General features: G+C 44.2%; 2 long non-coding RNA genes across 7 annotated transcripts; one reads left to right on the top strand and one right to left on the bottom strand.

The window, feature by feature from the left end:
• Nucleotides 1-29,578: 29,578 nt before the first annotated feature.
• Nucleotides 29,579-59,089, bottom strand: LOC140454083 (uncharacterized). 6 transcript variants are annotated; one of them, XR_011952638.1, is made up of 8 exons: nt 51,423-51,496; nt 50,678-50,784; nt 47,850-47,932; nt 44,637-44,723; nt 40,887-40,991; nt 40,271-40,388; nt 31,462-31,580; nt 29,579-31,154 (listed from the first exon to the last, which is right to left on the bottom strand). It is a non-coding gene; the product is annotated as an uncharacterized lncRNA (long non-coding RNA). The 6 variants fall into 6 exon arrangements; XR_011952637.1 differs by lacking the exon at nt 40,271-40,388 and adding an exon at nt 35,981-36,044; XR_011952634.1 differs by lacking the exons at nt 40,271-40,388; nt 51,423-51,496 and adding an exon at nt 58,540-59,089 and having other exon boundaries at nt 29,580-31,154.
• Nucleotides 59,090-66,709: 7,620 nt separating this feature from the next.
• Nucleotides 66,710-137,413, top strand: LOC140454082 (uncharacterized). Its single transcript, XR_011952632.1, has 7 exons — nt 66,710-66,837; nt 67,815-67,930; nt 89,262-89,398; nt 103,239-103,510; nt 117,069-117,203; nt 130,101-130,282; nt 137,211-137,413. It is a non-coding gene; the product is annotated as an uncharacterized lncRNA (long non-coding RNA).
• Nucleotides 137,414-144,179: the final 6,766 nt, after the last annotated feature.

Here is a 144,179-nt window from a genome sequence, read left to right as displayed (position 1 = left end):
CACCTCCTTCAGGAATTTCATTTCCCTGGCCCTCAACACGCGATATTCACCATGGTCATCCAGTCCCTGTACAAATCCATCTGCAATGACAGAAGTCTGCAAGCCTTCCATTTCTTAATCTCACACCATCCCAACAGGTCCCCTTCCACCAACATCCTCACCCACTTGACTGAACTGGTCCTCACAATCAACAACTTCACTTTCCAAATCTCCCACTTCCTCCATCGACGCTGGTAGTCATGGGCACCCACATAGGACCTAGCTATGTCTGCGTGTTTGTCAGATAAGCGGAACTGTCCATCTTTCACAGTTACACAGGCACCATCCTACACCTATTCCTACGTTACATTGATGAATGTATTGGCGCCACTTGGTGCTCCAACGAAGAGGTTCAATAGCTCACCAGCTTTACCAAAACCTTCCACACCAACCTCAAATTTATCCGGATCATCTTGGCAACTTCCTTCGCCTTCCTCGACCTCTCCATCACCGTCTCTGGCGACTGACTAATTAAAGACATATACTGCAAGCCCACCGACTCCCAAAGGTATCTAGACGACATCTCCTCCAACTCTATCTCGTGTAAAAACGACATTCCTTATTCCCAATTCCTCCGCTTACACCACATCTGTTCCCCCGGATGACCAATTGCACCTCAGAAAGACCCAGTTGGTCTCCTTCCTCCACGGTCACAAATTGCCTTTCCACGTTAGTTGACAATGCCCTCCAGTGCATCACCTCCACTTCACGCACCACCACCCTTGAGCCCCATGCCTGTCAACGCAACAAGAAAAGAACTTCCTGGTGCTCACCTTCCACCCCACCAACCTCCGCATAAAACGCATCATATTCTGCCACTGATGCCACCTCCAAACAGACGCCACCACCCGAGATATATTTCGCTACCCAGCTCTGCCAGCACTCCAGAAAGACCACTCCCTCCACGACCCCCTCTTGAGGAAGACACTTCCCCCCACCAGCACATAACCTTCTCCTGGCACCTTTGACTGCCACCAAAGTGAGGGTGAAACTAGCACCCACACAACTCTCATCTCCAACCAACTCCCGAAGGGACCGTTCCACATCCATTGGAAATTCACCTGTACAAATACCAATGTCATCTACTGCATCCGTTGCACCCAGTGTGTTCTCCTCTACATCAGGGAGACAGGATACCTTCTTGCAGATCATTTCAGAGAACATCTCTGGGACACCCGCACCCACCAACTTCAGCGTCCCGTGGCTGAACACTTCAACTCCCCCTCCTCCCCAATCAAAGGCTCGCAGGTACTGGACCTCCGCCACGGATAAACCGTTACCCACCCAACGCCTGGAGGAGGAATGCCACACATTCCGGCTTGGGACCCTTACACCACGCGGGATAAATGTGAATTCGAACAGTTTCCTCATTTCCCCCAAGCATAAGCCTTCAACTCGCCACCGCCCTCTCGACCCATTCCATCACTGCCACTTCTGACCTCTTATATTCTCCGTTCTATTCATCCATCTATTGCTTTCCAGCTATTTCCCCTCAACCACACACCACTTCCATTTATCTCTCAGCCCCGACTCACAAGCCTTATTCCTGATGAAGGGCTTAAGCCTGAAACTTGAATTCTCCTGCTCCTCGGATGCTACCTGATCTGCTGTGCTTTTCCAGCATCACACTGATCTCCAGCATCAACTCTGATCTCCAGCATCTGCAGCCCTAACTTTATCCTTGGAATTATCAATTGACCTTGGAATGAGGATATCCTTCGATATCAGTGATCACACTGTAACTGATTTTTCCATTTATTTTGGGTGAGGGCAGGCTGGATCTGGGATGAGCACTTAACACCTAAACAACTGGAATAGTATCAGATAGCGAAGTTCGGGCGGGCTGAAATGAAGTGGAAAATTCTGCCAGAAAATGGGTCAGTACAACTGCATCACATCACCCAGATTGTAAAAGACTCGCACAAGGAGAAAATCAACTTCAGTGCAGGCACAATGACAGGTAAAGTGGAAAGGAGACAATACAACACACTGAGGTGCAGTGGAATTATTTATGTGAAAGGATTCGATATATAAGCTCCACCTTTACATATGGACAGCCCTCACATTGGAAAAAGGAATTCCCTGCAGTGTAACGGCGTCTTTTGCCTGTGACATCACAATGTTGAGAGATACTGACATAGTTTCTTCTGTAGCAGCATGGCCGAGTAAAAGCATGATCGTCCCATTAACCAGAACTCAATACTTCAAAGCTCTCCACTGCGCTATCCAACTTATTTGCTGCTCCTGTAGTCAGATCTCAATCGCTTCACTGTGTATCTTCTTCTGCTTCCAGCTTCACGGAAACACTTGAAACGTGAACAAATCCACTTTCCACTTTCACCAATCTTTTGCAACTCCCGAGATGGCACAGGTACGAGTGACCGATTGGCCTTCTCGAGCGTTCTCACTCTGGTATGATCTGAATGATAAAGTGGACTGTGTCTGATCGGCAGAATGTCCCCACCGAGACGGTGCTGTGTATGCCATCCTCCGGGACTGAGCTGTCTCTATTGGCAGAGTATTCAGCCATTTCCCTCCACTTGCAGGCATTATGAGGGGATGTAAAACGGATATGCTCTGAAGCTTCCTCTTACGGGCACAGCCAGGTGCAAGAGGGCCGCTGGAACCTAGCAACTTTGATTGCGATCTTTTTCCAAATGTCATTTATTTGAGAGAGAGAGAAAGGTGCTGAGCTGGAGGGAAAGACAGAAATGGGCTGTGGACTCTCTTCCCTCAGTAAAATTCAAATCAGTGCATTTTTGTGCGGCCCATTTGATGTTCAGAATCAATCTTCACAGAACAATCCAGCAGAAAGGCTTTTGTTTCACAGGAGTCGGTTTCTTTGCTGCAATCGGGCATCAGTTAACATCTGAGTCCCAACTGTCCCAGATGAAGTGACTCCGAATGAAACCCTCACTCACTGAGAACCATCCCCACAACCAGGAGCTGCGGGGCTGCAGACAGTCCAAAGCAGAAGGGAGGATTAAAAGCGAGCCATTATTTCACCCTCAGCCACTCTGTCAGAGCCAGACAGAGGGACGGCAGAGACGTGTGACGCCATTCACGTGCCGACAGAAGCCGTTCAGCCCATCGAGTCCACGGCAAATCTCTATCGCTTGCTTCTCTCTGAGGTTATTCATCATCAGTGATGCTTGTTCTAATAATAGGGAACTGTGTCTGTCTGGAAATGCTGTATCCAACATACTGAACCACATGTCATTCACGGCTGTTCATTTCACCGGAGAGCCCTGCTGTGTGACACAGCGTGGGGAAGAACTGCAAGGCGTCAGGGGCACGGTCCACACCACAACTGATTTCCCTCAACTTCGCCAGTGTATTCCCAGCTCAGGCAAGTGACTTTGCAAATCAGGTCATAACAGACCGACGGAGAACAGCAAAAAAATCTTTCATAACTTCAAACGTGTGTTTCCTTAAATGTATAAATGTGGCGGGTCTATCTATTTCAGATACCATTCAGTATAAGGACGCAAAAGGCACATCAATATGTAATACGAAGAACGGAGCACTGTTATAGCAAAATACTGGCAGTGGCAGTACACACACTGAAAGCTGGAATTGTAATCGAGCAGAGGATGCTTTTCATTCATTAATTTCTGGATTATGCGCCCACCACGATCCCTCTGGGCCGCTCTGTTATCGCTGACCACAGCAGTTTCACGCAGTCTTCAGGTTTTTGTAGCATGTCCCTTCGAGGATGACGTCAAAAGATCTTCACTGTTATTGTCTGATACGTTGTTTCACAGATGTGTCCCGGCTGCGTCAATATAACTACTGTGTAACTTCGCCAATGCTGCTGTTTTAATTGTAATTTCAATCAGGATCACAAAATGTGCCACACTGCAGACAGAGTCCTTGCAGCCCACCTTCGCTCTGCTGGCTCCACGCAATGAGGAAATGACTGTGTTTTGATTGATTGATTGTCACATGTACCTAAGTACAGTGGAAAGCGTTGTTTGCGAAAGGTAAAGGCGGATCAGAGTAATCAAGGACATGCAGATCACAGCGTGAGAAAAGCAAAATTTGACCAGACTCGGGAATTCAGGTTACTATGTATAATACGTGCGCTCAGCAAAATCCAAATTGGCAAGATCAGCATTACTTCAAGTTAGACAATTCATTTCTCAGAGCAGCACCGGCCGAGAAGAAACGGTTTTTGAACTTGCTTGTGTATGGTTTCAAGCTTTGGAATCTTTATCTGAACTCGATCTCATCGAAATCATATCTTCTCAGTCAAAAATGAAGTAGTGTGCAAAATTCCAAGGCTCATCTGCAAGGTGAACCCGAGACCTCTCACACCTATGTCACCTGACTGAGGCAATATCACACCCGAGACAAACAAGCGAGAACGGCGCCAGACGTGGTAATCATAAACCAGGTGAGTTTTTTGCTATTTCTGCTGTTTCAGAGTGAAAGAAGCACCGAGTTTTCATCACAGCTCCTTTCCATTCTGACTCGCTTCTCCCAGGAGGCTGTGCTAGCTGCTTTCGCGGAACAGGGCGGTCTTCATTGAGAACTGGACGAACTCATCTGCCATTGTCATGTAGTGTTGGTGGAGAGCAGCTTGAACGCGGTCTTCACCTCCCTCATTAAACACGGGTTTGTCCAGCGGAGTAGGGGTCAGCTGGGAGTGGGAAGTATGGAAATTCTGGAAAGGTGTAGAAAAGTGAGATCGTGCATGCACAAGAAATCATCTTCTTTTGGGAATCCTTGTCCAAATAATGCGATCTGAGACAGATAGAAAATGCAGAACTGTGAGCAAAGAGTGAATCTCTCCCCATTATTCAGGAACAGTGTCTGTGCTTCTCGAAGTCACGGGGAGGCTTCTGCTGTCTGAATTAGCATGGGATATTAATGCACCAAATCCTGTCGCTCACGCAGCTGATGTGATTTCCACGTTGCCTCCAGTTCAGATCATAGATTTCACAGCTCACATCATCCCAGAGTGACAGGAAAGAGAAGGACGCGATTTAGATCATCATCTTAACACAACCTGGGGATAAATTGGATGTGGGAGAGCGGACAGCCTCGACTGATTCCAGCATATACAATCCCACTGTTCACAAGATCTGACCACATGGAAAGAAATGACACAGTGACAAGATGTATTGAATCCGATTCCAAGCAAAACAGAAGCCGATGGAATGAAAAGAGCCATGAGAGCGGGAATGTAACATTATCTGTGAGGAAGTTGTTTTCCAGACTCGAGGAGAGTGCACAGTCCTGTTTCCAGGGGTCAATATTTGGATAAGTAGACTGAATCAGCATCGGAATTAGTGGTGCTGGAAGAGCACAGCAGTTCAGGCAGCATCCAAGTAGCTTCGAAATCGACGTTTCGGGCAAAAGCCCTTCATTCCTTTATTCCTGATGAAGGACTTTTGCCCGAAATGTCGATTTCGAAGCTACTTGGATGTTGCCTGAACTGCTGTGTTCTTCCAGCACCACTAATCCAGAATCTGGTTTCCAGCATCTGCAGTCATTGTTTTTACCTCGTTGAATCAGCATCGGCTATTCTTGTACTGCATCTTTTGTACAATATTGCAAAAGTACGGGCCTTTTGTATAGAGGGGACAACTTCAAAATCCTCAATGATGCAAAACACACAAATGAGGTGAACAACAAAGCAACCGCAGAAACTCGTGTTACGTCATGGGGTAAACACCCGGCTGAACTTTTGCTCAAATTCGCTCTCTGTCAAATTCCTGAGCCTGAGATTCGAATGGTCTATGTTAATAAAAACTGTTCGCATCTCACAGCTTCAGTATTTAATAGGCCACTACATGTATGTCTGACAACAGTAATTGATCCCTCACTGTGTTACTCAGCACACGTAGAGAAGAAATAAATATAAGAACAACAGTCATGTATCTGACTGGGATTTGACCCGATGCTGCTGCAGCCAATCGATTCAGCTGTAACTGAAATTACTTCCACCTTTCCTGTGTCGGTAATAAGATTGCACAGCTTAGTGGTGAGTTTTCATGCTTTGAATTGGACCCAGCATCCTTTCTCAGGTTGAAATTTACTGGGATATAAAGGCATGGTGAAAGACACGGTAGAGTTTACTGGAATATAAAGACGTTAGGAATGACACGGTCAGTGTTCACTTGATACAAAGTCGATAAAAAAGACAGACATGACGGTTTCTTTGAGATAACACCACTAGAAAAGGAAAGAGCAGATTTAATGGGAAGGTGGGACAGATAAAGAACCATGCGGGAGAAATCAGGAAAGACTTCGTTGTGTCTGAAGGGAGGTGATCCAGCTAATGTGACGTTGGTAAGAGTAAATCTGAGGGAACTTCCTTCGTTTAAGTGAGTGGAAACTAAAGGGTGGAGTTTCAAAACCAACGGGGAATGATGAAGATGGTTGGAGCAGATTTTTCTTTTTTATTCTGAGAATTATTGAAATCGGAGATGAATTTTCAGAAATAAAAACATTTTAGGAGCTGATTTCATTATAGTTCAAAGGTCGTGTGCAGACACACAAGGACTGAATTTAACAACGATAGGGATTCTGGGCTGCCTGGATGGCGAGGCAAAAGGGACATACTCTCGAAGTGGATAACATTCATCGGAAAGAAATTGCATAATACCTGCACTTGAAAATGCTACGTATAAGAAGAGCTGCTGGCGTTGATAGGTGTTGCAGTTTATTCTACATGAAATATTATATATTGTAAATACACTGAGCTGTTTGGTTTATCTCTGCATTGAATGGAAGTCTGTTAGCTCAGTCCACTGACTAACTAGTTATGTGAAAAGTGAGACCAACAGCTTGGGAGTAATTCTCTCACTGTCTCAGGTTTGCATAAGGATCATCATCTACTCTGCTCTCCTGATCTGTAATACTATGGTGCCTCTAGTGAGTAAGATTTGGCCTGTAGATGGAAAACATCATTATCATTGCCATTTGTTGCCTTGAACATTTGGTCACAATCACTCAAAAGGAGAGTGAGTCCATTTAATACTCACTTATCTCCGCTTAAAGACCCCGGTGACAAGACTCGACCTTATTCAAGTTTGCACCCTCAGCTTCTCCCAACAGCAAAACTACTTGTTATGCCTTTGTCAGAGTTACTGACAGCATTCAAACTCCCCAAAGAGATAAATCTAATACTTTCGATTGGATAATGAACTGTGCGTGTTTGCAGGAAATGGAATGATATGAAATGAGTTAAATAGACTTTCCCAGAATGTAATTCAGTGCAGGGTGAGCGATTTGAGAAAAGTCATTAAGCTAAACTTTCACCTCTGTTTCCCTATCCACAGATGGATATTCAACTGGGGAATATTTGTAGCTTTGCAGATAATAATTGACAGAAATGTGAAACTGGAGTTTTCAAATAAATGCTACTTTACTCAATATTGATTTCAACTGCGTATGATGCCCTAATAATCCCTTGTCAATGTCAGTAACAGCATCTTTAGATAAGCATTCAACTCACAACCGTTGCATTTTACGCACCTTTAAGTAGCAGGCGCTAAACAATTGCGTGACTGTAGCCGCAGACAAGCCAGCTGGTCACATGTCCTACTCATATCCTTAGGAACTTTAACTCAACTGCCCTACTTTTGCTGTGGTTCTGAAATTAAAGCTAACGCAGACAAGGTGAAACTGACATAGACCTGTGATTATTGAAGCATCAGGCTCAGGAAGTGGACACATAAAAATATGCAAAATAGACTTCATTGAAAAATGGGTTTCCGTTGGTTCCTGCGTTGTTTACAGACAATGTTACATTGCCGCTGTCGCCAGACCTTTCCTTCGATCGGCTTCAATTCGAATCGATAAAACTTCGCAACTTCCTTCTGAAAGTTCATACTGGTCACATGAAACACACTGCATTTAGCAATAATCTCCACCATTCCTACATCCATGAACACGTTTCACGGTTTCCTTGAATACCGAGGATGTAGGAGTGTGACGCAAGAATACATTCAATTCCAGTTTAAATTGTAAAGTCGGAAGAATGCACAGTAAGACTCAGAATGTCAGAAATTCATGTACGTCTCCGTGTCCAGAAGTGCAGCAAATCAGAGGGGTAATCTGTCCCTGAATCCCCACGTTTGCTTGCTCTATGTGTTCAGTGAAAAACCTGTGTGAAGGAGCATGCAGTCTGACAGAGCGCCTGGGAGAATCCTCGATTGTCTGATCTAAAGCAGCAATAGGAGCTCTCCATTCTGGCTGTGAGAGCGGTGGGGTAAATGGGAGGACCTTGATACTCCGTGGTGTAGATTCACATTTCAATATGTTATTGTTGAAAACCCTCTGTCAGAAACAGCACTGACAGAGAGGAACAGGAGGACGCTATTCCAAACACCGGTCCTACCCCACCATTTGACATTGTCATGACTAACCAAATACATCAATATCTTTCCCCGGTCCATCCAGAACAGCCTGTTGCCCAAAGGGAGAAAGACATTTAAGCAATCGATAATGCCTGTGAAACTATTGGACTGGAATATGCGTTTCGAGACAGTGGGTTTCTGCACGAATTTTGTAGGTTTCGTGGGTTAGCAGTTGATTCTGGTCTGATCATGCTTCAATTGATATGATTCCGTCGAAACTCACCAACAAGGAGGTCAGGAAATTTCTGTGGTAAACAGCAATTTCAAGAACCCCAGACGACGGGAATTAACGATGAATCAGCAGAATAATAATTGATTCAGCTGATATCTGAACGCCGATTCTGGTGAAACCCAAAACAACAAACTTTGTACAGCAATGTTAACAATGCTGTAGAAATCTAACGCGCTTTTCATTGCACCACCGAGCCGCGCTAGCCATAATTTTACTGTACACAAAGTTGTGGTTGTCGTGGAGAAAATGTAATAAATCTCCAGGAGATGCGGAGAGTTCTTCAAGGAGTAGATCTTTTATTAGCAGACAAAAAGCCGTGCCACACAGAAAGCAAATTCTTGAACGACCCCGAAACTCAGGATCCGTGGCTCTTTATACCCTTTCTTTAATTATATTTCTATTAGCTTACCAGGATGCCCAACTGTGTTAGTCAGAATTATTTCACTCCAGGTATACAATAAACCATTATCGCTCTACTTCTGCCAATAGGGTTTTTCTATTGTCACGATTATGTATTTTACTGCTACATCTGCTGCAGTGATCTTCCAGCCCAGACTAACCTGTCATGATTAGATTTTTAGCTACCCCATCTGCCACAATGTTTTCCTGTCCCAAGCTGATTAGATATTTAATGTCTTTTTTTCTGCTACAAAGGTTTCAAGCAGGCTGACGCAACTATCAATTAAATATTTAAAGTCAAGTCCTAAATATTTATTGTCACGACTTGTCCCAAACTGCAATGATGATATTTAGCTGGCAAGGTTGACGTTACTAATTGGTATGATCTCAGCCTGTCACAGTAACCGTTCAGCCCCAATCTGACTCTGCTAATTGGTGGAGGAGCATTCCACTCGCTTATCCCATCAAGCCACAGTGGCCCCATCCTACCACAGTGACCTTTTTGCTCGTGAAGCATTCCACAGACCCCTTGTAACAGATCGACAGTAGTATCCATGCTTTTACCCTTCCCATGCTTTCATGCTCCGTACTTTCCGTACGGTGTTCGGACATTTGATCAGATCGCTGTTCGTCTTCGTCCAACTTTCCAGTATCTGGTCCTTATCCATTTGTGCTCTAGCTTCTCAAGTATTCGGCTAAGTACTCCTGAAGTGTTTTGATGACTCATAGCTTTACCACTCGTTCAAATAGTGAGTTCCAATGATACAACACTCTCAGAATGAAAATGTTCGTCTTATATCTCCTCTGATTATCCTCCCCCTTGCGTTTAACATAGATCTATGTTTGTAAACACTTCCCATAACAAATTTATTCCTATAACACGTATCTATCCCCTTACTGTACACCTTCAGCCCTCCCTCAATCACTCTTCTCCGCTCTCAGATAAAGAGCCTGAGCTAAGCTAATTTATCTTCGCCATGACGAGATTGTCGTGCTACAAAAGTACAGCAGGTCAGGCAGCATCCGAGGAGCAGGAGAACCGACGCTTCTGGCATAAGCCTTTCATCAGGAATGAGACGTATAGGTGGGGGCAGAGAGATAAACGGGCGGCAGTTGGGGTTGGGGGGAAGGTAGCTGGGAAAGCGATAATTGGATGGAGGCGGGGGAGAAAGTGATAAGTCAGAGCGGGAAAAGATGAATAGTTTCGGAGGGTGGTGCTGAGTTGGATGCTTCGGACTGTGATAATGTGGGGGAAGGGGAATTGAAGATGATTTATCCCGTATTGTTACAGGGTCCCAAGGCAGAATATGAGGCGTTCCTCTTCCAGGCAGCGGGTGGTAACGGTTTGGCGATTGTCCTGTTCTGCAAACCACATTTCAGGGGAGATGTGAAATACCAAAGCCTAAAAAAAGGACAAAACTTATAGAATCAGAGTTGATGGAAACCATTTGGCCAATTGAGTCTGCTCTGTGCCGCCGAAGAGATTCACACTCCCCTGCCGATCTTTCTAAACCCGCATCATTGATCCAGCTACAAAGATAGAAATATTTTCAAAAGCTCAGCGGGTCAGGCAGCGTCGATGGAGAGAAATCAGAGTTAACATTGCAAATCAAAAACTGTTCCAAGGAATGTTGACCCCAAATGGTCATTCTGTTTTCCCTGAGCTGCAATTCCTACTTTTGACTTTGCCTTTGTCTTTGATTATACAGTCCATTCAGGTTTTGTTTGCCATCTACCTGAAGTGCACTCATTTGGACAGTGAGAAGGAATCGGACCAATCAGAGGAAACCCAGACGGAAGAGAGAGAAAAGGAGCGTGTAAATTCCACACAGTCAGTCACATCAGTCTGGAATCGAATGCGGGTTTCTGGCCTCTTAGCCCTCCCAATCTGTAAGCGCCCGTCCCGGATGCGAATTGAACCCAATCTCACGCAGTGACAGGCAGTGGTATTACCCTTGAGTTCTATGCAAAAAGAAGCCTATGTATCAGTACTGGAAATCAATAATCGATTAACTATCCGAACTCTGTTTTTAAATCACTTGACCGACAGCCTTGTAGGTCTTGTCATCAAAAATTCACATCTAAATACTTCTGAAAGTTATGAGGATTTCTGCCTCTCCAACCTTTGCATGCACTGAGTTCCTTTCAACCACTCGCCGTTTCAAAACGTTTGTCTGCGCATTCACTCAAATCTTCCCTCCTCTGTTCTTAAATCTATTACCCCGTGAGTGATCTCTCCATTATAAGGAAACTTTTATTTCAGTCCACGCCATCCGTATCCCTGATTATTTTTTATATCTCAATCATGTCTTCTCTCGATCTCTTCTGCTCTCAGTCTATCCAATCCCTCTTCATAACAGGAGCTCTTCTACCCAGACAACGTTCTGGCAAATCATCCCTGCATCATTTCCAGTGCTAATGTGATTGCAGAACTGCACGGAATAGTCTACATAGAGCCGATTGAGCAAGTGAAATAAATGATGTGGAAGTCTGCAGAAAAAGGTCTTTTTGGAAAAAAGTTTCTTTTCCTCAGAGCTGCCCTGTGTTCTTTTCCTGAGCCTGAAGTTCCAATAATATCTGATCCATGTCATTAAAAACTGTTACTTGACCATTGATCTCAAAACCACAGTATCGAAATGGATTGACTGGTCTGAAGGTCGCAATGGTATGATTGTGGCACGTTCATCCAGCAACAGCGAGCGCAGCAGCACAGACTGAACAGGGTTCAATGTGAAAATGATTGTAAGGGAAATAGGAGGGGGAGCGTAAAGGAGGTCAGTGATTGTGGGAGGGAGAGAAGTCTCCAAGAATGGGTGAGTCTGAATTCTGATATTTACCTCACAGAGATGTATGAGAGAAGGGATTGATGAAAAATCATTAATGTTAGAGAAAGTTTTCATGTAAAATCAATTAATTCATTTCTGTGTTTCGTTGGCATGTACCACAAGGAGTTAAAAAGGGGAGAAGGTTACATGCCGTAACTCGGATTCTAACGAGGTTACTGCGGCCACAACGCACAACACTGAACATTATACGATCACTGGGCCATGCAGAGATGCGTGTTTGAAAAGAGCAGTAACGACAGAAACATAGGACATGTTAGGAAGAATGGAGAGACACAACAGGACTATATGGCGAGCAATAATAGACATGTGGGAACTCAGAATTGGCTGTATATTCAAATTGGATGTTTCAAGAGGCTGAGGAAGATCCATCGAGTACTGCATATTGAAGACTGAGGTTGATAGATTTTGACATAACATCAAATTCTCAAGGGATACTGCAGGATATTGTTGAAATGTATGTTTCATCAGCAATGTGGTTTCACATTTGTTGCCTCACGAGCTTCCCCACAGAAGGAAGTACCCATTTCTGCAGTGGATCACATAATCGCAGTTCCTCCACCCAGAATCAATGGGCTGCAAAGATCAAACTGGAAATTGGCATGGAAATGAACACGTGAAGCTATCTATCACACCAGTAATGCGATCGGTGAGCACATTGTCCTTCTATGATGGTACAGAATGGCATGAAATTCCGAGACTGGGAGTTCTCCTGGTCAAAGTCGGGGAGGAAGGGCATATTTGTCTCCGGTTATTAGATTATTAAGATACAACAACAGCATTAACCCGCATTGCAGATTGGCTCAGCGGAAGCGTGCTGCAGCCTTAAGCGAGAGGTCGATGTATTGCAAGCATTCAGTGCAATTTTCCTTAACAATGTTGTGTTATTTTGACAGTAAGAACAGTTTTTTTGATCACATCATCCTCTTGCTCCCAGCAAACACTCCAGTACAGCGTACATCAGTTTCATTCCGACACAGCCACATGTCATATTCTCACTCCCTCTGAGATGATTGGAATTTCCAATGTCATTCTCTGAGATGGAGCAACGTAGCATTGAGATGGTAGTGTAGTGAACAAAGAAGAATAAAGAACACATAACATTTGTAGCCCAGGAACAGGCCCTTTGGACCTCCAAGCCTGAGCTGAACCAAATCAACTGTCTAAACCTATCACCCAATTCCTCAGCATCTGTTTCCGTCTGCTCCCCACTTACTCACGCATCTCTCAAGGCGCACCATGAATGAAACGACCGTGCCTGCCTCTACTCCCTCTGCTGGCAGGCACCTACCACCCTCTGTGCAAAATATTTTCTACACCTATCCTCCTTAAACGTTTCACCTCTCAACTTGAAGGCGTGACCTCTCATTATTGAATAACTCACCTGGGGAAAAAAGCATTTCTCTATTCACCCGGTCTGTACCCTGCAAGATTTTGTAGACCTCAATCAGGACCCCTCAATCTCGTTTTTTTCTACTGAAAACAATCATAAACTTCTTAATTTCTCTTCACAGCAAGCATCTTCCATACCAGCAACATCCTCGTTAACCTTCTCTGCACCCTCTCTGAAACGTCCACTTCCTTTTGGTAACTTTACCAGAACTGTGCGCAGTATTCTAAACGTGGCCGAACCAAAATCTTGTACAATTTTAGCATTACCTGCCAGCTCTTAGACTCAAAGCCCGGTCCTATGACGACAAGCATGCCATATGCTTTCTTGACCGCTCTATCTACCTGTGCCGCCATCGTCGTGGTACAAAGGACCTGAACTCCCAGATCATCAAATTTCTCCAAGGCTGTCCCGTTTACAGTGTAGTTGGTTCTAGAATTAGGCTTCCCAAAATGCATCACTTCACATTTGCCTCGATTGAACTCCATCTGCCACTTCTCCGCTCAACTCTCCTGTCTATCTATATTCTTCATTCTTTGACTGATCCCTATGCTTTCTGCTACTCACCAATCCTCGAGTCAAATGCAAATGTAGTGGCGATATCGTGGGCGAGCAACCCTTGGAGACTGGAACATGGCAGCTGCTGGTATTTACATCGATGAATAAAATCTGGAGTATTAACCCCGATCAGAGGAACAGAGGCAAAAAAATTTGATTTCCGAATACTCATTCATTCTTGTCCCTTTGAAAGGTGAATTTGCCGTCCTTAACGAGACGTGCCAACATATGACTCCAGACTGACAAAAGTGCGGTTCACCCATAGAATCACTCTGACTCAGTTCAAGGTGAATTAAGAATGAACAACAAATAATGTTCAGATCATGATGGCCACACTCCGTGGGAGAATATAGAAGAATAGAAAAATGGATGACGTGGAAAATTGGGAGTCATCTCTGTTTGGACTCAAATTCAACTGATTATCCAAGCTAAATAGACACATGGATACCCACACCGCCAAGAAGTCAGCTCCATAGGGCGACATCCGGAAAGGATTCAATTACCCGCTGAAGTGTAAACCTACGTGCCCAGGCACAATGTGGATAGGTCATTCACCACTCCCATATGTGAGAAGGGATCACTCAGGAGGCCAACTGGCAGAGTCACCATCAGGTTTACAAATGACATCAGGGGTCCGATTGTGCTGTTATTGCAGGTGTTCATCACATCCAGCAATGAAGCATGTTTGAACGCCTGTTTCCAGGGGAGTTCCATTGTTTCCTGATGTAGATCAACGATTCAGACATAGTTGTAGGAGTCATGATTTAGAAGTTTGCAAAGGATGCAACAATTGGTCGTGTATTTGACTATGATGAATAATGTCAGGGCCTGCAGAGATGTATCAATCAGGTGGAAAATAAAAGCGGCGAATGGAATTGAATCCAGACCAGTAAGTGTAATGAATTTGGGGAGTTGTAACAATAACAGTGAGGATTCTGAATGGTGAACGGAACAAACAGGAACAAAGAGATCTTGGAGTGGATATTCACTGATCACTGAAGATTTTTGGACAGGGAGCTCAGTTGGTCGAGAGTATCCTTGGATATTTTCTGTTGTTGATCTCAGACGGTGGATGATATTCGATCTTTAGCAACCACCAGTTTAGGAAACAACTAAAAGAATGAGCACAAGTCTGGTCAATGCAATCATCAACATTTTAAAAGATGTAAGATAAATGATGGAGGGCTGAAGTATACAACTTTGGCCATCAAGACCGCTTCATCACTCAGTGAATTTACCACTGATACATCTCCAAGTCATGCCTTTATGTGCCTTGGAGGGTAACTTGCAAATAGTAGCGCTTCAGTGCATCTTCAGCCTTGTCCTTCTCGTCGGTACAGTTTTTGAGCTTTGAATGTTCTGGAAACACAGCCTAGCTGACTTACTCTACCGCATCTTGTAGGTGGTGCACTCTACTGCAATTTTGCCTTAGCGGTGAGGGTAATAAACATTCAGGTATTGAACGTGGTACAGTTAAGTGACTGCGTTGTCGTGGAGGATGTCCAGTTCCTTCAGTAGTATTGAAGCTGCACACATCCAGGCAAATGGAGTGAGTTCTGTTACACATCTAATGTGTGCCTTAAAGATGATGCAGGCTTCACGGAGACATGAGTTGTGTTAATAATCAAACGAAGTCGACTGACGGACATTTTTTTGTCGTCAACTTCTTTATATGGGCGGTCAGGTTCCATTTCTCCTAAATATTAGCTCTGAGGGCGATTGCACGGAGGACGTCAGTTACAACGAAACCATTGAATGTCATTAGAATATAATTAGATTCTCATTTGTCAAAGTTATTATTATTGTATTTGTGTGGACTAATCCGATTCCAATCGCAATTTCATTTCAAGTTCCAGTTCCCGTGCTGTAAGGGACAGCAAAGATTTACGAGAATGTTGTCAACTTTGGATAAAATGGAGCTTCGGGGAATGATTGGTCAGGCTGGGATTATTCTCCTTGAAACAAAATGGTGGGATTTTGGGTAGATACAGGCAGGTGCCGTGCACCAGAGGACATAATCTCAGAATGAGATAGCGCTCAGTTAATTGAGAAATGAAGAGTAATTTCCATGCTCAGAGAATATGTGGCTTTTTTTTTGGCAACCGAAGTAGAGGCTAAGTTGTTGGTTATTTTCAAATTGTGTCAGGTACTTAATCAGAAAGATGATGAAGTTTGTCGAGGTAAGTGAGCAGAATGGAGTTGAAGATTATCAGATCAACCATGAGTTCGTTGTATGGTGGGACAGACTCGATGGGATGAATGGCATACGTCCACTTTGTTTAACATTTGGTCTAACGCCAAATTTTATTCATAAATTGAGAATTGTGAGTGGATGCGATGAAATGATAGAAAAGGTTTATCAAACAGATCAGGAACGAAGCTCATAAGGTCATGAAGAAAAAAGGTGCAGTGACCTGGGAACAACAAATGACACTCTGCACAGCACAGGTGGCGGTTTACAGACGCTATGATTGCTGAAGAAAATTGGTCGACCTTGTACAGTTAGCGAGTCAGTCATCACGCTGCATGTGAAAGAATGAAAGGTTCGTTTCATTGGAGCAGTTTGCTGCGGTTCCAATTCCGAGTGTCTGTTTGAAATGCTGATCAAATCATTGTGTGGACTGTTAGTTTAAAATAATCATGAATAATCCCATTGGATAAACTTGTGCTCCCGATCACTTGTTAGTTATTTCTCTATCAGTCATTTAAATTAATGGAAGGACAAGATGGAATGAGGGACATAAAGAAAAAAATGTGTACCTTCTCATTACACCAATTTAATTTACAACTGATTAGAACATCTGCTCTCATTCTTTATTTCAATTTTAATGTGGTGATTATCATTCGTGAATTTCCCGTGCAGTGAAGGGCAAGAACAAAATTCTCGATCCAGTGTAAACCAGAGGTGTGAGATGCAAAATAAAAATGCAGTAGTGTTATGTGGAAAGAGCAACCAAAATGTGACTCAACCCGTGAATGTGGAGCACCGTAGTATAATAACCCATAATCTCCTGGTCTCCTCAGCACGTTTTGGAAAGGGGTGACATGTGACCTCATCAAGGTTACATGTGGTGAAATTCGTGGATGAGAAATGTCTAGAGCTAAATTGATTCCACATCATACTGTTTCTGCTTTCACCAGAATTACAATAACAGCAAAATTCAAGAAATAGCCATGCTCGTCGGAATGAACATCTGTCATTGATTCATTCTGAATCAGAACTGTGTCAGAATGAAACAGCAAACAAGAATTTCCCGTCATATTCACACCCACATTTTGCCTTGACTCATAATTTCTTCAGTGACATTCTCTCTCACGTGAAGAAGTAGCCATGGAGAGGGATATAAAGACGAGGTTGTGGTTCAATAGCCATTCTCATATGGATTAACTGAATTGGGTTAAATCGCAAGAAACGCTGTTTTGATCGTTTCATTTTATTAATTAAACTGAAAGTCACACTGTTCATTGTAATAATTGGAAGTGAATAAGATTTATCTCATTGGAACGATTAATGATATATGCAAATTTGTTCTGATTTATTTCAGCTGAAAGAAAATACTGCTTAGAAAAAGAGACGATTAAATTCCAAAAGAAAAACCAACAGTTCTGTTGCTCGTGCTTTGGCAGAGTTCAATGATCACTAAATGGACCAAACATCATGGTGATCACATCTTTTAGCCACGTGATTAAAGCAGGAAGTCGATCTCCAAGTAACGGTTCACTTACCGCTCATTATGTAATATCTTTCCTTTACAATAAAAAAATCCACTGAGTTCCATTTGCAATGCTTCAGATGGCATAGTATGCCAAATCTTTCCAAATCCAGGGTATTTGAAACAAAATCTTATTCAGCTGTGCATGTTCACGTAATTTCTAGACTTTTAAAGTCAACCAACTGAGACATTGTTTCCCCGCGGCTTCCAACCGACTACACCCCACCCCTACAACTTTACCTCGCCACAGGCTATTTCTATACTTGTGAAATTTATTCCTTGTATGTCACCAAATGTGCCTTTCCAAATATTTTGAATAACAGATTCTTGGAGTGTCAGCGATTCTGCTCTCATCATTTCTTTGTCCCTCAAAGGTTTTGAAGGTTTGACATTTAAATATTTACTCACTTGAACACAAAAAACACGAGTCACAAAAATACCAGTCACAACTAAAAACAGTCACAAAAAGCATTGGCTCGTTACAATAAGACCCTTATGAAAAATGTTCTACTCAACAGTAATTCGACGACTGTGAACATCTTCATATCGTCCTTGCAAAGAACACTCTTATTATTCCTAAACTTTTATTATCCTAATTTATTTCGACATTTGTATCAGAACTAGGAAGAAAACGAGAAGCAATTCACGAGTATTTGCAGGAGTGAAAGTCAAAATAAATTAATTTTACAGTGTCACCATTCAGTATTTTCTCTGACTAAGCAGATAAAGATGTTTAAAGTGCGAGCTCAAAATGTTTTCACCTACAGTTGTACTAAGTCAAAATTAAGTTACTTTATTGTGCGACACTCCAACTGGAACCCTGATTGGAAAGCGGCTCCGTATGTTGATGTTCGAATCCTCGGTCATTTGTAATAAAGCATGGTTATTGGTTTTAGTGAAATATTTCCTGTGCAATTACTGAAGTCAGATGTAAGAAATCAAGTGCATGTATTGGGTGGAATTGTTCACCAAATATTTACTGTGGTTCTTGTTCTCAGGAACAATAAGATACTTCCTCAGGTTTTTCTCCTGAGCAGTAATTAGATGACCAGGAAGACTTTGTGTGACTGTATGCGCCGTGTCTGTGAGCATTTTTTAAAAATTACATTGAGATATTTTACTAATAACGGAAGGGATTAATAATCGTGTGTTAAAAGTCTTAACTAATGTCATATTTTCTTTATAAAATTACGAGGATTCCTTTGTGCAACAATGATTTGGAGATGCCGGAGTTGGACCGGGGTGGACAAAGTTCAAAATCACACGACACCAGGTTATAGTCCAACAGGTTTGTTTGGAATCACTAGTTTTCAAGGTGCTGCCTCTGTATCGGGTGATCTGATGCACAGACAGCGCCAGGTAAACCAATGCTTCCAAATAAACCTGCTGGACTATAACCAGGTGTTGTGTGATTTTTTTAACTTCGTGAAACAAACTGAAAAACCACATGTGATAAGTGAGATATATGCAAAATCGATTTTCAAAGCATTTCATCTTTACAATCAATTTGACTCGGCCATTGGAAAAATAAGGTAAAAACAATGACTGCAGATGCTGAAAATCAAATACTGGATTAGTGGTGCTGGAAGAGCACAGCAGTTCAGGCAGCATCCAACGAGCAGCGAAATCGACGTTTCGGGAATAAAGGCAGTGAGCCTGAAGCATGGAGAGATAAGCTAGAGGAGGGTGGGGGTGGGGAGAAAGTAGCATAGAGTACAATGGGTGAGTGGGGGAGGAGATAAAGGTGATAGGTCAAAGAGAAGAGGGTGGAGTGGATAGGTGGAAAAGAAGATAGGCAGGTCGGACAAGTCAAGGAGACAATAAGTGAGCTGGAAGTTTGAAACTAGAATGAGGTGGGGGAAGGGGAAATGAGGAAGCTGTTGAAGTCCACATTGATGCCCTGGGGCTGAAGTGTTCCGAGGCGGAAGATGAGGCGTTCCTCCTCCAGGCGTCTGGTGGTGAGGGAGCGGCGGTGAAGGAGGCCCAGGACCTCCATGTCCTCGGCAGAGTGGGTGGGGGAGTTGAAATGTTGGGCCACGGGGCGGTTTGGTTGATTGGTGCGGGTGTCTCGGAGATGTTCCCTAAAGCGCTCTGCTCGGAGGAAAAATAAACCGAACTCTCAGGCAGTTCATCAATTGAACATTAAGTAGAAATTAAACTTAATAAAAGACATAGCAATAATGAGATGAATTACAACATTGTATTGTATAATAAAGGTAATCTGAAGAACTGAAGGGTAATAGCAAGTGGCATTTGCTTCATTTTACTGAAGAAAAATCGAACTTTTTTTTCATCTTGCTTGGACTAGAAAATAAGGATAAGTACATGTGAGGTGTTCAAATATACAATACTGATGTGCTAAATGCTTATTGAATCTCTTCTGCAGAATTAAGTTCACAGAATAAACAATGTTTGGGCATTCATGATCTGATTGGCATTAAAATCCTGTTGTCCACCATATGCATAATAATTGGATGTAGCAAGGTATTTTGATTTTAAAATCAAATGAATTTCATTTCTTAGATATATTAAATTTTGAAAACTACTAAGTCCTCAAACTTAAAATTTAGAGACAATGCAATGTGATACATCCTTTTATTAATAACCTGCAGATAAAAGATTGCAGATTGTGAGATTATTAGAATGAATCACAGACAGAAGCAGATCCAAAACTGGATTTAAAAACAATGCAAACTCCGCTTAATTATATTCTAATCACCATTCTAAGCTGCTCTGATGCATCTCTGTTCAAGATGAACTCACACCTCCAACAGTAATTATTGGTGAAATGGCATTAGATATCTCATAATTTATCAGGTTGTGATTACTTTGATTCTCCTAGGAGAGAGACACTAGTAGAGCTCCACAAGTTCCTTTCGTTATCTTCCCACCAAGGAAGGGTGGGATTATAATCGATTGGGATTACTCAAATGCAAACGAACCAGTGTTCATTCCGATAACTGGGCTGGTAATTAATTAGACTGTTTCTGTGTAATCGACTGAGAATGAAATGGCAATTCACAATAATGATGGAACTAATCACATATGCTCTTACTTAAAAATTAAGATTATGATAATTGAGAGAAAGATAAATAGACACATCATGCACTTATTGTAAATTCATAAAAAAATACAACTGCTGTATATGTTTAAAGTGTTTTTTTTCTTATAATAGAAAGATCATTAGAACATTTAGCAGTAGGACGCAATCTGAAGAAAATGTTATTCACAGTGACTATTCAGCTGCAGGGAACTTCCCCTCCTTCCACAAACGTATAACTTCCAACGATTCCATATTCACTCTGATTGATAAAGGAAAGAGCAAACAGCTGTAAAATCCTTTTTTCTTGTTTACACAAAATGTCACAAATTTGAAATTTATTTTAGCTTTAAAATATTTAAATCTTACTGTGAACAGAAATACAATAAATCTTGGCGTTGAAGAACAATATAATCAAACCAAATTAAAATACACATTGATATTCACAATAATTGGGGGAGTGAACACTGCAATTTATTTCCACCAGTTGATGTACTGAGCCATAATTCCAACTTCATACTCCATTTGGATAGGCAATGGTTAGATATTAGCAATAACAAAATTATTATTATACTGTCAGTGAACTGAATATTAATGAGAAATCTCACATTGCTATTTGAATGAGCAATGTGTCGAAATAAACAGTAATTATTGGTGAAATGCCATTAGATATCGCATAATTGATCAGGTTGTGATTACGTTTCTTGTAGAAATGAGTAGCATTCAAATATTTCCAATGAGCATTGGGTGGAAAAGCAATGCTTTTTGGTGTAGACCTGAACGGTTTTTTTTAATTGCAGTATCGGCACTAAGAAATAATGGATTAAACTGATGTGCGAATCTCACCTTACTGAATATTTCCAAGCTTTCTAACATGTTTCTAGTTCAATCTTCAGTATAAAAAGGGTAATTTTGGCTCAGCACATCTGTAACTGTAAACATTTCAATACATCACCAAAGTTATTAATCTGACAATTCAGAACAAATATAAAAAAATACCTCTGTAAATGTCATTGACTATATCTTTTGATTATAGTTAAGTTCATTCTCTACTTACTTTATTCGTATTTCTGACACCAGTGATTAATATTGATTAGATTAAATGTCATATGAGTGAGACATTAGTTTTCTCTCAATGATCTGTGCAGCACAGGAATAGGTCATTTGGCCCATAACGTTGTGCTGAACATATTGCAAAAGACACTCACCGCTTCGGCCTACCCTTGGTCCATATCCTTCCAAATTATCTAAATGAACAGTAAAGAGCCTTAACGCATCTGCCTCTCCCACCATCGCTGGAAGTTCATTCCAGACACCTACCCCCACTCCCGTGTAAAAAAACAAATTGCCCCTTGAACTGTCTCCCCTAACCTTAAACGCAAGTCACATAGTTTTGACGTTTCAACTCTGGGAAAAACATTCAGAGTGTCAAACCTATCTATGTATCTCATGATTGCATAGACTTACATAAAGTCTTCCCCCAGCCTCTGCCACTCCACAAAAAGGTAGAATGAGTTTTTCTCGCCTCTCCAAATCCAGACAGCATCCGGGTAACTGCTCTCTGTACCTTCTCCAAAGCCTCCATACCCGTCTTGTAATGTGGCGAACAGAAATGAATACAATCGTTTATGTTTGCCTTAACCAAAGTCTTATAACATGACTTTGGTTACAACATGACTTCCTGACTCTTGTAACCAGTTCCGTGACCAATAAAGACAAGCATGCCATTTGCCTTCCTTACCACCCTATCTACTTGCATGGTCATTTTCAGGGAGCCATGGTCTTGAACGCCAAGATCACTTTGAACAACAAAGCTGTTCAGGGTCCTGCCATTATGTACTTTTCCTTAGTATGAGATCTCCCAAAGTGAAACACCTCACACTTATAGGGATTAAACTTCACCTTGAATTTCTCTGCCCATATCTGCAATTTATCTTTTATCCTGCAGTATTCCTTGACAACCTTCTACATTATCCACAACTCCACTGAACTTTGTAATGCCTGCAAACCTATTAACTCACTCAATTCGATTTTAATCCATGTCACTTATATCCATTTTTATCACAAACAGAAAAGTTTCAGTACAGATCCCTTTGGAAAAAAAGACAGAAAATGAAAGAAATGCAGAATTCTTGAATCAGAACAATGCTGATGAATAATCTCTGAAGGTCTATTTTTGTTTTTAAATTAACCCAATATTTTAATTCTCAGTTTTCTGATCTTAATGAATACCGAGTAAAAAGAAAGCTTTGAAAATATTGAATCATTTTAAGTGTTGAGTTCTAACATTAATTGTTAGTTTATTGTCATTTCAATTACCACACCATAATGTATTTTAATCTTAGTAATGAGCATCAGGCGATTCACATTTCAGTTTAATCCATTATTTCTGATTGCAAGTATCATAATGAAATATTAACTTTCTTTTCAGGTCAACAGACCTGCAATCCACCAATGGTTTCTCATCCAAAATTCATAATAACTATCTCGTTTTCTTTCATTTGAATTCTCATATTAATGGAAGGAATATTAATCAGCCTTATCAATTAAGAAGTGGCTAACTATTTTTCACATAAATATTTCAGTTCTTTCCAACATATTGCACAATTACATTGCAATAAGGGTTTTCTCATCATTCTTAAATTTGCTATCAGCCATTTTAAAACTAATTATTGCAATTAACAAACCGGTAATCATTGTTGAAATCTAATATCTCCAACTTTAGATGAGGAATTACGGCTCAGTACATCAACTGATGCAAAACGTATTGCACTCTACAATCTCTTAATCTTACCAAAAATAGTTTGAAGTGTGGAAGCTTAGTTGGATTGAACTGACTGTGAGCAAAAATGCATTCTGAAGATGGGTCACTGGACCCAAAGCATTAACTCTGATTTCTCTTCACAAATGCTGCCAGATCTGCTGAACTATTTTCCAGCAATTTCTGATTTTGTTTCTGATTTCCAGTAGCCACCGTTTTTTGCATTCTTGTCCTGATTGTTTTTCATTTCAATGCCAACATTTCTGTTTTCTGATTATTACAATAAGAACGAACTGTTTTCATGCTAAGTATCATTTCAATTTCATGTATTTCTTCCGTACGCAAAACAGAATTAACAAATGTTTGTTCTCGCAAGGTTTGTGACGGTTTATACCTCAGGTTGAGGTTTAGGGTGTAGGTTTGCTCGCTGAGCTGTAGGTTTGATATCCAGACGTTTCATTACCTGCCTAGGTAACATCATCAGTGGCAACCTCCAAGTGAAGCGAAGCTGTTGTCTCCTGCTTTCTATTTGTATCTTTCTCCTTGGTGGGATTGCTGGGTTTTGTGGTGATGTCATTTCGTGTTCGTTTTCTGCGGGGTTGACAGATGGCATCTAGATCTCTGTGCTTGTTTATGGCGTTGTGGTTGGTGTGTCAGGCCTCTAGGAATTCTCTGGCATGTCTTTGCTTAGCCTATCCCAGGATAGATGTGTTGTCCCAGTTGAAATGTGTTTTTTTTACACGGATGAAAAAAAAACACCATTTCGACTGGATCAACACATCTATCCTGGGATAGGCTAAGCAAAGACATGCCAGAGATTTCCTAGAGGCCTGGCACTCCAACCACAACGCCATAAGCACACACATGGATCTAGATGCCATCGATCAACCACGCAGAAAACGAACAGGAAATGAAATCACCACAAACCCCAGGAACCCCATCCAGGAGAAAGATATAAATAGAAAGCAGGAGACAACAGCTTCGCTTCACTTGGAGGTCGCCACTGATGATGTTACCTAGCCAGGTAATGAAACGTCTGGATATCAAACCTAAAAATCAGCGAGCAAACCTACACCCGAAATGTTTGTTCTATTACAGTAAAACTTGAATTCTTAGAAATCACAATTTTGTGAAAATGAGGGAAGTTGTCTTTCGCTGAGTAGTCACATTGAATGACTAATTCTTTATTTCCAATTCATATGCATTACAAAGCAGTTTAATTTTAATTTCTGTATATGAATAATTGTTTCAAACATATCGAATTATTTGACTATCGTGACATTTTTATTTCATTGAGATCAATGTCGCTTCGGTCCATCAGTATTAGAAATTACTAATTATTTTAATTGGTCCATTACACACTGAACTGTCTAATACAATCCTAGTCCAATTATCACAATAAATATCTGAGCAGTTTCCCATTGAGTAACCATAGTAAGTATATGATTATAGTCCTGCCCATCCTGCATGGGAACATTATTGAGCGCTCTGGTAATGTCTGTACTAATACACCAGGAGGCATGGGTTGAATTCCCACCTTCAACAGAGATGTGTCAAAGCACCTCTGTGAGTTGGTTAGAACATATCTAGGTGTCTATTGAATTGCTTTTCAATCCAACATTTCCTCAACTTGTATCCGTTGTTCATTGCTATGACCACAATATCTGCACTTTATTGGCTTTAGGTCACTGATTAAAATATAAAGGGGATTATGCTGCTTCTAAATACCTATCAACTTTGCAGTATTAAAGATTCTACAGTGTAAATAATATTTAAATTGAGAGGGGAAAGATCGAAGAGGGATCTGACGGGCAATTTTATTCGTACAATATGTTTGGCACATATGGGATGAGCTGTGAGAGGAAGGGGCAGCGGCTGGTACAATTACAACATGTAAACGACTTTTGGACAGTTACATGGATAGAAAACATCCAGAGGGGTATGGAACAAACACAGGAAAATGGGACGAGTTTAGTTTAGGAAACCTGGCCAGCATGCCAAGTTGGGCTGAATGGGCTGTTTCTGTGCTGTGCCAATCTACCATTCTACAATTCAAAGTTGACTGTGATTGGTAAAGGAGAGAACGAGCGTGTGTTAATTCTGTTTTGTGTCCAGAAATAAAGTGGATTGAATTTTAATTTTGTCATGTAAAATAGTTCACTCTTATTGTGATTAAAAACACAATGAATATGAACATTGAAGTGAAATATAATTAAATCAATTCAACTATGTTTCCATGGTTAAAGCAGAAATTGATCTTTACAATGATTGTGAGATTGTACACTGCAATATCTTCACAACAGTTCTTGCACTGAGCCATTATTGCACATTTATACCCCTTACTGAACTGAACAATTATTAGAAATTAGAATTTTGAAAATCTATCTACGCACTTAGAAGAAGGAGCAATTTAATTTTGCAATGTGACTGTGCAATGTGTAGACATGAACAAGAATTATTGCAGTGAAATGTAATTGCAGTTCCCTGAATTTCTACGGCTGAGATTAATGCGATCATTCAAATCAGTAAAAGTCAGATACTTTCAAAATATGTTGGATGCAAAATCACTAGTTCCATTGTGGGATAGTTGACCTGAAAACAACAATATTGTTACAGTGGATTAAATTAAACAATACATTAAATTAAAATGTGGATCACGTTAGAAACACAAACAAATTATTCTGCAATTATTATAAGGCTAATGAATTCAAAATAAATGCTGTAATCTGAACAAATAAATCAATTCAATATTTTAAAAACACTTTGCTCTGATGTTGATTAGACGTTCATTATGCTCAGTAAACTGAAAACTGAAATATAGTCGCGAGATTGATGGACTGGGAACAATAAATGAGCCATTCAGTTATTATTGAAAATAATTTATTTTTGATGAAAAATGCAGACAATACAATTCAAAAGTTATTGTGTTTATTGAACTAAACAAGTGATGTAGGTAACTTCATTTCTCGCAAAAAATACAGTAATGCATTTCATTCAATTCAATTAATTGTAGAAACATGTATTTTTAATTTATGTGATTTTATCCTGATCAATGTTGAAACATTAGTACCTGAATTTGGAAGAAAATTATTGGTAAAGAAAGTGAATATCTGAGTGACCACAAGATACAGTCAATGACATTGGATAGAAAATCAATTTGCATGATTTTGTGATTATTGAACATTAATAAGTAATGTTGTAATAAACATTAAAACAAAATCAACAGTTCCAAAGCAGCTGTTTGTTGTAACAAATTGAACATAAAAACACTTCTGCAGGGCACATGATCTGAAAAAGCAAAAAATCTCTTGACGTGATATTTCAGCTAAAAGATACTTTCCTTTTTTTTTAAAAAAAGGGTACAACTTTCAAGAATTCAAAAGTTATTGTGTTTGTTGACCTGAACAAGAGATGTAGGTAACTTCATTTCTCACAAAAGAAAGTGGAATGGGAACTTTAAAAATTTTTTTAGCAAGAAACACAATGTAGCTTTTAGTGTAATAGAACATAGAACATAGAACAATACAGCACAGAACAGGCCCTTCGGCCCACGATGTTGTGCCGAACTTCTATCCTAGATTAAGCACCCATCCATGTACCTATCCAAATGCCGCTTAAAGGTCGCCAATGAATCTGACTCTACCACTCCCACGGGCAGCGCATTCCATGCCCCCACCACTCTCTGGGTGAAGAACCCACCCCTGACATCTCCCCTATACCTTCCACTCTTCACCTTAAATTTATGTCCCCTTGTAACACTCTGTTGTACCCGGGGAAAAAGTTTCTGACTGTCTACTCTATCTATTCCTCTGATCATCTTATAAACCTCTATCAAGTCACCCCTCATCCTTCGCCGTTCCAACGAGAAAAGGCCGAGAACTCTCAACCTATCCTCGTACGACCTACTCTCCATTCCAGGCAACATCCTGGTAAATCTTCTCTGCACCCTCTCCAAAGCTTCCACATCTTTCCTAAAGTGAGGCGACCAGAACTGCACACAGTACTCCAAATGTGGCCTAACCAAAGTCCTGTACAGCTGCAACATCACCTCACGACTCTTGAATTCAATCCCTCTGCTAATGAACGATAATACTCCATAGGCCTTCTTACAAACTCTATCCACCTGAGTGGCAACCTTCAAAGATCTATGTACATAGACCCCAAGATCCCTCTGTTCCTCCACCTGACCAAGAACCCTACCATTAACCCTGTATTCCGCATTCTTATTTGTTCTTCCAAAATGGACAACTTCACACTTGGCAGGGTTGAACTCCATCTGCCACTCCTCAGCCCAGCTCTGCATCATATCTAAGTCCCTCTGCAGCCGACAACAGCCCTCCTCACTGTCCACAACTCCACCTATCTTTGTATCATCTGCAAATTTACTGACCCACCCTTCGACTCCCTCATCTAAGTCATTAATAAAAATTACAAACAGCAGAGGACCCAGAACTGATCCCTGCGGAACTCCACTTGTAACTGGACTCCATGCTGAATATTTACCGTCTACTACCACTCTCTGACTTCGACCGGTTAGCCAGTTTTCTATCCAATTGGCCAAATTTCCCTCTATCCCATGCCTCCTGACTTTCCGCATAAGCCTACCATGGGGAACCTTATCAAATGCCTTACTAAAATCCATGTACACTACATCCACTGCTCTACCCTCATCCACATGCTTGGTCACCTCCTCGAAGAATTCAATAAGACTTGTAAGGCAAGACCTACCCTTCACAAATCCGTGCTGGCTGTCCCTAATCAAGCAGTGCCGTTCCAGATACTCGTAAATCCTATCCCTCAGTACCCTTTCCATTACTTTGCCTACCACAGAAGTAAGACTAACTGGCCTGTAATTCCCGGGGTTATCCCTATTCCCTTTTTTGAACAGGGGCACAACATTCGCTACTCTCCAGTCCCCTGGTACCACCCCCGTTGCCAGTGAAGACGAGAAGATCATTGCCAACGGTACTGCAATTTCCTCTCTTGCTTCCCACATAATCCTAGGATATATCCCGTCAGGCCCGGGGGACTTGTCTATCCTCAAGTTGTTCAAAATGTCCAACACATCTTCCTTCCTAACAGATATCTCTTCTAGCTTATCAGTCCGTTTCACACTCTCCTCTTCAACAATACAGTCCCTCTCGTTCGTAAATACTGAAGAGAAGTACTTGTTCAAGACCTCTCCTATCTCTTCCGACTCAATACACAGTCTTCCACCACTGTCCTTGATCGGACCTACCCTCGTTCTCGTCATTCTCAGGTTTCTCATATACGCATAGAATGCCTTGGGGTTATCCTTGATCCTATCCGCCAGGGATTTTTCATGCCCTCTCTTAGCTCTCCTAATCCCTTTCTTCAGGTCCCTTCTGGCTATCCTGTATCCCTCCACTGCTCTGTCTGAACCTTGTTTCCTCAACCTTATGTAAGCCTCCTTCTTCCTCTTTACTAGACATTCAACCTCCCTCGTCAACCAAGGCTCCCTCACACGACCATTTCTTTCCTGCCTGATCGGTACATACATATCAAGGACACGTCGTATCTGCTCCTTGAAAAAGTCCCACATTTCCACCACATCCTTCCCTGACAGCCTATGCTCCCAACGTATGCTCCTCAAATCCTGTCTTACAGCATCGTAATTTCCCTTCCCCCAATTGTAGAAACTTCCTTGTTGTGTGCACCTATCTCTCTCCATAACCAAGGTGAAAGTCACAGAATTGTGGTCGCCATCACCAAAATGTTCACCCACTAACAAGCCCACCACTTGTCCCGGTTCGTTACCGAGTACCAAATCCAATATGGCCTCCCCTCTGGTTGGACAATCTACATACTGCGTTAGAAAAGCTTCCTGGACACACTGCACAAACACCGCCCCATCCAATCTACTTGATCTAAAGAGCTTCCAATCAATATTTGGGAAGTTGAAGTCGCCCATGACTACGACCCTGTGGCTTCTGCACCTTTCCAAAATCTGTTTCCCAATCTGTTTCTCCACATCTCTGCTGCTATTGGGGGGCCTATAATAAACACCCAACAAGGTGACTGCACCTTTCCTATTTCTGACTTCAGCCCATACTACCTCCAGAGGTAATTTAATCATTTAAATTAAAATGCATGTTCGTATGGAATTGAAATATAATCAAAGCAAATGAAACAGGATTAAAATAAACATCAACACGAATTCCATTATTGAACTAAAAATCATCTAGCATTGCACTATTACAATAAAAATCAGCATTTGCTATGATTGCAAAACTGTACAGTGCAATGTGTTTACACAAGTCAATGTATGGAAACATGATACTACACTTTGGGATGAATGTACTGGATTGAACTATTATTAAATATTGGATATAAGCAACAATTAGTCTGAAAAACAGTTAATGTCAAACATTAAATTGGTTAGAAATCTGATTTTACTGTGCAACTGTGTAAAGTGTAGACATGAACAGTAATTATTAGGGTAGAATAGCAATCTGACATGACTTAAGGTTTCATATTAATTCCATGATTACTTTGTGTTTTCACATCAAGAAGAGATAACATATTTACTATGAATGCTTGGTTGTTTCATTGGTTGGTTTGTGGATGTTTTAACCTGGATAGAATGACTACATTTTTCATTGTAAGAAATAACATATTAAACTAAAATGGGAATCTCACGATGCTTGTCACAAAGATTTAACTGAATTACCGTCTGGTTAATGGAGTGACAATGAATTTACAATTAATTTTAGTACTCTGGCAAATTAAATGATTCGATATTTTAAAATTATTTTGCTCTAATGTTGATTAGACTTTTTATTGAGATCAGAGACATGAAGATTAAATTGCTTTTTTGGTAGATTGACAAAAAACATATTAGACATTCAGTGATTATTAATTATCATTGTTTTGTCATTCATAATTCTCAGTTATTCAAGAATTTCTTGCTTTACATTTCTTCCCAAAAAGAATAATTTCATGGAATTTTTCATATCATCAATATTTACAAATTTGAGTCAGAGTTGGGAAGAGAATAAATAGATAAGGAATGTGGGTATCACAGCAAAAAATAGGCAACAGTATTTGTCGCACAATTATTTTCAAAATTTCTCTGAAAAAATGTATAATCGGTTATGCGCAAATGCTTGCAGCTACAAATACAGTGAGCCATAATTACACTTTTGCTGTGATGAATAGTCGAGAAACCTATCACAAACATTAGTAATATTCAGGAATTTCTTCATCTCAATAAATGTCAGTATTAGCTTGCTCATCTATTAATGATGAAGGGTGATTATTGGTCAGAGAAAGATGTGTGTAAATTATAAGAAGGTGCCTATTGCATATCTTTGGATGGGGTGTTATGGTGATGTTTGTTGTGGTTATTCATCCTGGGAAAAATAAGATTATTACAAAGAGATATTCAGTGAACAGTGATTAGGTGACCTTGAAGACCATCGTTTGGTTTTATGTGCAGTGATTAAGAGTAATTTGATTTCAGTAGCATTGGGCTATTTTGCATGATTTGGCAAATGATTAATAATCTTGTGACAAAATTTTGAGGATGATCATGAGCTGTATTCGATCCATCCAGTGGGTTGGTACAAACATCCTTCACTGTTTTCCTTCCAATGAGAGGCGTGCTATGCTCAGGAACTGGCTGGAAGCCAAGATGCCAGAAAATCTGGTTCAACCTCTCGAATACACAACTTTCAGGCTGGTTGTCACTGGATCCCCGGAACTTTTGTGACCTCTTTTCTGGAGCTGAATGATGCTGGCTCTGTTTGATTTCATTTGAGCAGGTTTCTTTTCGATCAGATTTCTGTGGCTGTCGGTGAATTTCAAACATTCAATTTCGGGCCACAGGTCACTTGACCTCAGTCAATAATTAAAATAGAGTTCACTTATTGTGACAGCGATGTGATAATTAACGGTGGCGTTTTAACAAATGAAATGATTAAACATTTTCCAGCAGTTTACACAGACATTAATTAGATATTCATTAAGATATGTAAACTGAGAAGTATAATCTAGTTGCAGGATTACTGAATTGTAAGAAAGATTTAGTTACTGTGTTTTCTAGAAGGAATTGTTTAATCATTCAAATAGGTCAGCTCTTCCTGAATTCTACGTACCTTTATTTGTAGCGAACACTCATCTAGGACTCATTTGATTTGTCTTTTAAACTGTGTTTCAAGATTTCAACGGGACATTGACATTGATCTGAGCTGAGAAGTAGGAGATTGAGTTCAACCTGGAAAAGTGTGAAGAGATTCATTTTAGAATTTTGAATTTGAATGCAGACTATTGAATGAAATGTAGGATTTTTGGCAGTGTGGAGGAACAGAGGGATCTTGGAGTCCATGTCCATAGATCCCTCATAGAGGAGGTTTACCAGGATCCTGCCTGAAGTAGAGGGCACGTCTTCTGATGAAAGGTTGAAGGAGCGAGGGCTTTTCTCATTGGAGCAAAGAAGGATGAGAGGCAACTTGACAGACAGGCTTAGATAGAGTGATGAGAGGCTTAGATCGAGTGAACAACCAGAGACTCTTTTTCCCAGGTGGAAATGACTATCATAAGAGGGCATAATTTCAAGGTGAATGGAGGCATGCTTAGTGGAGATGTCAGAGGTAGGTTCCTATTACAGAGTGATGAGTGTGCGGAATGTACTCCCAGCAGTGGTAGTAGAGTCAGATACAGTAAGTGTATCTAAGTAACTCATGGCTACGTAAATGAATGATAGCAAAATGAAGGGAATATAGGTTAGTTTGATCTTAGAAGAGGATAAAAGGTTAGCACATGGACCAAATGTCCTGTACTGTGTTGGACTGTTCGATGTTCTATGTACTGAACTGAACAGTTATTACATATTAGCAACAAATAGATTTTCAAAGCTCTATTAGCGAACATTAGAATAATGATAAATCTCACCTTGCTATTTGACTGAGCTATGTGTGGACATAAACAGGAATTATTGCAGGGAAAAGTAATTAAGGTTTTCAAAATTAATAAATTTGAAGTTACCGAGGTCATTCAAATGGCGGCCTTTGTGGGGAGCCGCAGAAAATGGGGGAGATACTAAATGAGTATTTTGCATCAGTATTTAACGTGGAAAAGGATATGGAAAGGATATAGACTGTCGGGAAATAGATGGTGATATCTTGCACAATGTCCAGATAACAGAGAAGGAAACCCTGGATGTCTTGAAATGGGTAAAGGTGGATAAATCCCCAGGACCTGATGAGGTATACCCGAGAACTCTGCGGGAAACTAGAGAAGTGATTGTTGGGCCTCTTGCTGAGATATTTGTATCATCGATAGTCACAGGTGAGGCGCCGGAAGACTGGACTTTGGCTAATGTGGTGCCAACGTTAGGGCAAGAAGGGCAGTAAGGACAAGCCAGGGAACAATAGACCAGTGAGCCTGACCTCGGTGGTGGGCAAGTTGTTGGAGCAAATCCTGAGAGACCAGACGTACATGTGTTTGGAAAGCCAAGCACTGATTATGGATAGTCATCATGGCTTTGTGCGTGGGAAATCATATCTCACAAACTTGCTTGAGTTTTTTGAGGAAGTAACAAAGAGGTTTGATTTTGGCAGAGCAGTAGATGCGATTTATATGGACTTCAGTAAGGCGTTCTTCCCATAGGAAACTAATTAGTAAGGTTAGATCTCACGGAATATGGGGAGAACTAGCCATTTGGATACAGAACTGGCTCAAAGGTAGAAGACAGAGGGTGGTGGTGGAGGGTTGTTTTTCAGACTGGATGTCTGTGACCAGTGGAGTGCCACAAGGATCGGTGATGGTTCCTCTACATTTTGACATTTATATAAATGACTTGGATGCGAGCATAAGAGGTATAGTTAGTAAGTTTGCAGATGACACCAAAATTGGAGGTGCACTGGAGAGCCAAGAGGGCTACCTCACATTACAACAGGATCTGGACCAGATGGACCAATGGGCTGAGAAGTAGCAGATGGAGTTTAATTCAGTTAAATGCGAGGTGCTGCATTTTGGGAAAACAAATCTTAGCAGGACTTATACACTTAGTGGTAAGGTCCTTGGGAGTGTTGCTGAACAAAGAGACCTTGGAGTGCAGGTTCATAGCTCCTTGAAAGTGAAGTCGCAGGTAGATAGGATAGTGAAGGCGGCGTTTGGTATGCTTTCCTTTATTGGTCAGAGTATTGAGTACAGAAGTCAGAAGGTCATGTTTTGGGCTGTACAGGACAGTGGTTAGGCCACTGTTGGAATATTTCGTGCAATTCTGGCCTCCTACCTACCGGTAAGAAGTTGTGAAACTTGAAAGGGTTCAGAAAAGACTTACAAGGATGTTGCCAGGGTTGGAGGATTTGAACTACAGGGAAAGGCTGAACAGTCTGGGGCTGTTTTCCCTGGAGCATTGGAGGCTGAGGCGTGACCATATAGAGATTTACAAAATTTTGAGGGGCATGGATAGGGTAAGTAGGCAAAGTCTTTTCTCTGGGGTCGGGGAGTCTAGAACTAAAGATGGTAGGTTTAGGTTGAGATGGGAAGATATAAAAGAGACCTACAGGGCAACTTTTTCACACAGAGGGTCGTAAGTGTATAGAATGAGCTGCCAGAGGAAGTGGTGAAGGCTGGTACAATTGCAACATTTAAGAGGCATTTGGATTGGTATATGAATAGGAAGCGTTTGGAGGGATATGGTGGGATTAGATTGTGTTGGGAAATGTGGTCGGCATGGATGGGTTGGAGTGAAGGGTCTGTTTCCATGTTGTATGCCTCTATGACTCGATGACTCTTAATGAGAAAAAAGTCAGATTTTTACAACGAGTGTTGTATCAGAAATCATTGATTCTTTTATATGTGTGATGATCTGAAAGAAAATGGATTTTAAATTACTGTATTAGTACAAGGGAACACTAGATTATTTTCAAATATGAAATTCACTGTAATTGTTAGCCAGAATAAGTTAAAGCTTTGTGAAATTATTGTAATGCTGATGACTTAATAATTGTTGTTAGAATTCTGAAAAAAGAAAATGTTATACTATTTGTCCTAAGAGTCAATAAATTAAATTGATATATGAACCACAATATACCTGTTAGCAAAACTAATTTAAATTATTATGCAATTATTGTCAAGGCAATGACTTGATAATTAGTGCTAGTATCTAAACAAATAAATTGATTCAATATTTTGAAAGCATTTTGCTCTGAAATTGATTGGATATTTATTAAGATCGGAAAACGGAGGGAATAAAATGCAATAGCTCGCTTGATTGGATTGAAGAAGAAAATGAGACAGTCCATGTCAGTGTCGGTTACCACAGCACAGTCCTTTTGGAGACAGGTCCCACCTGCAGATAGAGCTGAGCGATGCAGCAACCAACAGATCAGACCTAAACTCTACATTCATTCCACATCCAGTCGAGAATGGTGGTGGAGAATTGAACAACTCACCGGAAAAGGAGGTTCTACAAATATTCCCATCATCAATGATGGAAGAGCTGAACACATCAGTGCGAAAGATAAGGCTGAAGCTTTCTGGGAGCTAAATATCCAAGAATGAACATCCAAATGAAAAGGCAGGCAGGTGGGCAGAGAGGCTGGGGTTAGTGAACAGTAAGAAATGGAATTAAGTCAAGAGCAATAAATGACATTGGCTCAGATGATGTAGAATCTGTGTGGGTGGAGATGAGGAACCGCAAAGGTTAAAAAAAACATAATGGGAGTTATCTGTAGAGCTCCAAACAATAGTCAGGATTTGGGCATAAGTTACATGAGGAGATAGGAAAAGCATGTAAGGAAGGTAAGGTTACAGTGATCGGGGGGATTTCAATATGCAGGGGGACTGGGAAAATCAGGATGATAGTGGATTGCAAGAAAATGAATTTGTGGAATCTCTGCAACATGGCTTTTTGAAGAACGTTGCAGTGGAGCCCACTAGGGAACAGGCAATTCTGGATTTAGTGTTGTGCAATGAGGCAGACTTGATAAGGGAGGTTAACGTGAATGAACACTGAGGAGGCAGGGACCATAATATGATAGAATTTACGCGGCAGTTTGAGAGGGAGAAGATGGAATCAGATGTAACTGTATTCCAGCTGAATAAAGGCAGCTACAGAGACATGAGGGAGAAGCTGGAGTGAATTGACTGAGAGAGGAGTCAAGCAGGAAAGAGAGTGGAACAGTGATGGCTAGGGATTCTGGGAGTGTCCGGGTGACACAGTAAAAATTCATCCCGAGGAAAAAGCAGCATGGATCAGGGAGGGTGAGGCAACCATGGCTGACTCGGGAAGTCAGGGAAAGCATACAAGCAACATATCACATGGCAAAGGGCAGTGGGATGTCAGTGAAATGGGAAGCCAAAAAAGAACAATGGAGAACAATGAAGAAAAAACATAAGGAGAAAGAAGGTTAATCATGAGAGAAAGCGAGTGTGTAATATTAAAAACATGATTGCCGGAGTTTCTTTAGTTACATAAAGTTCAAAAGAGAGGCGAAAATGGACATGTGCTGCTGGAAATTGAGGCTGGAAGAATAGTAATGGGGAACAAAGAAATGGATAAGGAACTGAATAAGTACTTTGCATCAGTCTCCATGGTGGAAGACACAAATAATATCCCAAAATTTCAGGGACAGTCGGGGTGGCTGTAGAGGTACACAGTCTCACCGAAAATGATGTACGGACCCTCCCTCGGCCCAAGATGCCCTGACGTGTACAGCAGAATCTGTCCCTGCAATAAGAGGGTGAGGGTGAGAGTCGGTTCCCCCAATGCCCAGCCGATCAGTGGCTCCAGGCATTTACAGATATTACAGGGACACACTGGGGAGGGGACAGGCTGAATGGGCTAAAATAACTTTGGTGACTCAGAGACAAAAGGGTGATATCGAGGATCATACAGAAAGGAAGCCTGATGTATGTAAGGACCACGGGGGATGATGAAATCGGTTTGATGTATTTAAAAGATGACATGGGACCCTATTTAACTGTAATTATAAACATGGGACTCTCAGTGGGAGATAATTCTAACCACATTCTGAATTGGGCCATGAGAGCTGAGGCAAACGGAGAAACACAGGGGAATAGCTGCAGTACAGGGAGGGTAATCAGACCCACAATGTTACAAGGGAAGCAGGAAAGGGCACATAGACAAGGAATGTAGGCAGAGAGAGGGAGATAGGTGTTCATATTGTGAGTGGCCTGTGTTCACGTAGGTATATGCATAGCCCATGAATATTCATTGATGCGCTGTTAAGGGGCCAACACTTTCATGATTCTAACACCGGAGCACCTTTGCCTTTTATGCCTCACCCTACAACTCAAATCCTTCAACCCGAACAACATCCTTGTAAGTCTTTTTTGAAACCTTTCAAGTTTCACAGCACCCTTCTGATAGGAGGCAGGCCGGAATTGCACACAATATTCCAAAAGTGGCCTAACGAATGTCCTGTACAGCAACATGACCTCCCACATCCTATATTCAATGCTCAAACCAATAAAGGAAAATATACTGAACACCTTCTTCATCATCCTATCTGCCTGCAACTTGACTTGAAAGGACTATGATCCTGCAGTCCAAGCTCTCTTTGTTGCGCAAACGTCTTCAGGGCCTTGCCATTCAGTGTACAAGTCCTGCCCTGATTTGCTTTTCCAAAATGCAGCACATCACATTTACCTAAATTAAACCCCATCTGATCAATATCTTATTGTAATCTGAGGTAACCTTCTTCATTATCCACACCCCTCCAATTTTGTATGACCTGTAAACTCATTTACGATACCAAATTATTTAAATGAATGACGAAAAAAATCCAGAAATAAACATCCATTTCTCTGAGATTGAATGTGCTCTGTCTGTGTAAATCCTGCCCAATGACTCTGTACCAGAGAAAGGCTGCACATGCGCCTGGCTGCACCTTGCCCCCTACAAAACTGGTGGCTCCACATGTGTACAGAGAATTCTTGCCCCGAATAAAGATGGCGGCGCGCACTCATGCCTGCAGCCACACTGAGGCAATTCCACGTTTACTGTAAACACGAGACTGGGACGTTCAAATTTGTGTTTTCCGACGTGCACATTTTGTTTGTAAAATCTCACCGCTCATACAGAATCGCTCTCACCTCCTGCTGTTCCACAGACAGCCTTGATGATTTTTGTGGGTACCTATTATCTGCCTGGTTACTCGTTTGTTCTTAGTGTATTTGTACAATCACTCTGGATTCTCCTTAAGCCTATTTCCTAAAGCTATCTCATGTCCCCTTTTTGCCCTCCTGGTTTACCTCGAGTATACTCCTACTGCCCCTATTCTCCTCTAGGGATTACACAAACACAGCTCTCTGTACCTGCCATATGCCTCCTTCATTTTCTTGACCAGGCCCACAATATCTTTCGTCAGGCAGCATTCTTTACACCTACCAGCCTTGACCTTAACAGGAACATACTGTCTGTGTACTCTCATTGTCGCAGGCCTATGGAGGCAATGGCAGATGAGGAGACAGACGCAATCATTCTCAGTAAAGAGGAAATGTTGGGAAAGATAACAGCCTAAAGGTAGATGGGTATCCAGGCTTTGATGGAATGCATCCCAGGGACTAAAGGAGATGGTGGGGGAGGGGGGGAGTAACAAATAGACCTCGTGATAATTTACTACCATTTGTTGGATTCTGGGATGGTTTTGACAGACTGGAAGCTGCAAATGTGGTGTTACTATTTTTCAAAAAGGACCCGTTAGCTTAACTTCTGTAGTGGGGAAAATGCTTGAATCTCTCAAGGAAGTAGTGGTGAGATATCTGGGTAGAAATTGTCTCATTGAGCAGACACAGCATGGATTCATGAAAGGCAGGTCACGTTTAACGCATTTAATGGAATTATTTGAGGATACGACGAGTACGTTGGACAAGGTGGACTCTGTGGATGTGGTGTACATGGATTTCCAGAAGGTATCCGATACGTTGCCAACAAAAGGCTGCTGAATAAGGTAAAAATGCATGGCATTGTGGGTAATGTATTATCATTGATACTGGATCGGTTAACCAACAAAAAATAAAGAATGGGAATAAACGGGTGTTTGGATTAATGTTGGCACGACAACTGTTTGCAATTTACACAAATGTTTTGGAGTTGAGGACCAAGTGTACGGTGTCAGAGTTCATATTTGATACAAAGATGAGGTAGAGCAATGTCTGCAGAGGCCTCTGTCAGTCTGCACAGGTTAAGTGAGTGGGTAAGGGTCTGGCAGATGGAGTTCAGTGTTGGGATATGTGAGGTCATCTATTTTGGTCGGACTAACAGCAAACTGATGATGAAATGGTGAAAACGTGCAGCATGCTGCTGTGCAGAGGGAGCTGGGTGTCCTTGTGCATGAATCACAGGAAGTTGGTTTGCAGGTGCAGCAGGTAATTATGGCAGTGAAGGGAATATTGTCCTTCATTGCTAGAGGGATGGTTATGATGCAGCTGTACAGGGTGCTGGAGAGGCCACACCTGGAGTACTGTGTACAGGTTTGGTCCCCTTGCATTAGCAAGGATGTACTGGCACTGGAGGGAGTACAGAGGAGGTTCACTAATTTGAGTTGGGAGTTGAGGGTTGGTGTATGTGGAGAGATTGAGAAAACTGGTTCTATAATCATTGTAATTTAGAAGAATGGGAGGTTGGAGAGGAAACAATAAAATTATGAAGGGAGTAGATAAGACAGAAGCAGGGAGGCTATTTCCACTGCGGGCGGGTCAAACTACAGAGCATTACCTCAAAATAAGGGGGAGCAGATTTAGGACTGAGTTCAGGAGGAGCTTCTTCAGCTAAAGGGTTGTGCATCTGTGGAATTCCCTGCCGAGTGCATCATTTGACGTTATCAACTTGAATGCCTTTAAGGTAAAATGTAGTTTTGTGAACAGGAAAGGAATTAAGGATTATGGTGAGAGAGCAGGAATGTGGAGCTGAGGCCATGAAAAGATCAGCCCTGATCTTATTGAATGGTAGAGCAGGCTTAAGGGGCCAGATGAAAGTTCTTGCCTTGTGCCATCAAAATTGGCCTTTGTCCAATTCAGAACCTTAACGTTTAGATCTGGTATATTATTTTCTGTAACTATTTTAAAACTAGTAGAATCATCAGAGACTCCCAACAGTGTGGAAGCAGGTCATTCAGCCCATCACATTGATCTTGACCTGGAGAGCCTCCTAACCTTCCCCTGTAACATTGCATTTCCCAGGGCCAGCCAACCTACACATCCCTGAACACTATGGACAATTCAGCCTGGATAATCCACCAAACCTGTACATCCCTGAACACTGTGGGCAATTCAACCTGGACAATCCACCCAACCTGCACATCCCTGAACACTGTAGGCAATTCAGCCCGGACAATCCACCCAACCTGCACATCTTTGGACTGTGGGAGGAAACCAGAGCACCCGGACGAAATCCTTGCAGAAAATCCCAATAAGGTGATTATCCCTTTCTTATTTCCCAGTTCCACCTAAATAACTTCACTGGGCGTACTCCCAGGAATATCTTCCCTAAGCAAAAACATAATGCCATCCCAAATCAAAAATGCCACTCCCTCTCTTGTCCCCTTTCTAGTCTCCCTATAGCATCTATACCCTGGAACATTAAGCTGCCAGTCCTATCCATCCCTGAGTGGTGCCTCTGTAATTGCTATAATATCCCAGTGCCATGTTCAAAACCATACCCTGAGCTCATCTGCCTTCCCTGTCAGGACTCTTGCATTGAAGTAAATGCAGTGCAACTGCTCAGTCCGACTTCATTCAGCCCATCATATTAATACTGACCCTTGCCTGCCTTGACTATTTGACTTCTGAGCTCTACCAGCCTCAGACATACCACTTTTCTCAGCATCTTCTTGGGTTTACACCCACTCCCTCACTGGTTTAATGCCTCCCGAGTATCACCAGCAAGTCTCCCTGCCTAGATATTAGACACCTTCCAATTCAGGTACAAACCATTCTTCTTATGCAGGTCAACTCTACTCCAGAGGAGATCACAACGATCCAAAAAACGTGAATCCTTTTCCCCTGCACCAGCTCCTTAGCCACTCATTGAGCACCTCCTCCTCCTCCTCTGTAATATGAACATTTTTCAAGATGTCACCATTTATTTCCCCACATTCTATATCTCCCATGTACTTTTTCACAGTAAACACTAATGCAAAATACTTGTTTCCTATCTCGCCCATCGCCTGCAGCTCCACTCAATGGCTGCCTTGCTGATCTTTGAGGGTCTCTATTTTCTCCCTAGTTGGCCTTTTGTTCCTCATGTATTTACAAAAGCCCTTTGGATTATCCTTAACCCTATTCGCCAAAGCTATCTCACGTCCCCTTTTTTGCCTCCTGATTCCCCTCTTAATTATACTCCTACTGCCTTTATACTCAAAAATTTTTTGGATTGGAATAAATGCAAAATATAACATCCTGACAAAATAAACGAGGGTAGGACTTACACTCAATAAAAGTAGGGTCTTGAGTAGTGATATGGGAACAAAGCGACCGAGGGCTTCAGGTCTTTGAAGTGTGTGTTACATGCAGACAGGCTGCTGAAGAAGGTGCTTAGCAAACTTACCTTCATTGTTCAGACCTCTGAGTCCAGGAGTTGGGACGTTATGTTGAGCATGTACAGGACATTGGGGAGGCCTCTTCTGGAATACTCTGTCCAGTTCTGGTTGTGCTGTTATAGGAAGGATATTATTAAAGTGGAGCAGGTTCAGAAGAGATTTACCAGCATGTTTCCATGAATGGAGGGATTGTGTTCGAAGGAGAGGCTGGATAGCCGGGGGTGGGGGGGGAATTCAAAACTCAGGTGCATTCATTTTGAGAAGAAATTAGAAAGATTTGGGAAAAGACATTAGGGTTTTAAAAAAAAATTATACGTGTGAAATGAACTTCCAGAGGAAGTGGTAGCTGTGAATACAATCACAATATTTAAAAGACATTCAGATAAGTACATAAATAGGAAATATTTGGATGGATGTGGACCAAGCGGAGGCAGGTACAATCAGTTCAATTTGGAATTATGGTTGGCATGGACTGGTTGGACCACAGGGCCTGTTTCCTTGCTGGATAACATTATGACTCTAATCCTCACTAACTCTAAATTCCTCCATCCTCAACTCTCCCGATCACTGTCACTTCATCCAGCCTCACAACTCTTCCTTATTTATATAATTCCTCACCAGCCACAGAACGCTCCCTATCTCATGTCCTCCAGTTTCTCAGATCTCTGCGATATGTGCCTTTCTTTAGTTCTAGCCTTGAGGATGCCCTCATTCACTCCGATTGGTTGGAGGACAAACTGGTACGACCTGGTCCTCCAGTACTGCTCTCTGTCCCCTATTGACCTGCGCTGACATCAATCATTCGGGGCCCATTGTGAGGTGAGTGGTGGGATCCTCCCTCTCTCTGCCCTGGGATGAGCTTCAATATTCACAGTCAATGGGGCAGTATCACAGAGCACAGGGGCTGGGGCTATTCAGCCCATTTGGGATGTACCCTCTCCCTCTGGAGATGCTGCAAATATGTCCCAATTCTCTTCCCATTTGCCCATAGACCCCCAATCTTCCCTTAAAAAGTAAAATTCCAAATCTGTTTATGAATAACTGCTGAGTCTGTGTCCAGCTGCCATTCAGACTGTTCCAGATACTCAGAACTTACTGAATAAAAAAAGTTCACATATTCACATTATTTGCCAATTACCTGAAAATAGTTACTAAAATTGTGACATTGTTAACAATTCCCCTCTCTCTGCAGATTAGATATCCTAGAAACAAATTTGCACATGGTCAAAATCATTGCTTAACCTTCTCAGCTCCAAGGACAATTATCTGTGCTTCTGCTAGCTCTCCACAAAAGAGGAACACATCTTATTTTCATTTATTAGTGTCATAGAGATGTACAGCACAGAAACAGACCTTTGGTCCAATTGGTCCATGACAACGAGGAATCCTCAACAAATGGAGCCCCATTTGCCAGCTATTGGTCCGTATTATTGGAAACTCTTCCTATTCATGTACCCAATCGGATGCCTTTCAAATGTTGTAATTGTATCAGCCTCCAGTACTTCATCTGGCAGCTCATTCCACACATACACCACACACAGCTTGAAAACTTTGCCCCTTGGATCCGTTTTAATCTTTGCCCTCTCAACGTAAACCAATGTGATCTTGTTTTGAACCCACCTAACTGGGGGGAAAAGACCCTGGCTGTTCATCTTATCCATGCCCTTCATGATTTTATAAATCTCCATGAAGTCACCTCTCAGTCTTTGACTCTCCAGGGAAATTAACCCTGGCCTATTCAGCCTCTCCCTGTAGCCCAAATCCTCCAACCCTAGCAAAGTCTTTGTAAATCTTGTCTGAACTCTTTCAAGATTCACAACATCCTTTCCAGAACAGGGAATTTCGAACTTAAAACATAATTCCTGAAATGGCTTAATCAATGTCCTGTTCAACCACAATTTGACGTCCCAGCTTCTGTACTCAATGCATTGACCAATAAATATAAGCATACCAAAGACCACCTTCACTAGTCTGCCTCCCTGCGGCTCTACTTTCAAGGAACAATGAACTTGCATTCCATGGTCTCTATGTTCAGCAACATTCCCACGGACTTTACCATTAAGCGTACAAGTCCTGCTCTGATTTGTCTTTCCAAAATCCAACAGCTTACATTTGTCTAAATTGAACCCAGTCTGCCATTCCTTGCTCCAATGTCCCATCTGGTCAAGATACTGTTGCATTCTGAACTAACCTTCTTCATTGTCCACGACACCTCCAATTTTGGTGTCTTCTGTAAACCCACTGACCATATCTCATATATTCACATCCATGTCATTTATTTAAGGACCCAATATCCATTCCAGCAGGACAATGCTGCTCACAGGCCTCCAGTCCACAAAGCAACCCTCCATCACCACCCTCTGCCTCCTACCTTCAAGCCAGTTTTGTATCCAAATGGCTAGTTCTCCCAACATTTCATGTTATCTAACCTTGCTAACCAGTCTGCTTTGTGGAACATGGTTCAGTGTCAATATAGACAACGTCCAGAGTCTGCCTTCATCAATCACCTTTGTCACATCTTCAAAATAACTCAATCAAGTTAGAGAGAGGAAGAATTTCCCACACACTCAGCCATGTTAACTAGCCCTAATCAATCCTCGTCTTTCCAAATACATGTAAATCCTGTCCCTCAGAATCCCTTCCAACAACTTACCTACCACTGACATTAGGTTGACTGTTCTCTTGTTCCCTGGCCTTTCCTTACCACCTTTTTTAAATAATGGCACCCATCTTCCAGCACCTCACCTGTCACAAACAATGATATAAATACCTCAGGGAGGGGCACTGCCAAAACCTTCCTAGCTTTCCACAAATTTCTGGGATACACCTGATCAGGTCCCAGGGATTTATCCACCTTGCTACTGTTTAAGACATCCAGTACTTCCTCCTCTGTAACATAGACACTTTTCAAGTTATCACTACTTATTTCTCCAAACTCTGTAGAATAGAAGAGCATAGTATTTCTCCTACATCCTGTTGTTCCATAGATGGCCTTGTTGATCTTTAAGGGGTCCTATTGTCTGTCTGGTTATTATTTTATGCTTAAAGTATTTGTAGAATCTCTTTGGATTCTCCTTAAACTATGTCCTAGAGATATTTCAAGTCCCCTTTTTGCTCTCCTGATTACCCTCGAGTATATTCCTGTAAAAACGTGATCTTGTACTCCCAATACATCCGCCTCTGCCATACCTGCTCCCAGAAGAAGCAATTCCACTCCAGGACATCCCAGAAAGGTTTCCTCTTTCAAGGAGCGCGTTTCTCACCCACTTGATCAACAATGCACTCCAACGCATATCCTCCACTTCCTGTACCTCTGCCTTCCCCCCACACCTCCAACCACAATAAGAATATAATCCCCCGGTCCTCACCTGCCACCCACTAATCTCCATTAACCTCTGCTATGTCTGCTACCTACAGTCAGACCCCACCACCAGGGATATATCTCCCTCCCCAGCCCTTTCTATCTTCTGCAGAGACCATGGGATCTTTGGTGCTGATGTGCTGCCCCACGGATACTTCAGTCTCTCACCCTGCCAAATGGCCGAGTGAGATTATCATTAGATGGATAATCCAGACACCCAGATAACGTTCTGAGGCCCAGGGTTTGGATCCGGTCACGGCAGACAGTGGAATGTGAGTTCAATAAAAATTTGGAATTAAGAATCTATTAAAGACCACGAATCCATTGTTGGTTATTGCGAAAAAAACCCTCATCAGATTCGCTAACATCCTTCAGGGAAGGAATCTGCCATCCTTACCTGGTCTGGCCTACATGTGACTCCAGACCCACAGCAATGTAGTTGACTCTTTACTGCCCTTTGAGCCCAGCCAGTGACACCCTCATCCTGTGAATGAATAACAAAGAAGGTCAAGTCTTGTACACTACCATACTATTCTTACAGATAAGTGATCTTAGTAAATTTGCTTCTCAACTCCCTGCTGAGTATTGGGGAAGTTGGGGGCCGGTCAATAGTACCATCCCAATAAGGAGATCATCCCTTTCTTATTTCTCAGTTCTGCCTGGATGTACTCCCAGGAATACCCTCTTGAAGCCCAGCTGTAATGTTATCCCTTATCAAAAATACCTCTCCCCCTGCTCTGTTGCCCCCTTTCTATCTTTGCTATAGCATCTATACAGTGGAACATTAAGCTGCTGGCCCTATCCGTCATTAAGTTATGCCTCTGTAATTGCTATAATATTCCAGTGCGATGTTCAAAACCATACCCTGAGCTCCTCTGCCCCCTGCATTGAAACATATGCAGTATAACTGCTCATTCTGTGCCTTGCCCTTGTCTGCCTTGACTGTTTGACGTCTGAACTGTACCAGCGTCAGACTGAGCTCTTCCCTCACTCTCTCTCTGAGTTTACCCACAATCCTTCACTGGTTTAATGCCTCCTGAATAGCACTAGCAACTGTTCCCTTCCAGTGCCAGTACAATCCATCCTTCTGATGGAGGGCAATTCTACCCCACAAGAGATTCCAATGATCCAATAATGTGAACTCTTCTATTCCTAGGTCATTGATACCAATAAACAACAGCCTCCCCTCAAAATGGTTATTCTCCCCTTTAAGAATATTCTGCTCCCTCTCTGAGACATCCTTATACAAAAATTACACATTCGAATTATAAACCTTACACTCATCAGGTCATCATAAAAGGATTACATGACACATTGAAGGTTTGGGGAGACCTTTTGAGAGAATGTGATGATTCAAAGGAGAATTTTTAAGCAGCAAATGGGATTGATCTGGAACACAATACTCACACACACAATGTGAATATCCAGATCCTGATATACTGAGTAATTCAATCAGAGTTTAGCAGAATATTTACTGAGATTACCAACTGAATGTCCACCTGTAATATCCCGTAATACAAGTTTATAAAATCTGTCACTATCAGTTTAAGTTAGAAACTCACAGCATCCCCTCCTTGTGGCCCAGGATTACTGTACATATTACCCTAGAGGACATCAGCAGTCAACTCAGAGGGAAATCTGTGGGTTTCTAGGACATTCCAACTTGAGATCTCATGTGACTGAACACAGCAGTTCTTTGACACATTGGAGAAAATGATCCAAGGGTCAGTGAGATATGGGGAACAAGAATTACTTTCTTTTCTTTCATTCCGTGCTGCCGCTCTGCCTCATCAATAAGACATGGGTGTGAAAGGCTAATGCCTAACGATGGGCAAGTTGTCTCCATCCTGACCAATGGGTAGGAAGATCCTCTCAATCACTCCAAAGCGTATCCCTAAAAAGACAGCAACTCTGTCTGCTTCCCACTGCCCAGTGCTCCCAGTAAATGTTTGGAAGAATGGGAAGGGGGGATATCTCCTAGAAAAGGCATAACTGTAAAGGTCTAGGAGGATTATGAAAAGAGAGAGATGCACAGGAGAAGGGGGCAACAAGTTGCCAGATGGGGTGTAACTTGGGAAAAATGGGAATTGCTCATTTTGGAGGAGATAATAAAAGAACAAAGTACTATTTAAATGGTGGAAACTGTAGAAAGCTGCACCACAAAGGGACCTGTGGTAATTGTTCAGGAAACACAGAAAGCTACCACACAGTTACACCAGGAAATCAGGAAGGGGAATCGAATGTTTTGTTTCAAAAGTTTTCAGTATTAGAGTTTGGAGTCTCTACCTGAGAGTAACGTGTGGAAGTGCTGGTGAGACCACCATATCTGCAGTAATGAGAGCAGTTTTGGTCCCTTTAGATAAGGAAAATTGTCACTTTATTGGAGGCATTTCAGGGAAGATTCAATGAGATGATCCCTGGTTTGGAGGGATTATCTTTTAAATAAAGGTTGAAAAGGTTGGGTCTCTACTCACTGGATTTTGGAGAAAGAGAGGTGATCACATTGAGACAGATGGGATTCTTTAGGGGTTTGACAGGATAAACACTGAGAGGATGTGTCTGAGGGTAAATACTGAGAGGGGAGTCTGAAACCAGATTATGAGTCACGGAATCAAGGGTTCGGTTTTGGATTCAAGTTTAAGGTGACACAGACGCGGGTAAGGGGTTTCAGTAGCAATGGAGCTGGGGTGAGGTGGAAAAAAGTAACGTTTAAGAGATTGGAATTCCTGGTGTTTGTGATTGTGTGGATGTCTGATCAGAAGGTCACCTTGGGGTCAGATATAACAGCAATATTGTGAAGAGTGTCATTCTGCTTCAGAGAGTTCCCAGTGAGAGGGAGGGGCTCAGCAGAAAGGTAAATGTAAGGCAATGGGTTTAACCATGACAATGTTTCATTGGAGGAAACTGCAGCTAATCGAGTAGTAGGAGTGTGGTAAGCAGTTTGATAACTGAGTAACAGTGGAGTAATGGAGAGGGATGATGGGGAGGGAGAGCTGGGCATCGTCCGTGTACATGTCAAACCTAACACAGTGTGTTTGGATGATATCACCTCCTGGCATGATGTACGTGAGATACAGGAGAGACCAAGGATAGATCGTTGAGGGACACCAAATGCAAGGAATTCAGAAAGGAAAAGGAGTGTGGAGATGGAGCAGGATTTTCCAACAACAGTGAGGTCAAGTATTAGTTTTTCACAGAATGGGAGAGAAGGACATAACCAAAAAAAAAGACCAACAGACAGAACAAGGAACAATATCTATGAATTGGCGAGGGGGAGTGATGAGGCGGCAGCAGAGGAAAGAGAGTTGGAAAGTGAGTTTAGTGAGATTAGGCTAAACTGTCAAGGTGAGCTCTGATAAGACTTGACAAGACACTGGAGAAAGATGTAGGTTCAGGACAAAACCAGGAACACCACGTGAGGCAGTTTGGCTCAGTGGGCTAGCGGGAGGGAGAGAAGCAGCAGATCGGATTATCTCAGTCTTAGTGACAGAGAAACTCCATGTGCTCCTCACTCGTTGTTGGAGGGGAGGATGGAGGAGACAGGATGATGGGCAGTGTTTTACAAAGAAACAAAACCAGGGTTAGTGATATTTAAAATGAATGAACAAACCTGATGTATTTAGGTTTTATCCAGAATATTAAAACAAATGACTGAAGTCCAGGTTCGAATCCCATCTTGGCAAATGGTGGCATCTGAATTCAAGAAAAAAAAAACAACGTATTAGGAATCTCCTGATCTCCATGAAACCATTGTCATTGGCGAAAAAAATCCTGCCAACCTGACAGCAGCCCAGCCAGCTACTCAGTGAAATAATCACTGCAAAGTCTCAACACAGGAATGAAACTGGATGGACCAGTTGGCAACTAACAAGGCACCAGAAATTACAACCACAGAATCAGCTCTCTCGATAGTGCAACGTCCTCCTCACTAACATATGGTTTTTGGTGCCAAAATGTGCAGAGCTGTCTCACAGACTAGTCAAGGAACAGCCTGACATAGTCATACCCACGGAATCATCCCTTACAAACAATGACCCGACACCACCATCACCATCCCAAGATATCGAGAGTGTGGTGCTGGAAAAGCACAACAGTCAGGTAGCATCCGAGGAGGAGAATCGACGTTTCTAGCCTAAGCCCTTCATCAGCCTGACCTGCTGTGCTTTTCCAGCACCAGACTCTTGATTCTGATCTCCAGCATCTGCAGTCTTCACTTTCTCCTAAAATCTCTGGATATGCCCTGCCCCACCAGCAGGACAGACCAGGCAGAGGTGGTGGCACAGTGGTGTACAGATAGGGAAGATTTGCCCTGGGAGTACACAGCATTGGCTCCGGAGACCAGGAAGTCTCATGGCTCCTGCTGATTACCACGTCCCGTCCTCCCTTGGCTGATGAATCACTCCTCCTTCATGTTGAATAACATTTGGAGGAAGCACTGAGGCAATAAAATGGTGTCAAATGTACTCTGGGTACAGGATTTCAATGTCCACAATCGAGACTAGCTCTGCAATAGAATTACTGACTGAGCTGGCCAGATCCTAAAGGGTATAGCTGCTCAACTGAGTCTGCAGCGGGTGGTGAGGGAACCAACAAGCGGGAAAAACATACTTGATCTCATTGTTATGAATTGACCAGCTGCAGATACATCTGTCCATGACAGTATCAGTAAGACCAACCATCACACATTCCTTTTGGAGACAAAGTCTTGCCTTAAAGTTGAGAAAAACCTCCATCGTGTTGAGTGACACTATCACCGTTCTAAATAGGATAGACTTTGAAGAGATATAGGATCTCAAACTGGGTATCTCTGAGGCACTGTGGGACCTCAACAGCAGCAGAACTGTACTCCAGCACAATCTGTAATCTCATGGGTTTGTAAATCCTGCTCTCACCCATCACAATGGACTGAAAGGAGGGCATGCCATGAGCAGCACCAGGCAGACTTAAAAATGAAGTGCCAACTCGGTGAAGTGACCAAACAGGACTATCTGCATATCAAACAGCATCAGCAGCAAGCAACAGAGCTAAGTGATCCGACGTCCAATGGAACAGATCGGATCTCTGCAGTTCTGCCACACCCAGTTGTGAACGGTGATGGACAATTAAACAACTCACTGCAGGAAGCATCACAGATATCCCCACCCTAACTGATGGAGGGGCCTCACACATCCATTCACCAGATAAGATGACAGCATTTGCAGCAATCTGCAGCCAGAAGTGCAAAGTGGGATGATCCATCTCAGCCTTCTCCAGTGGTTTCTAACATCACAGATGTGAGTTTTAAAGCAGTTCAATTGAGTTTGAATAACATCAAGAAATGGTTAAGTAGTGCAAAGGCTACGGGCCCTGCCAATATTCTGGCAATAATACCGATGGCTTGTGCTCCAGAACTTGCCACCCACCAATCCAAGTACCGCTCCAGCACGGGCATCTACCGACAATGTGGAACATTGCCCAGGGATGTTCAACACAAAAACACAGGGCAATCCAACCCAGCCAATTTCCATCGATCAGTCAACACTCGATTAGCAGTAAAGTGATGGAAGATGTCATCGACAGGGCTACCAAGCAGCAGCTGCTCAGCAACAGTCAGCTCAGCGACGCTCATTTTAGGCTCCACCAGGGCCACTCAGCTCCCGATTGTGTTACCGCCCTGATTCACAATCTGGCAACCAGCTGAATCCCAGAGGCGAGGTGAGGTGAGTGTGATAACTCAGTCCCACTCCAAGACCACTATTTCTAGCTGATTCCACCCTTGTCTCAGCTCATACACTTTCATCCACCTTGTGTTATCTCCAGACTTCATTTTCCAAACACACTCAGGGCCAGCTTGCCACATTCAACCTCCCTGTAATCTCAAGAAAGTCTAAATCTCTGCTTGTTGATTCATCAAAAGGCTCCTAATTATAATCAACATACAGCCATAGAGATGTATAGCAAGTAAACAGATCCTTCGGTCCAACCCGTCCATGCTGACTAGATAACCCAACCCAATCTAGTCTCACCTGCCAGCACCTGGCCAATATCCCTCAATTTAAAATTCTCACACTTGATTTAATTCCTGGCTGTGATAATCCCTAGCTCCCTGCACCACACACACTGAGACCTCGACAACCCATTTTCTTCGAGACTCTCAACCATTTGTTAATTCATTACTTCACCTGTGTGGCTGTTTCTACAGTTGCTGAAGCAGCTTGGTCTGAAATTCGCAGCCAAAACTTCACAGGTCTGCCTTTAAGACATCCCTCAAAACCTGCTTTTTGGCAATGCTTTTGGTCACCTGACCTAAAATCTCCATCTCTGGCCTTATGTCTAAAGTTCTCAATAGTATTTTTGAGAAATTATAAGCATGATAATAAAAATACAAACTGTTGTTGATTTGGACATTATTTTCAAATCATCACTGTTACTGAATGAGTAATCTGTAATGCCACTTACCCAACCACATTGTAGGAGCACCTCCACCACACAAACTGCAGCTGTACAAGAAAGTCAAACATCACCCTCTTCACAAGCAACAGGGCTTTGGCATTAATCACTGGTATCTGTGGAAGGAGAAACACAGTTGATGTTTCAGGGAGTGCAAAATGGATTACAGGGAATGAAAATGGTGCAGAATTTGATCGTCAGAAATGAAAGGAAAATACACTTGCTTGTTGGAAAAAAGAATTCTTGACTGTCAAATATATTCAAGATAAAAGTAATCTGATAATAGAGCAGTACATGGTCAGGGGCTGGGCCGCAGTGAAAAACTCATTTACAAAGGGTCTATAAAAGTAATAATACAGTAGTAAACAGACCAAAAATACACCTATGGTTCGAGACTGAGGAAACTAGATATTGACAAAGTGGTTATGAGGGAGCCCAGAGGTGAATCAGAGCAGTATTGGCTGCTCTGATCCCAGTGACTCTATACTAGAGAAAGGCTGCACATGCGCCTTGCTGCACCTTGCCCCCTACAAAGATGGCGGCTCCGCACGTGTCCAGTGAATCGTTGTCCCGAATAAAGATGGCGGCGCTCACTCAGGCCCGCAGCCGCGCTGAGGCCATTCCTAATTTACTGCAAACACGCGACTGGGACGTTCAAATTTATGCTTTCCGACGTCCATAATTTGTTTGTAAAACCTCTCCGCTCATAGCAACACAGTTTTTCTCCCGTTTCCCTGTTTATTTCTTTCCTTACCGTATCCTTTCTCTCCATAACTTCCCAACCATTCATTACAGCGACTCTGCGCCGCGCGCGAGGGTGATCACATGGTTTAGTTTAGCTCCGCCCTTCATTCACTTTGATTGGCTGGAAGACCAACATCCCGCTCGGTTCTCTGGCTCCGCCACCGTCCTTTCATTGGTCCGGTGCTGACATCAATCACCCGCGGGTCACTGTGTTAGATGGAGCATGCGCAGTGCGGCCTGCTTTTGCTGATATGTTGGGTAATGTGATGGGAGAGTTTACTGAGGGGAAGGTTCCCTTTGTGTGAGCTCTGCAGTAGATTTTCTTTATTCATGGAGGGAAGTGCCTTCCCACTCATGACTGTATAGCTGTGATTGATGAATCACTGCCATCTGAACCAGTACATAAACACCCCATTTTCACAACATCTGAGATCTTTAGCACATTGTATCACACTCTTCTTTGGAGACAACAAAAAAACACGAAACGGAGCCTCAAGGAATCGGAGCAGGAGTAGAGCATTCATTGCCTTCAGCTTCTTCCCCCATTCTATCAGATCATGGCTTGGCCAATCCAGACCTCAACACCTCTTTTATGCTTGATCCGCATAGCCCTCAACTGCTCAATATTTCAAAAATCTATCTGCCCTCTTTTAAAATAATTTGAGACAGAATCACAGATTCCCTACTATGTGGAAACAGGCCCTTCAATCCAACAAGCCAGAACAACCCTCCAAAGAGTAACCCAACTATTCCCCTCCCACATTTAACTTTCACAATTGTTTGGGTGAGAAAATTCTAGCCATTCACTGAGAGAAACAAATTCTTTACATTTTCTAAAATGAATGTTCCCTTATGTAATGTCCCCTGGTTTGAGACTTCACTGGTGCTAGAAGATCTAGTCAACATCTACCCTGTCAAGCTCCTCAGAATCTTGTTTCCATTAGATCACCCCTGCGTATCTATTCTTGATAGGTCAACCCTTTTGTCCTCAAAGCAGCTAAGTGAATCTTTTTTGAATGGTCTCCGATGTTAGTTTATCCTTTATTAAATATGGGAGCTAACACTGTATACAGTACTCCAAGTGAGGACTCAGCAACAGCCAGTGTGGTTAACCAATCCTCAGTCCATGCTAATACATTTCGCCGATACCATGAGCTCCCAAATTGCGCAATTAACTTTTATGTAGCACCTTATCATTTGCATTTTTAAAATCCAAATACAGAATATCATTGGATTGCCCTTTATCACCCTGCTTGTTATCTCCTCAATGAACTGTCACAAATTTGTCGAATATAGTTTCTCTTTCACAAATCCCAGTCTACCATGTTTAATGATAAGCTTTTCTAAATATCCTGCAATTTCTTACTTTAATATTAGACTCTGTAGATTCTTTCAGTAGATTTGCTAATTCCCCTCTCTTAAATCCATGTGGACTCTGTCCAATCCTGTCACTGTTCAGTAAGAAACTTGACTGTACTCCAATATACTTAGTAAGTGTATCTGTATTTATATTTAAAAATTGATTTCTTATAAATGCTGGACCCATGCAATATCAATGAATTAGTGACTCTGAATTTGGGTTATAATGTTTTTCCTATTAATTCCTTTTTGTACTGTGTTATGCAGATAGCACCAAGTGATCACTCTTAATTGTGAGTAACTTTGAAAATAATATATTTTAAAAATGACATCCCAAAATGCTGCCTCATTATTGTGCAAGGAGGATTTTGCATTCAATAGTTTGCAGATAAAATTGAACAGATTTTTGCTGCAATTTGGCCAGACTGCAGGTTACACCAAAGTGGCAACTCTGCTATCAAATTTTTACTTGACACTGCCCAAGGCGATACTGATGGAACTTCACTTTGCCATTCTGGGTCACCAGCTTTATTTCCAGGTTTAATCCTATAATCATCCTAGAGCTTGTAATTTTAGACAACTTCTCTTTTAGGTACATATGTAAATATCATACTGAAATGTTGCACTGAATGGTACCAAATCTGAAATTAGGCTCTAATCTGACCCTTCTACATATGTATTGGCATAAGTCTATGCCAGTTATTTTTCTGAAGCCTGTGATTCCTGATGAAGGGCTTATGCCTGAAACATCAACTCTCCTGCTTCTCGCATGCTGCCTGACTTTCTGTGCTTTTCCAGCATGACACTTTTCGACTCTGATGTCCAGCTTCTTTGGTCGTCACTTTCTCTTTTGAGAAGTTTAAACCAAGAATAATTTTTGTTGATCAAAGTGCAATAGGAACCAATTCATGAAATTCAGATATCTCACATTTACCTTAACTATGGGAAGGCTAAGTCATGACTAAATTATTGTCAGTAATTGAAACTGTGCTGACAAACTTGTGCAGTATCAGTGCCTCACCTTTACAGTGTTCCCAGATATCGCACAGCTGCAGTATTTTGTTTTGCACTGAGCTATATGTTGTTTTCACTTTTTTCTTTGTGAAAGGTTACAAAATTAACTTGGATAAATATACTTATAATTTCTTTAACCAATGTTGGGAGGAAAAAAAATGTCAGTATTTCAAGTGCTGATAAAGTAAAATAAACTGAATCAGTAGAAAGGGTTTAAGATGGATATGGAACAAATGCTGGCAAATGGGACTAGATTAATTTTGGATATCTGGTCAGCATGGGCAAGTTGGACTGAAGGGTCTGATTTTGTGTTGTACAACTGCGACTTCATTCTCTCAATTATTCAAGAAGTTGAAAACTTCATGGAGGAAAAGGAGAATTTATGCAGAGAATGCACTTGAAATGATGATTGAGGTATATCAAACTCACATTATTTCATGACCTTTTCCTCTGGGTTCTTCACTAAACAAACTTGTTTTGTTAGCTGAATAACTATGTATCATGTGATTTGTTTCGCACAAAATATTTCATTAGGATCTTGCGAACTATTAAGAAGTGTTCATTTTAAAAATTTAGGTAGCTTGATTATTAAGCAAGAAAAGGTTAGCGTTTTACTCCCACTGAATCATTCCTCTATAAAAGGTAACAAGGTTTTTATTTTTCTGGACTTTGAATATATGAAAGTCAATTCTGAAAGAAAAAAATCCTCGTCGGTAATGTTCCCACATATGTGGAGTAATTGCTTCTGGTCAGTCTTCAGGTTATAGAGGCTCAGAAAGAAATGAGTTGGCCAAAGGAAGCAACATCATTTGGATGGACTATGCTCATTGGGGAAACTTGCAGGAACTGTAGAAGGAACACGTGTTTCAGAGTGTATGCAATAAACCTGAACATTGTTATTTTTTCACAGAGCTTGTGACCCGACTGGAGCAGCAATGAAGCTCGAATTGTTTTTTTAAATTTCCGAGCTTGCCAAATTATTGTTGGTAAATGCAGGTGACTTTATCAAAGCACATTTCACACTCCCCAGCCAGGAATTTGATCCCAATTCTGTCAGTCCATTCATTCCTATGGATAACAGGTATTTTAAATGTGAGCACTCCATTTAACTATTTGTTTTGAATACTTCAGTGGTTACATTCTTTTGGATTCTTAATTTCAAATTACTCAATGTGATTATTTTGTCCCCGCTGAATTTGCCAAGCACTGGGCAATTCTGGAATACTCCAAACATTTACAGTAGATGCATTCACACTATTGAAGGCAACCTGGCAGATTTGAATACCATTCAGGTAGTCAACAACAATACATAAGTAACTTTATGAATTGCTTACTGTACACCAACAACGCAAGTCAAGTATTAGTGAAACCACAGATTCTCTCCCAAGGATTCCAAAATCTAAACAGTGCATTCGAGATATGCTCACTATCACCATCTGGGAGCATTCTCCCAAAGTGCTCCCAGAATTTAGAAAGCACATACACTACCCTCCAAAGCTAAATCTGCTATCACAGGCTTCACTCTTATTGCATACAATGACATTTATTGTCCAGTTCTTTAACGTGACAAATGATTTTACAAACAATTTATAAAATTCATTAAATTCTGAAGAAATGTGATGTCAGCCCTTTGTAGAAGTGAATGGAAAGTGTGATGTTTGCTTGACCTTTGGCTCTATGTATCAGACCGAACTGAACCTTGAGCAAGATGTGGGATGTTTCCCACACTTTGTTTAAAAAAGCAAAGATTATGCTCTGAGATTTAAATGTTCAATAAGGTTTAGTAAAAACCCTTCCAAAAATTGAGTTTGTCTTGAGCTCCTTTAAAGAGACATGCTCTTGGTCTTCAATTTTGCGATATATAATCATTCTTTGATGAAGGTGGCTGTGTGTAACACTGCAGGATGTTGTACTGAAGAGCCTCATTGGGTGGATGAGCTTTAATACTGGTGTAACTTGGCTAATTTCGAGATGGAATGTTATTGAGAGTTAAATCTTGTTTTTAAACCGAGACGTGCTTGTGTAACTCAAGTGTGGAAACTATGCTCATGTTTGCAATGAACCTTTCACTTTTGGAGATTAGTATTTTTCTGATCGGTTTTGTAAATAAAGTTCACTATAGAAAGCACAGTGCTGGAGAACTGCAGGTCCAGCAGCATCTCTGAGGGGAATAAAACATTGGAAGCTCCAAGTCTCATGACCATTTGTCCATTCAGACGAAGAGTCACTGAAATTGAAATGTAACATTATTTTTCTCTTCACCGATGCCCTCAGAACTGCTGAGTTTCTCCGGCACTTTGTTTCTGGGATTCAGATCTCCAGCACCTGCAGTTTATTGTTTTGTTATAGATCCTATGATTTGACTTGGGTAGCGAGAGGCAGCAACTGTGATCAACTCGGATAAAACTCTCCAACCATGGAAAACAAACACATAGTTCTTTACACTTTGCAAAACACGACTGTAAATAAGAAATGCAATTATGCTAAGTGCATGGCGGCATACCACCGGCCTTGTCTCAAACTTGCTATTCATCTTTGAGGACTCATCTGTCAGAATTGTGTTTGCTCGCCTCCTTTGAGATCAGTCCACAAATGTCCCAGTTCCAATTCCTGGGCCGGGCCCAGTTACCACATTGCAGTGGGGTGGGGAGCTTTGTGTCAGCATGAAGTTTTTGTTAAGAGCAACATTGCAGGTTGAAGTTGACGGTTTTGACGAATATTGCGTCATCAAACTTGGAGGAAATCCTTCCGAATGTATTGATTAACTGGACTGAGCCTGTTTATATGCAGCCCTATTAATAGTGCTGTAATATTCTCAGTTAATAATCACACAACACCAGGTTATAGTCCAACAGGTTTAATTGGAAGCACACTAGCTTTCGGAGCACCGCTCCTTCATCTGGTGATTGTGGAGGGCACAATTCTAAGGCACAGAATTTATAGCAAAAATTTAGTGTGATGTAACTGAAATTATCCATTGAAAAATACCTTGATTGTCTGTTGAGTCTTTCATCTGTTCGAATACCATGATAGTTTCACTTCTTTCATGTTGAAATCACAAAACCTTTTTTTAAAAGTTGCATTCCTGACAGTGGCCCATCAAATCACTCATTGTATTAATCACTGCACAGTCTCAACAAAGGAATGAAACTGGATGGATCACATTACATCTACCAATGCACTGGAAAATACAACACAATCAGCCCTCTTGACCCTTCTGTCTCACTGTGGGCCAAAACAGCAGCAGAACTGTACTCCAGCCCAATCTGAAATCTCATGGCCTGGTATATTCGCCACTCAACCATTAATATCAAGCCAGGGGATCAACCCTAGTTCAATGGAGAGTTCCGCAGGGCATGCCAGGAGCAATACCAGGCATACCTAAAAATGTGGTGCCAACCTGGTGAAGCTACCCAACCTGCATGCCAAACAGTGCAAGCAACACCAAATAGAACTATGTGATCCAACAACCAATGGATCAGCTCTGAGCTCTGCAGTTCTGCCACACCTAGTCAGGAATGGTGATGGATAATTAAACAACTCACAGGAGGCAGCATCACAGATATCCCCACCCTTACAGATGGAGGGGTCTCACACATCCATGCAACAGACAAGACAACAGCATTTGCAGCAATCTTCAGCCAGCAGTGCCAAGTGGATGAGCCTTCTACATTGGTCCCTGACATCAGAGACGTGAATCAACTTGGTTGAAAACTTATTTCAAATCAGATCAAGAAATGGAGAAGTAGTGTAAAGACTGTCAGCCCTACCAAAATTGTGGCAATAATACTGATGGCTGTGCTCCAGAAATTGCTACCCACCAAGACAAGTCCAGCACTGGCACCTACTGACATTGTGGAAAATTTCTCAAGAATGTTCAACACAAAAAAAGCAGGACAGAGCCAACCCAGCCAATTTCCCTCCATCAGTCGACATTCACTCAGCAGTGAAGTGATGGAAGGTGTCATCAACAGTGCTGTCATGCAGCTGCTCAGCAATAACCTTCTGTGACACCCAGTTTGGGTTCTGCCAGGGCCACTCAATTCCTGATCTTGTTACAGACTTGATTCACAAACTGACAAACAGCTGAATTCCAGAGGTGAGGCGAGGGTGATAGCCGAGTCCCACTCCAAGACCACAATTTCGACTTCAGTGATATCACCTGACCTCACCACAGTCTCAGCTCATTTACTGAAACTCTCATTCACTTATTTTGTTAACTCTAGATTTGATTATCTAAACCCAATCCTGGCCAGCATCCCACAATCACCCTCCCTATAATCTCCAGAATAGGGAAAACTCTACCGCCCAAGTACTCACTTGTACCAGAACTTGCTGATCCATCAAAAGGCTCCCATTTATAAGCAACAACAATTTACTTTCACACCCTTGACTTAATTCCTGGCTGTAATCATTCCTATCTTCCTGCACCACACACCCTTTCATATCTCAATAACTTAGTTTAGACTCCCAATAATGTGTTTATTTTTGAGTTCAGCTGTGTGACTCTTTCTATAGATTCCAAGGCAATGTGGTCTGGAACTCCCACCCTCTAAGATCTGCTTTCTTCCTTTAAGGCATTCCTGAAAAAATGCTTATTTGGCAATGGTTTTGGTCACTGGACATAATATTCTCCAGCTGTGGCCTTATGTCAAAAGTTCTCAATATTTTTGTGAAATTAAAAACATGTTGAGTTGTACAGATATCTTCTACTTTTCACTATCGCTGAGTGAATAATCTGTAATGTCTCTTACCCAACCACGTTGTGGGAGTGCCTTCACCATTCAAACTGCAGTTGTACAAGGAAGTCAAACATCACCCTCTCCACAGGCAACAGGGCTTTGGCAATGATCACTGGTATCTGTGGAAGGTGAAATACACATGATGTTCCAGGGAGTGCAATATGAATTATATGGATTGAAAATGGTGCAGAATTTGACTGTCAGAAATGGAAGAAAAATCCACTCACTATTGGAAAACAAGAATTCTTGACTGTCAAAGATATTGTGGAAAAAATAACCTGATAATGGAGCAGCATACGGTCAGGAGTCGGGCAGCAGTGGACAATCCATTTACAAAAAGGTCTGTGAACGTAGTAGTAAAATATTAAACAGAGCAAAAATACTCTCACGTGAGACTGAGGAAGCTAGATAACGAACAAGTGGACATCAAGGAGCCCAGAGGTGAATCAGAGCAATGTTCACTTTTATGATCCCACAGTCAGAGATGTCTAGCACAAAAACAGACTCTTCAGTCCAACCCATCTATGCAAACCAGATATTCTAACCTAAACTATTCCCATTTGCCAGCACTTCACCAACATCCCTCTGAACTCTTCCTATTCAAATGCCTTTTAAATGTTACAATTTTGGTTGCCGTTTAGGCTCCTTTTGAATTTTCCTCTGTCACCCTAAAGCTATATCCTCTAGTTCTGGGCTCCACCACCCCAGGGTAAACACCTTGTCTATTTACGCTATCCATGCACCTCACGATTTTTTAAACCTCTTCAACATCACACCTCAGCCTATGACACTCCAGGGAAAATGGCCCCAGCCTATTATGCCTCTCCCTGCAACTCAAATCCTCCAACCCTGGCAACATCCTTAAAAAATCAATTCTCAAACCTTCCATGTTTCAGAGCCTCTTTCTGATAAGAGGGAGACCAGAATTCCACACAATATTCCAAAAGTGGCCTAACCAATGTCCTGTACAGCTCCTTTACTCAATGCTCTGACCAACGAAGGGAAGAATCCCAAACAATTTCTTCACTATCTTATCTACCTGTGACTCTACTTTCAAGGAACTATGAACCTGCATTCCAAGGTATCTTTGTTCAGCAAGACTCTCCAAGACCTTACAATTCAGTGTGAGTCCTGCCCTGATTTGCTTTTCTAAAATGCAGCACCTCACATTTATCTAAATTAAACCCTATCTGCCACTCCGCAGCCCATTGGCCCATCTGATCAATATCCCATTGTATTCTGAGACAACTTTTATCACTGTCCACAATACCTCCAATTTTGGTGTCATCTGCAAACTTACGAACAGTACCGGCTCTATTCACATCCAAATCATTTAAATGGATGAAGAAACAAATCCAAGAAAAAACAACATCAATTTCTATGGGTTTGAATGTGCTCTGGGTAAATCCTGCCCTATGACTCTCTACCAGGGAGGGCTGCACATACATACCTCTGAACTTTGCCCCCAACAAAGCTGGCAGCCGCGCACGTGTCCAGTGAATCTTTGCCCCGAATAAAGATGGCAGCGATCACACAATGAGGTTATTTTCCAGTTTACTGCAAAAACAGGACTGTAAGTTTCAAATTTGTATTTTCCGATATGCACCCAATGTTTGTAAAACCTCTCAGCCCATACCAACACCATTTCCCTCCCACTTCCTGCTGTTTATTTCTTTCCTTACCAACAGCTCTCCATCCACACATCCCGCACATCCGCGCCCACTGCAAGGATGATCACGTGGTATAGTCTAGTCCCGTCCTTCATTTACTCTGATTGGTCGGAGGACCAAATGCCCCGCCAGGTCTTCCAGCTCTGCCCCTGCCTTTCCATTGGTCTTCCACTGACGTCAACTACCAGGGGCCCATTGTTGCCTGGAGCATGCGCACTGCTTCATGGCTTTTGTTGCTGTTTATCAGTTACAAGAGTGAGACACAAAGTTAAAAATCACACTACCACTTGATGAAGAAGCTGCAAAGCTAGTCCTTCCAAATAAACCTGTTGGACTATAAGCTGGTGTTCTGTGAATTTTAATTTTGTCCATCCTAATCTAACACCAGCACCTGATAGTCAAGAGTGTGGGAGGAATGCAAAATGTAACAACAAAAGAACTAGGAACAGGAGAAGGCCGTCCTGCCCTTTGAGCTTGCTCTGCCATTCATTAAGATCATGGCTGATCATTTTGTGGACGCAGAACCATTTACCAACGTTCTCACCATATCCCTTAATTAATTAATTAATTAATTCTTTTTTTTAAAAAAAGCTACCTTAGCTTTAAAAACGTTTACTGAACTAGCATCAACAATTTCCTTGGCAATGAATTCCACAGAGGTCAAGAAGTTCTTCTCAATTCAGTCCTAAATTTGCTGCCTCTAGTCTTATGGTGATGCCCTCTTGTCCTAGCTTCACCTGCCAGTGGAAACATTCTCTCTACTTCTGTTTTATCCATTCCATTCATTATTTTATATGTTTCCCATTCTTCTGAATTCCAATCAAAATAATCCCAATCTACTCAGTCTCTGTTAAGCCAACCCCCTCAACTCCGGAATCAACCTAGTTAACCTCCTCTGCACCCCCTCTAGTGCCAGTACATCCTTGAGCAAGTAAGGAGACAAAAACTGCATGCAGTACTCCAGGTGTGGCCTCACCAGCACCCAATACAGCTGAAACATAACCTCTGCTTTTAAACACAATCCCTTCAGCAATGAAGGCCAACATTCCATTTGCTTTCTGAGTTGATTGTTGTACCTGGTGACCAACCTTCATGCAGAAGGTTACTCAGGTGCCCCTGCATAGCAAATGATGCAACTTTTTAAAATTCAAGTAATAATCTGTTTTTTAATGTTACTCCAACCAAACAGTAGGACTTTACATTTATGAACATTCTATTCCAAATGCCAGACCATTGCCCACTCACTCACTGTATCTCTGTTCCTCTGCAAAGTTTCCCAGTCCTCCACACACTTTGTTCTTCTATTCATCTTAGTGTCATATGTAAACTTTGACACCCTACATGTGGTCCCCAACTCCAAATCATCTGTATCAATTCTAAATAATCGCAGTCCCAACACTGATCCTTGAGGCACACTATTAGTCACTGATTGCCAGCCGGAATAGTACTCATTTATCCCCACACTTTGCTTCCTGTTAGTCAACCAATCTTCTATCCATGCTAATACTCTACTCCTAATGCCATGCACCTTTATGTTATGCAACAGCCTCTTGCACAGCACCTTGTTGAAGGCCTTTTGTAAATCCGGGTACACCACATCCACTGGGTCCTTGTTGTCCACCTTGCTCGAAATGTCTTCATAGAATTCCAAAAGATTTGTGAAGCATGACCTGCCCTACATGAACCCATGCTCTGTTGTCCAATGGGACAATTTCTATTAAGATTCCCTGCTATTTCTTCCTTGACAATAGACCCAAGCATCTTTCCCACTACAGAGAATAAGCTAACTTGTGTATAATTCCCCACCTTTTGTCCACCTCCTTTTTAAAAACGTGGCATCACTTTTGCTGCTTTCCAATCTGCTGGGACTGCCACAGAGTCCAGTGAATTTTGGAAAATTACTGCCAGTGCATTTTCTATTTCTCCTGGCATCTCCTTTAGTACCCTGGGATGCATTCCATCAGGCTCAGAAGACTTTTCTGTCATTAGGTCAATTAACTCCAACAGTCCAACACTAGCTGTTCTGTAATAATGATGGTTTCCAAATCCTCACCTATCTTTGTCTCTTTTCTAATTATTGGCAAGCTATCAGTTTCCTCCACTGTGATATCCCATAATTAAATGTTCCTTCTCATTTTCGAAAGGACCAACATTTACTTTAGCCACTCTTTTCTCATTCAATATAAAATTTTGTTTTCTGTCTTTATAGTCTGTGCTAGATTTTTTTCTCATGTTCTATCTTACTTTTCTTTATAACTCTTCTGTGGCTTTCTGTTGACCTTTATAGTTTTCCCAGTTCTAGTTTCAGGCTGTTATTGGCCACTTTGCATGCCTTCTCTTTCAATTTGATTAATTTCCGTAGATACCCATCACAGAGTATGCCTTTTCTTACAGTCCTTCCTTTTCACTGAAATATATCATTGCTGAGCACTTTGTAAAGTGCCTCTGAAAATCTTCCACTGCTCATCAACTGTCCCACCATAAAATCTTTGTTTCCAGTCTACTTTATCCAGGTTCTCCCTCATTCTATTGTAGTTTCCTGTGTTGAAGCACAGGACCCAGGTATTAGATTTTATCTTCACACTCTCCATATATATTCTAAATTCAACCATACAGTGATCACTTCTTTCAAGAGGATCCCTAACTCTGAGGTCATTAATTATTCCTGTCTCATTGCACAGGGCCTGATGCTGGATAGATTGCTCCCTTGTCAGTTCCATTTCATACTGTTCAAGAAAACTTTCATGGATACACTTAATAAACTCAAGGCTACCCTGACTGAGCTGGTTTGATCAACCTCCATGTAGATTAACATCACCCATGATAATAGCCAGACCATTTTTACAGGCAATAGTTATTTCTTTGTTTATTGCCCATCCCAATGTGATGTTATTATTTGATGGCCTGCACACTACACCTGTCAGTGACTTTCTTGTTGGAATTTTGATTGCATCATTCCTGTTTCTCCTACTGTACAGCAATAACAACAACTACTTGCATTGTATGGAATCTTTTACAATGGCAAATCTCCTAAGGTGCTTCCTGGATGATCAAAACGTTGATTAAAGAGAATGATTTTAAAATACATCTTAAAGGAGGATAGAGAAGGTTCGGGAGGGTATTCCACAGACTTCTGCCCTTGACAGCACCATTCGTGGAGTGATGCAGGTGGGGTGGGTTGGAAAGGGAATGTGCAAAGGGGAAATGGAGGAGCACAGGCAGTGCATAAGGTCTTAAGGACAGAGGAGGTTCCAGACTGAGTCTCTCTGTCACAGAGTATGGCTGCCTCATGGAGTTTGAAGCTCTGCAATGGGTCCATGCATGTCACATTAGTCGAAGAGAGTATAACGGTGGCTGAGAGAACTTTTGATGAGGACTAGTCGCCTGAGGTAGAGTGCGCTGAGGTTAGAAACAGAAGAGGAGAGGTCACACTCCTTGGAGTTTTTTATAGGCCTCCACAGAGTTCCAGGGAGGTGGAAGAGAGGATTAGCAAAATTATTCTGGATAGGAGTGAAAGTAACAGGGTGGTCATTATGGGGGACTTTAACTTCCCCAAAATTGACTGGAAATGCTATAACTAATACGTTGGATGCATCAGTTTTATCCAATGTGTACAGGAGGGTTTCCTGACACAGTATGTTGAAGGGCCGACAAGAGGGGCAGCCACATTGGATGTGGTCCTTGGTAATGAACCAGACTAGGTGTTTGATTTAGTTGTAGGTGAGCACTTTGGAGTGTGACCATAATTCAGTTAAGTTTAGTTTAGCAAGGGAAAGGAATAAGTACATGCCACAGGTCAAGAGTTATTGATGGGGCAAGGGCAATTATAATGCTATTAGGCAAGAATTAGATGCACAGAATGGGGTAGCAAAATACAGGGTATGCAGACAATGGAAATGTGGAGCTGGTTTAAGGTATTGCGTGTCCTTCAGCGGTATGTCCCTGTCAGGCAGGCGGAAGTGATAAGGTAAAGGAACCTTGGTTTACTGCGGAAACTGCATCTCTTGTTACGAAGAAGAAGGAGGCTTAGGTGTTGATGAGGCAAGATGGTTCAGATGAGGCGATGGAGAATTAAGATCAGCTAAGAAGGATTTAAAGAGAGAGTTAAAAAGAGCAAAGAGAGGACACGAGCAGTCTTTAACAAATAGAATAAAAGACAACCCTAAAGCTTTGTATAGGTATGTGAGGAATAAAAAGATGAGTAGGGTAGGAATAGGGCCAATCACAGACAGAATGGGAAGATGAGTGTTGACCCTGTGGAGATTGGAGAGATGCTAAATGAACATTTCTCATCAGTTTTCACTCAGGAAAAGGAGAATATTGTGGAGGAGGAGAATGAAGTATGAGATATTAGACTAGAAATTATTAAGGTTAGTTACGAACACGTGTTATCAATGCTGGAAGGAGTGAAAATACACAAGTCCCCTGGGCTGGATGGGAATTATCCGAGGATTCTCTGGGAAGCTAGGGATAAGGTAGCATAGCCTTTGGCTTGGATATTTGAGTTGCCATTGTCTGCAGATTTGGTACCAGAGCACTGGAAGATTGCAAATGTTGTGCCCTTGTTCAAGAAGGGCAGTAGAGAGCCTTACTTCTTTTGTAGGAAATGTTTAGGAAAGGATTATAAGAGATAAGATTTATAATCATCTGGCAAACATCAATTTGATTTCAGATAGTCAACTTGGCTTTGTCAAGGGCAGGTCATGTCTCACAAACCTCATTGAGTTTTTTGAGAAGGTCACCAAGCATGTAGATGAGGGTAGGGCATTTGACATGGTACACATGGACAAAAGTAAAGCCTTTGACAAGGTTCCACATGGTAGGCTGTTGGAAAAAATGCAGAGCCATAGAATTGAGGGTGATTTAGCAGTTTCGATTAGAAACTTGCTTTCTGAAAGAAGGCAGCGAGTGGTGGTTGATGTAAAATATTCAGCCTGGATTCCAGTTACTAGTCACGTGTCACCAGGATCTATTTTGGAACCACTGCAGGTATAGGTGAATGGATTAGGAAATTTGCAGATGACACTAAAGTCAGTGTAGTAGTGGACAGTGTGGAAGAATGTTACAGGTTGCAAGGGGACTTGGATAAACTGCAGAATTGGGCTGAGAGGTGGCAAATAGAGTTCAATGCAACTAAATGTGAGGTGATGCACTTTGAGAAGAATAACAGGAAGGCTGAATACTGGGTCAATGGAAAGATTCTTGGCAGTGTGGTGTGCAGAGGGATCTTTGAGTCCATGTACATAGATCCCTGAAAGTTGCCACCCAGGTTGATAGTGCTGTTAAGAAGGCAAACGGTGTGTTAGGTTTCATTCGTGGAGGGATTGAGTTCCGAAGTTGATATACCATACTGCAACTCGACAAAAAACTGGTGCAGTCACACTTGGAATATTGTGTTCAATATTCCTCTAGCTTATCTCTCCATGCTTCAGGCTCTCTGCCTTTATATCTGATGAAGGGCTTTTGCCCGAAACGTCGATTTTACTGCTCCTCGGATGCTGCCTGAACTGCGGTGCTCTTCCAGTACCTCTAATCCAGAATCTGTACCCCACCACATCACTTTGCCCCACAATCGTGGTATCTGGTTGTACAGAAGGAGGAGTGGCACAGTCTGTACTGAGATGCACTGGGGCCCTGAAACACATGGTAAAGACTGAAATCACCAGAGAATTGAGAGCCCCACCACATTGTTTGCATGTTCTATTGTTTATACACTGTTCCTGCCTTCCCTTGTTTTTTCTTAATCAAGTTGTTATTATACACACCTGCACAAGCTGTGAAATGAACTCAGCCCTCTCAATCCAAGATTCAGGATATTTTCACCACATCACAAGGCATCGACTCTAACCTCCCCTGTCCCTTAGCCTACTGAGTCGCGCCTGAATCAACTCCGCAATTGGGAGGAAGGGGCGGAACAGGATTACCGAGCAGCAGCCGGTCGTCTAACCAGAGTGAGTGAGGAGCGCGGCCAAAGCATTCTCGGGAGTGAACGCTTCAGGATTGGTCAGAAAGCAAACTATTTTGCAGGATTGATCATTCTCACTACATAGTGGAGCATTCAACCTTTCTCATGAATCAATGTGAGATTTTTACAAAATAGTTGAGATGTAAATCTGATAACGTACATTAGGGAGATTTAAACAATCCTTGGATAAACACATGGGTGATTTTGCAAAAGTTTAGGGGGACGAGCTGAGAATAATTCACAGGTCGGCGTGAATAATTCACAGCTCGGTTTACACAATGCGAGTAAGAAACTTATTTTCAAACTCCCAGAACAATTGGTAATTTACATACCTGGCTAGTATGGTTAAGTTGGACCGAACAATCTATTTGCATACTAATGATCTCAATGACTGTAACTCGACAGAGCAACTGTTAATGACTAAAATTTCACCCATGATCCTGTGCAGATATGAATATTCTCTATAAACTCACCGATACTCTCAGACGCACGCGCGGTTTGGATTCTATGTGGAGCATGCGCAGTGTCACATTGATCAGGACACCGAGAGAGCGACATGGAGCTGCTTTCTCCGGCAGCGGTTGCGATCGGCTTCAGAGAGTCGCGCTCAGAGCCGGTGTGTGGGAGCCTCGCTGGGAAAATGGAGCGAAGAGATTTCACAATTCCTGGATACAGGTTAAAAATAACTCTAAAAAGGCCCTCCAGGCCCGGGTAAGGAGGCGGCGGTCTCTGATCAGGGAAGCGGCCCAGGGTCACGGCCGCCATTTGTTTGAGGGAAGAGGGAGCGCGGGCCTTAGGGCCGCCATCTTGAGAAGGTCAAGGAGCAGGAGGGCGGGGCTCTCGGGGTCTGTAGAACGATCAGAGGAAATGGAAGACCCATTGTTATTGATTAATTCCACGAACACAGCTTCACTGGGCGATCCTGCAGGAATATCCTCTCTCAGTCCTCCTGTGATGTTTCACCCAATCAGAGCCAGCAGCTCTCCTCCTCTCTCAGCTCCCCTTCTGTCCTTCCTGCAGCATCTGTCCCCTGGAACATTGAGCTGCCTGTCCTGTCCCTCCCTCAGCTGTTGTTTCTTTAATACCTGGGATATCCCAGTCCCACCTTAGATTACTTCACTAAAGACAGGAATGTACCCGATGGATTTTTCTTAACATCAGCAATTGTTTAATACTCATTTACACGTTTTTAATTACATTGTTTTTGAAGCATTTACTTCACATTCAATCATTTGCAATGGTGGGATTTGAACCTATGTCCAGAGAACACTTGCTGAGTTTCTGGATAAATTGTCACACAATAATGCCTCTAGGCCATCACTTCGCCTGCTCACAGTTTGTATATCCCAGTGCAACATGAATTAAAACTCTTTTTTCCAGCACAATTGTTTGACCCGGCATTCTGATGATGTGACTCAGTAACTTTCCATGTGGTATCCCTCACTGTGTGGGTCTAATTGCTGCCTCTGTCAGCGTCTCTCACTCTTGAAGCTACTCCAGATCATGAGCCAACAGAATTCTCCACTCCAGAGAGATGAGGCAACACAGGTCAGGATTTTCCAGATCTCTGTGGGCTCAGTGCCATTCTATATGTGTAACCCTCAAAGCATTCGTCTAATTGCCCATTCTGCCTATTTCTGTGTCCTCTACAGGTAATCATGAAGTTCCAGACTCAATAGACTTGCCAACTGCTGGTTGGGATGATGGTTGGTCAGCCAGAAAGACAAAGTCAGGGAGGTCGGGAGTCTTCAATAAATCCTGCTGCCAGGTAAGATCATTCCAGTGCACAGAGAAGAAAGTAATAATCAGCACGCCTGCTGCAAGTTTTGTTGCAATGAGACAGCATCGGGAGTTCCCAGTTATCAGTCCAGGCTTGTGCTTTCTTAGGGAGCATCAGAACAACTGAGGGGAAAGCAGGCCTCCCACGAGAGGGTGGTAATGCAGCCTGGGATCTTTCTGTTCCCTATTCCCTCTCCAACATTGTATCTATGGCTTGTATTGAGGACCAGTGTCTTCAATCATTCTAACTCCTATAACAGTTCCTATCTCTGTCATCTCCTCCCCTCTCACCAATTATTTCACATATTTGAAACCTCCAGTCCAGATGACCATCTGTATCGCTGTAACTTGCTTCAGTCTCTACAACATGCCTTGTCTCGATAGTCTCCTCCTCCAATAACTGGAGACATCGGGTCTGTTTCTGTGCTGCATGACTCTTCGGCCGAGGTTTCCTAAATGGAATGAGTCGGAATTGCCTGTGTTTGGCCCATAGCCCTTCAAACCTTCTCCTCTCCATGTACCTGCCTGAGTGTCTTTTCCATGTTGTAATTGTACTTGTTTTTACCATTTCCTCTGGCAGTCCATTCCGTCTATGCACCATCCTCTGTGGATAATGTTGCCCCTCAGCTCCCTCTTTAAATCCTTGCTGTCTCACGTCACGTTTATGCCTCTATCTTTGGACTCACCTACCCTTGGCAATTCACCTTACTTAGACCATACATGGTTTCATAAACTTGTATAAGGTCACCCCGTGGCCTCCTCTGCCCAGGAAAAATATTGACGACAGAGTTACCAATATCTCCAACTCATGTACTCAATGCTCTCACCAATGCTCTCACAAGTGTGCCAATTGCCGCTTTCAACACCCTGTCGCCCTGTGATGCCAGTCAAAGGAACAATGTAACTGCACCCCTTGGTCTCTCTCTTTTCTACAACACTGTTCAGGGCCCAACCATTACCCGTGTTACTCCTCCTTGGTTTGTCTGAACTAAATCCAACAACTGAATTAAACTCCATCTTTCATTCCTTGGCCCCTTCGTCTATCATTTTGGTCACATCTTGAGCAAACTCCAGTCAAGTTTGTGGGACATGTTTTCCCATGCACAAAGCCATGCTGGCTGTCCGTAATCAGCCCTTATTTTTCCAAATGCATGTAAGGCCTACCTCTCAGAATGACCTCCAACAACTGACCCACCCTGATGTCTCGCTCATCAGTCTGTAGTTCCCTGGCTTTCTCTTGCAGCCTTTCTTAATTAATGACACAACATTATAATCATAGTTGGAGGCATACCGCACTCCACACTGTTCAGTTAACGCTAACCATACTCTAAAACAGATCTCATCTCACCTGCCTGTTTCTGGATCATATCCCTTCCAACTGTTCCTATTCCTGTACTAATCTAAATGTCTGTTAAACATTGTAATTGTCCCCAGGTTCTTGGGAAGTTCATTTCACACACAACCCACCCTCTGTGTAACAATGTGCCTCTCAAGTCTTTTTTTTTTAAATGTCTCTCCTCTAAACTTAAAAATGTAGTGCCTTGTCTTGAAACTCCCCTGTCCATGGGAAAATACAACTCCCATTAACTCTATCTATCCCCCTCATGATTTTATAAACTTCTATGAGGTCATCTGTCAACATTCAGGTTTCAGTGAAAAATACCAACCTATTCAGCCTTTCTTTATACTGAAGCCTTTCGTACCCAGCCACATCCCAGTAAATCTCCTCCCAACCCTTTCCAACTTAATAATATCCTTCCTATAACTGGGCGACCAGAACTGGACACAGTATTCCAGAAGAGGACTCACCAATGGCCTGTATAATCTCAATGCGACTTCCCAACTCCTATATCCAAAGGACTGAGCAATGAAAGCAAGTGAGGCAAGCACCTTTTTTTAAACTATCCTGTCTCTCCATGTTACAAACTTCAAAGAATTATGTAGCTGAACCCTGAGGTCCCTCTGTTCTACAACACTGCTGAAGGTCTTGCCATTAATTGTATAAGCCCTACCCGGATTTGTTGTACAAAATGCATTACCTCGCATTTATTCAGATTGAACTCCATCGACAGGTTTTCAGCCATTCACACCTTTCATCAGGATCCCTTTGTAATCCCAGAAAACCTTCTTCACTGTCCACAATGCCACCCTCCAGTCTAACAGCCTATCACACATGGCTCTCTATGATACAAATATCTCTGTTAGGGGCCCTACAATTTCTTCACCAGCTTCCCACAATGTCCTGAGATCCATTTGATCAGGTCCTGGGGATTTATCTACCTTTGTGTTTTAAAACCTCCAGCACCTCCTTTTCTATAATGTGGACTCATTTCAAGACGTTGAGTCATAGAGATGCACAGCACAGAAACAGGCCCTTCGGACCAACTCCTGCATGACGTTTCTCGTCACATTTGCCACAATTTTGCCAATATCCCTCTGAACCCTTGCTATTCATACACCCATCCACATGCCTTTTAAATGTATTTCTATCAGCCTCCACTATTTGCTCTGGCAGCTTATTCCATCCACTCTGCGGGAGCCAGTTATTCTTGAGGTTTCTTTGCAAGCTTCCCTCGCCTGGGGAAATGACCTTGTCTCTTGACCCTGTCGATGCCCATCATGATTTTAAACACCTTTTATCAGGTAACTCCTCAGCCTCCCATTTTCAAGTGAAAACAGCCCCAGCCTATTCAGGCTTTTCCCTGAAGCACAAACCCTCCAACCCTGGCAACATCTTTGGTCATTTCTTCTGAACACTTTCATGTTCCACAACATCCTTCCGATGGCAGTGAGACCAGAATTGCACACATTATTCCAATAGTGGTCAGGCCAAACACTGTTTAGTTTCTTGAGCGCCCCAGTCTTTATCCACACTAAGTTCCAAAGTGAAATATTTGTTTTGGATCTTGTAGTTTCACACATTGTTGCCTTCATTGATTATTAAGGAGACCGGGTTTGTCCCGAGCTCTTCTTTTGCTCTTAATACACTTGTAAAGTCTCTTTGGATTCTCCTTAACTTTCTCTGCCAACGCTATCTCGTGTCCCCTTTTTACATTCCTGATTTCTATCCTAAGTGTATTTCTACAGCCCCAATGCTCCTGAAGGGATTCCCTTCAGGAGAATCAGTTATATCAGTTATATCTGACATGTGACCCCCTTTTTCTTGACCACAGCCTCGAAACTCAGCCAGTGTTTCCTAATTCAGTCAGCATTCAGCTGCACACTAACAAGAACACACTGGCGCTGAACGCTCCTTTTATCTCGATTTTAAAATATTCCTACTTGCCAGATTTCCCTTTATCTGCAAATACTCTCCCCTGATCTACTTTAAAACTTCCTGTCTAATACTATCTTGCTCCATTGAATAACTTTAACTTGTGGACCAGGCCTGTCCTTTTCCATCGCTATTTTCAAACTAATACAATTGTGGTAACTTTCCAAAGTGCTCCCCCACTAACACCTCAGTCCCGTTCCCTACCTTGGGGAGGTCAGGTTTGGCCCCATGCTCCAGTTGGGCCACTTACATAATGACTGGGAGTTTTCGGAACACACTTAACAAATTCCTTCCAACCAAATGCTTAACTTAGTAACAATCCCAGTCCAGGTTTGGAACGGTTAAGATCCCCTATCATTACAACCCTATTATTCTAAGAGATGTCTGAAATCTCCTGACATATTTGCTCCTTCATCTCCGTTTGCCTATCGCTGTAGTCTGACCGTAGAAAACTAATGACCAATTTTTATTTCTCAGTTCCACTAATATCATATAACTGGGTGATCCTACATGAATCCTCCCTCTAGTTACTGCTGGGATGTTTCACCCAATCAAACCCACCAGCTCTCCTCCTGTTTTGCCTCCTGTTCTCTCCTTCCTGTAGCATCTGTCTCTGGAACATTGAGCTGCTGGTCCTGTTGCTCCCTCAGCTGTGTTTCTGTAATATCTATGAGATCCCAATCCCATGTTCCCATCCATGCTCTGGGTTCATCTGCCTTATCTGTTTGGCCTTTTGCATTGAAATAACTGCAGTTTAATCCACCACTTTTCCATAATTGTCTGCTATGTTCTTGCCTGCCTTGTCCACTTATATTCCTCTGTTGAACCTATTTACCAGCCTCAACTTTCTTTCTGGCCTTATGACTCTTTGGGGTCACACAGCCCTGCCAGACAAGTTTAAATCCTCTCGAGCAGCTCCAGCAACATTCCCCACCAGGATGTGGGTCCCCCTCCTGTTCCCAGTTCAGGTGTGTTCCCCACCCTGTCTACCTGTGCTGACAACTTCAGACATCCAGGGACTTGCCCACCAATGTCCCTGTATTCCTCAGTACTCCAGGAGGACCTAACATTCATGATGTATATCATTCATTTATTAGACTTCCCACAGTGCATTACCTCACAGTGACCAGAAGTAAACTCTGTCTGCCATTACTCTGCTCAGTTTATCATCTGATCGATATCAGACTGCAGCCTGAGTCCATCCCCCTCACTGTGGACAACACCCTCACCTTTCATGTTATCGGCAAACCTACTAATGTTACCGTCTGCCTTCACATCCGAGTGATTAATGTCCATAATGAACAGCAATGGCTCCTGCACAGATCCCTGTGGTACATCCGCTGGGCAAAAGCTTTCAGTCACAAAACCAACCCTCCACCATGTGTGGAGCCAATTTACCAACTGACCTTGGATCCCATGGGATCTTCCCTTTTGGACCAGCCTTCCGTGTGGGACCTTGTCAAAGACCTGAATGAACTCCATATAAACCATATCATCTGCACGGCCCTCATCAATATCAGAGGACAGTCGTCTAACAAATCCATACAGACAATCCCTAATGAAATTGCGGGGGGAATCCGTTTTTGGTGGATACATTCTTCCTCTTTTTGCAGTTCTGTGTACTGCAGTGTGTTGTGGCCCTTTTGAACAGTGTCTTGATGCAACTTCTTTTGTGTGTGTTGAGGTGGTTGCTTTCATAGATCAGGACTTGGTCTGTGTGTGTTGCTTTCCTGTATACCTTTGTGGTGAATTCTCCATTCGGTGTTCTCTGTACCGTCACGTCTAGGAATGGGAGTTGGTTGCCCTTTTCTTACTCTCTTGTGAATCGGATTGCGGTGAGTGTGGCGTTGATGATCCGGTGTGTGTTCTCTATTTCTGTGTTTTTAATGATTACAAAGGTGTCCTCCACATATCTGACCCCGAGTTTGGGTTGAATTTGCAGTAAGACTGTTTGTTCTAATCTTTGCATTACCACTTCTGCTATGAGTCCAGAGATGGGTGAGTCCATGGGTGTGCCGTTGATTTGTTCATATATTTGGTTGTTGAATGTGAAGTGTGTTGTGAGGCACAGGTCCAGTAGTTTCAGTATGCCGTCTTTGTTGATAGGTTCAACGTCCTGTTGTCTGTTCTGTATGTCCAGCAGGTTGGCTATTGTTTCTCTGGCTCGGGTTTTGTCGATAGAGGTGAACAGTGCCATTACATCAAATGAGACCATAGTTTCTACCTTGTCTATGAGTATATTTCTGATGATGTCCAAGAATTCCTGTGTTGACTGTACAGAGTGTCTGGATCCGCTGATCAGGTGTTTCAGTTTCTGCTGTAGTTCTTTAGCCAGTTTGTGTGATGGTGTCCCTGGTAGTGATACGATAGGTCTGAGTGGGATGTCTGGTTTGTGCACTTTGGGTAGTCCATAGAATCTGGGGGTGTTGTTGGTTTCAGCTTTCATTCCCTGTCGGTCAAACCTGGTTATCTGTCCGTTTTTTATTGTAGGTTTCTCAGTGTGTTGTTTATCCTATTGGTGAGCTGCGGGGTGGGGTCAAACTCCACGCAATTTCATCCACAGATGCCTCAGGGAAAGACAACGGAATGAAGACATGCCACGACCCAAAGGACTAGCCACACTACCATACATCAGGAACATTTCCGAACTGACAGCCAGACTACTGCGACCACTAGGACTCATAACAGCACACAAACCAACAGCCATTCTCAGACAACAACTCACCAGAACGATGGACCTGACACCCAGCATGAGTAAAACCAATGTAGTGTACAAAATCCCATGCAAGGACTGCACAAAACACTACATAGGACAAACAGGAAGACAGCTAACGATCCGCACCCATGAACACCAAACTGGCCACGAAACGACACGACCAGCTATCCTTAGTAGCCACACATGCAGATGACAAGCAACGTGAGTTCGACTGGGACAACACTACTATTATAGAACAAGCCAAACAGAGAACATCCAGGGAATTCCTCGAGGCATGGCACTCATCCACAGATTCAATCTATAAGCACATCGACCTGGAACCAATATACTGGCCACTACAGCGGACAGCTGGATATGACAACCGCAAGCGGCAGATACAAATCACTATAAATCCCGGAGGAAAGATCACAGAAGCGCTTCACAGGAGGCTCCCAAGCACTGAGGATGTCACCTAGACAGGGGACGAAACGTCTGCAACACAAATTCCCAACTCGGCGAACAGAACCACAACAACGAGCACCCGTGCTACAAATCTTCTCCCAAACTTTGAAGCCCTTTAGACTCTACTAAGCTCAGTCATGAACAAGCCACCATCTCTCTATTTCCTTTGCCTTGTTCAGTGTCTGCAACTTTCGCTGTATCTTCCAGTAAAGTTCTTTAGATACTGCAGGTCTGCCTAGCTCCCCAGATAACCTGTTTCATCCCTACAGCTCCCTCAATCACTGTAACACCCTCTGCTCTGTCTAATCCTCCCCTTTCCCACTGTCTTCCAGGCACAACGGCGATCCTGTAAGAGAGCAGTGTGGAATGGGATGTTATAAATCTCAGCTGAGGCTTGAGGCCTACCATTACCTGGGAATCACAAGGGGAGAGAAGCTGAGAGAGAGCAGCACAAAGTGGGAGAATATAAATCAGCAGCGAGGGTCAAGGCCGACTGGGACTTGGCGTTTGATATAAAGCAGAGCAGGAGGCTCGAAATCAGCTCTGAGTCACAGAGGGAGTGACCGTGTGAGGGAGCAACTTGGAGCAGGAGCTTGAGGCTGACTCACACCTGGGAGAATATAAATCAGCCCTGAGGATCGAGGCCTAGTTGTACCTGGGAGTCACAGAGACGGTGACACTGTGAGGGCGCAGACTGGAGTGAGAGCTGGATAATTACATGTCCGAGGAGACACATCACTGTGTGTGCACGTGTCCCTCCATTGTTCTGTGTTTGTGTGTGTATGCGTGCGTATCCCCTTCCCTCGCTGTGTGTGTGTAACTCTCCTCACTTGTGTGTTTGTCCCTCCCTTGCTGTGTGTGAGCATGTCCCTCCTTCACTATGTGTGTGAGCATATCCCTCCCTCACTGTGTGTGTGCATGTCCCTCCCTCGCTCTGTGTTTTTGTTTGTGTGTGCGTATGTCTGTGTGTCACCATCCCTCACTTTGTGTGTGTGTCCCCTCTCGCTTTCTGAGCAATGTCCCACCCTCGCTGTGTCTGCGTGTCTCAACCTTCTTGTGTGTGTGCGTGTCCAACCCTCGCTGTGTGTGTGTGCGTGTGCCCCTCTTGCAGTGTGTGAGGGTGTCCTCTCCTCGCTCTGTATGTGTGTGTATGCATATCACTCACTCACTGTGTGTCTGTGTGTCCGTCCCTCGCTGTGTGTGTGTGTGTGCGTGTGCGCGTCCCTCTCTCACTGTGTGCGCGTTGCACTTGCTTTGTGTGTGTGTCCCTCCCTTGCTGTGTGTGTGTCCCTCCCTCGCTGTGTGTGTCTGTGTCCCTCCCTCGCTGTGTGTGTGTGTGTGTGTCCCTCATCGCTGTGTGTGTGTGTCTGCGTGTCCCTCCATCACTTTGCGTGTGTGTGTCCCTGTCCCTCACTGTGTGTGTCCCTCCCTCGCCGTGTGTCTGCATGTATCCCCCTCACTGTGTGTATGTGTGTGTCCCTCCATCGCTTTGCATGTGTGTGCACCCTCTCAATTTGTGTGCACATGCCCTACCCCTTGCGGTGTGTGTGCTTGTCCCTCCTTCACTGTGTGTCCCTCTCTCGCTATGTGTGTGCGTGTCGCTTCCTCGCTGTGTGTGTGTGTCCCTCCCACGCTGTGTGTGTCCATGCTCCCTCCCTCGCTGCGTGTCTCAGCGTGTCCCTCCCTTGCTCTGTGTGTGTGTGTCACTCCCTCACTGTGTGTGTGTCCCTCACTCTCTGTGTATGTGCGCATGCATGTCCTTTCCTCACTGACTGTGCATGTCCTTCCCTCGCTGTGTCTGTGTGTGTGTCTCTTCGCTGCGTGTCCCTCCCTCACTCTGCATGTGTGTGTTCCTCCCTCGCTGTGTGTGTGCGTGTCCCTCCCTTGCTCTGTGTGTGTGTGTGTGTGTGCGTGTGTGTGTGTGTGTGTGTGTTTCCCTCCTCACTGTGTGTATGTGTGTGTGTGTCCCTCTTGCTGTGCGAGTGTGTGCTTGGCCCTCCCTCGTTGTGTGAGCATGTGTCTCCCCCCTCGCTGTCTGGGCGTGTGTCCCTCTCTTGCTGTGTGTGTGTGTCTGTGTGTGTCTGTGTGTGTGTGTCACTCTCTCGCTGTGTCTGTCTGTGTTTGTGTGCTTTCTCATGCATGTGTCGCTCCCTCACTGTCTGTGTGTGCGTGTCCCTCCCTCGCTCTGTGTGTGCGTGTCCCTCCCTCGCCGTGTGTCTGCATGTATACCCCTCGCTCTGTGTGTGTGTGTGTTTGTGTGTGTGTGTGTGTGTGTGTGTATTTGTGCGTGTCCCTCCTTTGCTTTGCGTGTGTGTGCCCCCTCTCAATTTGTGTGCACATGCCCTCCCCCTCGTGGTGTGTGTGCTTGTCCCTCCTTCGCTGTGTGTCCCTCCCTCGCTGTGTGTGTGCGTGTCGCTCCCTCGCTGTGTGTGTGTGTGTGTCTCCCACGCTGTGTGTGTCCATGCTCCCTCCCTCGCTGCGTGTATCAGCGTGTCCCTCCCTCACTCTGTGTGTGTCCCTCCCTCACTGTGTGTGTGTGTCCCTCGCTCTCTGTGTATGTGCGTGGGCATGTCCTTCCCTCGCTGTGTCTGTGTGTGTCCCTTCACTGCGTGTCCCTCCCTCGCTGTGTGTGTGTGTGTGTGTCCCTTCCTCGCTGTGCGTGTGTGTGTGTTCTCCCTCAACTTGTGTGTACGTCCCCCTTGCTGTGTGTGCGTGTCCCTCCTCACTGTGTGTGTGTGTGTGTGTGTCCCTCCTCACTGCGTGTGTGTGTGTGTGTGTGTGTGTCCCTCCTCACTGTGTGTGTGTGTGTGTCCCTCCTCACTGTGTGTGTGTGTGTGTGTGTGTGTGTCCCCCTCCTCACTGTGTGTGTGTGTGTGTGTGTGTCCCTCCTCACTGTGTGTGTGTGTGTGTGTCCCTCCTCACTGTGTGTGTGTGTGCGTGTCCCTCCTCACTGTGTGTGTGTGTGTGTGTGCGTGTCCCTCCTCAGTGTGTGTGTGTGTGTGTGTGTGTGTGTGTGTGTCCCTCCTCACTGTGTGTGTGTGTGTGTGTCCCTCCTCACTGTGTGTGTGTGTGTGTGTCCCTCCTCACTGTGTGTGTGTGTGTGTGTGTGTGTCCCTCCTCACTGTGTGTGTGTGTGTGTGTGCGTGTCCCTCCTCAGTGTGTGTGTGTGTGCGTGTGTGTGTGTCCCTCCTCACTGTGTGTGTGTATGTGTGTGTGCGTGTCCCTCCTCACTGTGTGTGTGTGTGTGTGTGTCCCTCCTCACTGTGTGTGTGTGTGTGTGTGTGTGTGTGTGTGTGTGTGTGTGTGTCCCTCCCTCGCTGTGTATGTGTGAGTTACTCCCTTGCTCTGTGTGTGTCTCCCTCTTGCACTGCATGTGTGTGTGTGGCCCTCCCTCGCTGTGTGTGCATGAGTCTCCTCCTCACTGTGTGTGTGCGTGACCCTCTCTTGCTCTGTGTGTGTGTGTGTGTGTGTGTGTGTGTGTGTGTGTGTGTGTGTGTGTGTCCATGTCCCTCACTGGCTGTGTGTGTGCGTGCCCCTCTCTCGCTGTGTGTCTGTGTTTGTGTGCTTGGGCATGAGCGTGTCCATCCCTCTCTGTGTGTACGTGTCCCCTCTTGCTGTGAGTATGTGTGACCCGTTTACAGTGTATGTGAGTGTCCTTCCCTCGCTGCGTGTGTGTGTGTGTGTGTGTGTGTGCCCCTTCCTTGCTGTGTGTCTATGCGCGTGTCCCTCCCTTGCTTTGTGCGTGTGTGAGTGTGCCTCTTGCTGTGTGTGCGTGTGTCACTTCCTCGCTTTGAGTGTGTATCCCTCCCTTGTTCTTTGTGCATATCCCCACCATTGTGTGTCCGCATCACCCCTTGCTGTGTGAGTGCCTGTCCCCCCTTGCTGTGTGTGCGTGTGTCCCGTCTCGCTGTGTGTATGTGTATCTCTTCCTCGCTGTGTGTGTGTGTACGTGTTACATTCTCACAGTATGTGTTCTTGTGTCACCCCTTCACTGCGTGTCCCTCACTCGCTGTGTGTGCGCGTGTCTCTCCCTCGCTGTGTGTATATATGTGTGTATGTGCGTGTCCCTCCCTCTGTGTGTGTGTGTGTGTGTGTGTGTGTGTGTGTGTTTGTGTGTGACCCTCCCTTGCTGTGTGTGCATATCCCTCCCTGGTTGTGTGTGTGCGTGCGTGCGTGTCCCTCTCTTGCTCTGTGTGTGTGTGTATATGTGTACCTCTTGCTGTGCGTGTGTGTGCATGTGTCTCCCCCTCGCTGTGTTTGCGAGTGTCCCTCTCTTGCTCTGTGTGTGTCTGTGTTTGTGTGTCCCTGCCTCACTGTGTGTCTGCGTGTATCCCCCTCTCACTGTGTGTGTTTGCATGTCACTCCTTCACATTGCGTGTGTGTGTGTCCCCGTCCCTCGCTCTGTGTGTGTCCCTCACTCTCTCTCTGTGTATGTGCGCATGCATGTCTTTCCCTCACTGTGCCTGTGTGTGTGTCCCTTCGCTGAGTGTCCCTCCCTCACTGTGAGTGTACGTCCTCCCTCACTCTGTGCGTGTGTGTGTGTCCCTCTCTCGCTCTGTGTATGTGCGTGTCCCTCCCTCGCTGTGTATGTATGACTTTCCACGCTTGCTCTGTGTGTGTGTGTGTGTGTGTGTGTGTGTGTGTCCCTCTTGCTGTGCGAGTGTGTGCTTGGCCCTCCCTTGTTGAGTGAGCATGTGTCTCCCCCCTCGCTGTGTGTGTGCATGTCCCTCTCTTGCTGTGAGTGTGTGTCCCTCACTTGCTCTGTGTGTGTGCGTGTCCTTCCCTGCCTCACTGTGTGTGTGTTTGTGTGTGTGTGTCACTCTCTCACTGTATGTGTACGTTTCACTCCCTCGCTGTTTGTGTGTCCTTCGCTCGCTGTGTGTGTGAGTGTGTGTGTGTCCCTCCCTCGCTCTGTGTGTGTGTGTGTGTGTGTGTGTGTGTGTGTGTGTGTGTCCCCATTGCTGTGTATGTGCGTGTCCCTCCCTCGCTGTGTATGTGTGACTTTTCCCCCTTGCTCTGTGTGTGTTTGTGTGTGTTTGTGTGTATGTGTGTCCCTCCCTTGCACTTTGTGTACATCCCCCTCACTGTGTGAGTGCATGTCCCCCCTTGCTGTGTGTGCCTGTGTCCCTCCCTCGCCGTGTCAGTGTGTGTCCCCTCTCACTGTGTGTGCGTGCCCCCTCTCACTTTCTGTGCACATTTCCTCCCCCTCGTCATGTGTGTGCTTGTTCCTCCTTCCGTGTGTGTGTGTGTGTGTGTGTGTATCCCTCGCTGTGTATGTGTATGTCTGTCCCTCGCTGTGTGTGCCTGTCCCTCCCACACTGTTTGTGCATGTCCTTCCCTCCCTAGATCTGTGTGTGTGTGTTTGTGTGCGTCCCTCCCTCGCTGTGTGTGCATGTCCCTCCCTGGATGTGTGTGTGTGTGTATGTGTGACTTTCCCCCCTTGCTCTGTGTATGTGTGTGTGTGTCCCTCTTGCTGTGTGTGTGTCCCACCCTTGCTCTTTGTGTATATCCCATCACTGTATGTGCGCATCTCCCCTCGGTGTGTGAGTGCATGTCCCCCCTCGCTGTGTGTGCGCGTATCCCTCCCTCGCTGTGCCTGTGCGTATCCCCAGTCGCTGTGTGTGCGTGCACCCTCTCAATTTCTGTGCACTTGCCCTCCCCCTCGCCGTGTGTCTACTTGTCCCTCCTTCCCTGTGTGTGGGTGTCCCTCCCTCGCTGTGTGTGTGCATATCCCTCCCTCGCCGTGTGTGTGTGTGTGTCCCTTCCTTGCTGTGTGTGTGTACGTGTCATATCCTCACTATATGTGTTTGTGTGTCCCCCCCTTCACTGCGTGTCCCTCCCTCGCTGTGTGTGTGTGTGTGTGTGTGTGTGTGTGTGTAAGTGTGTCTCCTCCCATGCTGTGAGTGTGCGTGTCCCCCTTGCTGTTGTGTGTGTGTGCGTGTCCCTCCCTCGCTGTGTATGTGTGAGATCCCCCCCTTTGCTGTTTGTGTGTGTGTGTGTGTGTTTGTCCCTCTTGCTGTGCATGGCCCTCCGTCGCTGTGTGCATGTGTCTCCCCCTCGCTGTGTGTGTGTGTGTCCCTCTCTTGCTCTGTGTGTGTGTGTGTTTGTGTGTGACCCTCCCTCGCTGTGTGTGCATGCCTCTCCCTGGCTGCGTGTGTGCGTGTCCCTCTCTTGCTCTCTGTGTGTGTGTTTGTGTGTCCCTCTAGATGTGCACGCGTGTGTGTGGCCTTCCCTCTTGTGTGTGCATGTGTCTCCCCCTCGCTGTGTTTGTGAGTGTCCCTCTCTTGCTCTGTTTGTGTGGACCTCCCTCGCTGTGTGTGCATGTGTCTCACCCTCGCTGTGTGTGCGTGCGTGTCCTTCCCTCGCTGTGTGTGTGCGTGTGCCTCCCCCCTCGCTTGTGTGTTTGCGAGTGTTCCTCTCTTGCTCTGTGTGTGCGTGTTTCTGTGCGCGAGTTCCTCCCTCGCTGCATGTGTCTGTGTTTCTGTGCTTGCACATGTCCCTCCCTCACTGTGTGTGTGCCCCCCACTTGTTGTGAGAATGTGTGTCCCTCTAGGAGTGTATGTGCGTATCCCACCCTCGCTTTGTGTGTGTGTGTCCCTCTTGCTCTGTGTGCGTGTGTCACTCCCTCGTTCTTTGTTTGTGTGTGTATGTGTCCCTCCATTGCTCTTTGTGTATATCCCCTCATTGTGTGTGCGCATCCCCCCTCGCTGTGTGTGCGTGTCCCTCCCTCGCTGTGTGTGTGCGTGCCCCCTCTCAATTTCAGTCCACATGCCCTCCCCCTCGACATGTGTGAGCTTGTCCCTCCTTCGCGGTGTGTGCGTGTCCCTCCTTGCAGTGTATGTGCGTGTACCTCCCTCGCTGTGTGTCTGCGTGTATTCCCCTCACTGTAAGAGTGTGTGTTTGTCCCTTGCTCTGTGTTTGTGTGTATGTGTGCGTGTCCCTCCTTCGCTTTACGTGTGTGTGTCCCCGTCCCCCGCTGTGTGTATGTGCGCGTCCCTCCCTCGCTGTGTGTGTGTGTGTTCCTGTCCCTCGCAGTGTGTCTGTCTGTATTCCCCTCACTGTGTCTGTTTGCGTGTCCCTCCCTCGCTTTGTGTGTGTGTGCCCCCTCTCAATTTGTGTGCACATGCCTTCCCCCTCGCTGTGTGTGTGCGTGTCCCTCCCTCGCTGTGTGTGTGCGTGTCCCTCCCTCGCTGTGTGTGTGCGTGTCGCTCCCTTACTGCGTGTCTCAGCGTGTCCCTCCCTCGCTGTGTGTGCATGTCCTTCCCTCTCTGTCTGTGTATCTGTGTGTGTTTCCCTTCACTGCGTGTCTGTGCGTGTCCCTCCCTCGCTGTGTGAGTGTGTGTGTGTATCTCCCTCGCTGTGTGCGTGTCCCTCCCACGCTGTGTATGTGCATGTCCCCTCCCTCACTGCGTGTCTCAGCGTGTCCCTCCCTCGCTGTGTGTGCATGTCCTTCCCTCACTGTCTGTGAGTGTGTGTGTGTGTGTCCCTTCGCTGCATGTCTGTGTGTGTCCCTCACTTGCTGTGTGTGTGCGTGTCTCTTTCCTGCTGTGTGTGTGCATGTCCCTCCCTCGCAGTGTGTGTGTGTGTGTGTGTGTGTGTGTGTGTGTGTGTGTGTGTGTGTGTGTATGTGCATGTCCCTCCCTCGCTCTGTGTGTGCGCGTGTCCCTCCCTCGCTCTGTGTGTGCGCGTGTCCCTCCCTCGCTCTGTGTGTGCGCGTGTCCCTCCCTCGCTGTGTGTGTGCGCATGTCCCTTCCTCGCTGTGTATGTGTGTCCCTCCCTCGCTGTGTATGTGCGTCCCTCCCTCGCTGTGTATGTGTGTCCCTCTCTCGCTGTGTGTGTGTCCCTCCCTCGTTGTGTGTGTGTGTCCCTCCCTCGCTTCGTGTGTGTGTGTGTGTCCCTCCCTCGATTTGCGTATGTGTCCCTCCCTCACTGTGTGTCTGCGTGTATTCCCTCACTGTGTGTGTGTGTGTGTGTGTGTGTGTGTGTGTGTGTCCAAAATTTGCACCTTCAGTGAATTGGCCATCATAAATTGATTGTGGTATTCAGGAATGTGTGGTTTAAATAAGTTCACCACGAGAAATTCAGGGTTTAATGTATAGGTAGAGGGGTGGGTCTGGGTAGGATGCTCTTCAGAGTTTTGGAATGGACTGGTTGGGCCGAATGGCCTGGTTGCACACGATGGCGATTCTATTCAGGTTATCGTCCAGCACTGTCAACCATCCCCGTCTCTTACACCTTGCCTTATCCCCAGTATTCTCCTCAACACAGTAATCTCCTCCAGACTCTAAAACACTCCTTGCCTATGTAACCTTCTCCAGTCCTTACAAAGATCGATATGTCTGTCACCTCTTCCTGCTTTTAGAACCCTCCCTATAACTATTACCATTTGGTACAGCACTCCCAATCATTGTTCCCTCTTGAAACTCCCATAAACATTTGTGTCTCTGAAAACTAATCTGGACTGTCTCAACTTCCCTTTGACAGTTACATGCTGAGACCTGCTCTATATCAGTGAAGAAATTAAGTCTTGGCAACAACTCGCTGTTATAATCTCCCTCCAGCCTTACAGCACTGAGGATCAGTAGAAGCTCTTTTCAACCCGACAGCCATCCCCGTGTCTGTAATCTCCTCCACTCCCCATAATACATTCTCTCTGAGCTCCTCTGTAGTCCACTAAACACTCCCTAACACTGTCTGTATCAGTATAACCTTCTCCAAAACACACAACCTTCTCTATCTGTGTAAATCCCTACACCGGACCCTATCCCTCTCAGCTCCGTCTAACAATACAACTCTCCATGTCTGTGTATTCACCTTCAGCCCCTACTCTCCTCCCGATCTGTGTAACCTTCTCCATGCATTTTTGCTTCAGTCTCTTCAACTGTCCCTGTCAGTGTAACCTCTTCCAGACGAGAAAACTCTCCTCTTTTTGACTTACTCAGACCACACAACCCTCACTATCTATAACCTACTCCTGTCTGAGAAACCTACTTCTGCAGTTGCTCCAACTCTCCATAAGCTCCTGCAGCTCTTACATCCCTCCCTATCTACCAAATCTCTTCCAGTCCCTAAACACCAACAGTCTGTGGAGACCCGACCACCATCCCTATCAGTGTAATCCTCTCAGGTCTCTGCAGTAATCCTGATCTGTCGAACTCACTCCATGCCTGTACCTCTCCCAATCCGGTCCCTACAAAATGCACTATCTATTTAACACCCTCCTGTCACTATCACCCCCATGTCAATGTAAGCTCCTCCTGTGTCTCCACCATCTACCCATCTCCATAACCTTGTCCAGCTCTTACACCACTATCTGTTTAAACGTCACCCTCCTCTACAACTTCCTCCTGTTTGTGCTATGCTCCCTTATCTGTGAAACTGTTTCTGACCAAAATTGCTATCCCAGTCTCTGAAAAGAAATCCAGATTCCACAGCCTCCATAACCCCCAGAACCTAATCCTTCCTATGTCTATAAACATCGTTAGTCACGATACCCTGCATATCTCAGTTTGTTCTTCCAGTCGATACAAATATCTTTATCTCTGTAATCTGCTCAGCTCCCTAAAACAGTCCCTGTCTGTGATTCAGCCCTGGCCTACAAACATTCTTATCCCTGTAAACTTCTCTATTCCTCCCAACATTCCCAACTCCATGAACCCCTGTCAGCCCTACAGCTCTCCACATTTCTGTAACCTCCTGTGGGTCTATGGTCCTCCCTCCCTGTGAAATCACCTCCAGTCCCCACACCCCTCCCAATCTGGGTCCTCTGCTCCAGATCAGGCCATTGCTGTCTCTGTAAACACCTCCACTCCTGACAACTCTTCCCATTTGTGTAACCTCGTTCAGACCCCATACTCTCCAGCTTCCTGAATCCTCTTCCTGCATTGCAACCAAAACCATGTTTGTGTAACAATCTCAAGTGCTTAAACCTCCCCAATTCCGTAACCTTTTGCAGTCCTAACAAAACACCTAAACTATGAAACCGCTCATTTCCATACAATCCTCCCTCCCTCCCTCCCTCCTCAAATGCCTTCATCACCATGAAACCTCACAATTACTGAAGCCTCCTTTTGGCACTGCAAACCTCCTAATATCTGCAAAATCCTCGTGTCCTGATATCCCTCCCTATCTCTGTAACTCCCTCCACCCTCCAGTGTCATTCTGGGGAGCATGGGAGAGGAGAGAACGTTTGTAGAGTTTGGACCATATTACGGAGGTAGAATTCTGGGAATTACAGATTTAGTTTTATGTCTGTGGTGTGCAGATTATTGGCGAGGACTCTAAAGACAGGATATACGACTACTTGGAAAACCATAGTTAAATTAGCCACAGTCAGTATGGGTTTGTGAGCGGTCAGGTCATGCCTCACAAACCTTATTGAATTCTTTGAGGATATGGCAGAATATGTTGATGGCTCATTCAGAAAAGAAGGAAAATTGGGATACAGGGAAATCTGTCTGTCTGGATACAGGATTGGATGGCCCAGAGAAGACAGAGGGTGGCAGCAGATGGACAGTATTGAGCCTGGAGCTCAGTGACCAGTGGGGTTCTGTAACAATCAGCTCTGGGACTCTGCTCTCTGTGAGTTTTGTGAATGACTTGGATGTGGATGTTGGAGAGTGGATTAGTAAGTTTGCCAATAACGTGAAGGTTGGTGGAGTGGTGGGGAATGTGGAGAGCTGTTGTAGAATGCAATGGGACATTGACAGGACGCAGAGCTGGGCTGGAAGTGGCAGATGGAGTCCAATCTGGAAAAGTGTGAAGTGATTCATTCTGGAAGGTCGAATTTGAATACAGAATACAGGGTGAAAGGTAGATTACTTGCCAGAGATCATGGGGTCAGTGTCAATAGATCCCTCAAAATCGTCACGCACGTTGGTAGGGTTGTTAAAAAGGCACTTGTTGTGTTGGCTCCACTTAGAAGGGGATTGACGGTAAGAGCCGTGAGGTTTTACTGCATCTTTATAGCGTCCTGGTGAGACCACACTTGGAATATTGTGTTCAGTTCTGGTCCCCTGTTTACAGGAAGGATGCGCACGATTTAGCGAGCGTACACAGGAGATTTACCAAGATGCTGCCTGTAATGGAGGGCAGTTCTTACAAAAAAAGGTGAGCGAGCGAAGGATTTTTTCATTGGAGTGAAGAAGGGGGCGGGGCGACTTTGTGGATGTGAACAAGATGATAAGAGGCACAGAGTGAGTGAATAGTCAGAGACTTTTCCTCCTTTGGCATAAATGGCTATTACAAGGGGGCGTAACTTTAAGGTGAATGGAGGATGGATAAGAGGAGAGAGAATTGTAGGTGGTTGGATGGACTGCCAATGGTGGTAGTAAAATTAGGCACATCTGGGACATTTAATAGAATCTTGGACAGACACATGGATAATAGTAAAATGAAGGGTATGTAGTTTATTTTGATCTTACAGTTGGATAAAAGGTTGGCATGAAATCATGGCCGAAGGGTCTTGGGCTGAACTGTTCTGTGTTCTGTGTTCTGTCTGGTAAACTGGGTAATAAGCTCAGATCAGTGTCAAAGGATATGGCTTTCAGGAGGAGCTCGTGAACTGGATACAAAATTTGCTTGATGGTAGGAGACAGAGGGTGGTGGGAGGCATGTTGTTTTTTTCTGGCTGGAGACATGTGACCAGCGGTGGAGTGGGTCCACTGTTGTTTGTCATTTGGATAAATGGTTTGGATGGGAATATTGGTTTCCTGGTAAGTAATTGTTTTGTGTGACACTGAAATTGGTGGTAAAGTGGATAGTGGAGAATGTTATCTGTGATACAACAGGATGAACAGTACTGCTGGGATAGTGGGCTGAAGAATAGCAGATGGAGTTTAATTAGATAAAGGTGAGGTGTTCCATTTTGGTGGAACAAACCAGGGTGGGACTTGTACAGTTATTGTTCGGGCCCTGGATCGTGTTTTCAGTCAGAGATCCAGTGACCCAGGTACACATTTCTTTGAATGTGGTGTCACAGGTAGACAGGCTGGTGAAGAAGGCATTTGGGATGGTTACCTTCATTCGGGAGAGCATTAAGTGTAAGAGTTGGGATGTCATGTTGTGGCTGTAAAAGACATTGGTGGGGCCACCATTAAAACATTGTTGATCAGTCGGAAGAACTCATCTAGTTCACTAACATCCTTTAGGGAAGGACATCAAATATTCTAACCTGGTCTGGCCAACATGTGACTCCAGACCCACAGCAATATGGCTGACTCTGAGCTGCCCTCTAGGTAATTAGCAGAGGGGCCAAATAACGTTGTTCCAGGCAGTGACACCCACATCCCATGAATGAATAAATAAAAATACCTATGTCCCTCCGTACCTCTGCAAACCCCTCCAGCTGCAGAAATCCGTCCTGGCTTTGTAACACCCTGACCACTCTCTGTAACACTCTCACCACCTCCAGCACATTCATCTCTCCCTGTTTCTATCGTGTCATTAAACCTTGACAATGATTCCCCTTCCCACTGCCCTCCTCCTGCTAGCAGACCCATTGCAATTACTCCTAAAACACTCTCTCACTTCAGGCTTTTAAGTACTTTTTGGTGATCTTCTCAGCCTCATAATCTAGTATGATTCGTTTTGTCCTGAGTAAAGGATCAGTGGGAATTTCTTGCTGAGGTTTTTACTGTTTCAATTGAATGTCCTTTTGTTGAGTATTTTGCATTGTCCCTTCAAATATTTTCCACTGTTCATTTACAGGCACATATTTCAGTCTGTTTCCCGCGTTTACCTTGGTCAGTTCTCCTGTCAAACTCATGTAATTGTCTATTTTTATTTCTAGTTGCAGATTTCCTTTCTGTGAATCACTTTAAAACTTTATTTATTTTAACTGCACTTTACCACATTTCCCGAAGGATCTCTGCAGGTGACATTACTCATTCACTAAGTTTCATTACATGGTCGCTCTGCGATAGTTACGTCCCTTAACAGTTGCACAATGTGTTTTTCAAAGAAACACTGAAAAAAACTTAACCAAACTCATCTTCCAATACCAATGGTGACTGTGTGATTGTCCCAGATTATACAAATATTGAAGTTTCCCAAAGTTATCACAATGTGTTTGTTAAAAAAATTCCAATGAGTTCGTGTGTAATGCAGTGATGAACAATGGAATGCTGTTCAGTGGCTAAAACTGTTCTGCTGCTTGTGTCCTTGGCAAGTAGTAGCCAGAATGTACATTCAGACTGACTCTACTTCATGATCTGAGGCCAAATGCTTTCTCTGTAATGCCTTTGTTATCCATTATTGTTATCGTTGCCCATTTTGCCTGAGTTTGCACAAGATTACAAACCACTGAATATTTTTGTTCACCCTGTATCCATGTCTCCCTGGTGTCTAAATCTCTCTTATCTCTGTGTCACAAATCCTTCGACCATATTGCAGCAACGTTGTCCGTTTAAAAAAAAACATAATATATTCTCTTCCACAATTTTCCGTCACAAATCTATTTGCTGATGTACAATTTTAGATGAGATTACTTACAGTGTGGAAACAGGCCCTTCGGCCCAACAACTCCACACCGACCCGCCGAAGTGCAACCCACCCATACCCTTACATTTACCCCTTACCTAACACTACGGACAATTTAGCATGGCCAATTCACCCGACCTGCACATCTTTGGACTGTGGGAGGAAACCGGAGCACCCGGAGGAAACCCACGCAGACAAGGGGAGAACGTGCAAACTCCACACAGTCAGTCGCCTGAGGCGCGAATTGAACCCAGGTCTCTGGCGCTGTGAGGCAGCAGTGAGAACCTCTGAGCCACCGTGCCGCCCCGATAAGTCAACACTGACCCTGCGAAGAACAGCCCACCCAGAACCATTCCCCTACACCTAACACTGTGGGCAATTTTCCATGGCTAATTCACCTAACCTGCAACTTTTTGGACTGTGGGAGGAAACCGGAGCACCCGGAGGAAACCCACACAGACACGGGGAGAATGTGCAAACTCCACACAGACAGTTGCCTGAGGCGGGAATTGAGCCCGGGTCTCTGGTGCTGTGACGCAGCAGTGCTAACCATTGTGCTATCGTGCCGCCCTCAACGTAAAAATTTTAGTTAAACTCTGTCTCCTCCTGTTCCTTTCTGCTTGTCTTCAGTCACATTCCCATGCTGCTCCCATACTTCACCTTTCTTTTGTGGTTTTGGAAAGATCCTTTCACTTGAATCCTGTCCCTGCATCCTCTCTGTCAGTTTAATGCCCTGTCCATAAACCTACCAACATGATTAGCCAGGACACTGCTCCTAGTACAGTTCCAGGGGGACCATCCTAATAGATTTTTTTTAAATCAGGTATGGGATGTGTGAGTCTCTGTCTGACCAGCCTTTATTGCCCAGTCCCAGAAGCCCTTGAACTGAGTAGCTTGCTCGGCCATTTCAGAGGGTAATTGAGGGGCAAACCCTTTGCTGTGGGGATGTCGTGCAGACCACGTGAGGATGGGCAGATGTCCTTCTCTAAAGGACAAGTGTTTGGATTTGTTGTACATCAGTAATGGTTTCATACTTATTTGTGGATTAATAATTATTATTTTTAAAATTATTGATTTCAAATGTCTCCTTTTCAGATGGCGGGATTCAATCCTGCCTCCCCTGAACATTAGCTGAGGTTTTAGATACATTCTCTCGCAATAATACCACGAGGCCATTACTTCACCTGCTCACTGGGTGCTCATCCCTGAGCACTGATACCAGGGCATCATGAAGCTAAACCCATTCTTCCCACACAATTGTGTGATCCTGACATCTTCCAGCAATCTGGGACTATTACTTAATATCGCTCCATTTTCCAGATCTCTGTGGGACTCTGTGCCATTCTCCATGTGTAACCTTCACTGCATCTGTTTAATTTCCCATTCTGTCTATTTCTCTGTCTCCTGTAGGTACTGAGGAAAGTCCTGACTCAATAGCCTTCCCAGCTGCTGGGTGGGTCGTCCATCACCTCATTGAATGCAGTTGGTCTGCCAGAGAGAGACAAAGGGAAAGGAGATCTGGAGCCTTCAATAAATCCTGTAGTGAGGTAAGGTCACCCACAGTGCACAGAGCAAAGAACAATGAGAGGGCTCCAAACATCTGTTAACACAACATGACATAGATACAGTGCTGGAGCACAGTGCACACACACACCCCAGGCTCAATCACCATCCCAATGTAAGTTCTGTTATATTAAAACTCACTACTCTGCAACAGTGTATCTATGGCATGTCTTGTGGTCCAGTGTCTTCGATAATTTTTAATCCTGTAACAGATCCTATCGCTGTAACCTCCTCCTTTCCCGATAGTCCCTCCACATATTTGAATTGTGCTGCATTCCAGACTACAATCCCCATCGCTGTAACTTGCTTCATTGTCTACAACATGCCTTATCTCGGTAGTCTCCTCATGGACTGCAGATGCTGGAAACCAGAGTCTAGATTAGAGTGGTGCTGGAAAAGCACGGCAGGTCAGGCAGCATCCGAGGAGCAGGAAAATCGATGTTTCAGGCAAAAGCCCTTCATCAGGAACAGAGGCCGGGAGCCTGCAGAGTGGGGAGATAAATAAGAGAGGGGTGGGGATGGGGAGAAAGTAGCATAGAGTACAGTAGGTGAATGGGGTGGGAAAGAAGGTGATAGGTCAGAGTGGAGGATGGGGGAAGGTAGCAAAGAGTACAATGGGTGAATGGGGGTGGGGATGGGGGTGATAGGTCAGAGAGGAGGGTGGAATGGATAGGTGGGAAGGGAGATAGGCCTTTAGGACAGGTCATGGGGGCGGGGCTGAGCTGGAAGGCTGGAGGTGGGGTGAGATGGGGGAAGGGGAAATGAGGAAACTGGTGAAGTCCACATTGATGCCCTGGGGTTGAAGTGTTCCGAGATGGAAGGTGAGGCGTTCTTCCTCCAGGCGTTGGGTGGTGTGGAAGTGGCGGTGGAGGAAGCCCAGGACCTGCATGTCCTTGGCAGAGTGGGAGGGGGCGTTGAAATGTTGGGTCACAGGGCGGTGGGGTTGATTGGTGCGGGTGGCCCAGAGATGTTCCCTAAAGTGCTCTGCAAGGAGGTGTCCAGTCTCCCCAATGTAGAGGAGACCGCATTGGGAGCAACGGATACAATAAATGATATTGGTGGATGTGCAGGTAAAACATTGGATGTGGAAGGCTCCTTTCGGGCCTTGGATGGTGGTGAGGGGAGAGGTGTGGGCGCAGGTTTTGCAATTCCTGCATGGCAGGGGAAGGTGCCAGGAAGGGAGGGTGGGTTTTTGGGGGGCATGGAACTGACCAGGTAGTCACAGAGGGAATGGTCTTTGCGGAAAGTGGAGAGGGGTGGGGAGGGAAATATATCCCTGGTGGTGGGGTCTGTTTGGAGGTGGTGGAAATGTCGGCAGATGATTTGGTTTCTGAGAAGGTTGGTCGGGTGGAAGGTGTGCACCGGGGTGTTCTGTCCTTGTTACGGTTGGAGGGGTGGGGTCTGAGGGCGGAGGTGCAGGATGTTGACGAGATGCATTGGAGGGCATCTTTTACCACGTGGGAAGGGAAATTCCAATCTATAAAGAAGGAGGCTATCTGATGTGTTCTGTGGTGGAACTGGCCGACCTCGGAGCAGGTACGGTGGATATGGAGGTATTGGGAATAGGGGTTGGGAATTTTGCAGGCGGTAGGGTGGGAACATGTGTAATCTAGGTAGCTGTGGGAGTCGGTAGGTTTGTAAAAAATGTCGGTGTCAAGTCGGTTGTCATTAATGGGGATTGAGAGGTCCAGGAAGGGGAGGGAGTTGTCTGAGATGGTCCAGGTAAATTTAAGGTCAGGGTGGAATGTGTTGGTGAAGTTGCTGAATTGCTCAAACTCCTCGAGGGAGCACGAGGTGGTGCCAATGCAGTCATCAATGTTGCGGAGGAAGACGTGGGGAGTAGTGCCAGTGTAACTACGGAAGATGGACTGTTCTACGTAGCCAACAAAGAGACAGGCATAGCTCGGGCCCATACGGGTGCCCATGGCTACCCCTTTGGTCTGGAGGAAGTGGGAGGATTTGAAGGAAAAATTGTTAAGGGTGTGGACAAGTTCAGCCAAACGAATGAGAGTATTATTGGAAGGGTGTTGTTGTTGATGTCGGGAGATGAAGAAACGGAGGGCTCGGAGGACCTGGTCATGGTGGATGGAGGTGAAGAGGGATTGGATATCCATGGTGAAGATGAGGCGTTGGGGGCCTGGGAAACGGAAGTCTTGGAGGAGTGGAGGGTGTGAGTGGTGTCTCAAACGAATGTGGGTAATTCCTGGACTGGGGGATAGGACAATGTCGAGGTAGGTAGACAAGGTAGACATGCGTTTGATGGAATAGGAGCATGCTGAGAGAATGGGTCGGCCAGGGTGGTCAGGCTTGTGGATCTTGGGAAGGAGGTAGAACCGGGCAGTGTGGGATCCCGGACAATGAGGTTGGAAGCTGTGGGTAGGAGATCTCCTGAGGTGATGAGGTTCTGTCTGCTCTGGGAGATGACGGTTTGGTGATGGGAGATGGGTCATGGTAGAGGGGGTGGTAGGAGGAGGTGTCTTTGAGTTGGCATCATGGCTTCAGCTGTGTAGATGTCAGTGCACCAGACTACCACTGCACCCCCTTTATCTGCTGGTTTGATGGTGAGGTCGGTATTGGAGCAGAGGAAGTGGAAGGCTGCACGTTGTGAGGGTGAGAGGATGGAGTGGGGGAGGGGGTAGATAGGTTTAGGCGGTTAATGTCTCGGTGGAAGTTGGAAATGAAGAAATCGAAGACAGGTAATAGGCCAGCGCGGGGTGTCCAGGTGGATGGAGTGTATTGGAGGCCGGCAAAGGGGTCCTCAGAGAAAATAGGCGGGAGTCTTCATTGTAACAGTAAGCTCTGAGGCGGAGGGGGTGGAAGAAGTGTTCGATGTCACGGCGTGTATTATATTCATTGATGTGTGGGTGGAGGGGGATAAAGGTGAGGCCTTTGCTGAGGACTGATCATTCATCCTCAGTGAGGGGTAGGTTAGGGGGTTGGTGAAAACTCGGCAGGACTGGGAGCTGGGACCAAGCGGAGGTGTGGAGCTGGGGGAGGCGACGGAGCCTGTAACTGGAGTGGGTGTGGTGTTAGGGAGAATGGGGATGGAGTCATGAGCAGGGGTGGTGTTCCCCTCAGGGTTCTGGGGGCAGGGATGGTGACGGTGGGACTTGGGGGTGGTGTCAGCAAAATGCAGGTGAGTGGCGTTGGTGGGGCGGAAGTGGTGACAAACACGGAAGTGGGGGTGCGTGGAAGTCACTGAGTGTGTGACATCAGCGATGATGTGAGGGGCGGAAGTGATGTCACTTGTGGTGAATGAGGAATTGTGAGGGGTGGAAATGGCATTTACTTTATTTTAACCAATAATTTCCTGTCACAAATCTGTTTGACAATGTCATATTTTAATTAAACTCAGTCCCTTACTGTTTCTTTCTTTTGGTCTTCATTCACATCTCCATGGTGTTCCAATATTTCAATCTTACTCTTTGGACTTGGGAATTTCCATTCCCCTCAGACCTGTCCCCCTCCTCATCTGTGTCCATTTATAGCACACTGCATAATCCTGATACCTGGGGAGCCTATCCCAATAAAATAGCTCAGTCTTCCCTGAGTACTGGTAGCAGTGCTCACTGGTCAGAACCACTTCTGATGATACCATTGTGTGATCCTGAAGTCTTCCAGCACTCTGGTGATATCACTCAGTCTCTCTCCATGTGCTATCCCTCACTGTGTGGGTCTAATTGCTGCCTCTGTCAGTGTCTCTCACTCTTGCAGCTACTCCAGATCCTGAGCCAACAGCATTCTCCACTCCAGAGGGAAGCAACTGCACAGGCCAGGGACGGAGACTGGGAATTTCCAGTTCTCTGTGGGACTCAGTGCCATTCTCCACGTGGAACCTTCATTGCATTAATCTAATTTGCCATTCTGTCCACTTCTCACTCTTCTGTAGGTATTCCTGATGTCCCTGACTCAGCAGAATTCCCAATTCATGAATCGTCCAACACCACATTGAAGACAGTTGGTCAGCCAGAGACAGATGGAGAGGGAGATCTGAACCCTTCAGTAAATCCTGCAGCCGCTAAGATCACTCACAGTAAACAACACAGGGAGGAGTTAGTGGGCTTTAATTCAGACCCTGAGGGCATGATGTAGGAACAATGCTGGGCAAGGAACATGAGAAAATTCTCAGGCTTCATTATCACCATCTTGTCTGTAAATTCATCTGTTCCACAGAACCCTCCCTATGTCTGTCAGTTTCTCCATTGTCTGTTTCATTGATACCACTTCCCCTATCTCTATCAGCCCCTACAATCCTGCTTATCCCTGTAAGCTCCTCATATCAGTAAAACTCTCCAAGTTTCTGCCTTTGCCTTTAATCCCGGGTTCTGTCACATCTCTCCTTTACTGGAAAAAAACAACTCTTCAGTTCCTTAAGCCATCCTGGTCAGTGTAGTCCTTTCCAGACCTGAAAAACCTCCCTGTCTTTGTGACTTTTTTGAACTCCTATTACCTTCATGATCTCTGTAACCTTCCCATCACGACAACAAAAAAGCTCTTTTCCTTAGTAACCTCCTCCAGCTGTGAGACTCCTCCTTGTCTCTGGGCACAAAGCAGAGTGACCCTGCTTCTCTCATAAATTAGTTTCTGCCTTTATAATGATGACTATGAACTCCTCCTGTCTCTAAAACTCAGTCTCTGTAAACACTGCTGGTACTGATTGATGTAATTTCCTTCGGTAACAACAAATCTTTATACCTTAAATCTCCTCCAGACGCGACCACACAGTTTATTTCTATAACCTCAATGAGTGATAGAGTCCTAGAGATATACAGCACGGACACAGACCCTTCGGTCCAACCCGTCCATGCCGACCAGATATCCCAACCCAATCTAGTCCCACCTCCCAGCACTCGACCCATATCCCTCCAAACCATTCCCATTTATATACCCATCCAAATGCCTCTTAAATGTTGCAATTGTCCCAACCTCCACCACATCCTCTGGCAGCTCGTTCCATACACGTTCCACACTCTGCGTGAAAAGATTGCCCCTTAGGTCTCTTTGATATCTTTCCCCTCTCACCCTAAACCTATGCCCTCGAGTTCTGGACTCCCTGACCCAAGGGAAAAGACTTTGTCTGTTTATCCTATCCTATCCATGCCCCTCATAATTTTGTAAACCTCTATAAGGTCACCCCTCAGCCTCCGAAGCTCCAGGGAAAACCACCCCAGCCTGTTCAGCCTCTCCCTGTAGCTCAAATCCTCTAATCCTGGCATCATCCTTGTAAATCTTTTCTGAACTGTTTCAAGTTTCACAACAATTCTTCCGATAGGAAGGAGACCGGAATTGCACAAAATATTCCAACAGTGGCCAGACCATTGTGCTGTACAGCCGCAACATGACCTCCCATCTCCTGTACTTAATACTCTGACCAATAAAGGAAAGCATACCAAATGCCGCCTTCACTCTTTTATCTATCTGCGATTCCACTTTCAAGGAGCTATGAACTTGCACTCCAAGGTCTCTTTGGTCAGCAACACCCCCTAGGACTTTACCATTACGTGTATATGTCCTGCTAAGATTTGCTTTCCCAAAATGCCGCACATCGCATTTATCTGAATTAAACTCCATCTGCCAGTTAGCCCATTGTCCCATCTGGTCCAGATCCTGTTGTAACCCTCTTCGCTGTCCACTACACCTCCAATTTTGGTGTCATCTATAAACTTACTAACTATACCTCTTATGCTCGCATCCAAATCATTTATGTAAATGACAAAAAGTAGAGGGCCCAGCACTGATCCTTGTGACACTCCACTGGTCACAGGCCTTCAGTCTGAAAAACAGCCCTCCACCACCACTATCTGTCTTTTACCTTTGAGCCAGTTCTGTATCCAAATGGTTAATTCTCCCTGTATTCCATGAGTTCTAACCTTGTTAATCAGCCTCCCATGGGGGACCTTGTCGAATGCCTCACTGAAGTCCATATCGATCACATCTATCACTCTGCCCTCATCAATCTTCTCTGTTACGTCGTCAAAAAACTCAATCAAGTTTATGAGACATGATTTCCCACGCACAAAGCCATGTCAATTATTCCTAATCAGTCCTTGCCTTTCCAAATACATGTGCATTTTGTCCCTCAGGATTCCCTCCATCAACTTGCCCACCACTGAGTTTTGGCTCACCGGTCTATACTTCCCTGGCTTGTCTTTACCACCCTTCTTAAACAGTTGCACCACTTTTGCCAACCTCCAGTCTTCTGGCATCTCACCTGTGATTATTGATGATACAAATATCTCAGCACGAGGCCCAGCAATCACTTCTCTAGCTTCCCACAGAGTTCTCGGGTACACCTGATCAGTTCCTGGGGGTTTATTCTCCTTTTACTGTTTCAAGACATCCAGCACTTCCTCCTCTGTTTCTCTGGACATTTTGCAAGATGTCACCATCGATTTCCCTACAGTCTATATCTTCCATATGAATTTCTACAGTAAATACTGATGCAAAATATTCATTTCGTATCTCCCCCATTTTCTGCGGCTCCACACAAAGGCCGCCTTTCTGATCTTTGTGGGGCCCTATTCTCTCCTTCGTTACCCTTTTTTCCTTTAATATATTTGTAAAAACCCTTTGCATTCTTCTTCATTCTCTTTGTCAGACCTATCTCATGTCCGCGTTTTGCCCTCCTGATTTCGCTCTTAAGTATACTCCTACTTCCTTTATACTCTTCTAAGGATGCACTCGGTCTACCCTGTCTATTCTTGACATATGCTTCCTGCTTTTTCTGAACCAAACACTCAATTTCTTTAGTCATCCAGAATTCCCAATAATTACCAGCCTTCCCTTTCACCCTGACAGGAATATACGTTCTCTGGATTCTCATAACCTCATTTCTGAAGGCTTCCCATTTTCCAGCCGTCCCTTTAGCTGCGAACATCTGCCTCCAATCAGCTTTCAAAAGTTCTTGCCTTATACCGTCAAAATTGGCCTTTCTCCCATTTAGAACATCAACTTTTAGATCTGGTCTATTCTTTTCCATCACTATTTTAAAACAAATAGAACATCAACTTTTAGATCTGGTCTATTCTTTTCCATCACTATTTTAAAACAAATAGAATTATGGTCGCTGGCCTCAAAGAGCTCCCCCACTGACAGCTCACTCACCTGCCCTGCCTTATTTCCTCAGAGTAGGTCAAGTTTTGCACCTTCTCTAGTAGGTATATCCACATACTGAATCAGAAAATTGTCTTGTACACACTTAACAAATTCCTCTCCATCTAAACCTTTAACACAATGGCAGTCCCAGTCAATGTTTGGAAAGTTAAAATCCCCTACCTTACCTACCCTATTATTCTCACAGATAGCTGAGATCTCCTTACAACTTTGTTTGGCAATTTCATTTTGACTATTGGGGGGTCTGTAATACAATCCTAATAAGCTGATCATCCCTTTCTTATTTCTCAGTTCCACCCAGATAACTTCCCTGGATGTATTTCTGGGAATATCCTTCCTCAGCACAGCTGTAATGCTATCCCTTATCAAAAATGCCACTCCCCTTCTCTCTTGCCTCCCTTTCTATCCTTCCTGTAGGATTTGTATCCTGGAATATTAAGCTGCCAGTCTTGCCCATCCCTGAGCCATGTATCTGTAATTGCTATGAGATCCCAGTCCCATGTTCCTAACCATGCCCTGAGTTCATCTGCCTTCCCCGTTAGGCCCCTTGCATTGAAATAAATGCAGTTTAATTTATTAGTCCTCCCTTGTCCCTGCCTGTCCTGACTGTTTGACTCCCTTCTGTTCTCAGCTGGACCCGTCTCGGATCGAGCTCCCAAAATCCTCCCTGTGATTGTTATCACGTCTCATCGCCGCATTCCTCCAAATCTCTGTAAAGTCCTCCCATTCCTAAAACCCGCCCTGTATCTGTCACCTGTCCCAGCTTCCACATCCCTCCCTATCTCCCTATCTCCGTAAGACACCATCCCCCCACCCACCCCCGTCCCAGTTACTACATCCCGCTGTATCACGAAATGCCAGTAGTCACTATAATATCAGATTAAGGCGTGAAAGCAGGAATACTGTACTGGGTTAAATGATCAGTCGTGATCACATTGAATGGTGGGACCGGCTCTGTGGTCAAATGGCCGATACCTGCTCTTCTTTCCTGTGCTTCTCTATAAACATACGATCCATATAACCTCCTTCAGTCCCCACATCCCTCCCTCTCTCCATAAACTCCTTCAGTCCCCATGACTCTTCCTATCCATGTAACCTGAATCATTCCCCAGAAACCTCCCTAACTCCATAACCTCCAAAAGGTCCCACGACCCTCCCTATCTCCATAAACTCATCCTGACCCAATGACCCTCCCGTTCAGAGTAACCTCCTTCAATCCCCATGATCCTCCTGATCTGTGCAACCTCCTTCAGACCCAACAGCCCTGCAGATCTCTTTGGCCTCTTTCAGGCCCCACATCACTCCCTATCTCCATAATGTCCTTCAGTCACCACTGCACTCTCTGTGTCCATAATCTCATACAGTCCGCACATCGCTCCCTATCTCCATAATTTCCTTCAGTCCCCACGACCCTCCTTATTCCCAAAACCTCTATTACCTGTTGAACCTGTAAGCTACATTTTTCAGATTGATAAACACGAACTCCCATAACCCTTTCTGCTGCCAGTCTGAAACCAAGCAGTGTTAGCCTGACAGTAGGTCGGTAGCTGAAATATGTTTGAAAGGATATGTCAATGAACAATAACTGGACCCTTAGAAACGCTTTTAATAAAAAGAGAATATGTTTTTGAGCATGTTGGATTTTATTTTTATTGGTAAGAATATAAATGGCAGAATAGATACGGGTGTAGGAGTGGTTGTACCGAGGAAACGGTTTATTTGAATTTTCAGAAACCTTTACACAAGTTTCAATAAGGGCTAAAGAGTAACTTGTTAGAGAATAGGGCACCTTAACTGTCAGGACGTGGGTGAGATATTAGACGAAATAGTGTTGTCAGAATTTACTGTGGAGAAAGACATGGAAACTCGGGAAGTTGGGGACATAAATAGTGATGTCTTGGAAAGAATCCTCACCAGAGAAGAGAAAGTGCTGCAATATTAAAATAAATAAAGGTAGATCAATCCTCAATCACTTGTTAGTTTGATCCTAGAATATTGTGGGAATCTGGGGAAGATATTGCAGTGTCCCTAACAGAGATATTTATATTATCAACATACACAATGAGTTACTGCAAGACTGGAGGGTGTTCCATCACTTTAAGGCTTCAGGGAGCAGCCAGGAAATCACAGCCCAGTGATCCACTGGTATGTTGTCGGAGGAGATTCTGAGAGAAATGAGCTACATATATTTGGAAAGGCAAGGGCTGATTAGAGATAGTCAGCATGGCTTTGTGAGTGGGAAACCGTGTTTCACAAACCGGATTGACTCTTCGAGGAGTTGACCAAGAGATCGATGAAGGCAGAGCAGTCAACGTTGTCTACATGAACTTCAGCAAAGCATTTGACAAGGTTCCAGGGATGTAGAACATCTAATCAAGAGGAAGAAGGAAGCTAGCTTAAGTTTGAGGAACCAAGGATCAGAAGCTCTAGAGAGTTACATGGGGCAGCATGGTGGCTCAGTGGTTAGCACTGCTGCCTCACAGCACTAGGGACGCGATTTCAATTCCAGCCGCAGGCGACTGTCTGTGTGGAGTTAGCACATTCTCTCCATGTCTGTGTGGGTTACCGACAGGTGCTCCGGTTTCCACCCACAGCCCAAAGATCTGCAGGTTAGGTGAATCAGCCATGCGTTGTTCAAGAAAGGGAATAGAGATAATCCTGGGAATCACAGACCTGTCAGTCTTCTGTCTGTGATGTGCAGATTATTGGAGACTCTGAGATCCAGGATTTATGATTCCTTGGAAAACCATAGTTTGATTATTGAATGTCATTATGGCTTTGTAAGGGACAGGTCATACCACACAAATCTTATTGAATCCTTTGAGAATGTGACAAAACACATTTATGGCTCATTGAGAAAGCACAGAGCATGGGATACAGGGAAACCTGCCTGCCTGGATACAGAATTCCTGGCCCATAGAAGACAGAGGGTGATGACAGATGGAAATCATTCAGCCTGGAGCTCAGTGACCAGTGGTTTTCTGCAGAGAGAGGTCAAAACATCTCTGCTCTTTGTGATTTTATGTATGACTTGGATGTGTGAGTGGGTAAGTAAGGTTGCCAATGACACGAAGGTTGGTGGAGTGGTGAATAGTGTGGATGTCTGCTGGAGGTTGCAATGGGGCATTGACAGGATGTAGAGCTGGGCTGAGAAGTGGCAGATTAAGTCAAATCTGGAAAAGTGTGAAGTGCTGCATTTTGGAAGGTGAGACTTGAATGCAGAATACAGGGGTAAAGGCAGAATACTGAATAGTGTGGAGGAACAGATGGATCTTGGATTTCATGAGCAGAGATCCCTCAAATTTGCCACCAACCTGATAGTGTTGTTAAGAAAGAATATGTTGTATTGGCTTTCATTAGCTGGGGGATTGAGTTTTAAAGCAATGAGGTTATGCTGCAGCTCTATACAGTCCTGTTTAGATCTCAATTAGAATATTGTGTTCAGTTTTGTTCCCTTCATTACAGGAAGGATGTGGAAGCTTTAGAGATTGTAAAGAGAAGATTTACCAGGATACTGCCTGGACTGGAGGGCATGTCTAATAAAGAAAGGTTGAGGGAGCTAAGTCTTTTCTCATTGGAGTGAAGAAGAGTGTGGTGTGATTTGTTAGAGGTGAACAAAATGGTGTGAGGCAACGATAGATTGAACAGTGAGAGACCGCTTTATCCCATGGTACAAGGGGTCATAATTGTAGGGTGATAGGAGGATAGGTAAGGGGGGATTTCAGAATTAGTACTTTACACAGAGAGTGGTGAGTGGGTGGAACAGGACATTTTACCAGACTCTTGGATAGGTACATGGATGATAGCAAAATGAAGGGAATGTCAGTGAGTTTGATCTCACAGTCGGATAAAAGATGGGCATGGCATCATGGCCGAAGGGTCTTGTGCTGTACTGTTCTGTGTTCTACGTTCTGTCTGGTAATCTGGGTAATAAACTCAGATCAATGTAAAAGGATATGGCATTCAGGAGGAGCTAGTCAACTGGATACAAAATTGGGCTTGATGGTAGGAGACAGAGGGTGATGGGAGACATGTTGCCTTCCTGACTAGAGACATGTGACCAGCGGTGAAGTGGGTCCACTGTTGTTTGTCATTTGGATAAATGGTTTGGATGGGAATATTGGTTTTGTGGGAAGTTTTTTGAGTGATACTGAAATTGTTGGTAAAGTGGACAGTGCAAAACGTTACGTATGATACAACAGGGCGAATAGTACGCTGGAGTAGTGGGCTGAAGAATAGTAGATGGAGTTTAATTAGATAAATGTGAGGTGTTCCATTTTGGTGAAACAATCCAGGGTGGGTTTGTACAGTTAATGTTCGGGCCCTGGGTAGTGTTGTCAGTCAGAGACCCAGGGATGCAGGTAGATTGTTCTTTGTAAGTGGTGTCACATGTAGACAGGCTGGTGAAGCAGACATTTGGGGTGGTTACCTCCATTCGGGAGAGCACAAAGCGTAGGAGAAGGATGTCATGTTGTGGCTGGAAAAGACATTGGTGGGGCCACCATAAAACATTGTTGATCAGTGGGAAGAATTCATCTGGTTCACCCACCTCCTTTAGGGAAGGACATCAAATATTCTAACCTGGTCTGGCCGACATGTGACTTCAGACCCACAGCAATGTGGCTGACTCTGAGCTACCCTCTGGGTAATTAGCAGTGGGGTCAAAGACCGTTGTTCCAGGCAGTGACACCCACATCCCGTGAATGAATATATAAAAATACCGATGTCCCTCCGTACCTCTGCAAACCCCTCCAGCTGCAGCAATCCGTCCTGGCTTTGTAACACCCTGACCACTCTCTGTGACACTCTCACCACCTCCAGCACCTTCACCTCTCCCTGTTCCTATTGTGTCAATGAACCCTGACCGTGGCTCCCCTTCCTACAGCCCTCCTCCTGCGAGCAGACCCATTCCAATCCATTAACATTTACTCCTAAAACACTCTCTCACTTCAGGATTTTAAGTACTCTTTGGTGATCCTCTTCGCCTCATAATCTAGTATGATCCCTTTCGTCCTGAGTGAGGGATCAGTGGGAATTTCTTGCTGAGGTTTTTACTGTTTCAGTGGAATGTCCTTTTGTTGAGTATTTTGCATTGTTCCTTCAAATGGTTTCCACTGTTCATTTACAGACATATGTTTCAGTCTGTTTAGCTTGTTTATCTTGGTCAGTTCCCCTCTCACACACAAATAATTGGCTACTTTTATTTCGACTTGTAGCTTGTCCCTTCTGTGTTTCACTTTAAAACTTTGTTTATTTAAACTGCACTTTATCACAATTTCCCGAAGGACCGCTCCAGGTGACATTACTCATTCACTAAGTTTCATTACACGGTCGCTCTGCGATAGTTATGTCCATTAACAGTTGCACAATGTGTTTTTCAAAGAAACACTGAAAAAAAATTCTCCGAACTCCTCTTCCAATATCAATGCTGTCCGTGTGATTGTCCCAGATTATAGAAATATTTACGTTTTCCAAAATTATCACAATGCCTTTGTTAAAAAATTCCAATGAGTTCCTGTTGAATGCAGTGATGAGCAATGAAATGCTGTTCGGTGGCCAAAACTATTACTCACCTTGTGTTTTTGGCAAGTAGTAACCAGAATTTACATTCAGACTGACTCTACCTCATGATCTGCGGCCAAATGATTTCTCTGTAATGCCTTTGGTATCCATTATTGTTAGCGTTACCCATTTTGCCTGAGTTTGCACAAGATTACGAACCACTGAATATTTTGTTCACCCTGTATTCATGTCTCCCTGTATTCATGTCTAAATACCTTTTATCTCTGTCTCACAAATCCATCGACCTTATTGCAGCAACGTTGTCCATTCAAAAAAAAACATAATATACTGCCTTCCACAATTTTCTGTTACAAATCTATTCGCTGATGTACAATTTTAGTTAAACTCTGTCCCATCCTGTTCCTTTCTGCTTGTCTTCAGCCACATTCCCATGCTGTTCCATTGCTTCACCTTTTCCCTTTGGATTTGGAAAGCTCCTTTCACCTGCATCCTCTCTGTCAGTTTAATGCCCTGTCCATAAACCTACCGACATGATTAGCCAGGACACTGGTCCCAGCACAGTTCCAGGGGGATCATCCTAATAGATATTTTGAAAAATCAGGAATGGGATGTGTGTGTCTCTGGCTGACCAGCCTTCCTTGCCCAGTCCTAGAAGCCGTTGAACTGAGTAACTTGCTCGGCCATTTCAGAGGGTAATTGAGAGGCAAACCCTTTGCTGTGGGGATGTCGTGCAGACCACGTGAGGATGGGCAGATGTCCATCTCTAAAGGACAAGTGTTTGGATTTATTGTACATCAGTAATGGTTTCATACTTATTTGTTGATTGTTACTTATTATTTTTCAAATTATTGATTTCAAATGTCCCCTTTTCAGATGGTGGGATTCAATCCTGCCTCCACTGAACATTAGCTGAGGTTTTGGATACATTCTGTCGCTATAATACCACTAGGCCATTACTTCACCTACTCACTGGGTGCTCATCCCTGAGCACTAATACCAGGGCATCATGAAGCTAAACCCATTCTTCTGACACAATTGTGTGATCCTGACATCTTCCAGCAATGTGGGACTATTACTTAATATCGCTCCATTTTCCAGATCTCTGTGGAACTCAGTGCCATTCTCCATGTGTAACCCTCACTGCATCTGTTTAACTTCACATTCTGTCTATTTCTCTGTCTCCTGTAGGTACTCAGGAAAGGCCTGACTCAATAGCCTTTCCAGCTGCTGGGTGGATCGTCCATCACCTCATTGAATGCAGTTGGTCTGCCAGAGAGAGACAAAGGGAAAGGAGATCTGGAGCCTTCAATAAATCCTGTCGTGAATTAAGGTCACCCACAGTGCACAGAGCAAAGAACAATGAGAGGGATCCAAGCATCTGTTAACACAACATGACATAGTACAATGCTGGAGGGGAGCACAGTGCACACACACACCCCAGGCTCAATCACCACACCAATGTAAGTTATGTTATATTAAAACTCACTACTCTACAACAGTGTATCTATGGCATGTCTTGTGGTCCAGTGTCTTCAATAATTTTTAATTCCTATAACAGATCCTATCGCTGTAACCTCCTCCTTTCGATAGTCCCTCCACATATTTGAATTGTGCTGCATTCCAGACTACCTTCCTTATCCCTGTAACTTGGTTCAGTGTTAACAACATGCCTTATCTCGGTTGCCTTCTTCTCCAATAATGTAAACACAAGGACTGCAGATGCTGGAAACCAGATTCTAGATTAGAGTGGTGCTGGAAAAGCATGGCAGGTCAGGCAGCATCCGAGGAGCAGGAAAATCGACGTTTCGGGCAAAAGCCCTTCATCAGGAATAGAGGCCGGGAGCCTGCAGAGTTGGGAGGTAAATGAGAGGGGGGTGGGGATAGGGAGAAAGTAGCATAGAGTATAATAGGTGAATGGGGTGGGGAAGAAGGTGATAGGTCAGAGTGGAGGATGGGCGAAGGGAGCAAAGAGTTCACTGGGTGAATGGGGGTGGGAATGGGGGTGATAGGTCAGGGAGGAGGGTGGAGTGGATAGGTGGGAAGGGTGTTAGGCTGTTAGGACAAGTCATGGGGGGCTGAGCTGGAAGGCTGGAGGTGGCGTGTGAGGTATGGGAAGGGGAAATGAGGAAACTGGTGAAGTCCACATTGTTGCCCTGGGGTTGAAGTGTTCCGAGGCGGAAGGTGAGACGTTCTTCTTCCAGGTGTCAGGTGGTGACGAAGCAGCGGTGGAGGAAGCCCAGGACCTGCATGTCCTCGGCAGAGTGGGAGGGGGCGTTGAAATGTTGGGCCACAGGGCAGTGGGGTTGATTGGTGCGGGTGTACCAGAGATGTTCCCTAAAGTGCTCTGCTCGGACGTGTCCAGTTTCACCAATGTAGAGGAGAGCGCATAGGGAGCAACGGATACAATAAATGATATTGGTGGATGTGCAGGTAAAACTTTGGATGTGGAAGGCTCCTTTGTGGCCTTGGATGGTGGTGAGGGGAGAGGTGTGGGCGAAGGTTTTGCAATTTCTGCAGTGGCAGGGGAAGGTGCCAGGAAGGGAGGGTGGGATTTTGGGAGGCGTGGACCTGACCAGGTAGTCACTCAGGGAACGGTCTTTGCGGAAGGCAGAAAGGGGTGGGGAGGGAAATCTATCCCTGGTGGTAGGGTCTGTTTGGAGGTGGCGGAAATGTCGGCGGATGATTTGGTTTATGCGAAGGTTGGTAGGGTGGAATGTGAGCACCAGGGGCGTTCTGTCCTTGTTACGGTTGGAGGGGTGGGGTCTGAGTGCGGAGGTGTGGAATGTGGACGAGATGCGTTGGAGGGCATCTTTAACCACGTGGGAAGGGAAATTGCGATCTCTAAAGAAGGAGTCCATCTGGTGTGTTCTGTGGTGGAACTGGCCCTCCTGGGAACAAGTATGGCGGAGGCGGAGGAATTGGGAATACGGGTTGGCAAATTTGCAGGCGGTAGTCTGGGAAGAGGTGTAATCTAGGTAGCTTTGGGAGTCGGTAGGTTCATAAAAAATGTCGGTGTCAAGTCGGTTGTCATTAATGGGGATGGAGAGGTCCAGGAAGGGGAGGGAGGTATCAGAGATGGTCCAGGTAAATTTAAGGTCAGGGTGGAATGTGTTGGTGAAGTTGATGAATTGCTCAAACTCCTCAAGGAAGCACGATGTGGCGCCAAATCAGTCATCAATGTAGCGGAGGAAGACGTGGGGAGTGGTGCCAGTGTAACTACGGAAAATGGACTGTTCTACATAACCAACAAAGAGACAGGCATAGCTCGGGCCCATACGGGTGCCCATGGCTACCCCTTTGGTCTGGAGGAAGTGGGAGGATTTGAAGGAAAAATTGTTAAGTGTGAGGACAAGTTCAGACAAACGAATGAGAGTGTCGGTGGAAGGGTTCTGTTGTGGCCGTCAGGAGATGAAGAAACGGAGGGCTTGGAGGTCCTGGTCATGGTGAATGGCGGTGTAGAGGGATTGGATATCCATGGTGAAGATGCGGCGTTGGGGGCCTGGAAAACAGAAGTCTTGGAGGAGGTGGAGGGTATGGATGGTGTCTCGAATGAATGTGGGTAATTCCTGGACTGCGGGAGAGGGCAATGTCGAGGTAGGCAGACATGAGTTCGGTGGGGAAGGAGCATGCTGAGAGAATGGGTCGGTCAGGATGGTCAGGCTTGTGGATTAGATTAGATTAGATTACTTACAGTGTGGAAACAGGCCCTTCGGCCCAACAAGTCCACACCGCCCCGCCGAAGCGTAACCCACCCATACCCCTACATCTACATTTACCCCTTACCTAACACTATGGGGATCTTGGGAAGGAGGTAGAATCGGGCAGTGGGGGATCCCGGACAATGAGGTTGGAAGCTGTGGGTGGGAGTTCTCCTCCTGAGGTGATGAGGTTCTGTATGCTCTGGGAGATGACGGTTTGGTGATGGGAGGTGGGTCATGGTAGAGGGGGTGATAGGAGGAAGTGTCTTCGAGTTGGCATCATGGCTTCAGCAGTGTAGAGGTCAGTGCACCAGACTACCACTGCACCCCCTTTATCTGCTGGTTTGATGGTGAGGTCGGCAGAGGAAGTGGAGGGCTGCACGTTGTGAGTGTGAGAGGATGGATTGGGGGAGGGGGTAGATAGGTTGAGGCGGTTGATGTCTCGGTGGAAGTTGGAAATGTAGAAATCGAAGACAGGTAATAGGCCAGCGCGGGGTGTCCTGGTGGATGGAGTATGTTGGAGGTGGGCAAAAGGGTCCTTGAAAGGTGGGTGGGAGTCTTGATTGTAAAAGTATGCTCGGAGGCGTCAGAAGAAGTGTTCAATATCTCAGCGTGTATTAAATTAATTGATGTGTGGACGGAGGGGGATAAAGGTGAAGTCTTTGCTGAGGATTGATCATTCATCCTCAGTGAGGGGGAGGTCAGGAGGAATGGTGAAAACTCGGCAGGACTGGGAGCTGGGACCTGGCGTAGGTGTGGAGCTGGGCGAGGCGACGGAGCCTGGAACAGGAGTGGGTGTGGTGTTAGGGGGGATGGGGATGGAGTCATGAGCAGGGGTGGTGTTCCCCTCCGGATTCTGGGGTAGGGATTGTGATGGTGGGACCTGGGGGTTTGTCAGCAGAATGCAAGTGCGCGGCATTGGTGGGGGCGGAAGTGGTGACAAACACGGCAGTCGAGGGGGGGGCATGGAAGTCACTGAGTGTGTGACATCAGTGATGATGTGAGGGGCGGAAGTGATGTCATTTTGGTGTGTGAGGAATTGTGAGGGGCAGAAATGGCATTTACTTAATGTTAACCAATAATTTCCTGTCACAAATCTATTTGACAATGTAGTATTTTAATTAAACTCAGTCTCTTACTGTTTCTTTCTGTTGGTCTTCATCCACATCTCCATGGTGTTCCAATATTTCAACCTTCCTCTTTGGACTTGGGAATTTCCATTCCCCTCAGACCTTTCCCCCTCCTCATCTGTGTCCATTTATAGCACACTGCATATTCCTGATACCTGGGGAGCCTATCCCAATAAAATAGCTCAGTCTTCCCTGTGTACTGGTAGCAGTGCTCACTGGTCAGAACCACTTCTGTTGATACCATTGTGTGATCCTGGTACATTCCTCCACTCTGCTGATATCACTGTCTTTCTGCATGTGATATCCCTTACTTCTGGGTCTAATTGCTGCCTCTGTCAGTGTCTCTCACTCTTTGCAGCTACTCCAGATCCTGAGCTAACAGAATTCTCCACTCCAGAGGGACGCAGCAGAACAGGCCAGAAATGGACATTAGGAATTTCCAGATCTCTGTGGGATTCAATGCCATTCTCCATGTGTAAGATTCATTGCATCAGTGTAATTTCCCATTCTGTCTATTTCTCTGTCTCCTGTCGGTATTCCTGATGTCCCTGACTCAGCAGAATTCCCAATTCCTGTCTCGTCCATCACCACATTGAAGACAGTTGGTCAGCCAGAGAGAGATGGAGAGGGAGATCTGGAGCCTTCAGTAAATCCTGCAGCCGGTCAGATCACTCACAGTAAACAGCACGGGGAGGAGTAAGTGGATTTTAATTCAGACCCTGAGGGCATGATGTAGGAACAATGCTGGGCAAGGAACATGAGAAAATTCTCAGGCTTCATTATCACCATCTTATCTGTAAATTCATCTGTTCCACAGAACCTTCCCTATGTCTGTCAGTTTCTCCATTGTCTGTTTCATTGATACCACTTCCCCTATCTCTATCAGCCCCTACAATCCTGCCTATCCCTGTAAGCTCCTCCTACCACTACAACTCTCCAAGTTTCTGCGTTTGCCTTTAATCCCGGGTTCTGTCACATCTCTCCTTAACTGAAGAAAAACAACTCTTCAGTTCCTTCAGCCATCCTGGTCAGTGTTGTCCTTTCTAGACCTGAAAAACCTCCCTGTCTTTGTGACTTTTTTGAACTCCTACTACCTTCATGATCTCTGTAAATTTCCTGTCACAACAACAAAAAAGCTCTGTACCTTAGTAACCTCCTCCAGCTGTAAGACTCCTCCTTGTCTCTGGGCACAGTGCAGAGTGACCCTGCTTCTCTCATAAATTAGTTTCTGCATTTCTAATGATGATTATGAACTCTTCCTGTTTCTGAAATGCAGTTAGTCTCTGAAAACTCTGCTGGTCCCAAATGATGTAATTTCCTACGATAACTACAAACCTTTATGCCTTCAACCACCTCCACATGCAGTCACACAGTTTATTTCTATAACCTCCATGAGTGTTGAAGTCATAGAGATGTACAGCACGGAAACAGACCCTTTGGTCCAACCCGTCTATGCTGACCAGATATCCCAACCCAATCTAGTCCCACCTGCCAGCACCCGGCCCATCTCCCTCCAAACCCTTCCCATTCCTATACCCATCCAAATGCCTCTTAAATGTTGCAGTTGTACCAGCCTCCACCACATCCTCTGGCAGCTCGTTCCATACACGTACCACCCTCTGCTTGAAAAAGTTGCACCCTAGGTCTCTTTTATATCTTTCCACTCTCACCCTAAACCTATCCCTTCTAGTTCTGGACTCACCGACCCCAGGGAAAAGTCTTTGTCTATTTATCCTATCCATGCCCCTCATAATTTTTTAAACCTCTATAAGGTCACCCCTCAGCCTCCGACGCCACAGCCCCAGCCTGTTCAGCCTCTCTCTGTAGCTCAAATCCTCCAACCCTGGAAACATTCTTGTAAATCTTTTCTGAACCCTTTCAAGTTTCACAAAATTTTTCTGATAGGAAGGAGACCAGAATTGCACAAAATATTCCAACAGTGGCCTAACCAATGTGCTGTACAGCCGCAAGATGACCTCCCGACTCCTGGACTCAATACTCTGACCAATAAAGGAATGCATACCAAACGCCGCCTTCACTCTCTTATCTATCTGCGATTCCACTTTCAAGGAGCTATGAATATGCACTCCAAGGTCTCTTTGTTCAACAACACTCCCTAGGACGTTACCATTACGAGTATAAGTCCTGCTATGATTTGCTTTTCGAAAATGCAGCACCTCGCATTTATCTGAATTAAACTCCATCTGCTAGTTAGCCCATTGTCCCATCTGGTCCAGATCCTGTTGTAACCCTCTTCGCTGTCCACTACACCTCCAATTTTGGTGTCATCTGCAAACTGTACCTCTTGTGCTCTCATCCAAATCATTTATGTAAATGATAAAAAGTAGAGGGCCCAGCACTGATCCTTGTGACACTCCACTGGTCACAGGCCTTCAGTCTGAAAAACAACCCTCCACCACCACTCTCTGTCTTTTACTTTTGAGCCAGTTCTGTATCCAAATGGCTAGTTTTCACTGTATTCAATGAGATCTAACCTTGCTAATCAGTCTCCTATGGGGAACCTTGTCGAATGCCTTACTGAAGTCCATATAGATCACATCTATCACTCTGCCCTCATCAATCTTCTTTGCGACTTCTTCAAAAAACTCACTCGAGTGTGTGGGATATGATTTCCCACGCACAAAGGCATGTTGACTATTCATAATCAGTCCTTGCCTTTCCAAATTCATGTACATCCTGTCTATCAGGATTCCCTCCAACAACTTGCCCACCACTGAGTTCAGGCTCATCGGTCTATAGTTCCCTGGCTTGTCTTTACCACCCTTCTTAAACAGTTGCACCACTTTTGCCAACCTCCAGTCTTCTGGCATCTCACATGTGATTATTGATGATACAAATATCTCAGCACGAGGCCCAGCAATCACTTCTCTAGCTTCCCACAGAGTTCTCGGGTACACCTGATCAGGCCCTGGGGAGTTATCCAGCACTTCTTCCTCTGTATCTGAACATTTTGCAAGATGTCACCATCGATTTCCCTACAGTCTATATCTTCCATATCCTTTTCCACAGTAAATACTGATGCAAAATATTAATTTCGTATCTCTCCCATTTTCTGTGGCTCCACACAAAGGCCGCCTTGCTGACCTTTCAGGGGCCCTATTCTCTCCATAGTTACCCTTTGTCCTTAATATATTTGTAAAAACCCTTTGGATTCTCCTTAATTCTATTTGTCAAAGCTATCTCATGTCCCTTTTTTGCCCTCCTGATTTCCCTCTTTAGTATACTCCAACTTCCTTTATACTCTAAGGACTCACTCGATCTATCCTGTCTATACCCGACATGTGCTTTCTTCTTTTTCTGAACTAAACCTTCAATTTCTTTAGTCATCCAGAATTCACTATACCTACCAGCCTTCCCCTACACCCTGACAGGAATATGCTTTCTCTGGATTCTTGTTATCTCACTTCTGAAGGCATCCCATTTTCCATCGTCCCTTTACCTGCGAACATCTGCCTGCAATCAGCTTTCAAAAGTTCTTGCCTAATACGTCAAAATGGGCCTTTATCCAATTTAGAACTTCAACTTTTAGATTTGGTCTATCCTTTTCCATCACTATTTTAAAATGAATAGAATTATGGTCGCTGGTCCCAAAGTGCTCCCCCACTGACAGCTCAGTCACCTGCCCTGCCTTATTTCCTTAGCTTAGGTTAAGTTTTGCACCTTCTCTAGTTGGTACACCCACATACTGAATCAGAAAATTGTCTTGTACACACTTAACAAATTCCTCTCCATCTAAACCTTTACACTATGGCAGTCCCAGTCGATGTTTGGAAAGGTAAAAACCCCTACCATATCAACCCTATTATTCTTACAGATAACTGAGATCTCCTTACAAGTTTGTTTGGCAATTTCCCTTTGACTACTGTGGGGTCTATAATACAATCCTAATAAGGTGATCATCCCTTTCTTATTTCTCAGTTCCACCAAATAACTTCCCTGATGTATTTCTGGGAATATCCTCCCTTAGCACAGCTGTAATGCTATCCGTTATCAAAAATGCCACTCTCCCTCCTCTCTTGCCTCCCTTTCTATCCTTCCTGTTGCATTTGTATCCTGGAACATTAAGCTGCCAGTCCTGCCCATCCCTGAGCCATGTTTCTGTAATTGCTATGAGATCCCAGTCCCATGTTCCTAACCATGCCTTGAGTTAATCTGCCTTCCCTGTTAGGCCCCTTGCATTGAAATAAATGCAGCTTAATTTATTAGTCCTACCTTGTCCCTGTTTGACTCCCTTCTGTTCTCAGCTATACCCGTCTCAGATCGAGCTCCCAAAACCCTCCCTGTGATTGTTATCACGTCCCATCCCTGCATTCCTCCAAATCTCTGTGAAGTCCTCCCATTCCTAAAACCCACCCTGTATCTGTCACCTGTCCCAGCTTCCACAACCCTCCCTATCTCTGTAAGACACCCCCCCCCACCCCACCCCCTGTCCCAGTTACGACAGCCCGCTGTATCACTAAATGCCAGTAGTCACTATAATATCAGAGTAAGGTGTGAAAGCAGGAATACTGTACTGGGTTAAATGATCAGTCGTGATCATATTGAATGGTGGGACCGACTCTGTGGTCAAATGGCCAATACCTGCTCTTCTTTCCTGTGCTTCTCTATAAACTTACTATCTATATAACCTACTTCAGTCCCCACAGCCCTCCCTATCTCCATAAACTCCTTCAGTCCCCACGATTCTTCCTAATCATGTAACCTGAACCATTCCCCACCAACCTCCCTAACCTCCAAAAGGCCCCACGACCCTCCCTATCTCCATAATCTCATCCTGACACAACGACCCTCCAGTTCAGAGTAACCTCCTTCAATCCCCATGATCCTCCTGATCTGTGCTACCTCCTTCAGGCCCAACAGCCCTGCAGATCTCTTTGGCCTCTTTCAGGCCCCACATCACTCCCTATCTCCATAATGTTCTTCAGTCACTAGTGCATTCTCTACGTCCATAATCTCGTTGAGTCCGCACATCGCTCCCTATCTCCATAATGTCATTCAGTCCCCACGTTCCTCCTTATTTCCAAAACATCTATTACCTGTTGAAACTGTAAGCTACCTTTTTTCAGATTGATAAACACGAACACCCATAACTCTTTCTGCTGCCAGTCTGAAACCAAACAGTGTTAGCCTGACAGTAGGTCAGGAGCTGAAATATGCTTGAAAGGATATGTCAATGAAGAATAACTGGAACCTTAGAAACACTTTTAATGAAAAGAGGATGTGTTTTTGAGCCTGTTGGATTTTATTTTTATTGGTGTGAATATAAATGGCAGAATAGATACGGGTGTAGGAGTGGTTGGACTGAGGATACGGTTTATTTGAATTTTCAGAAAACTTTTCACACGTTTCAATAAGGGCTAAAGAGTAATTTGGTAGAGAATAGGGCACCTTAACTGTCAGGAGGTGGGTGAGCTATTAGACAATATAGTGTTGTCAGAATTTACTGTGGAGAAAGACATGGAAGCTCAGGAAGTTGGGGAAATAAATAGTGATGTCTTGGAAAGAATCCTCAACAGAGGAAAAAAAGTGCTGGTATCTGAAAACAAATAAAGGTAGATCAAATCTTAATGTCGCTTATTAGGTCGAATATTGTGGGAATCTGGGGAAGAGATAGTGTCCCTAACATATATTTATTTTATCAATACACACAATGTGTTACCGGAAGACTGGAGGGTGGCTAATGCTGTTCCATCACTTAATGTCTGCAGGGAGCAGCTAGGAAATCACAGCCCAGTGAGCCAGTGCTGGGTAAGTTGTTGGAGGAGATTCTGAGAGAAAGGAGCTACATATATTTGGAAAGGCAAGGGCTGATTAGAGATAGTCAGCATGGCTTTGTGAGTGGGAAGCCATGTTTCACAAACTGGATTGACTCTTCGAGGAGTTGACCAAGAGATCGATGAAGGCAGAGCAGTCAGTGTTGTCTACATGAACTTCAGCAAAGCATTTGTCAAGGTTCCAAGGGATGTAGAACATCTAGTCAAGAGGAAGAAGGAAGCTAATTTAAGTTTGAGGAACCAAGGATCAGAAGCAGGGCTCTAGAGAGTTACATGGGGCAGCACGGTGGCTCAGTGGTTAGCACTGCTACCTCACAGCACTAGGGACGTGATTTCAATTCCAGCCCCAGGCGACTGTCTGTGTGGAGTGAGCACTTTCTCTCCGTGTCTGCGTGGGTTTCCGACAGGGGCTCCGGTTTCCACCCACAGGCCAAAGATGTGCAGGTAAAGGCAGAATACTGAATAGTGTGGAGGAACAGATGGATCTTGGATTCCATGAGCAGAGATCCCTCAAATTTGCCACCAAGCTGATGGTATTATTAAGAAAGAATCTGTTGTATTGGCTTTCATTAGCTGGGGGATTGAGTTTTAAAGCCATGAGGTTATGCTGCAGCTCTATACAGTCCTGTTTAGATCCCAATTAGAATATTATGTTCAGTTTTGGTCCCTTCATTAAAGGAAGGATGTGGAAGTTTTAGAGAGGGTAAAGAGGAGATTTACCAGGATGCTACCTGGACTGGAGAGCATGTCTTATGAAGAAAGGTTGAGGGAGCTAAGGCTTTTCTCATTGGAGTGAAGAAGAGTGTGGTGTGATTTGTTAGAGGTGAACAAGAAGGTGTGAGGCAAAGATAGAGTGAACAGTGAGAGACCTCTTTATCCCATGGCATACATGGTACATGGGGGCATGATTGTAAGGTGATTGGTGGATGGGTAAGGGGAGATTTCAGATGTAGGTTCTTTACACAGAGAGTGGTGGGTGGGTGTAATGGGACATTTTAACAGACTCTTGGATAGGCACATGGATGACAGCAAAATGAAGGGTATGTAAGTTAGTTTGATCTCACAGTCGGATAAAAGATGGGCATGGCATCATGGCCGAAGGGTCTTGTGCTGTCCTGTTCTGTGTTCTACGTTCTGTATGGTAAACTGGATAATAAGCTCAGATCAATGTAAAAGGATATGGCATTCAGGAGGAGCTAGTCAACTGGATACAAAATTAGGCTTGATGGTAGGAGACAGAGGGTGATGGGAGACATGTTGTTTTTCTGACAGGAGACATGTGACCAGTGGTGAAGTGGGTCCACTGTTGTTTGTCATTTGGATAAATGGTTTGGATGGGAATATTGGTTTCCTGGGAAGTAAGTTTTTTTGAGTGGCACTGAAATTGTTGGTAAAGTGGTCAGTGAAGAAGGTTATCTATGATACAACAGGACGAATAGTACACTGGGATCGTGAGCTGAAGAATAGCAGATGGAGTTTAATTAGATAAACGTGAGGTGTTCCATTTTGGTGAAACAAACCAGGGTGGGACCTGTACAGTTTATGTTTGGGCCCTGGGTAGTGTTGTCAGTCTGTGACCCAGGGATGCAGGTAGACAGTTCTTTGTAAGTGGTGTCACAGGTAGACAGGTTGGTGAAGCAGGCGTTTGCGATTGAGAGTAGAAGTTGGGATGTCATGTTGTGGCTGTAGAGGACATTGGTGAGGCCACCATAAAAGCATTGTTGACCAGAAGGAAGAACTCATCTGGTTCATTTACATCCTTTAGAGAAGAACATCTGACATTCTAACCTGGTCTGGCCTGCACGTGACAGCAGACCCACAGCAATATGGCTGACTCTGTGCTATACTCTGGGTAATTAGCAGTGGGGCAAAGAATGTTGGTCCAATCAGCGACATCCTGATCCTATGAATGAATAAATAAAAATATATATATCCCTCCCGACCTCTGCAAACACCTCCAGTTGCAACAATCTGTACTGGCTTTGTAATACCGTTCAGGCCCTGACCCCTCTCTGTAACACTCTCACCACCTCCAGCACCTTCAGCTCTCCCGGTTCCTTTTGTGACATAAAACCTTGACAATTATTCCCTCTTCCATCTGACCTCCTCCTGGGAGCAGACCCTTTGCAATCCGTTTAAAACTTACTCCGAAAACATTCTCTCACTTCAGGATTTTAAGTACTTTTTGGTGATCCTCTAAGCCCGATAATCTAATATGATCATTTTTACTTGAATGAGGGAGCGATGGGGATTTCTTGCTGAGGATTTGTCTGTTTCAATGGAATGTCCTTTTGTTGAGTGTTTTACACTGTTCCTTCAAATGTTTTCCACTGTTCATTGACAGGCACATATTTCAGTCTGTTTAGCCTGTTTACCTTGGTCAGTTCCCCTCTCAAACTCATGTTATTGTTTATTTTTGTTTCTAGTTGTAGCTTGTCCTTTCTGTGATTCACTTTAAAACTTTATATTTCCTTAAATTGCATTTTATCACAATATTGCAGAGGATCTCTCCAGGTGACATTACTCATTTACTAAGATTCATCACACAATGGTCGCTCTGAGGTAGTTATGTCCCTAGCCAGTTGCACAATTTGTTATTCAAAGAAACACTGAAAACTAATTTTCTAAACTCCTCTTCCAATATCACTCTTGCCAGTGTGACTGTACTACATTTTGTGAATATTGATGTTTCCCAAAATTATCGCAATGTGTTTGTTAAAAAAATTCCAATGAGTTCCTGTGTGATGCAGTAATGAGCAGCGGAATGCTGTTCAGTGGCTAAAACTGTTCTGCTGCTTGTGTCCTTGGCAAGTAGTAGCCAGAATTTACATTCAGACTGATTCTACTTCATGATCTGAGACCAAATGCTTTCTCTGTGATGCCTTTGTTATCCATTATTGTTAGTGTTACCCATTTTGCCTGAGTTTCCGCAAGGTTGTGATCCATTGAATATTTATGTCCACCTTTTGTTCACCCTATAACCATGTCTCTCTGTTGTCTAAACCTCTTTTATCTCAGTGTCACAAATCCATCTACCTTATTGATAAGACTTCGTCCATTGAAAAAAAACATAATTTACTCTTTCCCACAATTTCCTGTCACAAACCTATTCACTGATGTACAGTTTTAGTTAATCGCTGTCCCATCCTGTACCTTTCTGATTGCCTTCAGCCACATCCCCATACTGTTCCGATGCTTCACCTTTTTTCTTTGGATGTGGAAAGCTCCTTTCACCTGAACCCTGTCCCTGCATCCTCTCTGTCAGTTTAAAGCCCTGTCCATAAACCTACTGTCATGATTGGCCAGGACACTGGTCCCATCACGGTTCCAGTGGGACCATCCTATTGGATTTTTTTATAAATCAGGTAGGGGATGTGGGTGTCTCTGGCTGACCAGCCTTTATTGCCCAGCCCTAGCTGCCCGTGAGCTGAGTAGCTTGCTTGGCCATTTCAGAGGGCAACTGAGAGGCAAACACTTTGCTGTGTGTATGTCGTGCAGACCACGTGAGGATGATCAGATCTCGTTGTCAAAAGGAAAGTGCGTGGTACGCTGGCTCAGTGATTAGCCTTCCTGCCTCACAGCACCAGGGTCCCAGGTTCGATTCCAGCCGCGGGCGACTGTGTGGAGTTTGCACATTTTCCCCGTGTCTGCGTGAATTGCCTCCAGATGCTCCGGTTTCCTCCCACAGTCCAAACGCACGTAGGTCAGGCGAATTGGCCATGCTAAATTGCCCATGATGTCAGGTGTATGAGGTCGAGGGAGATGGGTCTGAGTGGGTTACTCTTTGGAGGGATGGCATGGACTGGTTGGGTCGAAAGGCCTGTTTCCACACTGTAGGGAATCTAATCTAAGGGATTGTGATTTTTGTACATCAGCAATGGTTTCATATTTGTTTATGGATTGTGAATTGCTATTTTTAAAATTATTGATTTTAAATTCCACCATATCTTATGATGGGATTCAAACCTGCCTCCCCTGGACATTAGCTGAGGTTTTGGATAAATGCCCGAACAATAATGTTACTAGGCCGTCACTTCACCTGCTCACTGGTTACTCATCCCTGAGCACTGACACATGAAGCTAAACCCATTCTTCCAACATGATTGTGTGATCCTGAAGTCTTCCTGCACTCTGGTGATATCACTCAGTCTCTCTCCATGTGGTATCCCTCACTGTGTGGGTCGAATTGCTGCCTCTGTCAGCGTCTCTCACTCTTGCAGCTCCTCCAGATCCTGAGCTAACAGAATTCTCCACTCCAGAGAGACTCAACAGCACAGGCGAGGGATGGAGTTTGGGATTTTCCAGATCTCTGTGGGGTTCATTTCCATTCTCCTTGTGTAACCCTCACTGCATCAGTCTAATTTCCCATTCTGTCTATTTCTCTGTCTCCTGTAGGTACTCAGGAAGTTGCTGACTCAATAGACTTCCCAACTGCTGTGTGTCTCATCCATCACCTCATTGAAGATGGTTGGTCAGCCAGAGAGACAAAGGGCAGGGAGACCGGGAGCCTTCAATAAATCCTGCAGTGTGGTAAGATCACTCATAGTGACAGAGCAGAGAACAATGAGAGGGCTCCAAACATCGCTAACAAGACAGGACGCAGATACAGTGCTGGATGGGGAGCACAGTATAGACACACCCCGTGCTCAATCACCACGTCTACTTTAACTTATGTTGCAGTGAGACAGCATCGGGAGTTCATAGTTATCAATCCAGTCCTGTGCTGTCTTAGCGAGCATCAGTACAACAGAGGGGAGAGTAGGCCTCCGACAAGAGGTTGTGAATGCTGCCTGGGATCTTTCTGTTCTGTGTTCTCCCTCCAACACTCTACTAAGACTCACTACTCTGCAACACCATCTGTGGCATGGCTTGTGCACCAGTGTCTTCAGTCATTTTTAACTCCTACAATAGTCCCTGTCCCTGTAACCTCCTCCCTTCCCGATACTCCCTCCACATATTTGAGACATACTGCATTCTAGACTACCATCACTATCGCTGTAACTTGCTTCAGTGTCTACAACATGCCTTATTTTGGTACACTAATCCTCTTTAGCTGGATACAGAGTGATACAGCACGGAAACAGAACCTGTGGTCAAACCCCTCAAGGCTGCCCATGTTTCTTATACTCAATGAGTCTCATTTGCCTGCATTTGGCCCTTATCTCTTCAAACCTTCTCCTCTCCATGTACCTGCCCAAATGTCTTTTCCATGCTGTAATTGTTTTTGTTTCTCCCATGTGCCTGAGGCAGTCTGTTCCGTTTATGCACCATCCTCTGTGGATAATGTTCCCCTCAGCTCCCTCTTTAAATCCTTGCTCTCTCACCTCCTGTTATACCCTCTAGTTTTGGACTCACCGACCCTTGGTTATTCACCATTCTTAGGGTCACCTCGTGGCCTCCTCTGCCCAAGGGAAATATTTAGGACAAAGTTACAAATATCTCCAACATATGTAACAAAGTGCTGGCCAATGTCGGCAAATGTGCCAAATATCGCTTTCCCCACCCTGTCCACCTGGTATGCCACTTCCGAGGAACAATGTAACTTGCACCCTCTGGTCTCTCTCTCTCTCTCTCTCCGACAACCCTGGCCAGAGCCCTTCCATTAACTGTATTAGTCCTCCCTGGTTTGTCTTAACAAAATCCAACCCCTGAATTAAACTCCATCTTTCATTCCTTGGTCCACTGGCCCAGTTGGTCAAGATCCCCTTTGATAACCGTATTCACTGCCCACTACACCATTCATTTGATCATCAACAAACTTTCACACAATCACTCCTATATTTTCAACTAAATCGTTTATGTCGATGATGCACATCAGTGGGCCCAGCCCTGATCCTTTCTTCAATAATGGAATCAAACCATATTCTTGTCATAGAGCCATACAGCATGGAAACTGACCCTTCAGTTGATACCCACCATAATCTAAAACTAAACTCTTCCCAGCTGCCTGTTGCTGGCCTATATCACTCCAACCCTGCCCTATTCACCTGTTTATCCACATATCTTTTAAATGTTGTAATTGTACGCACATCAACCCCTTTCTCAGGAAGTTCATTCCACACTCAAACCACCTTCTGTGTAGCAAATTGCCCCATATCTTTTTTTTGAACACCTCTCCCCTCTAACCTTAAAAATATGGCCCCTGATCTTGAGACTCCCCCATCCTGAGGAAAAGGCAACTACCATTAAATTGATCCATATATCTCATTTTTTTTCATAAACCTTTATAGCATCATGTCTCAACCCCCAGGCACCAGTGAAAAAAGAGTCAGCCTATCCAGCCATTTTTCAGATCTCAAGCCTTCCATACCCAGCAATATCCTGGTAAATCACTTCTGAATGTCCTGCAGCTTAATAATATCCTCCCTGTTAACTGCGCGACCAGAACTGGACAGAGTCTTGCAGAACAGGCCTCACAAATGTCTATGCAAACTCAACATGACGTCCCAAATCCTACACTCAATGGACTGAGCAATAGTCAGGCATGCAAAGCACTGTCTTATTCGTCCTGTGATGCAGCCTTCAAGGATTATGTACCTGAACCCGGAGGTCCCTCTGCTCTAAAACACTTATCAAGGCCTGAGCATTAATTGGATAAGCTCTACCCGTGTTTGTTTTACAAAATGCATTACCTCGTATTTATTCAGATTGAATTCCATTTCTACTTTTTCAGCCCATTCATTCACCTCATCAAGATCCCTTTGTCATCTCACAAAACCTCCTTCACTGTCCATGATGCCACCCTCCAGCCTGCCAGCCCATCACACATGGCTGTCTGTAGAATATCTTACTTTTAAAATATTCTCACTTGCCAAACTTCCCTTTCCCTGTAAATAATTCCCTTCCCCAATCACATTTTCAAAGTTCCTGACTAATACGGTCAAGATTGGTCAGGCTCCATTTTATAACTTGCACTTGTGGACCAGGCCTGTCCTTTTCCAAAGCTATTTTCAAACTACTAGAACTGTGATCACTTTGGCAAAACGCTTTCCCAAATCTCAGTCCCTCTCCCTACCTTAATTCCCAAGTGGAGGTCAGGTTTTGCCCCTTTCTCTTTTCAGGCCATTTACATATTGATTGGGAGTTTTCTGGAACACAATTACCAAATTCCTCCCTTGCAAACACTGAACACTGGCAGTCCCAGTCTAGGTTTGGAAAGTTCATAAACGCTACTATAACAGCCCTATTATTATGGTTGATATTTAAGGTGTCCCGACATATTTGTTCCTCAGTCTGCCACAGATTATTCGGGGTCAGCAGTCGCATCGTATCAAAGTGATGACCCATTCTTATTTCTCAGTTCCACGAACATAGCTTCACTGGGCAATCCACAGGAATATTCTCTCTAAGTACTGCTGTGATGATTCATGCAATCAAAACCCACCACCACACGTCCTCTCTTGCCTCCCCTTCCTGCAGCATCTCCACCTTGAAACAATGAACTGTCAGTCCTGCCCCTCCCTCAGCTGTGTTTCTGTAATAACTATAATATCCCAGTCCCATGTTCCAATCCATGCCCTGAGTTCATCTTCCTTAGCTGTCTGGCCCCTTACATTGAAATTAATGCAGTTTAATCATCAGTTTTCCCCCATTCCCTGCTATGTTCTTGCCTGCCTTGTCTGCTGAAATTGCTGTCTTTAACTCGTGTACCAGCCTCAATCATCTTTCTGGCCTTATGTTTATTTAAGGTCCAACACCCTGCCAGACTGGGTTATATCCTCTCAAGCAGCTCTAGCAATTCACCCCACCAGGATATTTGTCCCTCTCCCGCTCCCAGTTCAGGTGCCATTCCCACCCTGTCACCCTGTGCTGACACCTTCAGGGATCTATGGACTTGTCCACCAAGGTCCCTGTATTCCTCAGTACTCCGCAAGGACCTACCGTTTATTATGTCTGTACTTCGCTTATCGTACCTCCCACAGTGTATTGCCTCATTTCGATCAGAACTAAACTCTGCTTCGATTATCATCCAATCGACATCGGACTGCAGACAGAGACCATCCTCCTCACTGTGAACAACACCCTCACCTTTCATGTCATCTGCACACCGACTAATGATACCTTCTGCTTTCACATCTGAGTTATTAATGTTCAATGATTCCTGCACAGTTTCCTGTGGTACACCCGGTGGTGAAAGTATGCTATCCACCAATTTTGCATCCAATTTGCCAACTTGCCTTGGAACCCAGTCCTTTTGAACCAGCCTTCCATGTTGGATCTTGTTTAAGGACTTAGTCAAGTCCATGTAAACCACATCATCTGCAGCGCCTTCATCAATATACTTAAGCATCATTTTAAAAAAAAAGCTGAATTGAATTCCTCGGACAGTATCTTCCTCTGCCAAATCCATGATGACTAAACCAAGTTGATCCTTACCCTTGCAAGTGTTGATTCATCCTCACAATTGTTTCCAATAATTTCCCTCCTCCTGCTGTCAGACTATCTGCTCTGTAATTACCTGGCCTATCCCTGCTGCCCTTCTTGAACAAAGGAACCATATTAGCGATCCTCCAGTCATTCAGCACTTCACCTGTGGCCAGCAAAGTATTATATTTATCCAGCAATTTCTGGGTAATTAGCATGGGGTCAAAGAATGCTGGTCCAGGCAGTGACACCCACATCCCATGAATGAATAAATAAAAATACATATGTCCCTCCCTACCTCTGCAAACCCCTCCAGCTGCAGCAATCCGTACTGGCTTTGTAACACCGTTCAGGCCCTGACCTCTCTCTGTCACTCTCTCACCACCTCCAGCACCTTCACTTCTCCATGTTCGTATCGTGTCAATAAAACTTGGCAACGATTCCCCTTCCCATTGCCCCCCCTCCTGCTAGCAGACCCATTGCAATCCCTTTAAAACTTACTGTAAAACTCTCTCTCACTTCAGGATTTTTAGTACTTTGTGGTGATCTTCTCAGCCTCATAATCTAATATGATCCATTTTGTCCTGAGTGAGGTACTGGTGGGGATTTTTTGCTGGGTTTTTGTCTGTTTCAGTGGAATATCCTTTTGTTGAGTATTTTTCACTGTTCCTTCAAATGTTTTCCACTGTTCATTTACAGGCGCATATTTCAGTCTGTTTAGTCTGTTTATTTTGGTCAGTTCTCCTCTCCAACTAAGGTAATTGGCTATTTTTGTTTCTAGTTGTAGCTTGTCCTTTCTGTGTTTCACTTTAAAACTTTATAGTTCTTTAAACTGCACATTATCACAATTTCCCAGAGGATCTCTCCAGGTGACGTTACTCATTCACTAAGTTTTATCACACAACAGTCGCTCTGAGACAGTTACGTCCCTCGCCAGTTACACAATCTGTTATTCTAAGAAACACTGAAAAAAATTCTCTGAACTCCTCTTCCAATGTCACTGTTGTCAGTGTGATTGTCCCAGACTTTGCGAATATTAACGTTTCACTGAGTGTTCACCATGCTTGTATTGCCCTCCATATGAATATTTGTTTTTCCAATCTGTACAACCCACGTTTTCTCTGTAATCTGCTCCATTCACCTGAAACATTCCTGTCTATGTAAAACACCCCATCCTACCAACATCCTTATCCCTGTAAACTGCTCCATTCCTCCCAAACTCCCCATCTCCATGAACCCCTGTAGGCCCGACAGCTCTCCACATTTCTGTAACCTCCTGTGGCTCAAAGGTCCTCCCTCCCTGTGAAACCACCTCCAGTTCCCACACCCCTCCCAGTCTGGGTCATCCGCTCCAGATCAGGCCATTGCTGTCTCTGTTACCTCATGCAACCTTAGCAACGCCTCATATTTGTGTCTCTTCATTCAGATCGCATCCTCTCCCGCTTCCCGAACCCTCTTGCTGCCATCATAACCCTTGCTATTTAGAAAATGGAATAGCACATTCCAGTACAAGTCCTTCCGCCCTCAATATTGTGCTGACCTTTTATCCTACTCTGAAGATGAAACGAACCTACATATCTTACATATTACTATCATTGATGTGCCTATCCAAGAGTTGCTTAGATGTCTGTAATGTGTCTGAATCTACTACCACGGCTGGCAGTCCATTCCACGCACCCACCACACTCTGTGTAAATAACGTACCAGTCCCGTCCATGCCGACAGGATATCCCAACCAATCTAGTCCTACCTGCCAGCACTTGGCCCATATCCTTCTGATATCTAAGCTAAACCTTCCGCCAATTACCTGAAATTTATGTCCCCTTGTGATTACCATTTCGCCATGTGAAGTAGTCTCTGGTTATCCACTCTATCTATGCCTCTCATTCCCTTGTACACCTCTATCAAGTCACCATTCTTCCTCCTTCGCTGTGATCAGAAAAGCCCTAACTTCCACAATCTACCTTCTATGGGCATGCCGTCCAGTCCAGGCAGCATCCTGCTAAATCTCCTCTGCACTGTCTTTAAAGGTTCCACGTCCTTCCTACAATGAAGCGAACAGAACTGTTCACAATATTCGAAGTGTGGTCCAACTGAGGATCTGTAGAGCTGCAGCAAAATCTCACATCTCTTAAATTCAATCCCCCTGCCAATGAAAGCCAACACACCATCCGCCTTCTTAACAGCCTGTCAACTTGGGTGGGAACTTGAGGGACACAGGATCCTTTTGTTCCTGCACGCTGCTAAGAATCCTACCTTTAACCACGTAAAGGTTTTCTGCAGAATCCTCCAATCGAAAACTATCCCTATCTTTGTAAGTTCCTCCAGTCCCTACAACACTCATAAACTGTGAAACCTTCTCAAGTCCATATATTCCTAATGTCTGCAATATCCTCCTGTCCTGATGTCACTCCATATCTCTGTTACCCCCACCATCCTGCAGTGCTCTTCTGGGGAACATTGCAGAGGAAGGAGGAGTTGGAGAGTCTGGGCCATGTTACAAGGTATGAAGGGCTGCAGAACTTGGAGGATGGTACAAATGTCGGAAGGGACGTGGGACTTGAAGAAGGTTAGGTGTTCTGGGATTCATTGAACCTGCAGGATAGGACAAGGGATGGCTTGTGGAACCTGGAGGATATTATGATTTGAACCACAGGTAATTTTTGATTGGAACATTCAGCCGATCTTATAGTCATAGAGATGTACAGCATGGAAACAGACCCTTCATTCCAACCCAGCCATGCCCACAGGATATTCTAACCCAATCTAGTCCCACCTGCCAGTACCTGGCCTATCTCCCTCCAAACCCTTTCTATTCATATATACATCCAAATGCTTCTTAAATGTTGCACTTGTACCATCTGTAAGACTGGCTGAAAGATCCAATCAAACATTACCTGTGGTTCAAATCATAACATCCTCCAGGTTCCCCAACCCATTCATGGTCCCATCCTGCAGATCAGATATCCCAACCCAATGTAGTCCCACCTGCTAGCACCCAGCTCATCTCCATCTAAACCCTTCCTATTCATATACCCATCCAGATGCCTTTTAACTGTTGCAGTTGTACTAGCCTCCACCACTTCCTCTGGCAGCTCATTCCATATACTTACTATCCTCTGCGTGAAAATGTTGCCCCTTTTTATCTTTTATATCTTTCTACTCTCACCCTAAACCTCGCCCTATAATTCTGGATTCGCACACCCCAGGAGAAAGCCTTTGTCGATTTACCCTATCCATGTCCCTCTTGATTTTATAAACCTCGATGAGGTCACCCTCAGCCTCCAACTCTCCAGGAAAAACAACCACCACCTGTTCAAACTCTCCCTATAGCTCATCCCTGGCAACGTTGTTGGAAATCTTTTCTGGACCCTTTCAGGTTTCACAACATCCTTCCGATCGGAAGTAGAACAGAGTTGCATGCAGCATTCCAAAAGTGGCCTAACCACTGTCTTGTACAGCCACAACATGACCTCCCAACTCCTGTACCCAATACTCTGACCAATAAAGGAATGCATACCAAGCACCTTCTTTGTTATCCTAACTACCTGTGACTCTACTGTCAAGGAACTCTGTATTTCATTTGAAAGATTTCATAGACAGGTAGAGTGGCCCGAGGTCTTCTGGGTAATGCTAGTTCAGTCTAAGCTGGTAAGCAGAGCCAGTGAAATATTTGCAGCGCTGTCTCTCGAATGGTCGAGTGATAATGCACATGTCAAACAGGCTATTTTAAGTGCTTATGGATTGCTTATGAAAGGGAAGCCACTACAATTCCCTTTACCGTACCATTGCTATCTGTCAAAGCTCTTTCAGGTCTATATCCTCCGAATTGTTGAAACCTGCTCTCACAATTGCAACTCCCGTTATTTCCTAACATTGTTGAGTCTCTAAAACCATCCCTTTCAGGTTAATCTCCTCCACTGCATATAACACTCCAAGCCTGTGTAATCTGTTCAATTCCTTCAGTTCCTATATACCTATGAAGAGGTGTGACTGCTTTGTGGCCATTGTATCCTCATTTATATCTGCAAAAGGCTCTGCTCACTGTAGCATATCCTATGCCCATAAGTGAATCTGGTCTCTCATAAGACTCTCTATCACTCTCTCCTCCAGTCTCTACAAGCTTCCCTATCCCTGTCGTATCTTGCAGCATGCACACCACGCACTCTCTCTGACATACCTTCCAGTGCATAAATTCATCTCTCCTTCTAACTGTATCCAGTCTACAACTTCATCCCTGTCTGTGCAACATCCTCCAGTCCATATACTCCTCTCTATTGCTGCAGCATTCTCCAGCTTATATCATCTTCCATGTGCTTGCAACATTCTCCAGTCCATACGACCCTCCCTTTCCCTGTAATATTCTCCAGTCCATACGACCCTCCCTTTTCCTGTAATATTCTCCAGTCCATACTACCCTCCCTTTCCCTGTAATATTCCCCAGTCCATACCATCCACCCTATCACTGTGATATTCTCCAGATCCCACAACTGTTGTTAAATGTACGACATCCTGGAATCCTGTGAATGTTTCTATGCCCTGATCAACGTTGTCCATGTAACGATCCACAACCCTACACACATCCCTATCTCTGGAATCTCATCAAATACGCTTTATCTCTCTATCTTCCTCTAAACAATAAAATGTTTTCTCCTGCGAACAATCTGTAGCAACTGTAACTATGTTTAACCCTGCAACATTGTCACACCCCCAAACATCTCTCCCACTCTGTGACCTCTAACCATCCCTCAAAGGCCCTCTCTCGGTGACACGCGCCATGCATTTGCAACAAGGCAGATGGAATGACAGCATTAACTGAAGGGAACAGATATGATCGAACTGTTATTGTGGAGGTGTGGCTGCAGCATGACCATCGCTGGGATGTGTTTATTGAGGGGTTGGAGGGATTTAGGCAGGATCAGCAAAAAACCAATCAAGGTCCCGTTTTGTTGTGAAGAAAGGACGCAGTCAGTGCATTAATGAGACAGCCAATTTAACGTGGGAATCAAAATATAGAGTCATTTTGAATCGACAGCTTCCAAATAGCAAGGGAGATCTGGGAGATCAAATCACAATCCATGTATGTTGTTAAGTCGGATGCAATATTTTCTTGGTGATAGTAGACAGAGGCATGTGCAGTGGTCAATTTCTGATTGGACGTCTGTTTCACAAGGATCAGTGCTGTGATGTCTGTGTGTAATTTATATCTGTGATTCAGATGAAAAGGTCAGCAGTTTGAGTGGTAATTTTGCAGTCGACATTTGGAAAGGCATGTAATGATTAGGGATAGATAGGGGAATTGTGGATAGTGAGGAAGAGTGTTCATGGTTGCAGCAGTACATACATCAGCTGTAATGTTGGGCAGAGATGTGGCAAATTGAATTTCATCGGGACAGGTGTGAAGTGATATATTTATGAAGTCATATGGAAGAGAGAAGTACACTAATTGACTAGTTGGAAACATTGATAAACAGAGAGACATTGGAAGCAAAGCCATAGCTCCCTAAAAATAACAACACAACAGGATGTGGTGGTCGAGGGGGAGTATGGCATGCTAACCTTTATTGGGCACAGTATTGAGTACAGACTTTTGCATGTCATGTTGTGACTGAATGAAACTTCATTCGACCATGTTTGGAAAGTTGCGTGTCATTCTCATCGACACACCACAGGAAGGATGTGGAGGTTTTGGGGAGGTTCCAACAGAGGGTTGGCAGAATATTGCCTGGATGACTGTGTTTAAGGAGGTTGGACGCAGTTGGATTGTTTTGCGAGAATATCCGAGTCTGAGGGGTGACCTGGTACAGGTAAAGAGCATGAGGAGAGGCGTAAATAGTGTGGATAGTTGGAATCCTCCTTCCAATGTCGAAATATCAAATACTAGGGCGCATCGGTTTAAGGTGAGAGTGAGAAGTTTTAAGTGAGATGAATGAGGCCAATTGTCTTTACCGAGCAATGTGATTATTGAGGGGTTGTAGGGATTTAGGCAGGATCAGCAAAAAAACAAACAGGAGGTGGGAGAGGTGGCAACAAGAGCAAACATTTGAAGGGCATTTAGACAGAAACATGAACAAACAGAGAATAGAGGGATATCGCCCATGTGCAGACAGATGGGATTAGTTGAGAATAGCATCATGGTCAGCACAGCCATGGTGGGCCGAAGGGCCTATTACTCTGCTGTACTGCTCGATTTTCTAACTTAACGACATCTAACCTGTCAAAGCCCCTCCGAATCCTGGATGTTTCATTCAATTTCTCTCCCATTCTTCAAAACTCCAATAGGTTCAAGGGCAATCACCTCCACCTCTTCTCATTGGAAAATCCCGCCATCTCCAGGATCAGCCGAGCGAACCTTCCCTGGCCTGCCTCCAACACAAGAATGTCTTTCCTTAGGGCACACATACTATTCATTATAATCTAGGTGTGGTCTGACTTGTACCTTGCATCGTTTTAGCAAGACCTCCCTATATTTAGACTCCATTCCCTTTGCCTTCTCGATTACTTGCTGGTCCTGTAAGCTACCTGTTTCAGATTGAATCACAAGGATTCCCAAAATCCTTTGTGCAGTCAGTCTGAAACCAAACGGTGTTAGCCTGACAGTAAGTCGGGAACGTGCTGGAATGTGCTATAAAGAATATGACAATAAATGAGAACTAGATACTTAGAAACAATGTGAGATGTATGATTTTATAAAAGGGGAATATTTTTAAATCTGTTGCATCCTATATTTTGGTGTGACCATAAATGGCAGAATAGATAAGGGTGGGGAAGGCTAGTTGCAGTAGAGGGATATTTGAAATTTCAGAAGCATTTTGACAAGTTTCAACAAGGGCTAAAAATTAGCTCGTGAGAGAATAGGGCCCCTGAAAGGTGAATGAGGCTGTCTGTGTGGAATCACTGCTGATGGGGGAGATACTGAACAAGTATTGTGTGTTAGGCTTTACTGTGGTGAAAGACATGGAAGCTCGGGAACTTGGGAAAATACATAGGGATGTCTTGAAAAGAGTTCACATTGGAGAACAGGAGGTGCTGGATGTCTTAAAATGCAAAAGTTAGATAAAACCTTTGGACATGATCAGATATACCCCAGCGCCTTGTGAGAAGCGAGGGAGGAAATTGCAGGGCCCCTCTCAGAGATATTTGTATCATCGACAGCTACTACGGACCAGTGAGACTGATGGCAGGGGTGGTAAGTTGTTGGATGAGATTCTGAGAGAAACGATCATCGTGCATTTGGAAAGGTAAGGACAGATTAACGATCGTCAGCATGGCTTTGTGCATGGGAAATCATGCCTCAAATGTGAGTGTGGAGGTAGACAAGTGAGAGGTCAAAGCAGAGCAGTACACGATGTCCACATGAACTTTAGCAAGGCCTTTGACAAGGTTCTACATGGCAGACTGGTTAGTAAGTTTAGATCAGACATAACCAGGGAGCGCTCACCAACTGGATACAAAACAGATTGACTATAGGAGACAGAACATATTCATAGAGGGTTTCTGCCCAAACTGCAGGCCTGTGACCAACGGTGTGCCATGGGGTTCGGTGCTGGGTCACTGTTGTGCATCATTTATATAAACAGATTGGATGATAATACAGGATCCATGATTAGCAAGTTTGTGAGTGAGACTGAAATTGGTGATAATGTGGACAGTGAAGAGGGATATCGAAGAGTACAATGGAATCAACAGTACTGCTGGACCACTGAGGTTAGGAATAACAGGTGGAGAAATGCAAGATGTTGTATTGTGGTAAAGCAGACCAGGCTGGACTTGTACAATTAATGTTTGGGCCTTGGATATTGTTGTGAATCATTTCATTGACCCAGGGATGCAGGTACACAGTTTTTTGAAAGTAGCGTCACGGGTAGACAGGCTGGTGAAGCAGGCGTTTGGGATGGTCACCCTTCATTGGGCAGAGCATTGAGAGTAAGAGTTGGGATGTCATGGTTTATCTGTAGAGGACATTAGTGAGGCCACTGTATAAGCATTGTTGATTATCTGGAAAAAATCAACTTGTTCACGTATGTCCTTTAGGGAGGGATATATGATATTTTTACCTGGTCTGGCTCACATGTGACTCCAGTCCCACAGCAATATGGCTCGCTCTGAGTTGCCTCTGGGCAATTAGCAGGAGGGCAATGGATGCTGGTCCATCCGGTGATATCCTTAGGCCTTGAATGAATCAATGAAATACACATATGTCTATCCCTACCTTGGCAAACAGCTCTGCTGCAGCAATCCGTACTGGCTTTGTAACGTTGTTCAGGCCTTTGCCCCTCTCTGTAACACTCTCACCACCTCCAGCACCTTCAATTCCCCCTGTACCGCTACTCTGATTAAACACTGACAATATTTCCTCTTCCTACTGCACTCCTCCACATTGCAAAATGTTGGTTACTTCAGAATTGATCGGTTCTTTTTCATCTCTTAATCAAATCGGCCAAGACCGTCTGAAGTGGGAAGGAGCATTGGGAAGGTGTCAAGCACCTCGAGACTTTCTGTGGGGAAAACGGGAATCCAGGAGAAAACAGCACAAGGAGCGCGCTGTCATGTCAACACCCCACCCATCCCCTTTCCACGTTCACCTTCTGCCTCAAGTGTAACAGAGTCTGTGGAAGGCCACATCAGTCTGTACAGCCAACTCCAGACTCCCCCACCCCCACTGAGAGTGGGAGAGAGTCAGCCTCATCTGTGAGCCACTGCCAAAGAGATGATGAGATAGGAAGGTTGAATCCCCTCACAATTATCCCAGTGTCTTTGTTACAAATTCAAACAATTCCCTGTTGATGCAGTGTTTAATAATGTCATATCACTCAGTATCTCTCCATGTGGTATCCCTCACTGTGTCAGTCTATTTACTGCCTCTGTCAGCATTTCTCTCTCTTACAGATGGTCTGAGATCCTGAGTCAACAGAATTGTCCATTCCAGAGAGATGCAGCAGCACAGGCAAGGGATGGAGACTGGGATTATCGAGATCTCTGCTGGACTCAGTGCCACTCTGCATGTGTTATCCTCATTGCATCAGTCTAATTTCCCATTCTGTCTATTTCTGTCTCATGCAGGTCATCAGGATGTTCCTAACTCCTGTCTCATCCATCACCTCATTGAAACTGGTTGGTCAGCCAAGAGAAATGGAGAGGGAGATCTGGAGCTTTCAGTAATTCCTGCAGCTGGTAAGATCACTCACAGTAAACAGCACAGGGTGGAGGTAGACCAGGAAGACAGGACAGAGATATAGAGCTGGGTAAGGAACAGCAACATTCTAGACTTCATTCTCACCATCTTGTGAGGGTCCTGCTTTCACCTCTTCTGTACTAGTCCTCAATGCGACAGCACAGGGGATCGCAGGCATCAATCCTGGCCCATGCTGTGTTCGTGATCTCTGTAATATCCTCCAGTCCCGATAATCCTTCCTCTGTTTGAAATCTCCTCTAGTCCACATCATTCTCTGTGTCTCTGTCTCTGTCTCTGTCAGGTTCTCCAGTCCCTAACACCCTAATCCCTAACCTTCTCCAGTAGGTACTAAATTCCTTCATCCCTGTAAACCCTGACAGCCCTGTCTATCCCTGTAAGCTCCTCCCACCAATACCACCCTCCATGTCAATGTATTTGTCTTTAACCTCTCCATCCGCCCCTATCTATGTAATCTTCTCCAGCTCCTACAACCCTTCCTTAGCTGTTAAAAATTTGTAATCTCCTTATCCTTCTCCAATTCTTTGATCTTTATCTTGTTAAATTTCACCTTCATTCCCGACACCATACCCCTCCCGACCACAGGAACCTCTTTCAGTTTGTGCAACCCTCCCCATTTGTGTAACTGTCTTCAACCCAGTAACCTGGAATTCTCCATTGCCTTCCTATCTATGTAGCCTCCAGAGCCTAGAAGCCTTCTTATATCTGTAAATGTCTTCAATCACAACAACCTTCCATATCTCTGTTAGTATACACAATAATCTCCTAGATGAAACAGCCTCCTGTCTGTGTCTCTCAGTCTGCCTGCCTCTTCCTAACTCCATCCCTATCCCTCTCTCCAGAATCTAATCCAGCTCCCGCTCTCTGTAAATTCCTCCAATCCCCAAACACCTTTGTCCCTCTGACATTCTTGACCAGATGTAACTGTGTTTAATTCTTAGCCTCCCTATCTCTGTAACCTCTACCCATCTGTCCAACCCCCCACTACTGTGGTGCGACTCCCTGTATTCGCCATAAGGGAGATGGAATGACAGTGAACAGATCTGATGGAACTGTCATTACGGAGGTGTAGCTGCAGAATGACCATCGCTGGGAAGTGAATATTGAAGGGTTGTTTGCATAGAGTCATAGAGTCATAGAGATGTACAGCATGGAAACCGACCCTTCGGTCCAACCCACCCACGCTGTGCAGATATCCCAACCCAATCGAGTCCCAATATGCAGACTAGGCAAAAAGCTAACAAGGTATGAAGGAAGGATGAGGTTAATGCATTAATGAGACAATCATGTGGATCTGAATTTGAAAAGTAGAGTTGAGAATAAGCAAGCAGCAGCAATCGTTAGCAGGAATTCTTTTGTAGGCACCAAACAGTGATGGGAATGTCAGTATGGTTACAGTCAGGACACTGAATGTACTTATGGCAAGGGCAGTACAGTAACGGTGTGTGACAATGGTCTCCATGCCGACTGATCCAGCAACGAGCCTGTTGGATTGAATTTGTTGGTGTGAATATAAATGGCAGAATTGTAAGGGTGTAGGAGGGGTGTAGTGGTATAGGGGATATGGTATATTTGAATTATCAGAAGCCTTTATGCAAGTTTTAACAGGGAAAGGAACGGACAAAGGAAGCACATGGTGAGGGGAAGAAACTGACAGGACAGCGTACCTGCAGAGTTACTGCCTTTGCTGTTTGAATTCATGTATCGCTGGATATCGGAGTGCATTTATCAGATTTAAAGGTTACTGCAGATTATATCTGCAATAAATGCTTCTGCTTGTGAGTCCTATCAGATCGAATAGATTGGTTGGAGAGACAGTTTAAGACAATACAGAATTGGTAACACAACAGTATGTGATGGATGGCAGTTATAGGAAGAGGGACAGTCTCAGATAGAGTTACATAGATGGGTTAACTCCAAAAAAGGCAAGAGAGTTTAGTAGCTAGTGCAGGAGTCTTCTGTGGCTCTCCCTATTTTAAACAAATATGCTGTTTTGGAAAATGTAGCGGGTGATGGATTCACAGGGGAACGTTGCACAAACAGACAAGTTTGTGGTATGGAGACTGGCACTAATGCAACAAGGGATACGTCGGATTCCACGAAGTCAATTGTGTTAGGGGACTCGCTAGTCTGAGGTACAGACAGATGGTTCTGTGGACAGCAGAGAAATAAGCAGATTAGTGTGTTGCTTCCCTGGTGCCAGGATCAAGGATATCTCAGAAAGGATGCAGAATGTTCTGACAGGGGAGAGGGTCCAGCAAGAGGTCATTGACCAAATTGGAACCAACGACATAAAAAGGGAAAACGTTTGAGATTATGGACGGAGATTGCAGGGTGATAGGCAGAAATTTAAAAAAGAGGATCTTGACAGTAATAATATCTGTATTACACCCGGCGCTATGAGCTAGTGAGGACAGGAATAGAGGGATAGAGCAGATGAATACATGGCTTTGGAGCTGGTGTATGGGAGAAGTATTCACATTTTTGGATCACTGGAATCTCTTTTGAGGTAGAAGGAACCTGTACCAGAAGGACGGATTGCACCTAAATTGGAAGGGGGCGAATATACTGGCAGGAAGATTTGCCACAGCTGCTCGAGAGGTTTTAAACTAGTTTGGGTGGTGGGGGGTGGGGAGCTGGGGGCAGGGAGATAGTGAGGAAATAGATCAATCTGAGATTGGTAAACTGAGAACAGAAACGAGTCAAACAGTCAGGACGGGCAGGGACAAGGTAGGACTAATAAAGTAAACTGCATTTATTTCAATGCAAAGGGGCCAATTAGGGAAGGCAGATGAACTCAGGGCATGGTTAGGAATATGGGACTGGGATATCATAGCAGTTACAGAAACATGGCTCAGGGATCGGCAGGACTGGCAGATAATGTTCCAGGTTACAAATTCTACAGGAAAGATAGAAAGGAAGGGAGGACAGGAGGGGGAATGGAGTTTTTGATTAGGGATAGCATTACAGGGGTACTGAGGGATGATATTCCTGGAAATACATCGAGGGAGGTTATTTGGGTAGACCTGAGAAATAAGAACGGGATGATCGCCTTATTGGGATTGTATTATAGACTCCCTAATAGTCAGAGGGAAATTGAGAAACAAACTTGTGAGAAGATCTCAACTATCTGTAAGAAAGTAGGGTGATTATGGTTGGAGATTTTAACTTTCCAAACATAGACTGGGACTGCCGTAGCGTTAAGAGTCTAGATGGAGAGGAAGTTATTCAGTGTGTACAAGAAAATGTTCTGATTCAGTATGTGGATTAACCTACTAGAGAAGGTGCAAAACTTGACCTACTCTGGGGAAATAAGGCAGGGCAGGTGACTGAGGTGTCAGTGGAGGTGCACTTTGGGGCCAGCTACCATAATACCATTAGATCTTAAATAATTATGGAAATGGATAGACCAGATCTTAAAGTTGAAGTTATAAATTCGAGAAAGGCCAATTTTGACAGTATTTGGCAAGAACTTTCAAAACCTGATTGGGGGCAGATGTTCACAGGTAAATGGACGGCTGGAAAATGGGAAGCCTTCAGAAATGAGATAACAAGAATCCAAAGCAAGTATATTCCTGTTGGGATGAAAAGAAAGGCTGGTGGTATAGGGATTGCTGACTAACTAAACGGTTTGATTCATAAAAAGAAGGAAGCATATGTCAGGTATAGACAGGATAGATCGAGTGAATCCTTCGAAGAGTATAAAGGCAGTAGAAGTATACTTAAGAGGGAAATCAGGAGGGCAAAAAGGGGACATGAGATAGCTTTAGCAAGTAGAATTATGGAGACTGCAAAGGGTTTTTACAAATACATTAAGGACAAAATCATAACGAGGGAGAGAATAGAACCCCTCAAAGATCAGCAAGGCAGCCCTTGTGTGGAGATGCAGGAAATGGGGGAGATACTAAACGAGTATTTTGCATCAGTATTTACTGTGGAAACTGATATGGAAGATATAGAATGTCAGGAAATAGATGGTTACACGTTGAAAAATGTCCATATTACAGAGTAGGAAGTGCTGGATGTCTTGAAACGTGTAAACGTGGATAAATCCCCAGGACCCGAACAGGTGTACCATAGAACTCTGTGGGAAGCCAGAGGAGTGATTGCTGGGCTTCTTGCTGAGACATTTGTACCGTTGATAGTCATAGGAGAGGTGCCAGAAAACTGGAGTTTGGCAAACGTGGTGCCACTGTTTAAGAAGGGTGGTACGGACAAACCATGGAACTATAGGCCAGTGAGCCTGACGTCGGTGGTGAGCAAGTTGTCGAAGGGAATCCTGAAGGACAGGATGTACATGGAGTTGGAAAGACAAGGACTGATTAGGGATAGTCAACATGGCTTTAACCGTGGGAAATCATATCTCACGATCTTGATTGAGTTTTTTGAAGAAGTTACGAAGAGGGCAGAACAGTAGATGTGTTCTATATGGACTTCAGTAACGCGTTCGACAAGATTCTCCATGGAAGACTGGTTAGCAAGTTTACATCTCACGGAACACAGGGACAACTAGCCACTTGCATACAGAACTGGCTCAAAGGTTGAAGACAGAGGGTGGAGGTGGAGGGTTATTTTTTAGACTGGAGGCCTGTGACCAGTGGAGTACCACAAGGATCAGTGCTGGTTCCTCAATTTTTTATCATTTACGTAAATGATTTGGATGCGAGCGTAAGAGGTATTGTTAGTAAGTTTGCAGATGACAACAAAATTGGAGGTGTAGTGGACAGCGAAGAGGTTTACCTCAGAGTACAACAGGATCTTGATCAGATGGGCCAATGGGCTGAGAAGTGGCAGGTGGAGTTTATTTGAAATAAATGCGAGGTGCTGCATTTTGGGAAAGCAAAGTTTAGCAGGACTTCGACATTTATTGGCAATGGGTGTGTTGCTGAACAAAGAGACCTTGGAGTACACGTTCATTGGTCCTTGAAAGTGGAGTCGCCGGGAGGTAGGATAGTTAAGGTGGTGTTTGGTTTGCTTTCCTTTATTGGTCAGAGTATTGAGTTTTGGAGTTGGGAGGTCATGTTGCGGTTGTACGGGACACTGGTTAGGCCACTGTTGGAATATTGTGTGGAATTCTGGTCTCCTTCCTATCGGAAATATGTTGTGAAAATTGAAAGGGTTCAGGAAAGATTTACAAGGATGTTGACAGAGTTGGAGAATTTGAGGTATAAGGAGAGGCTGTACAGGCTGGGGCTGTTTTCCCTTGAGCGTTGGAGGCTGAGGGGTGACCTTCTAGAGATGTACAAAATTGTGAAGGGCATGGAGAGGATAAATAGAGAAAGTCTTTTCCCTGGCGTCGGGGAGTCCAGAACTAAAGGGCATAGGTTTAGGCTGAGAAGTGAAGGATGTTGGGTGGCACAGTGGTTAGCAATGCTCCCTCCCAATGCCATGAGACTCAGGTTCAATTCCCGCCTCAGGCTGTGTGGACTTTGCACATTCTCCCTATGTCTGCGTGGGTTTCCTCCCACAATCCAAACTTGTGCAGGCTAGGTGAATTGGCTATGCTAAATTGCCTGTACTGTTAGGTTAGGGGGATGGATCGGAGTGGTTTGTGCTTTGGTGGGTCGCTGTGGACTTGTTTCCACACTTAAAAAAATGAAAACGTGAAAGAGACCTAAGGGGCAACTTTTTCACACATACGGTGGTACGTGTATGGAATGAGCTGCCAGAAGATGTGGTGGAGGCTGGTACAATTGCAGCATTTAAAAGACATTTGAATGGTTATATGAATAGGAAGGGTTTGGAGGGATATGGGTCGGATGCGGGCAGGTGGGAATAGATTGGGTTGGATATCTGCTCGACATGGACGGGTTGGACTGAAAGGTCTGTTTCCATGCTGTACATCTCTATGCCTCGATAACTCACAGAGTGAGTTTGTAAATGCAATTAGTGTGAATGGTATTTGGAGCAATACATGTAATTGGAAAGTTAAAGTTAGGTTGGAGTTTGTTTAAAGGGATTGGAATAGAGAGGTAAAGGCATCATGAATCAGTTGCATAGAGTGTTGGTGAGAGTGTACCTGAGGTATTGAGTGCAGTGTCGGTGACCTAATCTAAGAAAGATGACACTGATCACAGAGGACGTGCAATGGACATTCTCCAGATTAATTCCTGAGATGACAAGATTTTCTGATGGGGAGATTTGTCCTGCGACCTCTCCAGTTTCAAAGCATGAGAGGTGATCGCAGTGAAATTTCAAAAATCTATGATTCATGTGATGAGGTGGAAATAAACAGGATGTTTCTCTAGCTGTCTACTCTATATTTAAGGCAAATAATGACAGGATAAGGGATATGCCATTTAAGACCGTAATAAGGAGGAAATTCTTCCCTCGGAGGGGACTGACTAACACAGGGGCATGGAAGCATGTTGGCAGGGCAAGATTAAGGAGAATCCCCAGATATTCTTCACGTATATCAAGTGGAACAGAACAACCAGGGAACATGTAGGGTCTATTAGTGACTTGGCAAGTTGTATCCAAACTCAACTTCATGGGAGAAGGCTGTTTGTGTGACTGGAGCCCAATTTCCCCGGTGTACCCGGTAGAGATCAGTGCTGTGTTCCGTATTATTTGTGGTATTCATAAGTGATGTGAATGTGAAGTGGGTAGGGGGAGTGTGATAAGTAAGTTTGTGTTTGACACAAAGATTGGCCGGGTGGTTGGCAGTGAGGAGGGAGGTCTTATATTACAGGAACATACAGATAGAATGGTCAGATGGTCAGATCAATGGCAAATGGAATGTAACTCTGATAAATATGAGGTGATGCACTTTGGAAGAAGGAAACAGACAGGGGAGGACTCAAAGAACGGCATCACACTAGGAAGCTCAGAGCGTGCTTCTCCACACATCCCTGAATGTGACTGGATATGATAATTGATGAGTTCGGCATGACTGTAGATAAAGCCTTTATTCATTGACCCAAAGATTATCCGAGTTTTATATAGCACTTCGGTAAGGCCAAATGAAATATTGTGTGCAGTTCTAGGAGCCGCGTTACAGGAAGGATGTGATTGTACTGGATGAGGTGCAGAAGAGATTCACCAGAATGCTCCCTGGGATGGACCATACGAGCTGTGGAGAGAGGCTGGGTAAGCTCGAGTTATTTATTTTGAAGCAGAGGAAGTTGAGTTGGAATGTAATTCAGATTTAAGATTACAAGGGGCATGGACAGGGTGAATAGACAACAGCTGTTCTTTTTAGTCAAAGTTTCAGGTTCTTTACAGAGTGAAACCAGGGAATGGAGAATGGAGAACAGAGAAACATGACACAGATACTTCACTTCTGCCTTCGCAGAAAAATGCATAAACAAAGCCTTCCCAGCAATAGGAGAAAACCTGAGTCTGATGAGAAAATGATGTGGAATGAAACTAGTAAATAAACTAATTTGGAGAAATTATTGGAACTGAAAATAATGGGCATAGAAAAAAAAACAACACAGATTGATGAAATGGGAAACATTTGAGAAACTCACTGGTAGATTAATTAAAGAAAATACAATAGAGGCACTGAACTAGGATTTTCAGCAAGGATTTTAATAGAGTCCCAACCCTAGTAAGCAAAGTAAAAGCACATGGGATGGGGGGTAATATATGAACATGGTGTTAAAATGGGAGTGTTGTCAGGAAACAATGAGGAGGAATAAATGGATGGGTTTCAGTTTGGAAGGCTCATGAGGCATCGCAATGAATGGTGATGGGGCGCCAGATATTCACAATACATCTCAAACATCTCGTTGAGGGATTCAAATGCAAAGTTTCCAAGTCTGCTGAAGGAACGAGGATTTTGAAAGTGAGGAGAATGTGAAAAAAACTTAAAGGAGAATGAAACAAACGGAGTGAATGAGTAAACATGTGGCAGATGAAGAGCAGTGTGGATAGATATGATGTTGTCTACTTTGTTGTGAAACACTAAAGTTCCAGCCAACCATTGGAAAAGGAAGTGGTTGAGAAATGTCGATCTATGAAGGGAACTGTACTTTTCTTCTGTTATTATTTAGACAGACATCTGTGTTCCATGCAGGGCAGTGAGTTCTGCAGAAAGAAGCCAATACAGGGAATACATTGGCACACAGACCAGTTTACACAGACTCACCAAGTGGGGAGCTGTAACATTGAAAAGGATCTGGGATCTCCCTGTACACCAGTCACTGAAAGCAATATTGAAGGAGCAGAAAGCAGTCAGGAAGATAAATTGTTGTTGACCATCATTTCAGAGGGACTGGAGTCCAGGGGTAAGGGTGTCTCAGTGCAGCTGTACAGGCCCTTGGTGAGACCTGAACTCGAACATTGTGCAGTGTTGTGTGCAGTTTTGGTCTCCGTACCTAATAAAGGACAAACCTGACATTGAGGGAGTGCAGCGAAGGATGACCAGACTGATCTCTGGGATGACAGACTTTTTGTGGAGCAGAGTTTGGGGCAACTGAGCCTGTATCGCATGGGGTTTAGGAAAATGAGTGGAGATCTCAGTGAGATATATAAAACACTGACAGGGTGAGGTATATTGGAAGCAGTGATGATAATTCTCCTGGCTGGGAAGTCTAAAACAAGAGGCCGCAGTATTAAATACAGATGGGTCACATTGCATTTAGATACGAATAAATGTCTGCACTCAGAGACTGGTGAACCTGGGAATTCTCTCTCACATAAGGCTGTGGAAGACAAGGCACTAAAGACTAATAAGGATGTCTAGATACCAAAGGATGGGGGAGAGGGCAGGAGTATGGTGTAGAAATAAAGGGTCAGCCATCATTATATTGAATTGGATAGCAAACTCGACAGACCAAGGGGACGACCACAGTTCCTATTTTATAGCTTCACAAGGTTAATCACATTAAGGGGTGTTTAAAGTGTGTGGGGAAAGTGGATTGAGGAGATGTTCAGACATTAACTAGAATGGGGCAGGCTCAGTGTGCTGTATGGCCTATTACATTCCCGATGTTTCTGTGCGGTTTGTGGGAAAGCTCTGTAAATGTTGTCACAAGTTCACAGATGTTAGGAAGGACGTCTCTGCTGGCTCAACAGGACTGTGTTTCCCGTTCCCTTTTCCATACCGAGGTTGGGGGCTGGGTGTTCTGTCAGGTTTTATCCTTTTAGACTTCAGAGCAGTTTGATACGATAGAGTGTCTTGCTTGGCCTTTTCAGAGACCATTGAAGAGTGCATCACATGTCTGTGTGTTTGGAGTCACTTTTAGGCCAGACCAGGAAAGCACGGGAGATTCACTTCCTGAAAGTACATTGGGGAAGGAAATTGGTGTTTACAATCGACATTGACTTCAAGGCCATTGTTACTGACACCAGATTTGAGATCTCGATATTTTATTAATTGTTTTTAACTTCAACCAGCTGCCAGAGCATTAGCCTGGTTTGGATTATTCATCCAGTGACTTTTCCCAAACAGCACCATCTCCACATGGGGACCGATCGGAAACCACACTGAGCAAGTTTATGTCTGTGCTGCTTGACAGCTCTATCAAAACGAGCTCCCAATTTGACTATCATGATGAGGCTGAGAGGGTTGTAATTGTCCAGATTGTAATTATTCGCCGACACTGAGTAATTTTCCACATTGCCAGGGAGATGTCAGAGTTGTAGCTGGAAGGAAACCGCTTCCCCAGGGGCACGGCTTGTTGTACAGCACAAGTCTTCAGTCCTATTGCAGGAATGGGGTCAGGACTCATTGCATTTGCCTCTCTACTGTGTTCAGCTTTTTCTTCATGGCACGTGCAGCGAATTGAATTGGTTGAAGACTGATCTGTGATCCTGTGGGCATCATGATGACGGTGAATTGAATCATCGACTCAACACCCCTGGCTGAGGATGGTACAGATACTATTTCCTTGTTTTTTACACTGATGTGCAGAGCTGATCCATTGATAGAATGGGGATAATTGTGGAGCCCTCTCTAACAGTTAGTTGTTTAATCGACTATCACGGTTTTTGGCCGGATGTGGCAGGCTGCAGAGGTTTCATCGGGGTGTATTGACCTTGTGACAATTTTTGTCTCTCGATCATACGATTTGGTTTTATTTGATTTGATAGGATTCATTGTCGCATGTATCTAAGTAGAGTGAAACTCTTTGTTTATACACAGTTCTGGCAGATCATAGTGAGGGTTGGAGCTGCCTTTTTTTAGAGACATGAAGTGGCCGAAATTTAAAAGTCTACTTCAGCTGTCTGTTTCTGAAGAGCCACAAAATAGACAGAAATTAAAATAGATTGCTTCAGCATCAGTGAAAAAAAGGGCCTTTGAAAAGTGAATTATTCCAAAGCAAAAGAAAGGATAATCTGATTCGCAAGATTTTGAAACATGCCAATATAGTGGTAAAGAAGGTTCTTTTTAAAAAAAAAGATGATTTGTAACAGAACACAGATGAAAAAATAAAATTGTAGCACAAAAACTTTGAAGAATCACTACAAAAAGTAACTTATTCTGATCTCAGTAAGGATTATTTTCATCCACAAAAACAGCATCTCAAGTTATCTTTCAGAAGTTAGCTGTGTCTTTGAAACTGTTTACAATAGTAATAAGTTCTAGTTAAATATTTGGTAAATAATCATGGACACAGATTTCAACATAATAATAAAACCTGAAAGAGATGCCTGGCTTGTCTTGTCGAATTCACGAAGAAAAAGGTTAACCGTGGAAATAATAATATTACGTATTTTGTATCAGAATCAGCTTTTTACTGTAAAATGTGATCACGGAATTTGATAAGAGATAGCCTGCCCATTGGAGAATAGAATTCATGCAATCCTTCAAGATAAACAATGAGGGATATGACTGAAAAGAGCAGAGCCCCGAACTTTGGAATGCAATATAGAAAGATCCCAAGGCCTAGAGATACCAACAATCGTTAAACATCCGAAACAAATAAGAAACTCGGGCTGTCCATGGGAGTGTCCATCAATGATCAGTTGTTTTACAAGATTGGTTCTGCAGAAGGGGAGTGGATGGTACACTGACAAAGTTGTGTATGATCATTGCAACACAGAACGTATAAAAATACTGTATTTTTACTGTAAACTCGAAGTGTGTCATTGATATGCCTTCTGATCTGAGCTAAAGATTAAGAAAACGATTGTCTTCTCATGTCAAAGCCAGATTCGAGAAAGATCCTTTGGTATTCTCCCAGCATTAACCAGGTTTTGCTTGAATTAAAGTCCATTCCGTGCCTGTGTCCTGTCTGCCTCCAGAGTCTTTGTCCCTCGCTGGGGAATCTCGCTCCTACAATAAGCAAGGGCATATAGATCATAGGGTAAAGGAAAAACTTAGACTGAGACATACAGGCTACACCAGAAAGGGCAGGCAATAGGCAACATCAATGTGAGCAAGATCAGTATTATTTGAAGTTAGAGAGTCCATTCCTCAGTTTAATCGTTGGCTGGGACGATGCTGTTCATGAGCCGCTGGTTTGTGTGTTCAAGATTCTGTATTGTCTCCATGATGGAAGAGATTGCAGGAGATCCAGGGTGCGATGGGTCTTTGATCATGTTATCAGCCTTTCCGCGGCAGTGAGCTGTGTAAATGGAGACAATGGATAGGACGTTGGTTTCTGTGATGGCATGGGCTGTGCACACAACCTTCTGTCATTTCACTTACTGTCCTGGGCACGGTTGTGGCCACACCAGGTCATTATGCACCTAGATACTTTGCTGTCAGTGGTGCATTTGTAGACATTGGTGAGGGTCCTTGTGGACATGTCAAATGTCCTGAGCTGCCAGAGAAAGAAGAGGCGTTGTTGTGCCATCTCGGCTGTCACATCTACATTGGAGGTCGGTTATCGTCACTCCAAGCAACTTAATGTTTTCCACTCTTTCAACTTCAGTTCCATTGATGCAGATGGGGGCATGTTCTCCTCATTTCTTTCTGAAGTCATTGATCAGTTGGTTAGTTCTGCCGACGTTGAAAGAGAGGATGGTCTCAGTGCAGCATATCACTAAGTCCACTATTTCCGTTCTGTATTTTGACTTGTTATCATTACATACCTGTCCTGCTATGATGATGTCATCAGTGAACATGTAGATGGCATTCGTTCAAAATTTGGCAACACAGTCGTGGGTGTACAGGGAGTATAGTAGGGGGCTGAGGACACATCCTTTGGGATTTCAGTGTTGAATGTTATCATGGAAGAGACACACTTACCTATTTTCACTGATTGTGTACTGTGGGTCAGAAAGCTGAGGATCCAATTTCAGAGGGCAGAGCCAAGACTAAGATCAGGGAGATTTGTGATCAGTCTGAAGGGAATAATGGTGTTGAAGATGAACCTAGAGTCAATGAGCAGGAATCTGACGTGGGTGTCCTTGTTGTCCAGGTGTTCCAGGGATATGGCACCCATTATGTACCCATTCCACTGGTAGGAAAATTGTAGGGGATCGAGGCAGGCTGGGAGACTGGAACTGATGTGGGCCATGACTAGACTTTCGAAGATCTTCACTCCCCTCAGTCTTCAGCGCTTTAAAGAGAAATGTTCCAGCTTATCCAACCTCTCCCTATGACTCAGACCCTTGAGTCCTGGCAACATCTTTGTAAAGTTCCACTTTAATACCATCCTTCCTACAGCAAGGTGACCAAAACTGAACACAATGCTGAACTTGAACATATTTGGAACTGTAAGTTTTACTCTGCTGCCAATTATTATGCTGCTGTGATATTGTTTTTTTTTGTGTTATTCTGAAATCTTATTATTCATTGAATCCTCTGACGGCAATCCCCTCCGGTGAACGTTCTCCTGACTGCTTGAATTTGAATCAATCTATTTTGTTTGGACTGATATTTTGATGCCGCTGTATATCAGAGAACAGGAAGAGATGATGGATGGCAGTGTGTGTCCTTTACTGGACCAGATTGACTCTCCAGGCACCTAAAGCTTTTATTGTGGGCCAGAGTACCTCAGAATCGTTACATGACAGAATGAAGCTATGTAGCCCATTGTAGGTCCATGCACATAGATCATTACAGCTCAGTACCCACAACATCCTTCAGCACTGCTGACAGATCCACCAACCTTACTGACAACCCTAAATTTACTAACTCATCCTTCTATACCCGCATTAAGGTCATTTTCAAAAGGACAAACAACAGTCACTCCAAAGCAGATCCTTGCAGTATACCACTAGCAACTAAACTCCAGGATGAACATTCCCCATCAACTACCACCTTCTGTCTGCTTTCAGCTAGCCGATTTGTGATCCAAACGCTAAATCACCCACAATTCCACGTCTCCATATTTTCTGGGAGAAAGTAATGACTGCAGATGTTTGAGATCGGAGTCGAGAGTGTGGCGCTGGAAACGCACAGCAGGTCAGGCAACATCCGAGGAGCGAGGAGAAAATGAAGACTGCAGATGCTGCAGACCATAAAACTGATTCTTGATGAAGGGCTTACAAGAGAAACATCAACTTGCATGCATCTTGGATGCTACCTCATCTGTTCTGCTTTTCAAACACCACACTCTCCATATTTTCTTCAATAGCCGACCATGGGGGACCTTATCAAACGCTTCACTGAAATCCACATACCTCACTTTACTCTTATCCACCTGTTTGGTCACCTTCTCAATGAACTCGGTATGATTTGTGAGGCATGACATACCCTTCACATAACCTTGTTGACTATTCCGAATCAAATGTTTCCTTTCTAGATGATAGTAAATCCTATCTCTTATAATCCTTTCCAACACTTTCCCCACAACCAAAGTAAGACAGGTATATAATTACCAGGGTTGTCTCTTCTCCATTTCTTGAACAAAGGGACAACATTTGCTGTCCTCCAATCTTCTGGCACTATTCCTGTAGACAATGGCGATGTAAAAATCCGAACAGTTGGTTGCGTAAACTCCTCCCTAGCTTCTCAGAGAATCCTAGGATAAATCCCATCTGGCCCAGGGGACAATTCTATTTTCACACTCTCCAGAACGTCTAACATCTCGACGTTACGAACTTCAATC

The sequence above is a fragment of the Chiloscyllium punctatum genome, chromosome 28, assembly GCF_047496795.1.
Source record: "Chiloscyllium punctatum isolate Juve2018m chromosome 28, sChiPun1.3, whole genome shotgun sequence".
NCBI classification, from domain to species: Eukaryota; Metazoa; Chordata; class Chondrichthyes; order Orectolobiformes; family Hemiscylliidae; genus Chiloscyllium; species Chiloscyllium punctatum.
Note: the sequence above shows the minus strand (reverse complement) of the source record. Positions and strands in the feature narration are given on the sequence as shown.